Source organism: Oncorhynchus mykiss, chromosome 13 (genome assembly GCF_057628025.1).
Source record: "Oncorhynchus mykiss isolate SJ-2025 chromosome 13, ASM5762802v1, whole genome shotgun sequence".
NCBI classification, from domain to species: domain Eukaryota; kingdom Metazoa; phylum Chordata; class Actinopteri; order Salmoniformes; family Salmonidae; genus Oncorhynchus; species Oncorhynchus mykiss.
Window position 1 is genome coordinate 54,862,155 of NC_143034.1, and position 144,179 is coordinate 55,006,333.

The following is a 144,179-nucleotide window of genomic DNA, read 5'->3' on the forward strand; positions in this document are numbered from 1 at the left end:
TCTTAAGGGTCAAAAATAACCCACCACTATGTTTAACAGCAGAGAAAACCCCATAAATTATATTTTTTTCAACTTGAAATTTTAAATTTCCTAGAGTGACCCCAACATTAGAAAAAGTGAAACATTGCCTTTGTTCATATTTCCATGAAAGCTGTACACCACCAGGATACAAAGATTATCTTAGGGTCATTTTTGACGCGGCAGTTATAAAATCATTTTCACACCACACAAACCACAGACATACACACACAATGAGAAATTGAGATGATATGTGTTACTGGTTGAACTCAGCCAGCAGCTCCTGAAGAGGAATATCACCATGGTTGGCACAATTAGTAAGAACAAGCCTGAGCTCCCCCTGCACTCCTCGCAACAAGGGGGAGACAGGCCTTCTCATCAACGTTTGCCTTGACCCCCACCACCACTCTAGTTTCTTACCTCCCAAAGAGGAACAAGAATGTGGTCCTCCTGAGCACACTGCACAAAACAGCTGAGATCAGTGATCGTGAGGACAGGAAGCCAGCCACCATCCTGGACTACAACCCCAACAAAGGAGGTGTGGACAACCTGGACAAGGTGATTGGAACTTACAGCTGCAGAAAGATGACTGCCCGCTGGCCCCTGGTCATCTTCCGTAACATCATTGATGTGTCCTCATACAATGCCTTCGTGACATGGAACAAGACCAACCCTACCTGGATGCCTGATAAGCAGAACAAGAGGAGGGTGTTCCTGGAGCAGCTGGGAAAGGCATTTGTAACCCCACACCCCACACATTCAAAGAAGGGAGCGCCTTCCCCACACAGCAGCCTCTGCAGCACTTGTGAAAGCTGTTTAGGGGGCTGAATCTTGTCCTGATCCACCTGAGACTCCAGCTGGGGCAGGCAAGAGGAGGAGATGCCAATTCTGCCCCCCAAAGGAGGACAAATAATATGTGCTGCACATGTGAGAAAGACATTTGCCAAGTCCATGCACACACACTTGCATATTGTTCTACATGTGCTAATTAGAGTTGATTGATTAATGTTCTTCATGTTTTTGTTTTGTATCTATTATCTTATTTTATTTGTATTTGTTGTTGTTTATACACCTTGTGGGTGGGGGCAATGGTTTAAAAAAATAGGAGAAGACTAGTCTTTTGTAGTTGAATTCCTAATTGTACAGTATATAAGAATATATATATATATCACTGACTGTTATTGTTTCCCTTCAATAAAATGCATTCAAAACTACTATCTTCACATTTCTGCTACTTTCTTAGGCCATACAAGTGCTATCTCTAAAAAAATGTATGTTTACACCTATGCAGTATCTTTAGCAATAATAATAATAATAAACCTCTACTTCAGTAAAGAAAACAGTTATGACAGGTGTGTTATAATAAAAAACGAGTGGGTTCCACTGATTAAATGCAGTATTTCTGCATTGTGAAGAGGGAAAACCCACATATTCGCAAAGTTTGAGATGAATGACAGGTTGTTTCTTCATGCAAAATAGATTTAGGGTTTAAAATTCAATTAAGCTTCTTTATTTTAGGGTTTTAGTGAAGGCGGGTCATTTTTTTTACCCTTAGGACAAAGGGAGTATACAGCATGTTAAGACTAGACTAGACTAGGGTTAACATCTTGGTCCTGGCACAGGCTCTATCACAGCATGTTAAGACTAGACTAGGGTTAACATCTTGGTCCTGGCACAGGCTCTATCACAGCATGTTAAGACTAGACTAGGGTTAACATCTTGGTCCTGGCACAGGCTCTATCACAGCATGTTAAGACTAGACTAGGGTTAACAGCTTGGTCCTGGCACAGGCTCTATCACAGCATGTTAAGACTAGACTAGGGTTAACAGCTTGGTCCTGGCACAGGCTCTATCACAGCATGTTAAGACTAGACTAGGGTTAACAGCTTGGTCCTGGCACAGGCTCTATCACAGCATGTTAAGACTAGACTAGGGTTAACAGCTTGGTCCTGGCACAGGCTCTATCACAGCATGTTAAGACTAGACTAGGGTTAACAGCTTGGTCCTGGCACAGGCTCTATCACAGCATGTTAAGACTAGACTAGACTAGACTAGGGTTAACAGCTTGGTCCTGGCACAGGCTCTATCACAGCATGTTAAGACTAGACTAGGGTTAACAGCTTGGTCCTGGCACAGGCTCTATCACAGCATGTTAAGACTAGACTAGGGTTAACAGCTTGGTCCTGGCACAGGCTCTATCACAGCAAACTGACATCTCTGGACTGGTGTGAATCAATGCAACATAGCCACACCAGAGGAACCAGAACCAGGTGCAAATGAGGAAAAGTGCGTATTGGTTGAATATTGAGGAAGCTTACACTTGGAGGAGTGTTTTTGGTGAGGAGGAGGGGAGAGGTTCAGATAGCGATGTCACATTTCCATCCAGTCGTACTCTCTATTGAGAGACAAGTTGGTGTGAATAAAGAAGATCGCTTGTGTTAAAGTAATGCTGTCAGATCTCAGAAATCTCTGTTTTTCAATATACGTGACAGAGTTACAGCACAGCGCTTTTTATTCAGTGTAGTCTATACAGACGTCAGCACCGCATTCAGCAGGTATTCTTCTGGGGTATAAACCAGCCTGTTCCTCACAGGTGGAATACAAAGGAAAAAGAGGAAGGAAAGAGACTCCAAACCTTCAGAGCCATTTCCCTTTCATGTGTCACTGTGCCGAGCAGTGTACAGATGTAGGATCTTCATTTTATCACTTTTTTGTTGCTGAGAATTTGTAGTGTGTTTGAGTTTTAAAAATGTTTCTAAATTTCATATTTCCACTTTAAAATGTCAGACTTGATTTGCCCTAATGAACAATGTATCAACCCCTACAAAAATGTCCATATAATCCACATAACAATTCACATAACTGTTGCTGCAGGATTATTTTCCTTCTCTAGCTAACTGGCTCAAATTAAGATCCGACATCTGTACCTGAGTAGTGAACAAATCCCCATCCACCAGCCATAGTCCAAAGCATGACAGATGAAGCAGAAGCCTGGCTGATTGATCTGCATTTCCTTTATACAGGGATTCATATATGGCACAGTACAATATATTCTAGGAAGGCAGAAGTATGATACTTACAGTATGACCTAGGAATAACATAATCATTATGTTTTGGTCAGAAATGTATTGTAATGCCAATAACCATTGAGTAATTTGATCAACAACATAAAGAATACTCATACCATATTGCATGCTAATATTTTTGGTGCAGCAAATCACAGCACCATCATACTCTTACGGAATGAAGAAGCAACCTTTCCTCCTTGGTTTGAATTATGATTCATAACTATAGAATTGAGATCAAACTTGTAAATGAGGGTTGGCATTTTGAGTACACAGTTCAGTGAGTTTCTTCTCTCCCTGCCTGCAGGTATTATCGCTGATGGGTAGAAGTGTTCCCGGGTCCCCTTAACCTGGTCTAAGGGGAGGAAGAGCATTCCATCTCTGGAAACGGCTTTGTTCATCTCCCCCTCACCGCCTGGAGCGACAATAAAGCAGCAAACAGTGCTGAGGTGCAGAAAGATGCCCTTTTTCTTATCAGTGGGGAGGCTTGACAAAAGAAACCCTCAGGCCAAACGTGTGTATATATATATATATATATATATATATATATATATATATATATATATATATATATATATATATATACACACAGTTGAAGTTTACATACACCTTAGTCAAATACATTTGAACTCAGTTTTTCACATTTCATGACATTTATTCAGAGTAAAAATTCCCTGTCTTAGGTCAGTTAGGATCACCACTTTATTTTAAGAATGTGAAATGTCAGAATAATAGTAGAGAGAATGATTTATTTCAGCTTTTATTTATTTCATCATATTCCCAGTGGGTCAGACATTTACATACACTCAATTAGTATTTGGTATCATTGCCTTTAAATTATTTAACTTGGGTCAAACATTTCGGGTAGCCTTCCACAAGCTTCCCACAATAAGTTGGGTAAATTTTGGTCCATTCCTCCTGACAGAGCTGGTGAAACTGAGTCAGGTTAGTAGGCCTCCTTGCTCGCACACACTTTTTCAGCTGTGCTCACACATTTTCTATAGGATTGAGGTCAGGGCTTTGTGATGGCCACTCCAATACCTTGACTTTGTTGTCCTTAAGCCATTTTGCCACCACTTTTGAAGTATGCTTGGGGTCATTGTCCATTTGGAACACCCATTTGCGACCAAGCTTTAACTTCCTGACTGATGTCTTGAGATGTTGCTTCAATATATCCACATAATTTTCCTACCTCATGATGCCATCTATTTTGTGAAGTGCACCAGTCCCTCCTGCAGCAAAACACCCCCACAACATGATGCTGCCACCCCCGTGCTTCACTGTTGGGATGGTGTTCTTCGGCTTGTAATCCTCCCCCTTTTTCCTCCAAACATAACGATGGTCATTATGCCCAAACAGTTCTATTTTTGTTTCATCAGACCAGAGGGCATTTCTCCCAAAAAAGTATGATCTTTGTCCCCACGTGCAGTTGCAAACCGTAGTCTGGCTTTTTTACGCCAGTTTTGGAGCAGTGGCTTCTTCCTTGCTGAGCGGCCTTTCAGGTTATGTCGATATAGGACTCGTTTTTGCTGTGGATATAGATACATTTGTACCTGTTTCCTCCAGCATCTTCACAAGGTCTTTTGCTGTTGTTCTGGGATTGATTTGCACTTTTCGCATCAAAGTACGTTCATATCTAGGATACATAACGCATCTCCTTCCTGAGTGGTATGATGGCTACGTGGTCCCGTGGTGTTTATACTTGCGTACTATTGTTTGTACAGATGAATGTGGTACCTTCAGGCGTTTGGAAATTGTTCCCAAGGATGAACCAGACTTGTGGAGGTCTACAATTTTCTTTCTGAGATCTTGGATGATTTCTTTTGATTTTCCCATGATGTCAAGTAAAGAATCACTGGGTTTGAAGGTACAGTGCCTTGCGAAAGTATTCGGCCCCCTTGAACTTTGCGACCTTTTGCCACATTTCAGGCTTCAAACATAAAGATATAAAACTGTATTTTTTTGTGAAGAATCAACAACAAGTGGGACACAATCATGAAGTGGAACGACATTTATTGGATATTTCAAACTTGTTTAACAAATCAAAAACGGAAAAATTGGGCGTGCAAAATTATTCAGCCCCTTTACTTTCAGTGCAGCAAACTCTCTCCAGAAGTTCAGTGAGGATCTCTGAATGATCCAATGTTGACCTAAATGACTAATGATGATAAATACAATCCACCTGTGTGTAATCAAGTCTCTGTATAAATGCACCTGCACTGTGATAGTCTCAGAGGTCCGTTAAAAGCACAGAGAGCATCATGAAGAACAAGGAATACACCAGGCAGGTCCGAGATACTGTTGTGAAGAAGTTTAAAGCCGGATTTGGATACAAAAATATTTCCCAAGCTTTAAACATCCCAAGGAGCACTGTGCAAGCGATAATATTGAAATGGAAGGAGGATCAGACCACTGCAAATCTACCAAGACCTGGCCATCCCTCTAAACTTTCAGCTCATACAAGGAGAAGACTGATCAGAGATGCAGCCAAGAGGCCCATGATCACTCTGGATGAACTGCAGAGATCTACAGCTGAGGTGGGAGACTCTGTCCATAGGACAAGAATCAGTCGTATATTGCACAAATCTGGCCTTTATGGAAGAGTGGCAAGAAGAAAGCCATTTCTTAAAGATATCCATAAAAAGTGTTGTTTAAAGTTTGCCACAAGCCACCTGGGAGACACACCAAACATGTGGAAGAAGGTGCTCTGGTCAGATGAAACCAAAATTGAACTTTTTGGCAACAATGCAAAACGTTATGTTTGGCGTAAAAGCAACACAGCTCATCACCGTGAACACACCATCCCCACTGTCAAACATGGTGGTGGCAGCATCATGGTTTGGGCCTGCTTTTCTTCAGCAGGGACAGGGAAGATGGTTAAAATTGATGGGAAGATGGATGGAGCCAAATACAGGACCATTCTGGAAGAAAACCTGATGGAGTCTGCAAAAGACCTGAGACTGGGACGGAGATTTGTCTTCCAACAAGACAATGATCCAAAACATAAAGCAAAATCTACAATGGAATGGTTCAAAAATAAACATATCCAGGTGTTAGAATGGCCAAGTCAAAGTCCAGACCTGAATCCAATCGAGAATCTGTGGAAAGAACTGAAAACTGCTGTTCACAAATGCTCTCCATCCAACCTCACTGAGCTCGAGCTGTTTTGCAAGGAGGAATGGGAAAAAAATTCAGTCTCTCGATGCGCAAAACTGATAGAGACATACCCCAAGCGACTTACAGCTGTAATCGCAGCAAAAGGTGGCGCTACAAAGTATTAACTTAAGGGGGCTGAATAATTTTGCACGCCCAATTTTTCAGTTTTTGATTTGTTAAAAAAGTTTGAAATATCCAATAAATGTCGTTCCACTTCATGATTGTGTCCCACTTGTTGTTGATTCTTCACAAAAAATACAGTTTTATATCTTTATGTTTGAAGCCTGAAATGTGGCAAAAGGTCGCAAAGTTCAAGGGGGTCAGATACTTTCGCAAGGCACTGTAGGCCTTGAAATACATCCACAGGTACACCTCCAACTGACTCAAATGATGTCAATTAGCCTATCAGAAGCTTGTAAAGCCATTAAATCATTTTCTGGAATTTTCCAAGCTGTTTTAAGGCACAGTCAACTTAGTGTATGTAAACTTCTGACCCACTTGAATTGTGATACAGTGAATTATAAGTGAAATAATCTGTCTGTAAACAATTGTTGGAAAAATGACTTGTGTCATGCACAAAGTAGATGTCCTAACCGACTTGCCAAAACTATAATTTGTTAACAAGAAATTTGTGGAGTGGTTGAAAAACAAGTTTTAATGATTCCAACCTAAGTGTATGTAAACTTCTGACTTCAACTCTCTCGCTCTCGCTCTCTCTCACTCGGCCCTGATCTGTGCTATCCCAAGTGCCCCTCCTATTCCACCTGAGGTAAATGTTTATTGGCATTGAATTAAGTGAGGTCTTTTTCCACTCTGTGCACAGCAAGGGGCAACAGTAGCATGGAGAATAAACCCTGACTTACCTGAACCTTGGTGTTGGTCTTGATTTAATACAAGTTAAGGCATGATCTTTGTCTCCCTGTTTCTCTGTCTGTTCTTCCCTCTTTTAGAAGGCATCTGGATGACTCTTACTGCCCTCTTAAGTGCACACATGAAAAGAGGATTACATTTTCTGTATTACCTTATTGGATACTCATGTCTCCAACATAGTGCTATGCCTTCTCCGCTGCTGTCCTCTCTCCCAGTGGAGTCTATGAGAGGTGTGAGTTACAGACGTCTGTCAGTTTGACATTCTGAGTTTCTTGTTTTAATGGAGCTGATTTTCCATTGATTTTATACAGGTCTTTGGGGGAACAAAGGTGATCTCAATAGGTTTCCTATAACCATAAAGGACCATGAAATTATCGGTAGAGTTGAAAATGTGATGGAAACACATTGAACATTAGATTTTTATTTGGTACATGGAAAACTTAAACAAAAAAGTACATTTTCTGTGCACAACGTCAATGTCAAAAACTATATGGCATGCCGTGGGATTAGCAGTTAATTACAACGATGAAAGCCGAGAACAAGCAGGTTTTCTCCCTGACAACATGTTGTATTAATAGTAGATGACTGATACAAAAGGGGAGTCAAGGTTACTGTGCTGCTGTCTACACTGACCATGATGTTCATTGAGCTCTTAGGGAGATGGACACAATTAGATTTTCTAAACAACATTTACTTTTAAATCAACCTCTCTTTGTATAGCATGGGTATTACCCTGATATTGATATCCCATTCAGAGTATAAAATGACCTATCTGGTATGGTAATTAGATTAAATACTAAATTGAATCCCATTATTTAAGTGTAGGTTTACTCTATGCAACTAACTAGCAAGTGGCCTGTTAGGTTGAAGAGAATTAGGTTTAATAAAGAAGCAGCTAACAGCTCCATCAAGCACATTTGTAATTTATTGCTTTAGACATTGTGAACATCCTACATCAACTGGGATAAGCAGCATTCCACTGGGCACAAACTGACTGAATCAACGTTCTTACCACGTCAACTACCAACGGGACATTCAAAACTGTAATATCTTATGCTTCACGGATACACTGTACCGGCAGGATAGAACAGCGACGTCTGGTAAGACCAGGGGCGGCGGACTATGTATTTTTGTAAATAACAGCTGGTGCACAATATCTAAGGAAGTCTCGAGCTATTGCTTGCCTGAGATAGAGTATCTCATGATAAACTGTAGACCACACTACCTACCTAGAGAGTTTCTGTATTTTTCGTAGATGTTAACATACCACCACAATCAGAGGCTGGCACTAAGACAGCATTGAATGAGCTGTATTCCGCCATAAGCAAACAAGAAAACGCTCACCCAGAGGCGGCGCTTCTAGTGGCCGGTGACTTTAATGCAGGGAAACTTAAATCTGTTTTACCAAATTTCTATCAGCATGTTAAATGTGCAACTAGAGGAAAAAAAACTCTGGACCACCTTTACTCCACACACAGAAACGCATACAAAGCTCTTCCTCGCCCTCCATTTGGCAAATCTGACCATAACTCTATCCTCCTGATTCCTGCTTCCAAGCTAAAATTCAACCAGGAAGCACCAGTGACTAGATAAATAGAAAATGGTCATATGAAGCAGATGCTAACCGACAGGACTGTTTTGCAGACTGGAATATGTTCCTGGATTCCTCCAATGGCATTGAGGACTACACCACATCAGTCAGTGGCTTCATCAATAAGTGCATCGATGACATCATCCCCACAGTGACTGTACGTACATACCTCAACCAGAAGCCATGGATTACAAGCAGCATCCGCACTGAGCTAAAGGATAGAGCTGCCGCTTTCAAGGAGCAGGACTCTAACCCGGAAGCTTATAAGAAATCCCGCTATGCCCTCAGACGAACCATTAAACAGGCAAAGAATCAATACAGGACTAAGATCGAACTGTACTACACCGGCTCTGAAGCTCGTCGGATGTGGCAAGGCTTGCAAACCATTAGACACCTGCCTCTGCAACTGGATTCTGGACTTCCTAACGGGCCGCCCCCAGGTGGCAAGGGCATGTAGCAACACATCAGCCACACTGATCCTCAACACGGGGGTCCCTCAGGGTTGCATGCTCAGTCCCCTCCTGTACTCCCTGTTCACTCACGACTGCAGGACCAGGCACGACTTCAACACCATCATTAAGTTTGCCGTTGACACAACAGTGGTAGGCCTGATCACCGACAACAACAAGGCAGCCTATAGGGAGGAGGTCAGAGACCTGGCCGTGTGGTGCCAGAACAACAACCTCTCCCTCAACGTTATCAAGACAAAGGAGATGATTGTGGACTACAGGAAAAAGAGGACCGAGCACGCTCCCATTCTCATCGATGGGGCTGCAGTGGAGCAGGTTGAGAGCTTCAAGTTCATTGGTGCCCACATCACCAACCAACTAACATGGTCCAAGCACACCAAGACAGTCGTGAAGAGGGCACAACAAAACCTATTCCCCCTCAGGAGACTGAAAAGATTTGGCATGGGTCTTCAGATCCTCAAAAGGTTCTACAGCTGTACCATCGAGAGCATCCTGACTGGTTGCATGACTATCTGGTATGGCAACTGCTCGGCCTCTGACCGCAAGGCACTACAGAGGGTAGTGCGAACATTCCAGTACATCACTGGGGCCAAGCCTCCTGCCATCCAGGACCTCTATACCAGGCGGTGTCAGAGGAAGGCCCTAAAAATTGTCAACGACTTCAGCCACACTAGTCATAGACTGTTCTCTCTGCTACTACACGGCATGCGGTGCCAGAGTGCCAAGTCTAGGTCCAAGAGGCTTCTAAACAGCTTCTACCCCCAAGCCATAAGACTCCTGAACACCTCATCAAATGGCTACCCAGACTATTTTCATTGCCCCCCCTTTTACACCGCTGCTACTCTCTGTTGTCATCTATGCATAGTCACTTTAATAACTCTACCTACCTACATGTACATATTACCTCAACTAACCGGTGCCCCCGCACATTGACTCTGTACCGGTACCCTCCTGTGTATAGTCTCGCTATTGTTATTTTATTGCTACTCTTGAATTACTTGTTACTTTTATTTCCTATCCGTATCTTTTTAAACTACGTTGTTGGTTAGGGGCTTGTAAGTAAGCATTTCACTGTAAGGTTTACACCTGTTGTATTCGGCGCATGTGACTAATACAATTTGATTTGATTATTTCAACTTAATTTGTCGGTGGGGTGTAACGTGGAATCTATGTGGAAAATACGTTGGATTAATTTTTTTAAATCAACGTAAACTGCTTTGAGGGTGAAATTTCAACCACAGGATTATGTTATCATGGTAACCAAATTTAAACAAACATACCATGTATATAAAAAAAAATGAATTTGTACCTGGGCAGGTAGGCTGGGCAGCTCCTCCTGCTGGAGAATGAATGTATCTACAGCTGCCTTTTGGTCTACCATCCAAGGTTATACCCAAGCCCAGCTATGATATGTTTCACAGACTATTATCAATGAGCTACCGTGAGAATGATTATTAAGAGATCTCTACTTAAAAACTAAATAGATTCACTATTGTTGCTATTGAAGTTATTCCACAGGGAAGGTTTAACAGAGAAAATGAAACGTGACCATACTTAATTAATCATCAAGGATGCTATTTACGCCTATATTGCATTTGCAAAGTCATCAAAAACAATTGTTTGAATTCAACCCAGAATTCAACTAAAAATAGACAATACAATAAGCCTAGGGTTTCAAGCTTTGGTTGATTTCAAATGTAATGATAGTGAAATTTAATTGTGTCTTAATGTCAATGCAACCAAATATCAACATTTGAAGGAGATGTATCTTCTGCTTGGATAGTTCCATCTCTGCCACTGGCTTTAATTCCAGTTTGTCTACAAATAAAAAATATATATTTTCAACCAAAAGTCAGAGTTAAAGAATATGATTAAATCAAATTAATCTTGACATAAAATGCATTTAATGTTTCATTTAATTGGATTTAGTCCTATTCTATAACTTTGATTGTTGGTTGAAATGCAGACGTGAAAACAACATATCAATGATTATTTTGTAGACAAAGTGGAATTAAATAACTTTAGAAATACAATGAAATGCATATTAACTAGTTGACAAGTTAAAACCTTGGGGGTCTAAGCTGACATATGGAATTGTTCTGTACTACAGCCAATAGAAACACATTGAATAAATGGCAAAGACTTGGCAAAGACAGTCAAAAAATAAATCATAAAGAATAAGGTTTTGAAATGTCTGTCCTACTTGTATATCTAGGTGATATAAGGAAGCTCAGGAAATATATATATTTTTTACACATTTTTAACCCCTTTTTTGTGGTAGGCACAAAACTACCTCCTTACTTGCATTAATGTTTTTAACCGCTACTGGTTACCTACAGATGAGTCCTGTGACACTTGTGGATGTCATAGAGCAAAACCGAGAACACCATCATGTTCGTGGGAATCTCCCTTTTCCACAGTGGGGGTCACATTAGTTTGTAGCCCAAATGGTTCGGACGCTACAAACAGAAGTTGGCACATCGACGGTATCGACTTTGTAGAGAAAAACAAAGACCACCATCGTGAGAGTCTCATCTTTCCATATTAGCTTGTATGCCGGACCGTTCGGATGCTACAGACGTTTTCGCGAGAAGACCAATTTTTTGAATGTTTCATGGTCAAACACCGCTGTATCTTGGCCACCTTCCACCGCATAAGACCGCCATAGGCAGACGCAGCCCATGCAATGAATCTCTACCTTAAATTTGACGTATTTTGATGGGGATTTTTTTATTATGTTACTTAGATGGACGCACTGGTGCGTCAATAAACTCTAGGGGGTTAACAAATGATATGTTGGATTCATGTCTCCAACTCAACCAAAAATAAAAAAGTGACAAGAATGGGATTAAGCCAGTGGCTCACTCTCCAAGCAGTAGATACATCTACTGTAAATGTTGATATTTGGGTGAATTGTCAACCAAATAAAATATTACTTTCGTATTACAGCAAATAGCCTAAAGTTAAGGCTATTTTAGAAACTAATTTAACATTCACCCTTAAAATTAGTAACACATCCATGGCCACATTTTGAATTTACTGTAACTGTTCATTTCTTATGTAATCACAGAAAGCGTGCATGTTCAAGATAGGTCATTGCAGGTATGTGGAGATCTTCACAGTTGCTGTAATAATCTGTGAAGAATCTCAACCGGCATTGATCACTTGTACCATGTACTTTTAATGTAATCTCAACTGCAATCCAGGGCCTGGTTTCCCGATAGCGATGGAATTTAGTCTTACGAGTGTTTTGACTATGCATATTTCTTACAATGGCCGAAGATGTACACTGAAAAAAATATGGGGTTGAGGTCAGGGCTCTGTGCAGGCCAGTCAAGTTCTTCCACAACAATCTTGACAAACCATTTGTATGGACCACGCTTTGTGCGCAGGGGCATTGTCATGCTGAAACAGGAAAGGGCCATCCCTGAACCGTTGCCACAAAGTTGGAAGCACAAAATCGTCTAGAATATCATTGTATCCTGTTGAGTTGTGATTTCCCTTCACTGGAACAAAGGGGCCTAGCCCGAACCATTAACAGCCCCAGACCATTATTTCTCCTCCACCAAACTTGGCATTTGGCACTATGCATTGGGGCAGGTAGCGTTCCCAGATTTGTTTGTCTGATTGCCAGATGGTGAAATGTGATTCATCACTCCAGAGAACCCATTTCCACTGCTCCAGAGTCCAATGGCAGTGAGCTTTACACCACTCCAGCTCATGCTTGGCTTTGCGCATGGTGAGCTTAGGCTTGTGTGCGGCTGCTCGGTCATTGAAGCTCCTGACGCATAGTTCTTGTGCTGATGTTGCTTCCAGAGGCATTTTGGAACTCTTTAGTGAGTGTTGCATCCAAGGAGGGGTGATTTTTTTATACGAGCTACATGCTTCAGCGGTCCCATTCTGTGCGCTTGTGTGTCCTACCACTTCGTGACTGAGCCGTTGTTGCTCCTAGACTTTTCCACTTCACAATAACAGCACTTAAAGCTGACCGGGGCAGCTCTAGCAGGGCAGAAATTTTATGAATTGACTTGTTGGAAAGATGGCACGTTGAAAGTCACTGAGCTCTTCAGTAATGTTACATGGAGTGGAACAGGGAAACCCAAAAGCAGACTCAGACGAGGAGACTGGGATGAAGTAACCAAGGTATTTATTGAAACACGGGGAAGATGGAGTGCAGGCCAGGGGAAGCTCAGGCGGGTTGCAGGAAACCAGGTGCGGCGGCTGAGGCTGGAGCGAGAGGGGTTGGGATAAGCAGGTCCGGAGGGGAGGAGGGGTTGGGATAAGCAGGGTGAGCAGGTCCAGAGGGGAATCCAAGGGAGCAGTAGAGTGGGGAATCCAAGACAGAGTAGCAGGATGAGGAGACAGGAACCAGAGTCAGAGCGGGCAGAACTGTAGCGCAGAGGAAAAACCAGGTCAGGCAAGGAAACCAGGCACAACAGGATCTAACTACAAACATCCGAGCAGCGATTAAGATCTAGCAGTGTGGAAGTGGCAGGACTGAGTATTTGTAGAGGTCTTGATTATGGAACAGGTTGCAGCTGGTGGGGATCTGCTCTGATTCCAGCACACCTATCTCCGCACACACAATCACACACACACACAGAGGGAGAGGGAGAGAGAGGGCACTGGGGGAGTGGTGGCAGGTCAAGGAGACACAGGATGAGCAATAGAGGGTGTGGCAGGAGCAGATGTAACAAGTAAGGCCATTGTACTGCCAATGTTAGGGTATGGAGATTGCATGGCTGTGTACTTCATTTTATGCACCTGTCAGCAACATGTGTGGCTGAAATAGCTGAATCCACTCATTTGAAGGGGTGTACTTATGTATGCAACTCTACTTGCTCGCTAGCCTAACTTCCTTTCATGGGCAGCGATACGCCATGCCTGCTTGTTAACACTAGCAATCTACATCTAGCTTCATAATGAACTTCCATCCTCTCAGGCCAGGGGCACAAGGTTTACATTTAAGGTTAGATCAGAATCGCCGTTCTAATCATTGGTCAGTACGGAGAATTAAATAAAACCACAAGTCCATATCTCCATCGATGGCTAATTTAGGAAAGGGACGATTTTAGCCAGCAAGCTAGCTAGCCACCAGAGGAAAACAACACAACCATATGTTTTTTTTCTGTCAATAATGAAGTTTGGATTGGGCAAATCCATACTGGCTTCCCTTGACACGCCAGCACCACACACAGCTGAGCTCACTCAGTTTAGCTCAATGCTGATTGGTTATTATTTTATTTGTTTTTTATCAAGGGATGACAAATGCTCGCTGGCTTCCCTTGCATTCAATGCTACTGGCGGCAACAATGTCATACCCTTTTTGACCAGACAGCATCAGATAGATACCCTACACATACTGAGACAGAGGGGTGCTGTTTTGTTCGTTTGGATGCTTTCTCCAGTGAAATATGTACAGCCTCTTGCGAATTGAAGGAAATTTATGAATTATATATAGACAAAATATGTTTTTTTGTTGTTGTAAATGTTTGGGAGAAGCCTGGCTTTCCTTGGCATCCATGAATACACGTCCCTGGGTCTATGTAGCCTACAGTAAGTAGGCTGTTTTTATTTTAATGCAGTCATCTCGGCTTTCATTTTAAGCTGATTTTTATCCTTCCCTTGTTTGTAACAATTGCAAAGACATTGGCAACTTTATACTTGTAGTCAACTTCGTTGTGAAGTTATTAGTGGTCACAGAGCTTCAGATAAACATTGTGGTTTATATGTTTAGCGGAGATCTTCTGTGTATAAAGTGACAAGGTAGGGAAAAACGCGTCTAACGACAGACTTAGCTCCTCTATGAGTGGTCTGAGGCCGTTGGTAAATAAATAGAGTTTTCAATTGAAACTTTAGTAACGATGGTATTGGGACGATGCTCCTACGAAAGGTTCTAACTATGAACTTAGCCTTAAGATGCTTTTGGGAAACTGGGCCCAGGTCATTTGGTTCTGCTATTAGATAAATAAACAAAATATCTGACATTGTATTCCCATTTGAACTTTGCTGTGGTTTAAGATGGTTGGAAGCATAGTGATAACACATTGGAAATTCAACTAACTTTTGTCTGTCTTTTTTTAGTGGGTGAAAATAGTTTGTAATCTCATTTATCAACGTCTCAACCAAATAGGACCCAATTAATTATCCACGTTGAAATGACGTAGTGTGCTCAGTGGGATGTTACTACACTGAAACATATTGTCTTCATTGAGCCACTGCAGACAGAGTGCTGTCTGTCCAGTTGCGTGTGGCCATATCGACCATTGTGTACATGATGAATCAGCCCATAGAGGTGATGGAGGCGATAGAGCCCCTGAGAACAAAGGCCTCCCTCTGACTGTCAGCATAAGTCATCATGCCACTGGCAGCACATCACTGTGTTGGCTGTCTATCAGTGTCATTAGCCTGTATGAGTAACTTCACCTAATAAGCAATCAACCCCAGAATGAATTACAGTAGATCAATGTGTTGACTCTTCATTTCATCTCATAATTTCTACTTATTTTCCCACTTTAATGGAAGTACGTCACAACCATTCGCTGTGATGGTCTTTCTATAGCCTAATTGTTATTGGTGAAATTGTATATTTGGTGTTGACTATTTGTTGTCAGGAGATGTAATTTTCATCATATGCCCTCACCAGCTAGGTTAGTCATCATTATGAAGCCATTAGGACATCAGAGGTATTTTTCTTCCAATCTGTCTGTCAGTTGAATTAGCTTCAGCCTATCCCAGGGTGTTTATACCATATGCAAATGTCTGACTGCCACTTCTGTTGTCATCGCACCTAGAACATCATAGTTCCTTGTCACGCTCTGTTACTCTCAACTCTCCCACTGAGGAGATTTAATTGTCTGAGACATCAAGTCAGGGGGTGTAATTTGACTTTAAAAGTATAGAATCGCCAGGAAATGGAAAACCCTGAGGATGGCACTTGAGAACCAGAGTGATGATTTGCCGGCCCATTTCAGAAGTGCTTCAGCAGTTTTGTCATTTCAATCAATTGGTTTTTAGTGTAGGTCACAAAGAAAGTTAAGTTGAATAGCTTTTGAGACAAGTGGAAATATGTAAGTGTTTGGAAAATGATTATTGAATGATGTCTCATACCATACCAGACATTTATCTGAGAATTATTCACAGCGGATGGGTGAAATGAACTACACTCCAGTCAAACAACAAATCTTGTATAAAAGATCCAGCCTTTCTCAATAAGAAATTCTACTCATAATAAGGCTGAGTCTGTTGAGGTTTGGTTCCCTCTTGTGTCACAGTGGTTAGTCACAACTTTTGTTTCCCTATAGGATCGGATGCCCTGCAACTCTCCAATCTTGCTCCCCTCTTCTCCCAGATGTCTGACAGAAGAGCTGTGGGGGAAAATGCTGGATGGAGGCCAGATAATGTGTATCTAGGCCACCACTAAACTGTGTTTTATTCCATTCTGATCAGAGCTACAGTCTGTATGTAGGCCACTCACCACTAAACTGTGTTTATTTCCATTCTGATCAGAGCTACAGTCTGTATGTAGGCCACTCACCACTAAACTGTGTTTTATTCCATTCTGATCAGAGCTACAGTCTGTATGTAGGCCACTCACCACTAAACTGTGTTTTATTCCATTCTGATCAGAGCTACAGTCTGTATGTAGGCCACTCACCACTAAACTGTGTTTTATTCCATTCTGATCAGAGCTACAGTCTGTATGTAGGCCACTCACCACTAAACTGTGTTTTATTCCATTCTGATCAGAGCTACAGTCTGTCTGTAGGCCACTCACCACTAAACTGTGTTTTATTCCATTCTGATCAGAGCTAGAAAGTCTCAGTGAAAGAGAGCTATTGATTTTTCATCTTTGTTAATGACAGTGAAACTAAGGAGTTTGATGATACATGATCGGGGAGTGTGAAACAACACAAACATAGGGGTATCTTTTCTAGTTAACACAGTCACAGCTCAACATAAAGTCATCACTTTTAAGGGTTCTATTGCCCTTCCAGAGGGGCTTTGAACTCGCATGAAAAGCAGACTGAGATAAAACTAGCGACAGCAGCAGATAGAACAAAGAGAGTAGCTAGGGCTCTATTGTTTCTACTATATGGTTTGTGCTGAGCGCTGTGACTGAGCACACCAGGTCCTGAAGGTTGTGCAGTACTAACATGTTATGCCTTAAAGCCAATTTTGATGCATGCACACATGCACACACACACCACACACACACACACACACACACACACACACACAGCATCTCGTCCTGACATATCTTGCTACAAATGTGTGTCTGCTCTGCAATGAGTTTCCTTCCTGTCCAAACAACTAATGTGAAGGTCATCAAAAAGAAAGGAGGACCAAGGCACTGCTCATGGAATGAATTAAAATGCCTATATTTGTATGGGCATGTTCAATGAAAACAAAGATGAAAAACTCTGACATGTTTTGGCTGCCTGGCCTTCGTCAGGGAGTTCAAAAATATGATAATGCAATATCCTCTTTTGAACAGCTTTTTCCAATAAACCCTGATTTGAAGAGGGAGTGGTTACAGAATTCATGGGACAACACCTAGTAAGCAATACTATACACATTAAAAAGTGAAGTACTGTAGTACTGTAGATATGTTATCAAAATGCAAATCACAGCTAGAAGCATCACAACCTCTAGAAAAGTAGTTCTAACCTTGAATTTGACTGGGCAGAGTGGTAAGAATAGGAGAGACATCTATTTTATAGTACACTAGATCACAGCAGACATGGACCACCGCAATCTAAACATAGCCGAGGGAAATAGAGCAATATGTCCACTAGATGACAGCAAAGGGACCTCCTACGACCCTACAGGAAAGGTGAGAAATCCATATCTTCATTTAAACCAGGGTACTTAATGGCCTGTAGTTGTAAATCCAAAGACTTTCCCTTTGGTTTAGCTGTTTAAGACGGTCCCATTTTCTAATTGAGGCCGGAACATGATCAATACCTGTAGCTTGTAAGGAGGCAGGGTTGCCAGTGTGTAGGGACTTGTAGTGCCTTGCCATGGGGTAGTCTTCATTGCCTACCCGTATGGCGCACTTGTGTTCCGCTAGGTGGTTTTGAAGGCGTCTCTTTGTTCATCCAATGTAGAATACCTTGTGATGGACATTCAAATCTGTAGATGACACGAGTAGTATTGCAGTTAATGAAATGCTTGACTTGATACTCTGTTTTAGAAGCTGTGTCATCAAAATTATTTTTCTGATGCATTATTTCTGCGATGTTTGCAGTTGTTGCGTTTAAAAGAGCTGCCGGGTTTGTGGTCTAGACAAGTCTTTTGAGAGTTACCAGGAAGACTAATTTGTCATTTAGTGTAGGACATCTCTTAAAGCTTATGACTGGTGGCTCCTGGAAGACTTTGCATAGTAGCGTATCGCTTTGGATGATTCCCCAATTATTTTTTATATTTCTTTTAATGTTCTCTGCTTCAGTGCTGTATTTTGTACCAAAGTACACTTTCTCTGATGTATCACGAGGCACTCCCCTTCGCAACAAGTTCTCTCTATCAAGTCGTCCGGCCATTAAACCTGGATCTTTCAGGACCTGAGCGCTGTAGCCCTGGTTCAAGAAGCAATTCTCCAATTCAGCTGTAGTCTTTTTCCTGATTCTGCGGACTCTTTGGAATTGGCCATATGGAATGTTCTCTTTTAGCCTTTTGGGATGGTAGCTGTCTCCGCTCAGAATGTTATTTCCATCGGTAGGCTTCCTTAAGATTGATGTGTGCAAACAAACGTTGTCATTTTTACTGATGTCAAGGTCGAGAAAATTAATGTTATCCTTCTGTCTACCTATTGTGTACCTTAGCAGCTTCTGTCTACCCAAACCTACTATTGTGTACCTTAGCAGCGCTTCCTCCTTGTTTCTACAAAATAATGTGAAGGGTTGAACTTGTCATCTTAAATGTATGTGAGCTGACTGTCAATGCCTTTGAAGCCAGAGCTTGGGTATAATGCCAATCTCCACACCATGACCGTACCAGGCCTGCCAGTTGTGTCAGTCTGATTCGGGGCTCATAGGGCTGCATGAAAATGGTTGCCATAGCAGCAGGGATGTAGATTGCTCTCTGTCATAGTAGGGATGGCCCTGGGTGACCTCAAGAATGGCCGCCTCCTCTCTGTCTTTCTGTCTCTTCTCTGTGATTTATTGCCTTAACCCAATGACATACTCCTCTCCCTCTCCTCTCTGACTAGTCCTGCAGGTGCAGGAGCACAAGTGGTCAGGCTGGTCACAGACATGTTGATTTTCATGGGTGTCTGAATGAAATCTAGGGATTGTGACAATCGGTTTCATCTATCTCTCCTCCAGTTTTCAGGTCTCATATCATTAGTTATCATATTATATATAAAACATTTTCACTAGGTTACAAAACGCCAGAGGGAGGATAGGTGATACATTGTGGAAAGGTGAGATCATTCAACTTTGTGAGTAACTTCTGCCCATTGTTACCTAGCTATATATTAGAATAGTAGAGTAGATTATTAGCAATTGGATTCATAGAATGGGCCAAAGCAGGCTAGTCTAACAGGTGCAAACTCTTCACTGATGCAAACTCGTCAGGTCCTAGTCCTACCAGTCACACTGCAGCTGTCATAAGACACTTTCTTTGAGTGTCCTCACATTCAGACCATTGAGTGCTGCTGTTGATACACTCACCAAAAAAAGAAATGTCCTCTCACTGCTGCGTTAATTACAATGAAGATCTGTGAAGTTATTTGGATATATATATATTTTACGAATTATCTTTGGAAGACAGGGTCCTGAAAAAGGGACGTTTCTTTTTTTGCTGAGTTTATGTCTGCTCAGCTGCTGACGGCAAAGGGAACTGGCCATGGTGCTGAAAGTAAAAAAGTAGGCCAAGGCGTCAACGGATGTGAAAAAATCTGGTATGTAAATTTAAAGTAAATTATACTGTCCAAAGACTAAACATGTATTTTGTTATTGAATAGCTTGTGTGCCTTTAAATGAAAACTGTAAGAACTAGGCTATCTATGATGTTGGCTTTCTATTCTAGAGACTAATTTACTGCTATTTTGATTTAGGCTTCTGTGCAGGGCTGACTGGGACATTTTTATGAAAACAGGAGTCATTTGTCCTGCAATACTGAAACTTTTGATTGTATGTATCACTCGTTAGATGGCGCTGCACTGAAGACAGTTCTAGGCTACTTGCACAATCTGAAAATACACCGCCAGAAAGCGACACATTGTGTGCTCACTGGTGAGCAATGGACTTTTACGCTCGATAACTCTGCTACCCTTTTCCCAACTTGAAACACATACACGTTTACCATGTTAACATGGAGAGGAGTGAACAATATTACTTGTGTTTTTCCAACAGAACGACTAGGACTCCGGAGTCAGGGTTAATTTACGGACTAATTTAAACTCAGCGGAAGCAAACTATTGTATGCAGCTGGTTAAGCGGAGTGTATTCCTGCCGAACTTTACTAAACCAAGCACGTGCAGTATTGGTTATCCGATTCCGAAGTCGATGTATCGATATTTTTAAAGCTCTATTAATTCACAATGACTATATTTATGTTTGCGCTTAGGACACTTTGTGAAATATACACAATGTTTGGGGCTCTTTGCGTTTTCTCCTTCTCCGGAAAATGAGTGCTGTGAACACAGACTATTCAACTATGGTGAGAAGATGTCTTTTGACGTTCAAACCATTCAGGTAAGCATTTACATGTAGGCTACTGTTCTAGTGGTCTCGATGTACAGGCAGTGTTCTCTCTCTGTGTAGCCTAAGTCTGAAATTGAGTTGGAAAAAAAATGTGTTACCCTTATGAAAATGAGAACGTCATGAGTAGACTACAACAAACTCACAGTGGTCAGGTTGCCTTGACAGGAGTACACACCTGTGATGTCATAGAGGTGTGAAAATGGATCTGTCATGTCAGAAACATGTTATGACAACCTCATAAAAGCAAGGAGTAGGCTAATGGCATAACAGGTCAAGGTGCATTGCAGATAGTGCACAACAAGACTGAATATGAACTACATATTTCTACAGTAGTTTGCCTGTATTTTCCCCTGTACACAGAATGACATGCATGTACCTACAGTAGGCCTATGTACTTGACACTTGAATCAATTTAGATCAGTGCATTGTTTCAGAGCTCTTGGGCATACTCTGATCACTATGGTAAACCTGAACTCTGCCAGCACTCTAAAGGCAGTTAGGCTTGTGTCTACTGTGAATGAATTCATGTGTGTAGAATGTTGTTCATTGACATGCAGGCACACAAAGGAACAGATCAGCTGACAGTAGGTGATATCAACTAGTTATGTGTATTTCTGAATACACTGGTTTTAGCTTTCATGAGCACAAAACTCAGCTCTTCACCATTAGCCCAAATATTGGACAGTGATGAAGTGTGACATCGCTCTTAGGCAGTAAGAGTATAATATTTCCTCTGAATTAAATGAAGCTCTCTTTTTAAGGGCTACCCTTAGGATGAGAAGAAAGAAAGCATATCATAACCCGTGTTAAATGAGCAGCAAGTGATGTGAGCTGTGGTGTGTAATATGTAAATCTAGCTCTCCTCTGGAGGAATGGACCGGAATGGTTTCAAATATTTCAACATTTGCATGAGCATTTCTCAGTGGATCACTTTTTTTCACGCAAGGATGTCATCTACAGTTTGAAAGGCATCTGTTATGAGCATTCATTTCCACCCACCGTTCTGAACGTTTGAAAATGTCTACAGGGATTGTGGTTGCAGTCACACATATGCAACTGTGATCCTTAATGTTATACTTTTTCAGTTGACTTTTCATACATTGTGTAGTACACAAGACCCATGTACTGTATGTAATATGCCATTATCCTTTGTCCACAACCAGATCCCCAGCATTGACGTAGGTAGATTAGTTAAGTATGATGATTGATTGATAATTGATCCATCTCTAGTCTTGACAATTGGATTCTCTGCACTCTGTTAAATGGCAGGAAATGCAGTGATGGGATCAAAACACTAAGTGAAACCTAAGTGGACTCAAAACAAACGAAGTAAAATAATTTGTTTTCATGATGCCGTCAGCTCCCATTTGCCGAGCTATACGAGGTGCACCTGACTACCCCCATGAAAAGAATTGCAACGCATTAGACAAATGGCCATCGAATTCAAACTTGTCATCTTTAAGTTTCTTTGTTATTTTGCATCATCTTCTTGTGCCCCATTCCTTTTGTACTGTACAGCTCTTTTGCTTTCATTCTGACAGTTGACCCCCCCCCCTCTTCTCTTCTCCCCTGCCTTAACTCCCTCGTTTTTCTCTTATTGTTCCCCCTGAGTTCTAACCCTGAGTCTTGCTCTCTGTCTCCTGGCCGCCCTGGTCCCTGTCCCTGCAGGATCTTTGTGGCGGGGATCGGCTTCTTCAGCCTGTGCTTCCTAATGACCTCCCTGGGGGGGCAGTTCTCGGCCAAGCGACCCGGAGACACTCCCTTCACCATGCGGGCCGAAGGTAAGCTCCAGAAAACAGACATTACAGCGTCTCTCTCGGTAAAGCCTGGCAGCCTCTGACTACATACGTTCTCTGCACACAATAAACACGGATGAACACGCTCAGTGCAGCAGAAGCCCTTGATTGCAGGCAGCCGGCTGACAGACCTCATCAGTCTGCTGCTCACCAGGTGGGGGTTAGGGGGGCTGGGGAGATGATGTGGGTCTTGTTACCCTCCCCTCACCTCCCTGTAGTCTTGCTAAGATGTCACCCCCTCCAGGTCTTTAGTATTCACCCTAGTCAGTGTTCCGTGCTCTGGGAAAGCAGGCTCTTAAATTTCGGAGCAGGTTATCTGTGTTTGTGCTATGTGCCCCTGCATTTATATCACAGTGCACAGATCATTTAGAAGAGTCAATGTTAGCTTGGGTACTGTTGCCTCTCAGCTTTATTACAGCCTGACACTCTGCCCTATGAGGATGAGACAGTGTCAATGTGGGCATTATCAGGTGACATAACCACCCAACAGAACAATAGAAAGTCAAGAGAACTCAGAATTATTCCTGTGCCTTGTTGTTTTACAGATGATTTGCTTTATGGTTTGTTCAGCAGTGATGCATGCTTGCAGACTAAAATGCTGCTGCAGTGCAGTGATAATACACAGTACAGTAGGAATCTCTAGTGACAGCTTATTTGTCTGTGTGAAAGCCTGATCTAAAGCAGAATCCCTCTCTGTCCTCCAAACTGTGGATAAAATCCATAAGTGATGGATAATCTTCATATAATGTAATCTGCCGTGCTGCACGCCAAACCCAGCAGAGAGAGAGAGAGAGAGAGAGAGAGAGGGACGTGGGCACGCAGGCAGGCAGAGGAAGGCTGAAACGCAGCCTGATAAATTAACCACTCACAGGCTGCAGTCTGGGGAAGGCATTTGGCCCTCAGCTCATTAAACACTGCCTGCTACCCAACCAGGGAAAGCCTTGCTAAGTAAACTCTGAGCTTCTGTGTGTGTGTGTGTGTATTGAATGGGAAGGATGGAGGTCAGTGTTCATTGGAGCAGCACCAGGATAGTAGACACCAAGTCAGCTACTTCTGGCCCCAGGGGTGACACAGAGAGCCTGTTGACTGTGCGATCTGCTTTAGTGATGAGGATCTTTTAGTGCACCCGCGCACACACACAATTTGTGTTTTGCAAGAGGGAGGAAAAAGGCTAGGGGCCAAGTAAATGGGGGATATTTTTACGTATTAGTCCAACTGAGCATAGAAATATATCCCAGATTGACTGTGACGGTAATCATTTAGTAGAGCTCATGAACGGACCCGTAGTTGATAGAGGAGGAGTTTAGATGTAGATGGACAGGAGAGGAAGTATAGAAATTAGGAAACCCAACAGACTGGTTTCTAACGTAGGGAAGAGAAGTTTGCTTGATGAAAGGCGTTCCCCAGTGAACAGTTCACTCTCCCTCAGCAGTTTGTTTTTATAATGGAACACACTTGCAATGCAACCACAGGATAAAGCCTAAATAAAACTGTGTTAGGACAGTCTACTGTCTACTGTTTTCTGTTCATTATAGACAATACAGTCATTAGAGGCAGCCTGAGCCTATCATAACATGTTGTCCATAATGTTCTTTCAGAGAAGTCTAAATTAAATTTGAGTAGATACGGTATACTATTATACAATAAATGATGCTGCTGTAGGCTAGTGGGAGGACTACAAATCAATGAATCGTTTGTAGATTCTGCCCAGATCCTGTCTGTATAGTATCCAACTATGCAAGCTTTGATGCTATTTACATTGGATGATCTGTTTGTCTAGGGCTTTATGGGCTTGTTGTGTGGACAGGGAGAGAATTAGCAGGCATACAGGCTCTGTTGTAGGATTCTCCCTGGTCGGATTAGTGACCACACTGGGGATATACACAAAGTTATACAGAATTGATACCCAACAATGAAATAGAAAAGATTCCTAAGGTTTCATACAGACAGTTTGAATTTGCATTTCAGTTACCTCCACTTATTGATATGTATCAATTCAGACTTGTCTGAGTCAACATCAATACCACTCAATATATTTTAGCCTATTCTCAGTGTCTGCTGTTGCTCTATTCTTATTGATAGTACAATATTGTACTATTTGCTTTTTCTGTTCCGTTGCTTCACCTGGCTACACCCAGTAGGCCACTGAAATAATGTCTGTATAAACGTTTACCCCATTATTGGTGCAGGTTAACATTTTTGGGGGTGAGTCTTGTCCGTGATGCAGAACTGATTGATATCCACTAGATGTGCCAGCTGCAAAGTCAACATGAGCTATATTGTAAAAATAAATGAAAACAACATTTAGGTTGGTGTTAGGCATTAGGCTTAGCAGTGTGGTTGGGGTTGTATGACTTTGTGGCTGGGCCAGCTAGTGACCACTGAGCAGAGCTGCCTCCAGCACATGAGTCATCCCAATAAATGCTCTCCTGCATTATGCAGGTGGTCTTTCATGGAATGTGAAACTAATGATGTGGTGGGGGACTATTTCCTGGAAAGGACGAAGGCATGAAATTGGGAAACGCTTGATCCTCTCTATCTTAAAGGCTGCAGAGGTGTTCCAGGGGCTTCTAATAATGTCTTTGAAGCCCTCCCTCACGGATACCCCTTTTTCCATAGGGGCTATTAACGTGGCCCTGCCTGGTTGTTGGGTAGATGGAGAAAGGGTAAAGTTAATGAGCTCCAAGATTCCCTTGGCAGGCTGATGCTGTTTAAATGGTTGATATACAGTAGTTTGGATGTAAACATATTTTGTCTGTCCCCCCTGTACTGCTGAGAGATGAGAGGCAGAAGTTCCATTGTGCTGTTCTACAGACTCAATCTGAGTAGCTATTCTATCAGACTAGCAATACACACTCAATCAGAGCTAGGTTACAGTACTGTAGCATCCTTTAAGGAACCACCCATTATGAAGCTTCTGTGTGTCTATTCACTCAGTCACTGTAACAGTGTGTTTGTGTACTAGGCCTAAGGTGTTCTCTCAGCAAAATGCCACTGATGGATGTTGGTACACATCTAATTAACAGGAGGAGTCTGGCGCTAATATGGGGCCATGGGAGTAGACTGGCTCACACACGTATTAGGCCCGGAGGCCAAGTGAGGGGTAATAACTCATGAACTCTCACCCCATATGTTGTTTTCCCCTACATCTTGTAACCCATAGTAGGTCATGTATTGCGTCAGAAAACATAGTGGTTGGGCAGGAGCCACTAAGGTGAGGATGAAACAGAGAGAGCTGATGAACTATTTTGCAGGATGTACACGAGTGAAAATGACATCTAATTTGACCTCCATTCAATGTCATGGCTATCTTGTCACAATGTGTTCACTTGTTCATTGAAATGCTAATAATGCAGTTAAATCCATCCTCGTGTTAAGACTTTCACTGCAGCTGTGTTCAGTGACGCGTTCATGACAACGATAGACCATGTATTGTGCCGCTCAGCAGTCGTCACTACCTAAAGTAGAGCAATTAACTGAATTCTCAAAGTGAAGACTTGGCTTTTTACTGTACAGGTCTCTAAAAAAACATAGATTGCCTCGGTGAAAGAAAAATGGCACGCTTGAAACAGAGGGCGGTCTTCTCAGAAGTGGTTTTGAAAAAAAGGGAAGAATTGGCCTTTGTTACAGCATGCATGTGTAGTCCCCACGGACAGAGAGACACTGCAGGAGGTCCAGCAGGCTGTACTGAGGTGAGCTGCTGTGACTAAAGAAGACATGAGCTTCCATCAGGGTGGCCAGACAAAGAGACAGATTGGATTTTGTTGGATTTTGATAAGCTCACGACAGCCATGTTGTACAGATCTTTCTCACTCTATTTTCCATGATAGGTAGTGACATTTTGCTGAAGGAAAATACCATGTTTCTACTGGTAGGGAGGCTGTACAAATGTTTTGATACTTAGCAGATCTGATGGCATCCACCAAGAAGGCATGGGGTTCTGCAGAGGAGAGAGGAGAGAAACCTCAAAGATTTCTCATCTTGAGCAGCTGAAAAGATTCTTCAGTCATCTTAATTCTGTGTTGATTGATCAAACCTTCATCAGTCATTAAGGGATTGTCCTTGCGTTCTCACAAATATTATTTCTAGAAGAGAAACGAATATGTAAAATTATAATGCAAACCTTTTTAAAGTGGTATAACTAACTGGAAGTCAATCTGGATAAGAGCGCCTGCTAAATGACTAAAATGTCAAATTGAAATATGATTAGTTCTCTGGAGTGTTCAAGTGTACAAAACATTAGGAACACCTTCCTAATATTGAGTTGCATCCCTTTTGCCCTCTGAACAGCTTCAATTTGTTAGGGCATGGACTCTACAAGGTGTTGAAATCATTTCACAGGGCCAATGTTGACTCCAATGCTTCCCACAGTTGTGTCAAGTTGGCTGGATGTCCTTTGGGTGGTGGACCATTGTTGCTACACACAGGGAAAAGTGTGAAAACCCAGCAGCGTTGCAGTTCTTGGCACACTCAAACCAGTGCGCCTGGCACCTACTACCATATCCCATTCAAAGGCACTTAAGTCTTTTGTTTTGCCCATTCACACTCTGAATGGCAAACATGAATGCCTAATGCTGAACATAGTAGTCAGTATGTATTGTTTGAAGGAGTGTGTGTGTGTGTGAGAGAACTGGATGTGTGTGTGCATTACATTGACTCAGAAGCCTTGTGCAGAGTCCCCGACTCAGCGGTTCCCCTCTTTGTGTTGTTGGTGGGGTCCGATTTCTTATTTACCCTGAAAATACCGGGCCACACGTTCAATCAGAACGTAAGAATGGTGGTGGTGGGAGGTCAAATGTGAACTGAATGCTGAATGTAAACATTGTTAGTATCTACATAAAAGCTCCCCATCTACAGTGGTTCCACCTTATGTCTGCCATTCATACCAATGAAGAAGACTGGCCTCCAACTTGCTTGTGGTTCTCCTAAAATGTGTTTTGGGTTTGTTTGTGTCTGTGTATATTGTCTGTAGGGGGGGAGGGTTAATAGGAGGAAGAGGCAGGTTTTTAATTGAAGCTGTGGAGAAGCATAGACAGATACATTAGTGCAGACAGTTTCCTCTTTCTGGGCTGTCAGGTGCAATGAGGAGAGAGAGGATAAGTGACAGAGGTTGTCGGCTCTAATAGGTTCTGGTTCTGTCAGCTCCCCCATGGCTGCCGGGTACACTAGAGCAACTCATTCTCAATCAGTCCTCCTGTTAATGAATATTTGTATGAGGAGTGAGAGCAGCAGGGATAGGGGGAGTGTGAATCTACCAATCTAGCAGGTGAGAGGGGGGAGGGACTGACACCCCAAGGGTCCTCAACCAGGAAAACCGCACACACACACACAGTACTCTCGAGTTTTATGTACCAACATTTCTCAGTTGTACACAACCCTTTGAAAAACTGAAGGCTAATTGTCAATAGGGATATGCATAAATGTAATGTTTTATGCGGAAACCACCAACAATTCAATACAGGGTCAGGTAAGTGTGTCTGTCTGTGCATGTTATAGATTTTATTGATATTTGTCACTTTTTTGCTACTTTAGGTAGTATTAGTCGGCTGTACCTGTGCTAAAACCTGTATTTTTCATCTTATAGCTTGTTCTCCATCTTCTTTTAAACAGTGAGCCACCATGTCGTCAGCACTTTTATTTCCCTGACTGATCACAACTCATTTTCTCATGATCTCTCTCTCTCTGCAGTAGACCAGAGGAGGCTGGTGGGAGGAGCTATAGGAGGACAGGCTCATTGTAAAGACTAGGATGGAATTATTGGAATGGTATCAAACATAAAACATCTGGAAACAACGTTGGAGTCTGTACCCTTTGTTCCAGTCCAGCCATTAAAATGAGCCCGTCCTCCTAAAGCTACTCCCACCAGCCTCCTCTGCAGCAGACATGTAATGGGCATTATGTTTGGAACATCAAATCACAATAAAATCGCAAGTATCAAATCACAATTGTGGTGGTTATTTCTTTATTATCAAATGAGGAGAGAGAAACTTATCACACAAGTCAGAGTTCTACTTAGTCTTTATTCACTTATTAATAAGGAAAGCAGGTCAGACACACACAAGTGAATGATGTGAGTGATCTGCAATAACGATGGCTGGTCGACGAACCACCCCTAGATGATTTGTTGAGAGCCCCGACACAAAGGATACAACTATCTTCTATAGTAAAGATACCCCCCCTTAGTCTACACTACAAAAGATGTGTGGAATGGGTCACAAGGTTAGGATTCGTATGAAATAAATGAATAATTCACAGCAGACAGTATCTGCTGTAAAGACTGTTCTCATTGTGTGGAAACCAGGATCTTGCCCCCAAAACAAGGTTCACCTCATCATTATCCATACCGGAGCCATCTCTCTCTCTCTCTCCAGTCAGACCAGTGCATTCTCCCTCACATGAGTGGAATGTGGCTTGTTTATCACCTAAGGCATCGTAAATCTACTGTCAGCACTAAGCCCCAGAGGCCCACTTTCAGTTCAGACACAATAGAGTTCTAACAACTCTATTCTGTTGCATAAAACAACCATTTGATGCAATAACAGTATTATAACATAATCTTGTAATTTTGCTCTCACACAGTACATATACTGTAGAATCGTGAGATTTACAATACATATCGTATCGGGACCTAAGTATGGTGATAATATCATACCATGAAGTCCCTGGCAGTTCCCAACCCTAAACTATCACTTTCTTTTTCTCATCCTACTCTCTCTCTCCTCAACAGCAGTCCTTTTCCCTCTACTCCCCCCTCACCTGGATCTCATCACACACACCAAACAGACACACAGACACACAGACACACACACACACACACACACCAGACAGACACACCAGACAGACACACACACCAGACAGACACACAGACATACACATACCAGACAGACACACCAGACAGACACACAGACAGACACACACCACACACACACCAGACATGTATACACACACACACACACTTAGCCATCTAGTACACATACTTGGCAGGTATTGATTTCGTCTCACGATTAAGTCATGAATTTACTTAATCAGTCCAAACAAATACCCGTGGTTTAAATAACAAATGAGTGATTTTCACAAGGCTAATAAATACATCATCCGGATGTTGGAGCGAGTGTGTCTGCAGGATTAGCGCAGTGTGATGAGACACAATACAGAGCCATCCCTCTGTGATGCTGCTGGAGTGTCAGCCCAAGTCCACACCCACCACAGGAGGCTGAGGAAAGGATGCCCACAGACAGCCACAGTAGCAAAGGCAACACAGAGGTTGACATTAGGCAAAACATGGCATGGCAAACACAAGCATTAAACTGTGTCATGTTTGTGTGTCTGAAGCCTTACTGGATTACAATGTACTGTATGCACACACAGGGCATGGATGATGCTTTACTGTTGTGTTTTCCATCTTTTGCCAAATGTCCGTTGATAGATTTGTTTAAATTGACTAGATTTCATGATCCACGCCACAAACATTTTGATGTGCATTACTGCCCAAAAACTAGGAGGATGACTGCTCACGATTATGTTAGCTCGCAATGACGCATAGCATGTCTCGTGCTCTTGTAGTTTCCTGCAGTCAAATGACCAAATCGCCCTCCAGTGGCTTCACAAGTGGAATGTTATTCATATTTGCCAGAATTCTACAATTAATAAACAAAAACTGTTGCTCTATTTCAGTCTTCTGTGATATCAAGTGTAATATTGGGATGCAAACTGAAAGTGTTTGTCACGGCCGTCGTTGGAAGTGGACCAAAGTGCAGCGTGGTGAGCGGACCTTTTTATTAGAATGACGCCAGCAAGAAACAAAATGAACAACCGTGAAGCTTACAGGGCCATAGTGCCACTAACAAAAGTCAACTACCCACACTGAAAGGAGGGTAAGAAGGGCTGCCTAAGTATGATTCCAAATCAGAGACAACGATAGACAGCTGTCACTGATTGAGAACCATACCCGGCCGAAACATAAAAATAAAGAAAGAATGCCCACCCTACATCACAGGTCAGGGCGTGACAATGTTATACATTTCAACTCTATATCTGACATGGTACATACAGGTGTCTTCTTTTTTTAAGCCCATAACCATCTGTGTGAGGTGTATACTTTTTGTTTCAAAGTAGATTTGTTTAAGACTACCAAGAAACACTCTGTGTGACCCTGATTTAGCCCACTACAGTAAAAGGTTAATATTATTTTCAGAAAGAAGAAGTACACAGGCTCTTACAGTGCTTCGCAGAGAGGGACATGTTCTTTTCTGAAAAGGTCTGGATGAAACGCAAAATAATAACTTATGTGGGAGTGCCCTTTGGCAAGGCTTTCATCTATCTGAACACTTGTATTTCAATCTAAATTACATGCGGCTCAGATTCAGATCTAACAGTGTCCATGCAGTAAGAGCTCTCAGCAAAATGAATCTTAGCTGGAGTGATCAATAAACCAATTTGGAATTTGATTAGTACATTGGCATTATATTGCCAACCTGGGCAATATTCACTTCACACCATTGAGTCATACATGCCTTATTAACCCACTGGGAGCCCTTCTGGTTCCTGAACTTATTATCTGTCCTCACCTCAGAGGCTCTGATGACGGGCTGCAGGAACCCGTTGTAGTTCAGACGCCAGACTCTCAGGACCTATAACGTTAATATGTGTCCCTACTAAAAGTCAATGAGAGAGCAGACAATTAGTAACTGTTCATGCAAAGCTGCTCGGAAAAGTACTACACTGATCTAATTAATTCTTCCTATGAACAGATGTTTCTCATCCTAGCTGGCAAGAAACACAACACAGTGTTATGAAAAAAGTGGTGAATGTAAGCAAATTCTTTTTCCCATAGTTCAGCGAGCAATAAAAAAATAAAAAATAGAGTGAAAGTCTGTTTGCTGTCCATCTTTGTGACCAGTTCAAACCAGTGGTGGAGGCACAGTGACTGTGAAATGAGACTAGCCGACCAGTGCTCCGCTCTCAGCTTGCTACGGTATGGCTATCTAATTTGAATTTGTTCATAAAATCGATTGTGTTGTGGCACTTACAAAATAGAGTTGTTAAAGGAGATTAGTTCTTGTTAAATGGGCCCTTTATTAACCAGTAGATGAGGAATGACATGGCAACGGCCCACATTAGCACACAGATACTATCGGCAAACTGGCTGCTGAAACCACTAACAGCGCAGGACTTGGTGAAAACACATTAGCCCGTTCACCTCCAGGGGAGGCTAGTCGCTGGAGCAATAAATAGAGGTAGCTGATGAACAATAGATTGCGAACATATATCAAATAATTTTTAAAATGTACTGCGTGGGAGGGGTGTTAGTTTCCATAATGATGATTTATGGGCGAGACGTGTGAGAAACGTCATTATTGTGAAGCTACGTTCCAGTTCCACCTAGACTCATAGCCCAGGGGCAGTGTTTAGACTCCATGCGGCAGGGAGAGCCTCCCTGGAACGTGGCACCTGCTTTATAGCCTCGACTCTGGTTGAGAGACCGTCTCTGTAAGCCTCACGCTCCCCTGTTGAACAAATGCATCAATAGAATTGCTCTTGATGTTGAAAATTATGAATGACTTCTACATCATTTTTTGCTATTGTTGAATTATTTCAATCCCTAGCATTTCTGTAGGGCGAGGATATGCTGTATTTCAGCATTCTATAACAGTTATTACCAGGAAAATAAGGGAGATGTTCTTTTGAAGTGTTTCTGTACATTACAGATCTCCCTCTCTCTCCTTTGAGTCATGATTTTGCCAAACTGGTCCAGTCTGGGGATTTCATTTAAATGGATGTACAGTTGAAGTCGGAAGTTTACATACACTTAGGTTGGAGTCATTACTCGTTTTTCAACCACTCCACAAATTTCTTGTTAACAAACTATAGTTTTGTCAAGTCGGTTAGGACATCTACTTTGTGCATGCCCCAATAATTTTACCAACAATTGTTTACATACAGATTATTTCACTAAAAATTCACTGTATCACAATTCCAGTGGGTCAGAAGTTTACATACACTAAGTTGACTGTGCCTTTTTAAACAGCTTGGAAAAGTCCAGAAAATTATGTCATGGCTTTGGAAGCTTCTGATAGGCTAATTGACATAATTTGAGTCAATTGGAGGTGTACCTGTGGATGTATTTCAAGGCCTACCTTCAAACTCAGTGCCTCTTTGCTTGACATCAAGGGACAATCAAAAGAAATCAGCCAAGACCTCCACAATTTTGGTTCATCCTTGGGAGCAAATTCCAAACGCTTGAAGGTACCACGTTCATCTGTACAAACAATAGTATGCAAGTATAAACACCATGGGACCATGCAGCCGTCATACTGCTCGGGAAGGAGGCGCGTTCTGTCTCCTAGAGATGAACGTACTTTGGTGCGAAAAGTGCAAATCAATCCCAGAACAACAGCAAAGAACCTTGTGAAGATGCTGGAGGAAACAGATACAAAGTATCTATATCTACACTAAAACGAGTCCTATATTTACATAACCTGAAAGGCCACTCAGCAAGGAAGAAGCCACTGCTCCAAAACCGCCATTAAAAAGCCAGACTACAGTTTGCAACTGCACATGGGGACAAAAATCATACTTTATGGAGAAATGTCCTCTGGTCTGATGAAACAAAAATAGAACTGTTTGGCCATAATGACCATTGTTATGTTTGGAGGGAAAAGGGGGAGGCTTGCAAAATGAAGAACATCATCCTAACCATGAAGCACGGGGGTGGCAGCATCATGTTGTGGGCGTGCTTTGCTGCAGGAGGGGCTGGTGCACTTCACGAAATAGATGGCATCATGAGGTAGTAAAATTATGTGGATATATTGAAGCAACATCTCAAGACATCAGTCAGGAAGTTTAAAGCTTGGTCGGAAGTGGGTCTTCCAAATGGACAATGACCCCAAGCATACTTCCAAAGTTGTAGCAAAATGTCTTAAGGACAACAAAGTCAAGGTATTGAAGTGGCCATCACAAAGCCCTGACCTCAATCCTATAGAAAATGTGTGGGCAGAACTGAAAAAGCGTGTCCGAGCAAGGAGGCCTACAAACCTGACTCAGTCACACCACCTCTGTCAGGAGGATTGGGCCAAAATTCACCCAACTTATTGCGGGAAGCTTGTGGAAGGCTACCTGAAACGTTTGATCCAAGTTAAACAATTTAAAGGCAATGCTACCAAATACTAATTGAATGTATGTAAACTTCTGACCCACTGGGAATATGATGAAATAAATAAAAGCTGAAATAAATCATTCTCTCTACTATAATTCTGACATTTCACATTGTTAAAATAAAGTGGTGATCCTAACTGACCTAAGACAGGGAATTTTTACTAGGATTAAACGTCAGGAATTGTGAAAATGTTTAAATGCATTTGGCTAAGGTGTATGTGAACTTCCGAATTCAACTGTATGAACAGCCCCTGCTGTCAGCCTTCGTGAATGAAGAGAAGCCTATCTAGCCTGTTTTATTTATTCACTCTAGACCGGTATGGAAGATGTAACCATGACAGGATGAAAGGAAAACATTTTAGGTAAAAGCGTGTCTGTATATTTACAAACATGTCACAGGGGCACACTTGTACACACACCACACACACACCGTGAATCTCCAGTGCAGGAAGATCAATTCCATTCTAATCAGTTTCTCCCCTGATTAAGTACTTACTCCTGAGTTTGTTTTGTTGTGTGGTTTAATTTAAAACTGTTTCTTTTTTTCTGACAAAGGTGACTTTCTCTTAGACGGTGACAAATGAAGTCTGACAGTGAAAGCAAGTGAGTCTGCAGACAATGCATTTTTAAGAGCCTAATACGCTTGATGAATGACCACATAAAGGTTAAGCTCTATTTCATTCACACCACAGTCACAGCATTTTGGGGCTGTTGTCGATCAGTGTCAGTGTTCTTAACGACTCAGACTGTCAGACATAGGTAAGGATAAGGCTATTGTTTATTTTTGCACCTAGACTTTTGGTACAATAACCTAAAAGGAACACTCCTCTTTTAACAGCTCGTTAACCAGAAGCTGTACTATTCTCATTTAACTGCAGAGCTGGTTATATTGATTCAACTTTCTGTTTGACTTGGGTGTGCTCTTTAGTTAATAAATTCTCCATTGTGGAGTTCGAGCAGAGTAATTAGGTACACATAAGGGAGAGCATGGCTGTGACATGTGAGTGTGGTGTGGTGGAGAACTGAGTTGACCCTGGTCTAATAGCTACGGGCTCTTTCATTGACCAGGTGAGTGCTAACAGCATCATTCTGGTTCCCTTGCTCTCTCTGGGTCATGGGTAATTGGAGCCGCGGGAGAAGGGAAAAACAAAAACGTCAGCCTAATTTGTTCCCTTCCTGTTTGTCCCTGTGTTCTCTGCCTCAGTAATGAAGGTCAAATGAAGGTGTTTTTGAATTTTTCTAATCCCAGCCCCCGTCCCCGCAGGAGGCCTTTTGCCTTTTAGTAGGCCATCATCGTAAATACGAATTTGTTCTTAGTGACTTGCCTAGTTAAATAAAGGTTAAATAAATAAAATGGAGAAACTCCTGGATGTTGTTTTGTCAAGGTGCACCGAAAATACCACAGGGCCTGGCTGAGATATTCATGCAACGCAATGCAGTGCATTGCATTTCAAATGCAATCTTGAGTGAATCTGTATTGTGACGCAGCCTTTGAAAAGGCATTAAGCTTCATTTTTTAAATGTTTTTATTTCACCTTTATTTAACCAGGTAGGCTAGTTGAGAACAAGTTCGCATTTGCAACTGCGACTTGGCTAAGATAAAGCAAAGCAGTTCGACACATACAACAACACAGAGTTACACATGGAATAAACAAACATACAGTAGAAAAAGTCTATAAAGTCTTCAGCTTCAGTGATTTTTGCAGTTCGTTCCAGTCATTGGCAGCAGAGAACTGGAAGGAAAGGTGGCCAAAGGAGGAATTGGTTTTGGGGGTAACCAGTGAAATATACCTGCTGGAGCGCATGCAACAGGTGGGTGCTGCTATGGTGACCAGTGAGCGGAGTTAAGGCTGGGCTTCACCTAGCAAAGACTTGTAGATGACCTGGAGCCAGTGGGTTTGGCAACGAGTGTGAAGCGAGGGCTAGCAAACGAGAGTGTACAGGTCGCAGTGGTGGGTTGTATATGGGGCTTTGGTGACAAAAAGGATGGCACTGCATCCAATTCGTTGAGTAGAGTGTTGGAGGCTATTTTGTAAATGACATTGCTGAAGTCAAGGATCGGTAGGATAGTCAGTTTTACGAGGGTATGTTTGGCAGCACGAGTGAAGGATGCTTTGTTGAGAAATAGGAAGCCGATTCTAGATTTCATTTATTCTTCATATTGTAGAATGGATAGGCCATGGGAGTGGGGAAGCAGGAGGATTGTCCCCTAGGTTCTGTGTTGTACTTAGCCCAGGGATAGATTGTTTAGTTAGATTAAGTCATTTTGGATGATGCTGATAGTATGGATCAGAGAGGCAATGGTGCTTGTACTTCCAACACGTCTGATTTAATTGGCAGTTCTCTTTGTCAATATAGCAGTTAACCACACAACAGATCTCTATCACCTGTCTGCCTGCCCACCTGCCCGCCCGCTCGCTCGCTCATATAATTCACATCACTATCTCACTCATCAGCATAGCCCAGGGCAACTCCAGTCCTCGGGGGCCTGATTGGTGTCACACTTTTGCCCCAGCTAACACACCTGACTCCAATAATCATCTAATCGTGATCTTCAGTTAAAAATGCAATTAGTTTAAATCAGGTGTGTTTGCTAGAGATGGGGGGAAAAGTGTGACACCAATCAGGCCCCCGAGGACTGGATAACCGGTATTTATAGGGTAGTGCCTATAACATTACCTCATCAGGATAACCGGTATTTATAGGGTAGTGCCTATAACATTACCTCATCAGTATAGCCAGTATTTATAGGGTAGTGCCTATAACATTACCTCATCAGTATAGCCGGTATTTATAGGGTAGTGCCTATAACATTACCTCATCAGTATAGCCGGTATTTATAGGGTAGTGCCTATAACATTACCTCATCAGTATAGCCGGTATTTATAGGGTAGTGCCTATAACATTACCTCATCAGTATAGCCGGTATTTATAGGGTAGTGCCTATAACATTACCTCATCAGTATAGCCGGTATTTATAGGGTAGTGCCTATAACATTACCTCATCAGTATAGCCGGTATTTATAGGGTAGTGCCTGTAACATTACCTCATCAGTATAGCCGGTATTTATAGGGTAGTGCCTGTAACATTACCTCATCAGTATAGCCGGTATTTATAGGGTAGTGCCTGTAACATTACCTCATCAGTATAGCCGGTATTTATAGGGTAGTGTCATCGTTTTACCTCATCAGCATAACGTCAGGTCTCTCCTCCTCCTTTACTATTAGCAAGCGTGTGGAATGTCATTCACCTATTAACTTCACCCTATGATCATGGCACACTAAGGCAATTCCACCACGGTTGCGGATTAACCTATGGACTCACTCGTGTAATAATTACTTTAATCTCTTTCAACCAGTAGACCCCTTTCTGTGTTTGCAAACGTTGCCGCACGAGGGCGATGTGCGCAAGTTGGTTGCAGAACACGGGTTTCTTAGAGAAAGCCAGCAAAAAAAAAGCCTCTATTTACATGTTGCTTATGAGTGCATTTCACACTACTTTTGGATTATAATTGGATTTTAAGGCTTGTATGAATGTCCTGTTTAACATAATGTTTGTGTCATCATCGCAAATCAACTGTATTATACTTAGAAAACACTTCAACCTTAACCAGTACAATTGGTTAGCTTTTGCTACAGACTACATCAATGAGCGTTAGCATTCTAGCTAACAACTGCTGCATCCAAAATAGTTATTTTGCAAAGACGACAACCAAATATAATCTTAGCAGCTGTTCAAGCAAGAATCAAAACATCATTGAAGGCGTATGAGAACCCCAAAATGTTTTTGTTGTTGTTCAGAAGTAATAAAAACAAATCTAGGCTATGTTGAATAGGCGCAGATGGCGATGGATTTCTTACTGCAGCCAAGCGTCTCGTGCATCTGTGCGTGAAGTCGGTGTGTCGTGTACTGGAAAAGGGTCTATGGGCATGAATCTCAAACCTTGCGTCTCCCACTTGCTGTTTTGCAGCAACAGTCTTCCAACGACCTCCCGATCACCACCAACTGAAGGCCCGTCATCGGATCCCTGTTCTCCCAGTGGGTGGGGGGGTTGGATGCCAGCTGCCCAGCATAGGGCAACCTGTCATTAGCATCTGGTTCTGAGGAACATTCCTCTGAGACGAGGCCTACCCCAAACTATCCTACCCAAAAAGATTCAATAAAATTCCATATTGTATTCTGTCTCTGTCATTCAGTTACGCCTGTATTCTATTTTAACAGTATTTTGCTCTTCATGGATGAATTCAGAAAGTGGTTTTAATAAAAAAAATAAAAAAAATACATTAACATTTCAAAAAAAAGTAGCTTCTAGTCCTCAGTTTGAGAAGTCATTAAAAATATGCAGTTTTTCCACATTTTGAATTGTTATTTTAAGTTTACTTCCTGAATTGACAGCCTTCAAGTTGAATTGACCCCTGCCCTTGTGCTCTTATAATCTGACCTACTGTATGTGTCTGTGTGTTGGCAGTGCTGGGAGGTCCAGAGTCTCGTGGGGTGCTGAGGAAGATCAGTGATATGCTGGAGGTCATCATGAAGAGGATGGACACTTTGTCCAAACTGGGCAACACCACCACAGACTCCCACAGACTGGATGAGCTCAGCTCAGCACTGGACAGGTACGGTTCTGGGGTTTGGTAGCAGGCCTGCCATTACATAATGTATGGTGCATGCATGTATTTGTCCGCATATAAACAAATAATTGGAGAATATTTAAACTAGAAGTTGTCTCGTTAGTCTCAACATTTTCCTATCTATTTGCCCTGTTATTGGGTGGACATGGACAGTCAGACAAGGATGATGCGCTACCAGACATGCAGAGGCTAACAACCTGGAGTTTGCTCTTCCGTCTCCATGGCAACAGACCTCTCTCATACAGGGGGTTGAGAGGCTCCCTCCTGCCGGGGTTTGCCCATGTCTGACACTCTGGCCATCCCTTCTGGACGTCCCTGCTCCTACACTCACCGTCTCACACCAGGAAAATATTCCCTGCTCAAACTATGTCTGAGAGTTGCGCTAACTGCCAGGATGCAGAGTTGTGGATGTTTGATATGAATTCTAACCACCAGAGTAGACAGTATTATTAGAACATAAATAACTCCCACTATTCACATTCTATCATGTACAGTACAGGCATCTAATTGGCTTCTTTGGGAGGTACTATAGAAATGATGAGGATTTTCTTCCTAAATGTTGCCGGAAAGAGGCCATTCATTGCTGTTTAAGTCAGCCTAACTGTAAGCGATTATGAAAAAGGGGGAGCATTTCTAGGCTTCAGCAGTTTGCCTTTGGTAATGAAGTCTAGTCTGCTTGGTGACCTGCTCAGAATTCAGCCAAGGTGCAGTTTAACAGATGCAAACAAAGAACCCAGAGCCATTGAGTCCACAGTTAGGTCTTTAAAAAGGAATCGGCCGTCTCTCTCTCTTTCATGCTGTATATGGTTCTCCAGGGCCAGACACCCATTGTAAATGTATTAGTGGAGTTCTATAGAGGGAGGACAGGATTCTGTCTGTCCACAGGAATGTTTCCTATACTGATCAGTCTGTGCTGCAGTCTGGTGCTGTGCAGAGGACCGCTCTGTCTGTGTCTGGCTCTCATCTGTTCTGACATGCTGCCTCATAGGAGGGAATAGGAAGGGATGTCTAACACTTGCCCGTAGGTGATATTAGAGGGGGATTTTACGCAAAGTAATGCAGCATTTTAGACACACATACCACACCCATGCTCATACACTTATACCAAAAGCCCTGGTCTAAACCATTGCCCATTTCTTCCAACAAAAAAAAAACTCCCAACCATGAATTTAAATGCATATGTTAGATAAAGCTGTACAGTTTGAACAAAAGCCAAAGGCCAGTGTTGACCACTGTGTACAGTCAGTGTCTCATTGATATGACTGGGCTGTTAGACCCCAGCTATTGATTTGGCTCTGGTTGATACTCCCTGTTAAACAGTGTATTCAGCTCTGCAGAGTCCATCTGTAGTACAGTAGTACTCCTTAAGACCAGCATCCTTCTTATTGGAGGGTCCTCAGCTTCCCTGACCAGGTCACAGCAGCCTTGGGAAGACCCAGTGTAGAAGTAACAGATAGAGGCTGAATGGACTGGTGATGATTCTGTCTCGGAGGCCTTGCTTAACCATGGCTATGCCCGTGAGAACGTTTAGTCCTCAGTTCTCTACAGCACACACAGGAGCACTGTTCTTTTATACTGTGGGGCCCAGGCGACTGACTGACTGCATTGAGATTATACACAATCATCATGGCTCCATAAAGACAGCTGGAAATCTCTGTGCCTCTTTTGACCTTTATGCTACATCAGCGAGGGCTGAGATTTCTGTCTTTATCGGAAGGGAGCCAAAGCAAGTTCAAAATGTTCACACTGCCATAATGCTTCAGCTTGGAGTTCCTGGGCACCTTCCAGTTTTCACTGCTAGTGCCTGAGATAGGGTTCAGGGCTATCTCCCTCTTTTTATTGCTGTCTCCTTTTCTCTTTCTTTCTCACTCTCTTTTTTTCTGCTTGTTTTGCCAACACTAACATGGCAACAACAAGCCATGGCAGTCAGCTGCCATAAAAGGCATTTGCTAACAACCTAATTGCGCTCTGTTCTCAGTCTCCCAGGGACTGGCTTCAATGTGCTGAGTCACTTTTTCACCTCAACAAATAAATTGTGTCAGAGTTTAAAAGCTTTTTTATTTCACTCTCCAACCAAGTTCCACACAATTATAATTTCCTCTACTTGTTGAAGCTCTTCTCTTTTGGGAGGAAACAGTAAGCGTATACTGTAGGAGGGTGGACTTCGATGAAAGAAGTAGCCTTCTACGTTTCTTTTTCTAGATGTTTCCAGGGAGTTTAAGGATTGAGATAAAGGATAAAGATTGAATGTGCATTCCCACTGGGCACAGACATCAATTCAACATCTATTCCACGTTGGCTCAACATAATTTCATTGAAATGACTAGGAAAACAACAATCCATTCAACCAGTGTGTGTCCGGTGGGTTGTCACGGGGAAAGAGATGGCACAAATGATCAGGTCAGTAAGAAAGAGAAGACATGCCTAACACTTCATTCACCTGTGCCTAATTGATAGTCATTCCCCTGTGTGTGTGTGTGTGTGTGTGGGTTGGCAGGATCCAGCCGATTGGTCTGGTGGAGAGGATCCAGGCTATCGCCCAGAACCTGTCTGACATGGCTGTGAGGGTGGAGCAGATCCTACAGCGCAGCATGGCCACCAACAGAGGTACAAGAGACACACACACATCTGACCACTCTTCACATTTGAAAGGTAGTTGTGTATGTCTGCCACACTATAAGACCCTATTGAACATGACAGGCAGCATTTATGACAGTACTTCAGATGATGAGTCTCCATTCCTGTCTTTGTGAAGAGAGCTACGCTGCAGGAGGGCTCTATCTCCCTGTGTCAGCATAATTATAAATAACGCTAGATGATGTTCAGTGTATGCTGATGAATTCCCCTCTAGTTAAGAAGATCTGAGACTGTCAGCTTTCTTCAATTAGCTGTCCTCTGCTCAGTTCATTGTGCTCCTGTTCTGTTTGAAAAAGAGATACAGTAGGCTACTTACATGCAAAGCGAGACTAACTCCACTAGCCGACAAATTAGAAAGCCAATTATAGACTTTGCATATTGTCATTATTTGCCTTGTCATTGAGTAAAGCAGACATGTCCTATTCTGTAGAGACTGTTTTTGCTACCAGAACCTAATCCCCTGGCTAATTTAGTGACACCGCTAGTGTTAGCGCTCCACACTGTGACTGCTGTAGTTATAATGGTAATCAAACAGAATGGCTGCTAATCCTTTGTCTGTGATTGCGCTCACCCAGGCTTGGCGGCACGCTGGTAGAGGAACAGCTTCCGCTCTCTTTAATTAGGCTAATTGGAGCTGGCTGCCGACAAGGAGGGAGGGAGGGAGGCAGGGGAGAGAGGGAATGAAGGAGTGAGACTGGGGAGAGAGGGAATGAAGGAGTGAGACTGGGGAGAGAGGGAATGAAGGAGTGAGACTGGGGAGAGAGGGAATGAAGGAGTGAGACTGGGGAGAGAGGGAATGAAGGAGTGAGACTATGGAGAGAGGGAATGAAGAAGTGAGACTGGGGAGAGAGGGAATGAAGAAGTGAGACTGGGGAGAGAGGGAATGAAGGAGTGAGACTATGGAGAGAGGGAATGAAGGAGTGAGACTGGGGAGAGAGGGAATGAAGGAGTGAGACTGGGGAGAAAGGAACGTGGGGGAGAGAGGGGATTTTATTAATCAAGCCCACGCAGTGTTGTCTATCCACTGTTCTCAGTAGGCATCAGATATCAGCAAGGCTTTCAGAAGAGGCTGATAATTAACCCAACAGCATGTCTAACACTCTGTTCTATCCCCATGGCCAGTAGAGTTAACTAACCCAACAGTCTGTCAACACTGTTCTATCCCCATGGCCAGTAGCGTTAACTAACCCAACAGCCTGTCTAACACTCTGTTCTATCCCCATGGCCACTAGAGTTAACTAACCCAACTGCCTGTCTAACACTCTGTTCTATCCCCATGGCCACTAGAGTTAACTATCCCAACAGCCTGTCTAACTCTCAAATCAAATCAAATTTTATTTGTCACATACACATGGTTAGCAGATGTTAATGCGTGTGTAGCGAAATGCTTGTGCTTCTAGTTCCGACAATGCAGTAATAACCAACGAGTAATCTAGCTAACAATTCCAAAACTACTACCTTATCCACACAAGTGTAAAGGGATAAAGAATATGTACATAAAGATATATGAATGAGTGATGGTACAGAGCGGCATAGGCAAGATGCAGTAGATGGTATCGAGTACAGTATATACATATGAGATGAGTAATGTAAACAAAGTGGCATAGTTTAAAGTGGCTAGTGATACATGTATTACATAAAGATGCAGTAGATGATATAGAGCACAGTATATACAGTGCCTTGCGAAAGTATTCGGCCCCCTTGAACTTTGCGACCTTTTGCCACATTTCAGGCTTCAAACATAAAGATATAAAACTGTATTTTTTTGTGAAGAATCAACAACAAGTGGGACACAATCATGAAGTGGAACGACATTTATTGGATATTTAAAACTTTTTTAACAAATCAAAAACTGAAAAATTGGGCGTGCGAAATTATTCAGCCCCCTTAAGTTAATACTTTGTAGCGCCACCTTTTGCTGCGATTACAGCTGTAAGTCGCTTGGGGTATGTCTATCAGTTTTGCACATCGAGAGACTGAAATTTTTTCCCATTCCTCCTTGCAAAACAGCTTGAGCTCAGTGAGGTTGGATGGAGAGCATTTGTGAACAGCAGTTTTCAGTTCTTTCCACAGATTCTCGATTGGATTCAGGTCTGGACTTTGACTTGGCCATTCTAACACCTGGATATGTTTATTTTTTAACCATTCTATTGTAGATTTTGCTTTATGTTTTGGATCATTGTCTTGTTGGAAGACAAATCTCCGTCCCAGTCTCAGGTCTTTTGCAGACTCCATCAGGTTTTCTTCCAGAATGGTCCTGTATTTGGCTCCATCCATCTTCCCATCAATTTGAACCATCTTCCGTGTCCCTGCTGAAGAAAAGCAGGCCCAAACCATGATGCTGCCACCACCATGTTTGACAGTGGGGATGGTGTGTTCAGCTGTGTTGCTTTTATGCCAAACATAACGTTTTGCATTGTTTGCCAAAAGTTTAATTTTGGTTTCATCTGACCAGAGCACCTTCTTCCACATGTTTGGTGTGTCTCCCAGGTGGCTTGTGGCAAACTTTAAACAACACTTTTTATGGATATCTTTAAGAAATGGCTTTCTTCTTGCCACTCTTCCATAACGGACAGATTTGTGCAATTTACGACTGATTGTTGTCCTATGGACAGAGTCTCCCACCTCAGCTGTAGATCTCTGCAGTTCATCCAGAGTGATCATGGGCCTCTTGGCTGCATCTCTGGTCAGTCTTCTCCTTGTATGAGCTGAAAGGTTAGAGGGATTGCCAGGTCTTGGTAGATTTGCAGTGGTCTGATACTCCTTCCATTTCAATATTATCGCTTGCACAGTGCTCCTTGGGATGTTTAAAGCTTGGGAAATATTTTTGTATCCAAATCCGGCTTTAAACTTCTTCACAACAGTATCTCGGACCTGCCTGGTGTGTTCCTTGTTCTTCATGATGCTCTCTGCGCTTTTAACGGACCTCTGAGACTACCACAGTGCAGGTGCATTTATACGGAGACTTGATTACACACAGGTGGATTGTATTTATCATCATTAGTCATTTAGGTCAACATTGGATCATTCAGAGATCCTCACTGAACTTCTGGAGAGAGTTTGCTGCACTGAAAGTAAAGGGGCTGAATAATTTTGCACGCCCAATTTTTCAGTTTTTGATTTGTTAAAAAAGTTTGAAATATCCAATAAATGTCGTTCCACTTCATGATTGTGTCCCACTTGTTGTTGATTCTTCACAAAAAAATACAGTTTTATATCTTTATGTTTGAAGCCTGAAATGTGGCAAAAGGTCGCAAAGTTCAAGGGGGCCGAATACTTTCGCAAGGCACTGTACGTATACATATGAGATAAATAATTTAGAGTATGTAAACATTATATTAAGTAGCATTGTTTAAAGTGGCTAGTGATATATTTTACATCAATTCCCATCAATTCCCATTATTAAAGTGGCTGAAGTTGAGTCAGTGTGTTGGCAGCAGCCACTCAATGTTAGTGGTGGCTGTTTAACAGTCTGATGGCCTTGAGATAGAAGCTGTTTTTCAGTCTCTCGGTCCCTGCTTTGATGCACCTGTACTGACCTCGCCTTCTGGATGATAGCGGGGTGAACAGGCAGTGGCTCGGGTGGTTGTTGTCCTTGATGATCTTTATGGCCTTCCTGTGACATCGGGTGGTGTAGGTGTCCTGGAGGGCAGGTAGTTTGCCCCCGGTGATGCGTTGTGCAGACCTCACTACCCTCTGGAGAGCCTTACGGTTGTGGGCGGAGCAGTTGCCGTACCAGGCGGTGGGTGATACAGCCTGACAGGATGCTCTCGATTGTGCATCTGTAGAAGTTTGTGAGTGCTTTTGGTGACGAGCCAAATTTCTTCAGCCTCCTGAGGTTGAAGAGGCGCTGCTGCGCCTTCTTCACGATGCTGTCTGTGTGGGTGGACCAATTCAGTTTGTCTGTGATGTGTACACCGAGGACCTTAAAACTTAATACCCTCTCCACTACTGTTCCATCGTTGTGGATAGGGTGGTGTTCCCTCTGCTGTTTCCTGAAGTCCACAATCATCTCCTTAGTTTTGTTGACTTTGAGTGTGAGGTTATTTTCCTGACACCACACTCCGAGGGCCCTCACCTCCTCCCTGTAGGCCGTCTCGTCGTTGTTGGTAATCAAGCCTACCACTGTTGTGTCGTCCGCAAACTTGATGATTGAGTTGGAGGCGTGCGTGGCCACGCAGTCGTGGGTGAACAGGGAGTACAGGAGAGGGCTCAGAACGCACCCTTGTGGGGCCCCAGTGTTGAGGATCAGCGGGGTGGAGATGTTGTTACCTACCCTCACCACCTGGGGGCGGCCCGTCAGGAAGTCCAGTACCCAGTTGCACAGGGCGGGGTCTAGACCCAGGGTCTCGAGCTTGATGACGAGTTTGGAGGGTACTATGGTGTTAAATGCTGAGCTGTAGTCGATGAACAGCATTCTCACATAGGTATTCCTCTTGTCCAGATGGGTTAGGGCAGTGTGCAGTGTGGTTGAGATTGCATCGTCTGTGGACCTATTTGGGCGGTAAGCAAATTGGAGTGGGTCTAGGGTGTCAGGTAGGGTGGAGGTGATATGGTCCTTGACTAGTCTCTCAAAGCACTTCATGATGACGGAGGTGAGTGCTACGGGGGCGGTAGTCGTTTAGCTCAGTTACCTTAGCTTTCTTGGGAACAGGAACAATGGTGGCCCTCTTGAAGCATGTGGGAACAGCAGACTGGGATAGGGATCGATTGAATATGTCCGTAAACACACCAGCCAGCTGGTCTGCGCATGCTCTGAGGGCGCGGCTGGGGATGCCGTCTGGGCCTGCAGCCTTGCGAGGGTTAACACGTTTAAATGTTTTACTCACCTCGGCTGCAGTGAAGGAGAGTACGCATGTTTTGGTTGTGGGCCGTGTCAGTGACACTGTATTGTCCTCAAAGCGGGCAAAAAAGTTATTTTGTCTGCCTGGGAGCAAGGCATCCTGGTCCATGACTGGGCTGGTTTTCTTTTTGTAATCCGTGATTGACTGTAGACCCTGCCACATACCTCTTGTGTCTGAGCCGTTGAATTGCGATTCTACTTTGTCTCTATACTGACGCTTAGCTTGTTTGATTGCCTTGCGGAGGGAATAGCTACACTGTTTGTATTCGGTCATGTTTCCGGTCACCTTGCTGTTCTATCCCCATGGCCACTAGACTTAACTAACCCAACAGTCTGTCTAACACCCTGTTCTATTCCCATGGCCAGTAGAGTTAACTAACCCAACAGTCTAACACTCTGTTCTATCCCCATGGCCTGTCTAACACTCTGTTCTATCCCCATGGCCAGGAGAGTTCTGCTCTAATACAAGAGACTAGTGCTAAAGCTAAGATATGCTCCCTTTTAGGTATGACCTGTTGAAAAGCTTGTCTGGTTTCTGCCCCAACTGCTCCACACTATCCTCATAGGGCTGAATAGCAAAGTTATGAGCAGATATTTTAAGGATTCTGCCCATAGGGAGGTGTTTGTTGTTAATACATGTGTTTTTCTCCCACAGTTAAGGATGGCGCAACAGGACAGTGTGAGGTGCCCAAAGACCCTCACTACCCAGACTGCCCCAGCAAGGTGGATGTAAGTCTGCATGTCATGCAATTTCACAGTGGTTTTCCTGATCCCACAGTCCCTATGTCCTTTTGCTCTTGGACTGTTTATTACCCTGCAACTCCAGCTTTACGATCAGCTTCAATCAACCCTGCCTTGTTTCACAAGGATCAATGTCTAGTGCCGTGTTCAGATCAATGAAAGGACCTTGACCAAGTCCAAGTCAGATTTCATGGGTTCCTTAGCTATAATACATTCATTTCTACACTGACATTTGACCCCTTTGACCTCCTTTGATACATAGAGATACTGTATATATTTATTATTGCTTGAGTCTCCCTTGACCTTTTCCCTCAGTGGATGCGTGCCCGCTGGACCTCAGACCCCTGCTATGCCTTCTATGGGGTGGACGGCTCCGACTGCTCCTTCCTCATCTACCTGAGTGAGGTGGAGTGGTTCTGCCCCCCTCTGACCTGGAGGAACCAGACCACCACACCCACGCACATACCTTTCCCCAAGAGACAGGTGGGATAGCTGGGTTGGCATGGGCTGTTTACAGGGCTGCTATAGTGTGTGTGTGTACAGAGTTTGTGTCTATGATAGTCTTTGTATTTCATCTCCACTCTAATTTCCCTGTATCCGACTGGCACACAGTCTCCTGGGAGGGGAGTGTGGATATACAGTCACTCACAGTCTATTCTCCCTCTGCCTTGAATCATGGCTGTTGCTGTTTTTCTTGTGAGAGCAGCATTCCAGTTATTTCTGGGTCCACCAGGGCCAGGTGTTCTAGTTAGTTGCTGCTCCCCGGAGCGCTGTACACTACACACCAATGGGTCGGCTGCTCAGTTCAATTATCTGTGCAGCTTAATCATGGATTCTAATTACCTGCCTGGATCCAGCTGGACTAATCCTGTGACTTCTCTCAGGTGTTCCTCTGCGTTCACAGAAGCACCTACAAGTTGCTTTCCAAACAATAATTCACTTGTAGTGCGAAAGTAATGCATCTCATATAGATTTTGTATGTGTGCATAAGCAAGCGAATGTGTGTGGAAGGAAAGATGGATTGTGTGTCCCCACTGTGTGTGTGTGTGTGTGTGTGTGAGAGAGAGACGGAGAGGTTTGTGTGACTGTCTATGTGCCATTTATAAGTCCTCTGTGCTCCCTTATGCAGTTACAACATTGATTAGCACTTGGCTGCTCAGATTGCACTGTGATCCAGCGATTAAAAAGGGCTGGGAAACACGCAGAGAGAAATGAAGGCAGCCTGTTTATGAGCATGAGGCAGGAGTCCCTCAGGCAACACTATCTGAGAGCCTTGCCTACAGGGGGAATGGGTATGACAGGGAGAGCTGTACTCGTATAACACCCATCTCTACTCAACTCCAAGTAGGGCTGCTGGATTTTGGTGGTTACCATGTGGCTGTTTTGTACAGGTTTGGGGAGGTGTTAATGTATTAATTAAGTGTTTAATGTATTGGACTTATATATAGCTTTTTCTAGGTGCTCAAAGTGATTAACATAGTAAGGGGAGGAAAAAAATGTAGATGTTCCTTTTCCTGTCCTCCAGGCGGCATTCCGGTCAGACATCGGGGCCCTCCTGGAGCAGGTGGGTACGGGGAAGGAGTCTCTGAGTTTCATGAAGAGAAGGATGCGCAGGCTGGCTGCACAGTGGGCCTCGGCTGCACGCAGGCTAAATGACCGTTTGAGGAGTCAATGGAGGGAGCAGAAGAGGGTGAGTGTGTGGTGACTGTGGAGAGAGAGAGAGTTTCTGTGTGTCTGCTATGAGTCAAAAGGTTGACAGTTCACTCATCTCTTCCCATGACAGTGCAGGCCAGTAATATGTTGTGCAGGTAGGTGCCCATTTTGGTTTGCTATATTTGATTCCCGAAAGAATAGGCCGAGACACTGACAAAAAGATGGAAGGTTGACAAAAGACGGATCAAGACGAGGTGGCCTTCATGAACATTACAGTGGTGACGTTTTTCTCCACTAGCGATTACGGACCCATTTGCTGTGAGTGGTGTTACTGTGAATGGCTGAGAGGAGTAGATTTGTAAGGAGGAGACTGACCAGCCGTTATCAGGAGAGCAGGCCTGGGATTTATTGTCTTTAGGGCTCTTTAACCAGCCTAACCTTTTACAGGGACATTCTCAGAGTGGTGGAGGAGCCTGAATACAGGAACACTGCTTTACCATCACTGATGAAATTACAATGACTGTAGAATCTCCCCAAGCCTGCCCTTTGTGTCAAAAACCTTTTCGTAATGTCATAAACGGTTATAAATCAACCTCAGAATAATATTGGCATGTGTGTGTGCACATGCCTGTGCTTGTCTGCAGTGCACTAGATGGATTAAACAGTACCTGTGCTGATTTTCCTTTCACAGTGAAGTGAATAACATTAGATTGACAAGCTAACCACCTCCGTCACCGGCTTCATAAGGAAATGCATCGGCGACGTTGTCCCCGTAGTGAAGGGTCGCTGCTTCCCCAAACAAAAGCCCTGGATTAACACGGAGGTTGGCGCTAAGAGAAAGGATGGGGGACAAAGGATACCGCACACAGGGCTATCGCAGAGGCTACGGCTACAACCCTGAGGCTACGGCTACAACCCTGAGGCTACGGCTACAACCCTGAGGCTACGGCTACAACCCTGAGGCTACGGCTACAACCCTGAGGCTACGGCTACAACCCTGAGGCTACGGCTACAACCCTGAGGCTACGGCTACAACCCTGAGGCTACGGCTACAACCCTGAGGCTACGGCTACAACCCTGAGGCTACGGCTACAACCCTGAGGCTACGGCTACAACCCTGAGGCTACGGCTGAGGAAAGGAACAAGTACAAGAAGTCCCTCTACGCAAAATATCAAAAGGACGATAAGGTATAAGGTGGAATAATACTATACAGGCTCCGACCTACAGTCCATTACGGATTACAAAGGAAGACGCTCTCTGTCCAACGATGCCTCTCTTCCAGACGAACTCAATGCATTTTATGCACGCTTCGACCATAACATCGTTTCATGCGCGAGGGCCCCCACCAACCCAGAGAACTGGGTTTTCTCGCTCTCCGAGGCCAACGTGAGTAAGATCTTTAATCAGGTCAACACTCTCAAGGACGCGGGGCCAGACAGTACTCAAGAGCATGTTCTCAGAGCATGCGCAGATCAGCTGGCAGGCATTTTCACTATCCTCGTTCCTGTTCCCAATAACTCTAAAGCTTCAAGCCATAGTGACTACCACCCTGAAGTGGTTTGAAAGGCTAATTATGGCACACATCAACTCCATCATCCCAGACACCATAGATCCACCCCAATTTGCATACTGCCCCAACAGATCCAAAGACAACTTAATCTCAATTGCACTCCACACTGCCCTCACCCACCGAGATAAGAGGAATGCCTACGTGTGAATGCTGTTCACTGACTACAGCTCAGCGTTCAACACTGTCCACTAAAAGTTTGTCACCAAGCTAAGGACGCTGGGACTGAACACTTCCCTACACATTCACACTGCTATGCTGACCGTCAACATGGGGCCCCACACTGGTATGTGCTTAGTCCCTTCCTGTACTACCTGTTCACCCACGACTGCGTGGCCGTGCACTACTCCAACACAATCATCAAGTTTGCTGACGACACAACGCTGGTAGGCCTGATCACTGGCGACGATGAGACAGCCTACAGTGAGGAGGTCAGTGACCTGGCAGTGTGTTGCCGGGACAACAATCTCTGCCTCAACGACAGTAAGACCAAGGAGCTGATCAACACATCGATGGGGCTGCAGTGTAGCGGGTCGAGAGCTTCAGATTCCTCTGTGTCCAACTCACTAAGGACTTTAAAATGGTCCATTCACACATGCACAGCCGTGAAGAAGGCACAACATTGCCTCTTCCAACTTTTATTTACATATTTTTATTGAATCTTTATTTAACTAGGCAAGTCAATTAAGAACAAATTCTTATTTACAATGATGGATTACCAAGAGGCAAAAGGCCTCCTGCGGGGACAAAACACACATCACGACAAGAGAGACACCACAACACTACATAAAGAGAGACCTAAGACAACACAACATGGCAGCAACAGAACATGACAACACAACATGGTGACAACACATGGTAGCAACACAACATGACAACACAACATGGTAGCAACACAACATGACAACACAACATGGTAGCAACACAACATGACAACACAACATGGTAGCAACACAACATGACAACACAACATGGTAACAACAACATGGTAACAACACAACATGACAACACAACATGGTAAAAATGCAACATGACAACATGGAAACAACACAACATGACATCACAACATGGTAACAATACCACAACACATGGTAACAACACAACAACACAACATGGTGACAACACAACATGGTAGCAACACGACATGACAACACAACATGATAGCAACACAACATGGTGACAACATGACAACACAACATGGTAATACAACAACAACACAGCAGGGGTGGCAGGTAGCCTAGTGGTTAGAGCGTTGGGCCAGTACCCAAAAGGTTGCTGGATCGAATCCCCGAGCTGACAATGTAAAAAATATGTTGTTCTGCTCCTGAACAAGGTAGTTAACCGACTGTTCCCTGGTAGACTGTCATTGTAAATAAGATTTTTTCTTAACTGACTTGCCTAGTTAAATAAAGGTAAAAAAAAAACATGACAACACAACATAGCAACAACATTGCAGCAGCACAACATAGTAGCAGCACAACATAGTAGCAGCACAACATAGTAGCAGCACAGCATAGTAGCAGCACAACATAGTAGCAGCACAACATAGTAGCAGCACAGCATAGTAGCAGCACAACATAGTAGCAGCACAGCATAGTAGCAGCACAACATAGTCGCAGCACAGCATAGTAGCAGCACAGCATAGTAGCAGCACAACATAGTAGCAGCACAGCATAGTAGCAGCACAACATAGTAGCAGCACAGCATAGTAGCAGCACAACATAGTAGCAGCACAGCATATTAGCAGCACAGCATAGTAGCAGCACAACATAGTAGCAGCACAGCATAGTAGCAGCACAGCATAGTAGCAGCACAACATAGTAGCAGCACAGCATAGTAGCAGCACAGCATAGTAGCAGCACAACATAGTAGCAGCACAGCATAGTAGCAGCACAACATAGTAGCAGCACAGCATAGTAGCAGCACAACATAGTAGCAGCACAGCATAGTAGCAGCACAACATAGTAGCAGCACAGCATAGTAGCAGCACAACATAGTAGCAGCACAGCATAGTAGCAGCACAACATAGTAGCAGCACAACATAGTAGCAGCACAACATAGTAGCAGCACACACATAGTAGCAGCACAACATAGTAGCAGCACAACATAGTAGCAGCACAACATAGTAGCAGCACAACATAGTAGCAGCACAACATAGTAGCAGCACAGCATAGTAGCAGCACAACATAGTAGCAGCACAACATAGTAGCAGCACAGCATAGTAGCAGCACAGCATAGTAGCAGCACAGCATAGTAGCAGCACAACATAGTAGCAGCACAACATAGTAGCAGCACAACATAGTAGCAGCACAACATAGTAGCAGCACAGCATAGTAGCAGCACAACATAGTAGCAGCACAGCATAGTAGCAGCACAACATAGTAGCAGCACAACATAGTAGCAGCACAGCATAGTAGCAGCACAACATAGTAGCAGCACAGCATAGTAGCAGCACAGCATAGTAGCAGCACAACATAGTAGCAGCACAACATAGTAGCAGCACAACATAGTAGCAGCACAACATAGTAGCAGCACAACATAGTAGCAGCACAGCATAGTAGCAGCACAAACTTTGTTAGGCAAAGAAGACGATGCAGCCACAAGTGTCAGAGTGTCCATGATTTAGTCTTTGAATGTAGAGATTGAGATAAAACCTTCCAGTTTGAGTGCTTGTTGCAGCTCTTTCCAGTCACTGGCTGCAGCGACCTGAAAAGAGGAGCAACCCAGGGATGTGTGTGCTTTGGGGACCTTTAACAGAATGTGACTGGCAGAACGGTGTTGTATGTGGAGGATGAGGGTTGCAGTAGGTATCTCAGATAGGGGGGAGTGAGGCCTAACAGGGTTTTATAAATAAGCTTCAACCAGTGGGTCTTGTGACAGGTATACAGAGATGACCAGTTTACAGAGGAGTATAGAGTGCAGTGATGTGTCCTATAAGGAGCATTGGTGGCAAATCTGATGGCCGAAGAACATCTAGCTGCTCGAGAACACCCTTACCTGCCAATCTATAAATTACATCTCCGTAATCTATCATGGGTAGCATGGTCATCTGAATCAGGGTTAGTTTGGCAGCTGGGGTGAACGAGGAGCGATAACGATAGAGGAAACCAAGTCTAGATTTAACCTTAGCCTGCAGCTTGGATATGTGCTGAGAGAAGGGAGGAGGTTGAAAAGGTTTGGCATGGGCCCTCATGAAAGATCCGCAAAACGTTCTACAGCTGCACCATTGAGAGCATCTTGACTAGCTGCATCAGAGGTAAGGTGGTATGGAAACAGCACCGCCCTCTATGCCATGGCGCTACAGAGGGTGATTCGGATAGCCCAGTACATCACTGGGGCCGAGCTCCCTGCCATCCAGAACCTCTATATCAGGCAGTATGAAAAGAAGGCTCGGAATATCATTAAAGACTCCAGCCAACCAAGCCATAGACTGTTCTCTCTGCATCTGCACGGCAAGCGGTACCGGGGCATCAAGACTGACACCTATGCACACTCACAGGGCTCTACACACTCACGCACACTGATACTCCAACACACACACACACACAACAAGCACACACACTCACATACAATCTTAATTTGCGCTGCTGCTACTCTGTCTATCATCCTGATGTCTAGTCACCGTACCTCTATATCTACCAGTATCCCTGCACATCGGAAATATGGAACTGACCCTTTATAAACTGTGTTCTTCCTATTTTTATTTCTCATGGGTTTCTGTTCTACCTTGTTATTTTTAGTGCTACATTGATATTGATTACTACATTGTTGTATTTGGAGCTTGCAAGAAAGGCATTTCACTGTACAAAAACTTGAAGCTTGAATTATGCACAAAACCATGGCTGGAAAATGTGTAGATTGACTGCAGTATTCTTTGAGTTTACCACTCCGAGCATTCTATTTGTGCAAACCCCACTCCTTTAATCCTTCTCTAGTTAAAAAGAGGCTCATAACTTCAAACACCTGAGTGAACTTGAGACGCAGTGATTGATAGGTGTTTGCTTTGCTTTGGGAAAGCAGGCCAGTCTGGTCTTTGGCCAAGAGATGCTTTCAGAACATATATAAATAGGATTCTTCTTTTCATCAGTCTCTCTTTAGAGAACTATTAGCTTGGATAAGCCAGCACCAGCGTTGTCAACACACAGCATCCTTCCCAAGCCTGTTCCTTGATCAGCCTCCAAAAATAAGAGTCTCTTTGTTCTTTTTTTAACGGTGTGTTCAACAGTAATAGTTTCTGTCCATTAACTGGCCCCTCTGGGCTGGGCTGCAGCGTCTCTGACAGAACAGAACAGTGTGTAGAAAACAGACGAGGAGGAACTGCTGCGCTGTTGTGAAAACGCAGATGAGAGAACGATAATCTGCCGATGGAAATAGACTCGTTGAAGGGAGACTTCACGGAGGAGTGGAACTAGACAGCAGCCGTCTACCCCACCTGTCTCTCTCTTCTCTGTCTGCAACCTTGATTTTTCTCTGTCTTTTTCTCTCTACACTGAACTGTGCTTTCACAAAGGCAAAATTGCTGTAGACAACTTTTTAAACTTCCAATTCCTTTTGTAGTCATTTGAAAATGAATTATTTCATGTAGTTATGGTGATGTGACAAGTATTGTGTGGCTGGCATGAGTACCATGGCACTACAGTGACATGAGGATTCACTGGCATCATAGATGCAAGGGGCCTGTTGAGGTACTTCTGTCTGGTCATGGCGAGACATTTGTGTTGCGTCCACTCTTAACAAAAGCAGAGCAATAAATCGCAATTGATTGTCATCGATTTCCCTCTTTGTATTGAGTATGCACTGTGCAGTCATCTTGTCCTCTAGCAATTTCTCTGCATTGTGCAATATTCAATGGGTCTGTGTTGGCTGCCTTCACTGTGTCCTTCGTTTTCTCCCGTCTTTAGTGAGAATGGTTAAACTAGTTTGGAGCACGAACCCCGGAGTGGTTAGCTACTTTACTCTTTAGAAGTAAGATGAGAAAGTTTTGCGAGTCTAAAGTAACTGGGGAAGAATTAAAGGCTGCCGTCTGTTGAGAAATCACACAGTCTGATTTCATTACACAGTTAACAGGCTGGAAGTCCCATCCTCTCTCATCAGCAATTAAAACAGTATTGTACCATTAGGCATATTAATTATCTTCAGCAGGTCAATCGCTATTCAGATTCAAAAATTGTGTTTTCCAAGATTTGCTTGGAGACGAATGTTTCATGGCTTGCATTACTACTCTTCCTGTCTTTTTAGCATAAATATTCAGTTTGTTGCAATTCATCTCTATTCCAAGACCAGTGGTTTGTGGGGGACCTGAGATGTACAGACATGAATGAAGCTAATAGAGATAGCTATGGATAAGAACCATGGATCAGTCCTATTAGTTGGGAGCTCATCAGAATTAGACTGGAAACTCTTCAATCCTATGGTTGCAACCCCTCAAACTTATTTTTTTTCTTCTCAGATCCTGGTGCACGTAGGCTTCCTGACAGAGGAGTCAGGGGACGTGTTCAGCCCCAAGGTCCTGAAGGGAGGTCCTCTGGGGGAGATGGTCCAGTGGGCCGACATCCTCACAGCCCTGCACGTCCTGGGCCACAACCTCAAGATCTCTGTCTCGCTCAAGGAGCTGCAGGGGTGAGTCAGATGATGTCATGTTCTATCTATGTCTATATCTATATGTAAGGATGGGACCTATCACAGTATTCAGACTGCGTCTAGTGGTTCAGAACTTCTTCCTCTGGCTCAGAGTATATAAAGTCATGCATGAGAGAGGACTTTTTCAGCACCATGGATAGCTCCAGGGAGAACCTTACTGTGGCAATTCGAACTGTTCTGTCAATTCTTAATCCCCTCACGAATGCTCTAGTCCTGTGACATATATTTATTGAGAGTCATGTGACTTGTTGTGACATCATCATATTTTTCCCACTTTGAGATGTTTTTTTGCACACACATTTGGATGAACAAACAAGCTTAATTCTCTGGCACTCATGTCATACATATCTTATAAACACATCTCTATTTATACCGTCTTACCTTTTTAGGTGATGTGTAACCATGTATAAGGCAGCCCATCTTAGGGTTCATTCCCACACAGTGTGTTTGGTCTCACCCTGATAAGCCTCCTGCCTCCCTGTGGACTGGAGTTCCAGCCAGACAGACAGCGTTTATGTGTTCCTCTCCCAGCTCACTGACCCCAGACAGACAGCGTTTATGTGTTCCTCTCCCAGCTCACTGACCCCAGACAGACAGCGTTTATGTGTTCTTCTCCCAGCTCACTGACCCCAGACAGACAGCGTTTATGTGTTCCTCTCCCAGCTCACTGACCCTGACAGACAACGTTTATGTGTTCCTCTCCCAGCTCACTGACCCCAGACTGACAGCGTTTATGTGTTCCTCTCCTAGCTCACTGACCCCAGACTGATAGCAGTGGCTGGCTGGGCCACAGAGCAACATCCGGTCTAACCAAGGCTTTATTTATCCATCTGAAAAGATAACGCTATTGATTTTCAAGTCGGCCAGGTGTGACTGCTGGAGTTAAGAGAGCAGATGGATCAATCTGGGAGTAAATGCCATAAACGTCTTGGAGGACCCAGTCCCTGCTTCTCCTTTTATCTTTTACCCTTTCCCAGTTTCACCCGGCCTGGTCTAAATTGCAGTGTTTAAGTCGGACTGGAGATATTGGATATTGTCGATTCCTGCCAGTGCAGACGTGAGGCTGAGAGAAATTGGACAGGCAGCAGCATATGGTGTGGCTTCTGTTATTGAACATATATTCCTCACTGTGGGGAAGCGTCCGAGTTAGAGCTGCACTGAAGACTTAGAGCTTCCCTGTGATCTCAAATTGGAGTTTTGAAGAAAGCGGCTTTGATTAGGGTAGACTGGAGATCAGTGAGAGCGGATGGGATTCTGCCTCTTCTGCCCACGCTATTATTTACCTCACTAATTGGTGTCATGGAGTATTGAATTACTGCATTCAGTCACCACAGGGAATGTGTCTTGTGAATGTTGATGAAACCGCATGAGACTGACAGTAATTGTCAATCAGAAACAAATTGGAGCTGTGCTAAAGCCAAGTTAGGCTCTGTTTCCAAAGGTTGAAATGGTGTGTGTGTGTGTGTGTGTGTGTTCTAGTGTGTTTGTTTATTGGTATATGTGAATGTGATGGTCTACTGTAAGGCCCATGCAGCTCTCTATTTGTCAGGAAATGTAATGTGCAGCCTTAGAGAAAATATAATAGAAGGTTGAAATTGGAGCCTATTGGATTTATCAGACAGACCATTTCCCCCTTTTTCTCACAGAGAAAAGAGACGCAGTACATTTCCCACTCTTTTTATGATCCTATCTTCTCAAATTGGCCAATAGAAGAGATGCTGAATGTCCAATAAATTCCTTTCCAGGACCATTAATGAATAGGAAAATCTGACATTTCTCTCCATCTCTACCCCCCCCCCCCCCCTTCTCTCTCTCTCTCTCAAGTTGACAGATTGCTATATGGGGTGCATTCCCACAGATTCCCCCAGGGTTGTATCTATTTAGATTTCATCCTCCTATCTCTCCCACTCAGCCTGGGAAACATGTCATCCTAATATCCCATGGTCTGCATCGGCTGTTATGAGAGGACGATGGTTGGTATTGATGTTTTGCAGATCATGAATTGCTTGGTTTCATCCAAACCACCAGATACTGTAGCTACTACTACTCTAAGTGAGATATAGATTAGTAGTAGCTACAGTACCTGGTGGTTTGGATGAAACCAAGCAGTTTGCTTGAGTGGTTGTAATTATTTCTCATTTGTCACTTCCCCTGCCAGCTTTATGGACTAGTCCTCTGGCTCTCTTTTTTTCATACAATCTTTTTTATTCAGACGTCTCCGTTCCACTCGCTACTTCAGCTGAGGGTCTGTTTTCTCGGTTTAAGCTTCTGGCTCACGTCGCTTGCAGATGCTTAACTAAGCTGCTTCGGTATATTTTGAGTGATATTTTGGACAGAGAGGAGGACGCTCCTCTGCATGCAGACAGATTCATCAAGTCCGCCTTCGCACAGAAAAACAGCTGGAAAAGTCATTCTCCAAGGTCTGTTCCATCTGTAAATTTTCATGATTAATGTAAGCCCATTTTTCTGTTGCGGTTGGTCACGTTGTGGTAGTAGTTGGGGATGGTGCAGTGTGTTTTTCTATGTCACAGTATGAAAATATACTGTATGCCCTCACCACTGTAAGTCACTCTGGATAAGAGTGTCTGCTAAATGACTAACATTTAAAACATGGAAACATCCCATTATTGGTCACCCTCTTCCTCTGCTGTGTTGCCTTGACGGGCAGATGAGTCACTAGGCTGAGAGTGGGGATGGGAGGAAGTGATGAGGCTCCAGTCTCTGTCAAGGGAGGTGAGGTTAATTGAAGGGGGAGCCTCAGTGGTTGTGACATCATATTTGTCGGGAACAGCATCACATGTGCTTAAAGGTGCCCGGCGGCGGTTAGCCAAGCAGTGCAGACAGCTGTCACTTCCTCTAGGGGATCTCCCCCCTGTTCCTCCCAGTGCGACGTGAGTAATTAGCCAGCACCAGAGCATGGCTTATCAACACCCGAGGAGCAGAAAGGGAGGGGATAACAGCCTGACAGAGCTGGCTGGCTGGCTCTGCAGTGACGACAGGGCCAGGAGAATATTGAGAACCCCCCTCATACAGCAGCTCTGTATGTCTCCACCAACACAGACTCTGTCCTCCACCCTCTGAGACCACTAGGAGAGAAAGGGAAAGGGAGGGGGTGATTCCACAATATGAGGAACATGCTTCATTTGAACCCTCAGCACGAGTCCAATCAGAAGCATCATAGAACCGTGCAATAAATGACGTGTGGGGTCAAACTGATCTGGAATCAGAGATAGCATCGATAAGAGCACAGCCACTATGTGTATGGGAAGGAGGCACTAAGAAACATAACTCTCCCTGTCGTTTTACCCTTATCAAATCACCCGTTGAGGCTGATTTAGGCTGATTTAGGCCCCCATTAGGCTTCCAGAATGGGGGCTGCTGTGTGTGCCTGCAAGTGCTACTGCGCTCTCTCACCCTCCAGCCTTTCCAACGATGTGCTTTTGTTTCTCAGCTTTGAAAAGCCAATCTAAAGCATCCCTGTTAAAAATAGACTGCTGTGTGTTTACAATATGTTGCAGTGCGCAGCACTTTTACAGAATCAGAGTTGAGGGCAGATTTTTATCGTTCGCAGTGATCAAAGCATTTGGGTCACGGCACGATAACATGATAGAATCATGTGACTTGATGTGACTTGAGAGGGATTCGACTTCATCCAAGAGTCGTAGCGTGATGCCTAAATGAGACCAAAGGACTACATGGTGTGTTTTTGACAGTGTTGCATGTCAGTTTTCATGCAGTTTGAATCGCTACAGTAAACAACATATGGATGCAAGATATTGCAATCGCTGCTAGTTTCCTCTACTATATGCTGTATTGTAAACTCGGCAAAAAAAGAAACGTCCCTTTTTCAGGACCCTGTCTTTCAAAGAGAATTCATATAAATCCAAATAACTTCACAGATATTAATTGTAAAGGGTTTAAACACTGTTTCCCATGCTTCAATGAACCATAAAGAATTAATCAACATGCACCTGTGGAACGGTCGTTAAGACAGACAGCTTACAGACGGTAGGCAATTAAGGTCACAGTTATGAAAACATAGGACACTAAAGAGGCCTTTCTACTGACTCTGAAAAACACCAAAATAAATGTCCAGATGTCCAGGGTCCCTGCTCATCTGCATGAACGTGCCTTAGGCATGCTGCAAGGAGGCATTACACTGAGGCCTGTACTCTGGAGTGGGATTGATTTGGAGGTGGAGGGTCCGTCATGGTCTGGGGTTGTGTGTCACAGCATCATCGGACTGAGCTTGTTGTCATTTCAGGCAATCTCAATGATGTGCGTTACAGGGAAGATATCCTCCTCCCTCATGTGGTACCCTTCCTGCAGGCTCATCCTGACATGACCCTCCAGCATGACAATGCCACCAGCCATACTGCTCGTTCTGTGTGTGATTTCCTGCAAGACAGGAATGTCAGTGTTCTGCCATGGCCAGAGAAGAGCCCGGATTTCAATCCCATTGAGCACGTCTGGGACAAGTTGGATCGGAGGGTGAGGGCTAAGGCCATTCCCCCCAGAAATGTCCGGGAACTTGCAGGTGCCTTGGTGGAAGAGTGGGGTAACATCTCACAGCAAGATCTGGTAAATACATTGTTTACATTGTAACATTGCTCTTTGAAAATATTTACATTGTAACATTTCTCTTTGATTTGTTCCACTTGAACATTGTGACATTTAATTGGACACACCCTGTATTTTGAAAATAGGACCAAATATGAACAGCTGTTGTATACTGTATACATCCTGCAGTCGACATGGAGCAGGAGATCCCAAACACAGTTCACAGTAGCTGCAGTAGTGTCTGCTAGCTCCAGTCAATCTTCTCCACATTGAGATTTTGACTCACAGGGCTGACTGTACAGAGCCAAAAAGTGGGCGGTCGACATTCAACACTAACAATAAGCAATCAGTGAACAAAAGTGTGGAAATAGCATAACGAGTGGGTGTTCCACATTAAGAGGAAGCTGTGCTTTTGTTGTTGACGGAGGCAGCGTCTCAGTCTCTTATGCCCAACTCTCTCAACTGGCTCATTACCATGCCTGGCTCTGCTCTGCCAAGCAGGTCTCCACACTGCCACTACCCTCTCTCTGCCTGTTTCTTTTCTTCCACACTGAGCCCTCTGCACCCCATGGCCCCACCCCTGCCTCCTTCCTGTGAATGTGGCACGGCATCTGCCACGGCCAATTCTCCTCACCGCCTGACTTCTGCTCAGCTACAGTATAAGGTTCTCTCTCTGATATCTGGCAGCACGGTGCAGGTGGCCAGTCCACTCAGTGGGATACACCAAGATGGCCTGGTGCATGTAGCTGGTTCTTTTCTCATGGGGTGCCAGTCCATCCTCCCCTCTTCTTCCGCTCCTTCTCTCTCCCACTCCTGCCGAACTCACAGCAGGACAGTCAGCCCCAGATGTCTTTCCTCTAGTGTGTGCGTCAGACTCAGTGTGTGTGTGTGTGTGTGTGTTTGTTTGTGTGCACGTGTGTGCATGTGTTGCTTCTTATTCAACTGCTGCTCATTTTCAGCTCCATAACTGCAAATGTAATCCCCCTGTTCTCTCCAAGTTTGCAGGGATTTGCATATATCCAAGTAAAGCCCTGAACACAGCAGATTTAGTGCATTTGTGTGCAATACTGCCTCATGGGGTCACATAAGGCACTTTGTAATTATTAAACATTTGTTCTCACATTATCACACCACATTTTTATCTGATCTATCCCTTAAATAATTTTTTATATGTTCTAATAAATACCGTAACTCAGTTTTATTGGCGGACGTACAATCGCTGGAGAACAAACTGGATGAGTTCTGTTTCAGACTATACTTTCAACGGGACCTGAAGAACTGTAATATTCTGTCTTTCTCTGAGTTGTGGTTGAACTAGGACATGGACAATATACATCTAGCTGTTTTCTATGCATCGGCAGGACAGAACGGCAGTGTCGGGTAAGCTCAAAGGGGGAAGTGCGTGTCTCTTCGTTAGTTGGCGTGCGATCTGTAATATTAAGGAATCTGCTCGCCTGAGTAAGAATACCTCATGATAAGCTATAAACTCTATCTCAAGAGTTTTCACCTACATTTTTTGTAGCTGTCTATTTACCACATCAAACCAATGCTGGCATTAAGACCACACTTCACAAGCTGTAAACGGCTATAAGCAAACAAGAAAATGCTAATCCAGAAGCAGTGCTCCTAGTAGCCAGTGATTTTAATGCAGGAAAACTGAAATCCCTCTTACCTAATTTCTACCAGCATGTCACTTGTGCAACTAGAAGCAAAACAACTCTAGATCACCTTTACTCCACACACAGAAACACATACAAAGCTCTCCCTCACCCTCCATTTGGCTAATCTGACCACAACTCTATCCTTCGTATTCATGCTTTAAATAAAAACTCAAACAGTAAGTACCAGTGATGCGCTCAATATGGAAGTGGTCGGTGAAGCTGCTGCTAAGCTACAGGACTGTTTTGCTAGCACAGACTGGATGGAGTATGTTCCGGGATTTATCCGTTGGCATTGAGAAGTTTACCACATCAGTCACCGACTTCATTAATAAGTGCACAACGACGTCCCCACAGTGACCGTATGTACGTAGACATATCCCAACCAGAAGAGGGACACTAATCCGGACGCAAGAAATCCCGCTACGCCCGCCGATGAACCATCAAACAGGAAATGCGTCAATACAACAGATCGAATAAGATCGAATAGGCTCTGATGCTTGTCGGATGTGGCAGGGCTTGCAAACTATAATGGAGTACAAAGGGAAACCCAGCCACGAGCTGCTCTGTGACATGAGTCTACCAGACGAGCTAAATGTCTTCTATGCTTGCTTCGAGGCAAGCAACACTGAACCATGCATGAGAGCACCAGCTGTTCCGGACGACAGTGTGATCACTCTCTCTGTAGCCAACGTGAGTAAGACCTTTAAATAGGTTAACATTCACAAGGCCGCAGGGCCAAAAGGATTACCAGGATGCATACTCAGAGCATGTGCTGACCAGTTGGCAAGTGTCTTCACTGACATTTCAGCCACTCTCTGACCCAGTCTGTAATACATACATGTTTCAATCAGACCACCATATCTGTGCCCAAGAACCCCAAGGTAACCTGTCTAAATGACTATCGCCCTTAGCACTCACATCTGTAGCCATGAAATGCTTGGCTGGTCATGGCTCACATCAACACCATCATCCCAGACACCTTGGATCTACTCTAATTTGGATAACGCACCAACAGATCCACAGATGACAGAATCTCTATTATTATTACGTGTTTAACTTTTCTATTATTTCACTATTTTCTTTCTCTCTGCGTTGTTGGGAAGGTAAGCATTTCACTGTTGTCCACACCTGTTGTTTACGAAGCACTAATACAATTAAATTAAATGTGATATTCAAGGTTATAAATGCCTCTTTTCAGTGGGTTAGATGAGTTCCACCTGTCTGAACTGCTGCAAGGTGTCATGGGTGTCTTAGAGAGACATCCGAACGAGCTCAGCCTTTTAATTCTTAAACTGGGAACATTTTCACGCTGTATGGAATTTTACAACCTGATGTCACAATCAGAACGATTGGGAAGTTTTTCACGCAGGGAAGATTTTTACATGACACAAGGCACAAGGCACAGGTGAAGCCACAATATTTAGAACAGTGTGTTGCTGTCAGATACACTACATGTGTCATAATATAAAATAGAATAGAAAGCTGTATATTGTTAAATCTACTGTTGCCCCCAGGGAAGGTAGGTATGCCACTGCTTGAGCCATGGTGAGGTTAAATTACTTCTCTAGCTTTTCAAGGTGAGAGAATGTCTCGCAGCTCCTTCACTTCCCTTGTGGGGGTGTATTAGATTGACCATTCTGACTTTGCTACAGTGTATCTGTCCTTAATAAAATACAGAACACACACACACACACACACACACACACAGAAAGGTGAGGCAGCCAATGCCATTTTGGGAGTGAAAGTTTGCCACAGTAGGGGCAAATCACCCCATTTAGGAGCAGTCATGCTTGAAATTAAGCCTGACGTGTTCATTTCCAATAGTAAAACATGACACTACCCGACAAAAATGCAAACTGTCCAAGTTGAGTTATTTGAATTCCAGACACAGGGTATGATTTTACTGTAGGTCTTCGGGTTACTATGCAGGCCCACACTGCAATCAGATTAATTTCAGTCAGGTGAAGTGTACAAGGCTTGTGTTTGGATGCACACACAGGTATACCTCCATACAAGTGGCTTGACTAGTGCAATCTATTTTTGAGTGAGGTGCAGGCAAAGAGAATTGAATCCACTCTTGAGTGAAGACCCCTTTTTGTTTTTGTAAGCCTTTATACAATTGACTGATGAAGCTCTAGTCTAAAGCAGTGACGGCTGACAAAGACTCTCTGCTCATTATCAAATCTACTGCAGAGGAACATTCTACCGTGCCTGTTTCCACCCGTTTGCAATTCCAACTAAATCAGTTGAGCAAACAAAAGCAAAATCGATAGCTTTTATTTGCAGGTGTGTGTGTGTGTGACTGTTTGTCTGTTTATTCACACTATTTATACAGTAGCAGTCTAAGCCTTTCTGCTGTTATCGCAAAGCCCCGCTAGAACAGCTGTGAGCACGAACACATTCAGAAGACCACAGGGCAAAGCATCTAAATCAACCACACAAACACTGTCATCCTTCATCTACATAGATCTATACAACTTAGCCTGGAAACTGTGCAATCAGGTTAATATGTTAACAAGATTTTGTGTGCAGAATGCACATTATGGACAAATGTGTTGTGCTGTATGGACCAGATCTGGGTCAAATTCAACTATTCAACAAACTCAACTAGTTTGGTAGTATAAAAATAAAGTTACATAGAATTTTGAGGTGGATAACATCTCATCTTTTAGCTACCATTATCTCTACCTCTGCTTATACCATGTCATTTACAGAACTGCTCTCCCTGTCTCCCCCTGCAATTACATTTCCTCTCCCACAGAGGCTGTCCATCTCCCTTTAAAAAGGCAATGTGTTGACAATAGTCCCGTCTGCTGTGCAATCGCAAAAAAATCGTATAATTTAGAGGCAGACATAATTCAGCTGAAAACCGTTTGATTGCAGGGGCCATTTTGTGTCTGACAGCCTCCTGAAACTTTGGCTCTAGCAAAGGGAAGCAATTACTCTGGCTGCTGACTAGGGCAATCTCCCTGCATCTGAAGAACACTCCAACATTAGAAACCTAGCCACTCTGTAAAGTGGAATCCGGAGGAATTAATCAAGACCTGCAAATGTTTACCTTGTATGCCTGACTAATGTCAGTGTGTGTGGGGTTTGATTTGTGTCTCCTTCGCTGAATAGCAAAACTTAGACTGTTTCACAGTCAGTCAGTCACCAGCTATTTCTGGAAATTGTAACGAGTGGCCAATTTCCTGGACTCCAATTCTTGGTGTTACGGTCATTAGCATAAGTGGTAGCTGCAGAATTGTGTTAATTTCCGACAGCTCGAGAGATAAAAGTCTGGATAGGAGGCAGATAGCTGTCATTTTCATTCCAATGCCTCACTACCTCTTCCACAGGGTGTCATTTGGAAGCTTCTCCCTACTCAGCCATGCATTACGGACAGCAATGATATGGTAAATCAAGTGTTTAGAGATCCCTGTACATACTGCCTGCCTATCTGTATTTTCTCTGGGGTGATTGTGGGTCACTGATATGGCTAAATAATCAACAACATCGATGGTTATTGAGAGTGAGTCACTCATATGAGAGAGTCAGGTAATATTGTGGTGACAGACATCAGAATATGTGAATAACAGGCAGGGTCCACCCTCTGTTTTGAAACATTTATTTACAAACCCTTTGGCCGTTTTACAAAGACTGCAGGTGTTTTTCAGAGCCAGGTGGCTGGTGTAGAGAATTGTTTACAAAGGGAAATAAATTCAAATGTGTTTGTTTGCATTTTGGCAAGCAAAATATTGTTTTCATGACAATACAGTTTTTAGTGCGGAAAGTCTAAAGAGCTTAGGCTTCTTGAGGTGAGCTGAGATGCATTGCTTGTTTTATTGCTCACGGCAACACATACACCTTTTCTTTAATTTCCCTACTAATTGCACATAGAGCGAGTGGCAAACCAATGGCTGAATTAGGAACATTCTCTGACCCATTTCTGCACCTCCACCTATCAGACTTCTGATATCATTCCCCTTAAACCAGACACATCTAGTTGATGTGACAAGAGCTGGAAGCTCTGACGGCTAGGGCTCCCCATCGCTCTCTCACACACACCACATGGGAGATGGCACACAACATTTATGGAAGCGTCCAGGCCATTTCAGAGCATTAGAATTACTATTATTAAGGTATTTCAGCTTTTTACAGCAAAATAGTATGTCAGCTTCTTTTTACAGGAACAGAGTATGTCAGCTGCTTTTTACAGGAACAGAGTATGTCAGCTGCTTTTTACAGCAACATAGTATTTCCGCTGCTTTTTACAGCAACATAGTATTTCCGCTGCTTTTTACAGCAACATAGTGTTTCCGCTGCTTTTTACAGCAACATAGTATTTCCGCTGCTTTTTACAGCAACATAGTATTTCCGCTGCTTTTTACAGCAACATAGTATTTCCGCTGCTTTTTACAGCAACATAGTATTTCCGCTGCTTTTTACAGCAACATAGTGTTTCCGCTGCTTTTTACAGCAACATAGTGTTTCCGCTGCTTTTTACAGCAACATAGTGTTTCCGCTGCTTTTTACAGCAACATAGTATTTCCGCTGCTTTTTACAGCAACATAGTGTTTCCGCTGCTTTTTACAGCAACATAGTGTTTCCGCTGCTTTTTACAGCAACATAGTGTTTCCGCTGCTTTTTACAGCAACATAGTATTTCCGCTGCTTTTTACAGCAACATAGTATTTCCGCTGCTTTTTACAGCAACATAGTGTTTCCGCTGCTTTTTACAGCAACATAGTGTTTCCGCTGCTTTTTACAGCAACATAGTATTTCCGCTGCTTTTTACAGCAACATAGTGTTTCCGCTGCTTTTTACAGCAACATAGTATTTCCGCTGCTTTTTACAGCAACATAGTATTTCCGCTGCTTTTTACAGCAACATAGTATTTCAGCTGCTTTTTACAGCAACATAGTATTTCCGCTGCTTTTTACAGCAACAGTGTTTCCGCTGCTTTTTACAGCAACATAGTATTTCAGCTGCTTTTTACAGTGTCTTTTTGTGTGGATATACAGTTTTACTACACATTGTCCAGTTCCCTACAATGTATTTATTTTCCAAGTCTGTTGTTATTCTCCGTGTAGATTGTTAATATACATTCCTCTCATATTGAGTGGACATACATTACCAGTCAAAAGTTTGGACACCTACTCATTCAAGGGTTTTTCTTTCTTTTGACTATTTTCTACATTGTAGAATAAATGTGAAGACATCAAACCTATGAAGTAACACATGCCAAGAGTGTGCAAAGCTGTCATCAAGGCCAAGGGTGGCTACTTTGACGAACCTCAAATATAAAATATATTTTGATTTGTTTAACAATTTTTTTGGTTACTACATGATTCCATATGTGCTATTTCATAGTTGTGATGTCTTTACTATTATACTACAATGTAGAAAATAGTAAAAATATAGAAAAACCCTTGAATGAGTAGGTGTGTCCAAACTTTTGACTGGTACTGTACATACAGTGATTAAGTTGTGGTGTGACGTGTTTGCTGTATCTAAGCCGAGCTTCTGTGTGTGCCCTGTGTGTGCAGGTTTCTTGGGGTCCCCCCTGGAAGAGGAAGCTGCCCCCTGACAGGACCTCTGCCCTTTGACCTCATCTACACGGACTACCATGGCCTGCAGCAGATGAGGCAGCACATGGGTCTCTCTCTGAGGAAGCACAAGTCAGTGGGTTTTTTCTATGTTTTTCTATACAGTTGCGGTCAAATATATTGGCACCCTTGCACTTTACAATGCAGTGCAATGGAGCAGAATGTTCTGATTTCTCTTTTCAAAACTGGTTGAATGGCAATGTTTACCCTGTAGGCACCTGCAACATACCACAGGTGAGATAGATTACACAAAAACGAGAATCACTCGCCTCCAACAAAATTAATTAGAATATTTTATAATTTAGTCTAGGGCATTTAATTTTTTACTCAAAGAGAAAAATTTCAATTTCAGTTTAGATTTTTTTCCTTCTTGGTCCTGTGCAGTTATAAATCAAAGAAATACATGTGTGAACACCAAAGGTTTTTTAAGTGTCTACTTATTTTAGACACTTTAGAAGACCGCAGCTGTATGTGTGTTTGTGGGTGTGTGCTTACTGTGAGTGTAGGCATGGAATGTACTATGTACCATATCACTGCCAAATATGAATGTATCTCTTCTGGAGGAGGAACAGACTTGTCCATGTGATGCCTAAGTTAAACTCGGTGTGTTTCTTTGTTGCTGGTTACTCATTGGCTTATTGGCCTGATGCCCTTATTGGCTGGTATTTGGTCAGCTGGTTGGTCCCCTGTGAGTCACCATAGGCTTCCAGGGGGAATCTGCATGAGGGCAGCCCACACAGCGATCAATTGGGTAAATAATGAGTCCCAGATTGACTGATAGAAATGCTAAGTAGCACAGTGGAGAAATGGCAGGTACAGGGGGCAGCATTTTCACTTTTGGATAAATAGCCTGCCCAATTTCAACTTCCTGCTACTCATGCCAAGAATATAAGATATGCATAATATTAGTAGATTTGGATAGAAAACACTCTGAAGTTTCTAAAACTGTTTGAATCATGTCTTGAATCATGAGTATAACAGAACTTATGTAGCAGGCAAAACCCAGAGGGCTAACCATTCAGAATTTCTTTTTTTGAGGTCTCTGTCTGTTCAGTGAGTTCTCATTGGGAAACAATATTTCTTAGGGACTTGTTTGCAGTTCCTACCGCTTCCACTGGATGTCACCAGTCTTTGGAATTTGGTTGAGGTTTGAGGTTATTCCTTTGTGCAATGAAGAAGTACGGCCATCTAGGAACTGGGTAACACTGTTGAGAGTTGCGCAACACTTGAAAAGTAGTGTTGGTTTGTTGTCTTCCTGTATTGAACACAGATAGACCCGTCTTCAATTTGATCGGTTATTAACGTTTAAAAATACCTAAAGTTGTATTACAAAAGTAGTTTGTAGTTTTGGCAAAATTTACAGGTAACTTTTGAAATATTTTGTAGTGACATTGCGCAAATTGGAAGCTGTTTTTTTCTGGATTAGCGCCAAATAAATGGACATTTTGGATATAGATCGACGGAATTAATCGAACAAAAGGACCATTTGTGATGTTTATGGGACATATTGGAGTGCCAACAAAAGAATCTCGTCAAAGGTAAGGCATGATTTATATTTTATTTCTGCGTTTTGTGTAGCGCCTACAGGGTTGAAATATGCTACTCTCTTTGTTTACTGTTGTGCTATCATCAGATAATAGCTTCTTATGCTTTCTCCGAAAAGCCTTTTTAAAATCTGACATGTTGTCTGGGTTCACAACGAGAGTAGCTTTAATTTAGTATCTTACATGTGTGATTTAATGAAAGTTTGATTTTTATATAATTTTATTTGAATTTGCCGTGCTGCATTATCCCTGGTTTTTGGCCAAGTGGGACGCTTGCGTCCACTATCCTAGAGAAATTTTGAAGCCCCTGAGTTATCTGTATATATTTTGAACTTTGCAATGTACAGGAAGTTGCCAGAGGCCCGCAAAGTGTCGACTAAGCAAATAAAACATGTAATTATTGGTCCTAGTTATTGCAGGACAATTTTAAGTGATAGGATTGTGAAAATGATAATGTTTCCATTTCTTGGTTGGAGAGAAACTAATATGTCTGGGGTGTGATAAATCTGTTCTGTTATATTACATTATACTGTGTAGTAGTGTTCCAGTCTGTTTTGTCCCTAGCTGCATATTCAATTTCCTGTTCCACAATCTCCATTTAGCTCATTATACACATGCATGCACTCAAACATCAGCACACTTGCATGTGCACCCTAAAGTTCGGGGGAGGGGGGGGGGGGGGGGTGCTACCCCACTGCTTATAAGTTATAAGTTAAAGGTAGACATTAATATGTCATAGATGCAGAAAGAATACAGCATAGTGGTCAATTTCCACGACAACTAAGAGCTTTGAAGCGTGAGTCTCAACTTCTCCTCTGTTTTTGTCCCGTGGCTACCACATGATAAAAGTGTGAGGCGAACCTGTGCACATGCACAGATGCTTTGTGTGACTGTGTGAAAGTGAAGTCGTGCATCTCACTCATCGCAATATCTGCGATGCTGCTCTTGGCAACATCATTTCACTCAGTCTACGTTTAACTATCTAAGATGAGCCAAATACATTTTCTACAGCTCAGGGCTCTAGCTATGCATTTGGTTGGCTAACTAAGTGGCTAGCCTGCCAGATCAAACTTTGTGGTACAGAGCAAATCGAAACAGAGCAAATCCCTCTACACGCACGCATGCACACACACGCACACACACACTAATATTATTATAGAGACCACATGAGGTTCGTAGCACCTTAACTGTGGAGGACGGGCTCGTGGTAATGACTGGAGCCCAATGAGTGAATGGTATCAAATACATCAAACACATGGTTAGCAGGTGTATGATGCCATTCCATCTGCTCCTTTTCCCGGCCATTATTATGAGCCGTTCTCCCCTCAGCAGCCTCCTGTGACAGACATGCAAACACAGCACAATATTTGTAGTGCACACACTATTGTTTACGATCACACAATGAAGCTCCTAATGAAGATGACTGACCAGATGCCAATATGATTGTTTTCCTCGTGGATCATTTTGCATTACAGGCAGATATCTATGCAGCAGTGGAATTATGTTTGAATAGATGGCACAGGAGAAATCAGACAGTGCGATTATTTTGAGGTCCTAGAAGACTCTTTTACGAGGCCCTCAGTCCCGGCCCAGGCAGTACATGCTGCTGAAATAATTCACCATGGATTCCCATCGGTGTCAATCCAAGGTCACTTGATTAGCCGATGTGTATCAACTGTCCCAGTCTAGCAGGCTAATACTTTAATTTCCTCTGCAGGTCCCCAGACTGCTTAGAGATGCAGGACACTGATAAATCAACCAGTCTGGATATGCAGAGCTGATGAAGCTGGGAGATAAAACAATGCTTCGTGCTCGACTCACCCTCTCAGTATTCTCAAATGGCTTCCATTCCCTATCCTTCCTCTTCTTTCCCTATCCTTCCTCTTCCTTTCCCTATCCTTCCTCTTCCTTTCCATATCCTTCCTCTTCTTTCCATATCCTTCCTCTTCTTTCCCTATCCTTCCTCTTCCTTTCCCTATCCTTCCTCAACCTTTCCTTATCCTTCCCCTTCCTTTCCCTATCCTTCCTCTTCCTTTCCCTATCCTTCCTCTTCCTTTCCATATCCTTCCTCTTCTTTCCCTATCCTTCCTCTTCTTTTCCATATCCTTCCTCAACCTTTCCTTATCCTTCCCCTTCCTTTCCCTATCCTTCCTCAACCTTTCCTTATCCTTCCCCTTCCTTTCCCTATCCTTCCTCTTCCTTTCCATATCCTTCCTCTTCTTTCCATATCCTTCCTCTTCTTTCCCTATCCTTCCTCTTCCTTTCCCTATCCTTCCTCAACCTTTCCTTATCCTTCCCCTTCCTTTCCCTATCCTTCCTCTTCCTTTCCCTATCCTTCCTCTTCCTTTCCATATCCTTCCTCTTCTTTCCCTATCCTTCCTCTTCCTTTCCATATCCTTCCTCTTCTTTCCCTATCCTTCCTCTTCTTTTCCCTATCCTTCCTCAACCTTTCCTTATCCTTCCCCTTCCTTTCCCTATCCTTCCTCTTCCTTTCCCTATCCTTCCTCTTCCTTTCCATATCCTTCCTCTTCTTTCCCTATCCTTCCTCTTCTTTTCCATATCCTTCCTCAACCTTTCCTTATCCTTCCCCTTCCTTTCCCTATCCTTCCTCAACCTTTCCCTATCCTTCCTCTTCCTTTCCCTATCCTTCCTTTCCCTATCCTTCCTCTTCTTTTCCGTATCCTTCCTTTCCCTATCCTTCCTCTTCCTTTCCCTATCCTTCCTTTCCCTATCCTTCCTTTTCCTTTCCCTATCCTTCCATTCCCTATCCTTCCTATTTTCTTCCTTTTCATCTAATCTAAAGTAGGGAAGTGCATGCCCCACCCATCTGAGGATCTGTTTTTTTTTCAGCCATCTATTTCCTGTGTTTGATGGGTGCAAAATCCACTTTTCACATAAATCTCTGTGGACTGATTGTTTTTTGTGACTGTTCATACTCTTGCTTGCACCTGTCATTTTTCCCCCGTTAACGTTACGACAACGGAAATGTTTGTAAAGACATGTCAAACACACCCCGGTAATGGCTGAAATGGGCTCAATGGGATACATTGGCTGTTAGTTGAATCGAGAAGAACACTAAAGCTTTTTCTGGAAATGAACGTATCGTCTCGACACTTACATCACAAGAAAGAGACGATAACTTTATTTTGATGGGTGTACATTTTTTTGTGGTATTGACAAAAGTTATAATTTAATACAGTTTAATTTTTACAAATGAGATAAGCTGAAAGGAAAGCAATTTCCGAAAATGAACTCTGATTATAGTGATTATGCCTGAACTCGCAAACAATGTAAAGTATGTTTAGATAGGTGTAATTGTGTTGATACCCTTTTATCCAAGGGTATCCTGCTATGTTGACACACTTGTTGAATTATGAGAAAGAGAAACAACCGTTTTTAATGAGACAGTCTAGGTAGGGTAGACAGAGCAGGTAGGGTAGACAGAGCAGGTAGGGTAGACAGAGCAGGTAGGGTAGACAGAGCAGGTAGGGCAGACAGAGCAGGTAGGGTAGGCAGAGCAGGTAGGGTAGACATAGCAGGTAGGGTAGACAGAGCAGGTGAGTGCAGGTAGCGTAGACAGAGCAGACAGGGTAGACAGAGCAGGTGAGTGCAGGTAGGGTAGACAGAGCAGGTGAGTGCACGTAGCGTAGACAGAGCAGGTAGGGTAGACAGAGCAGGTGAGTCCAGGTAGGGTAGACAGAGCAGGTAGGGTAGACAGAGCAGGTGAGTGAGGGTAGGGTAGACAGAACAGGTGAGTGAGGGTAGGGTAGACACAACAGGTGAGTGAGGATAGTGTAGACAGAGCAGGTGAGTGCAGGTAGGGTAGACAGAGCAGGTGAGTGCAGGTAGGGCAGACCGAGCAGGTAGGGTAGACAGAGCAGGTGAGTGCAGGTAGGGTACACAGAGAAGGTAGGGTAGACAGAGCAGGTGAGTGAGGGTAGGGTAGACAGAGCAGGTAGGGTAGACAGAGCAGGTGAGTGCAGGTAGGGTAGACAGAGCAGGTGAGTGCAGGTAGGGTAGACAGAGCAGGTGAGAGTAGGTAGGGTAGACAGAGCAGGTGAGTGAGGGTAGGGTAGACAGAGCAGGTGAGTGCAGGTAGGGTAGACCGAGCAGGTAGGGTAGACAGAGCAGGTGAGTGCAGGTAGGGTACACAGAGAAGGTAGGGTAGACAGAGCAGGTGAGTGAGGGTAGGGTAGACAGAGCAGGTAGGGTAGACAGAGCAGGTGAGTGCAGGTAGGGTAGACAGAGCAGGTGAGTGCAGGTAGGGTAGACAGAGCAGGTGAGTGCAGGTAGGGTAGACAGAGTAGGTAGGGTAGATCGAGTAGGTAGGGTAGACAGAGCAGGTGAGTGCAGGTAGGGTAGACAGAGCAGGTAGGGTAGACATCCCATACATTTTCCATACGCACAAAAAGTTTATTTCTCTGAAATGTTTTGCACAAATTTGTTTAAATCCCTGTTAACATTTCTCCTTTGCAAATATACTCCATCCACCTGACAGGTATGGTATATCAAGAAGCTGATTAAATATCATGATCATTACACAGGCGCACCTTGTGCTAGGGACAATAAAAGGCCACTCTAAAATGAGCAGTTTTGTCACACAACACAATGCCATAGGTGTCTCAAGTTTTGAGGGACCGTGCAATTGGCATGCTGACTGCAGGACTATCCACCAGAGCTGTTGCTAGATAAATTAACATAAAAATGTATCTACCATAAGCCACCTCCAACGCCATTTTTTAGAATTTGGCAATACATACAACTGGCCTCACAACCGCAGACCATGCGTTATGAGTGCGAGCAGTTTGCTGATGTTAACATTGTGAACAGAGGGGCCCATGGTGGCGGTGGGGTTATGGTATTGGCAGGCATAAGCTACGGACAAAGAACACAATTGTGTTTTATTGATAGCAATTTGAATGGACAGAGATACTGTGACGAGATCCTGAGGCCCATTGTCATGCCATTCATCCACCTCTCATGTTTCAGCATGATGATGCACAGCCTCATGTCATAAGGATCTTTACACATTTCCTGGAAATTGTCCCAGTCCTTCAATGGTCTGCATACTCCCCAGACATGTCACCCATTGAGCATGTTTGGGATGCTCTGGATCAACATATACAACAGCGTGTTCCAGTTCCCGCCGATATCCAGCAACTTCCCCCAACCGTTGAAGAGGAGTGGGACAACATTTCACAGGTCATAATCAACAGCCTGATCAACTCTATGTGTCACGCTGCATGAGGCAAATGGTGGTTTTCTGATCCACACCCCTACCACAAGGTATATGTGACCAACAGATGCATATCTGTATTCCCAGTCATGTGAAATCCATAGATTAGGGCCTAATGAATGTATTTCTATTGACTGATTTCTTTATGAACTGTAACTCAGAAAAATCTTTGAAATTGTTGCATGTTGCGTTTATATTTTTGTTCAGTGTGTATATATACAAATAGGCACATGTTTATTTAACTCAAAATATGAGTACATTGTAAAAAATGTATAGAAATAAATTGAAAACCTGAATTCCCACCAAAATCCCTGAACTCGATTCATTATTTGTCCGTAAAATGTTTTATGTGCTATAATTCAGTCAATATCTGATGGATTATAAAAATGTTAAGTTTGGAGTATCTTCATCCATTGTCCAACACAGGAGGTTGGTGGCACCTTAATAGGGGAGGATGACCATGTGGTAATTGCTGGAGTGGTTTCCAAAGTGTTTGATGCCATTCCATTTGCTCTGATCCAGCCATTATTATGAGCCCTCCTCTCCTCAGCAGCTTCCACTGTAAATGTCTAACTGTTGCATTTTATTAGAATTATTTTTAAAACCCTTTAACAATTTCGATGAACGTTGCTACTAAAGGATACAATCAAAGTAGTATATGTTAGAAGTGTTCCTGTCAAAATGTCTCTCTTATTCAATCCTGTCAGGTACAGTAAGTACAGTAAGTACAAGGAAAGGAAGCCTTTTCCGACTATTAGGAAGCAGCCCCCCACACATTATGCCCCAGGAATGTCAGAGACCCATCAAAGAAGGTAGGTATCCTTGCGGTGTCTGGACATGGTTATATTGCTGTGAGTAAGAGCTCTCCATTTATCTCCCCTGTGGTGTGTAGTGGCCTAGCAGCGTGTGATTTAAAGTCAATTTCCCCCCACCTGGAGGGCAGGCTGAGCCCAGCACACTGAGGGAGAGGAGAGGCATGGTGACATCCATCACCTTTGACTGCTTTACGGTTCAAGTCTCCTGGGCTTGATTCCCATACCACTGCTTGTTAGACATGGGCTTTTACCAGATAAATATTCTATCATCGCAACAGGAGGCAATGTCTATCTATGTTCTGCTATTTTGACATACAGAACCCATTCTCCGATCTCTTTCCTCTGTTTCTCAGGTGCCACATCCGTGTGATTGACACATTTGGCACAGAGCCGGCATACAACCATGAGGACTACGCCACCCTGCACGGCTACAGGACCAACTGGGGCTACTGGAATCTCAACTGCAGGCAGTACATGACCATGTTCCGTGAGTGAACTCTGAGCATAATCTCTCTTCTGACACTGGATGTGAGGGGAATGGGGTTGCGCTTGTTTATCAGGTATCAACCTCAGAAAGAGAGAAAGTGGGAAAGGGTAATATGGATTTTAGTGGAGGTTTGGCTTTTGGAGTGTGTGTGTGGGCACAGATGTTGTGGGGCACTTGTGTGGGCCTCTGGCCTCTCATAGTGGAAGCTCAGGGTCAGAGAGACGAGAAGGAGCCTGGGAGGGTAACAGCAGTTGTGGCCAAACAGATGCCTAGAGCTAGACAATAGAACTTAGCACCATAGGCTCTCACTGGCACACACACAGAGCTCAAACATCCAGCTGGGATCAGTGGAAGGAGAGGAGACTTCAGCTGTGTTTGTGCTCTTCCAATTAACTCAGTGAGCATAGCTTCTGTGGAAATACTGCTGTTTTGAATACACATTGTAATTGCAAGCCACACTCATATTGGGTTTGAAATAGGAACACGTTATGAATAAATATATACAGTATAGATATATACAGTGGGGCAAAAAAGTATTTAGTCAGCCACCAATTGTGCAAGTTCTCCCACTTAAAAAGATTAGATTTTGTCATTTTCATCATAGGTACATTTCAACTGTGACAGACAAAATGAATTTATTTGCAAATTATGGTGGAAAATAAGTATTTGGTCACCTACAAACAAGCAAGATTTCTGGCTCTCACAGACCTGTAACCTCTTCTTTAAGAGGCTCTTCTGTCCTCCACTCGTTATCAGTATAAAAGACACCTGTCCACAACCTCAAACAGTCACACTCCAAACTCCACTATGGCCAAGACCAAAGAGCTGTCAAAGGACACCAGAAACAAAATTGTAGACCTGCTGTACCAGGCTGGGAAGACTGAATCAGCAATAGGTAAGCAGCTTGGTTTGAAGAAATCAACTGTGGGAGCAATTATTAGGAAATGGAAGACATACAAGACCACTGATAATCTCCCTCGATCTGGGGCTCCACGCAAGATCTCACCCCGTGGGGTCAAAATGATCACAAGAACGGTGAGCAAAAATCCCAGAACCACACGGGGGGACCTAGTGAATGACCTGCAGAGAGCTGGGACCAAAGTAACAAAGCCTACCATCAGTAACACACTACGCCGCCAGGGACTCAAATCCTGCAGTGCCAGACGTGTCCCCCTGCTTAAGCCAGTACTTGTCCAGGCCCGTCTGAAGTTTGCTAGAGAGCATTTGGATGATCCAGAAGAAGATTGGGAGAATGTCGTATGGTCCGATGAAACCAAAATATAACTTTTTGGTAAAAACTCAACTCGTCGTGTTTGGAGGACAAAGAATGCTGACTTGCATCCAAAGAACACCATACCTACTGTGAAGCATGGGGGTGGAAACATCATGCTTTGGGGCTATTTTTCTGCAAAGAGACCAGGACGACTGTTCCGTGTAAAGGAAAGAATGAATGGGGCCATGTATCGTGAGATTTTGAGTGAAAACCTCCTTCCATCAGCAAGGGCATTGAAGATGAAACGTGGCTGGGTCTTTCAGCATGACAACGATCCCAAACACACCGCCCGGGCAACGAAGGAGTGGCTTCGCAAGAAGCATTTCAAGGTCCTGGAGTGGCCTAGCCAGTCTCCAGATCTCAACCCCATAGAAAATCTTTGGAGGGTGTTGAAAGTCCATGTTGCCCAGCAACAGCCCCAAAACATCACTGCTCTAGAGGAGATCTGCATGGAGGAATGGGCCAAAATACCAGCAACAGTGTGTGAAAACCTTGTGAAGACTTACAGAAAACATTTGACCTCTGTCATTGCCAACAAAGGGTATATAACAAAGTATTGAGATAAACTTTTGTTATTGACCAAATACTTATTTTCACATCACATTCCCAGTGGGTCAGAAGTTTACATACACTCAATTAGTATTTTGTAGCATTGCCTTTAAATTGTTTAACTTGGATCAAACGTTTCAGGTAGCCTTCCACAAGCTTCCCGCAATAAGTTGGGTGAATTTTGGCCCATTCCTCCTGACAGAGGTGGTGTGACTGAGGTTTGTAGGCCTCCTTGCTTTCACACGCTTTTTCAGTTCTGTCCACACATTTTCTATAGGATTGAGGTCAGGGCTTTGTGATGGCCACTCCAATACCTTGACTTTGTTGTCCTTAAGCCATTTTGCCACAACTTTGGAGGTATGCTTGGGGTCTTTGTCCATTTGGAAGACACATTTGCGACCAAGCTTTAACTTCCTGACTGACGTCTGGAGATGTTGCTTCAATATATCCACATAATTTTCCTACCTCATGATTCCATCTATTTTGTGAAGTGCACCAGTCCCTCCTGCAGAAAAACACCCCCACAACATTGATGCTGCCACCCCCGTGTTTCACGGTTGTGATGATGTTCTTCAGCTTGCAAGCATCACCCTTTTCCCTCCAAACATAACGATGGTCATTATGGCCAAACAGTTCTATTTTTGTTTCATCAGACCAGAGGACATTTCTCCAAAAAGTATGATGTTTGTCCCCATGTGCAGTTGCAAACTGTAGTCTGGCCTTTTAATGGCGGTTTTGAGCAGTGGCTTCTTCCTTGCTGAGTGCCTTTCAGGTTATGTCGATATAGGACCCGTTTTAGTGTAGATATAGATACTTCTGTACCTGTTTCCTCCAGCATCTTCACAAGGTCCTTTGTTGTTTTTCTGGGATTGATTTGCACTTTTCACACCAAAGTACGTTCATCTCTAGGAGACAGAACACGTCTCCTTCCTAAGTGGTGTGACGGCTGAGTGGTCCCATGGTGTTTATACTTGCGTATAATTGTTTGCACATATGAACGTGGTACCTTCAGGCTTTTGGAAATTGCTCCCAAGGATGAACCAGAATTGTGGAGGTCCACCATTTTTTTGTGGCTGATTTCTTTTGATTTTCCCATGATGTCAAGCAAAGAGGCACTGAGTTTGAAGGTAGGCCTTGAAATACATCCACAGATACACCCCCAATTGACTCAAATAATGTCAATTAGCCTATCAGAAGCTTCTAAAGGCATGACATCATTTTCTGGAATTTTCCAAGCTGTTTAAAGGCACAGTCAACTTAGTGTATGTAAACTTCTTACCCACTGAAATTGTGGTACAGTGAATTTTTAATGTGAAATAATCTGGCTGTAAACAATTGTTGGAGAAATTACTTGTGGTTATGTGCAAAGTAGATGTCCAAAACTACAGTTTGTTAACAAGAATTTTGTGGAGTGGTTGAAAAACGAATTTTAATGACTTCAATCTAAGTTTATGTAGACTTCCGACTTCAACTGTATGTCACTCCCCTTGGTTCCTTCCCCAGGCGTCATTGTTTCTGTTTCATGTCTGTGTGCTGTTAGTTTTTCTTGTTTTGTTTATTTTATTAAAACACTCACTCCGTGAACTTGCTTCCCGACTCTCAGAGCACGTCCTTACATTGAGCTTGAGCTTAACTTATTGAGCACTTTGCTATGTTTGTCCCTTACAGCACACACTCCAGACAACTCCTTCATGGGTTTTGTGGCTGAGGAGCTGAACGACACAGAGAGGCTGAGCATCCAGAGGAACAAGGTGGACAGCATGGCAGTGGTGTACGGCAAAGAGGCCAGCATGTGGAAGGTGATCATATGGATATTAATGTTCAATTTCTACACCACTAATGTCACAACTCAAGCAAAGAAAGCCATATTGTTGAGAGTGCATTTGACTGACACCCCAATGGGCGCATCACCTGCTCCTGTTTACAAGATATCAACAAACAAATGACTTTTTCCCTACTAATGTGTGCAGTCCAGTTGAGGTGGCGTCTCAACATATTTACACAACAGTCAGCAGTCAGCAGTGTTATATGCTGCAGTGTATTCTGTCATGATGTGATAAATGGAGTGCACCCCACTTCCAGAGACAAGCTGAAACGTGCCTAAGTTATTCTCTCCTATCTGCCAAGCATGACACTTCAATCTGCTAGGTATATGTATGTACGCCCAGAGAGGTGTGAGTGTTGTGGAAGTGGCAATTGTTTTTGTTTAGCGTAAATTCTCCCTCCAAGCTACAGGAAAAAGGCATCACTTATTGATGTGTCTGGCCGCCTCCCCGTGGTCGAATCAGCTGCATTTGTTCTCTCCCTCTACGCTTATTGAATTCCCCCTCACTCTGAACAGTTTAAGGTATAATATTTATGAGTGTGAATGCCATCTGTGTCTGGCTCTCCCTCGACACTGACTACCCCTCACTGCTTCTGGCATCATCCTCAGCTCTCTGGTTCACATGCTTGTCAGCTATGTGTTGTACTACAGCTGTATGTCCACAAGGAGACAAAATGACTATCATTTTATCTCTCCCACTCACTCTCTCTTGTCTCTCCTCCTTCCCACGTGGTTTCCTCCTATTCTGCTCTCATGCCATGTTGATGGATCATCTCCAGCTCCAAGTAAGGATACCTGCACTTCCTGTCAATGATTGATGTTTTGAACACCCTCTGAAACTTTGTTTTACATTGAGCCGTAGTACAGACTGTCCCTGGTGTTTGGTTTCTCTGCAGATTCCTTTTATAGAGATTGATCCTGTTCATGCACAATGAATGCATTAATGTTCCATTAAATGTGCCAGACAGTTAACTACAATTATTTTGGAATGAGTCAGCAGCTTTAGCTCTTCAGACACAGAAAGATGTTTCAGGTGAATCATCTTTATCTACCATAAAGATACTGGAGTTTTTATAAAAAGGCCTGAGGGTTGCGTTCATCCTGGTCTATCTGCATCTTCTGTCACCCCCCTGTCAGATCAATAAACTGCTGCCCTATAACAGGTTTAGGAAAATACAAAAGGTGTAGTTTTAATCAATACTCAGAATGTCAGCTCTCCACTAATGATAGTTTTACTTCGTGTGCTCTTTTATATGGAGCATCTGCAATGACATCAGTGGTTCTATTTACAACTGGAAGGGTTCTTAGTCTACAGAGGGAAAGCTCATGCATATTTATTTCTATTGTGTTCAGTACAAATGTTCTATGTTAGGCTAAGTATGCCACTGAAGATTTGAAGCAATACAACATTCTCACCACTATATGTAAATCATGCTCACCCAATACATCTCTATGATCAGTGACCAGTGTGCTGCTGTAGCCAAGGTGAAACCCATGCTTTCTCTTCACACTCTATGGCCATTCTCGTGTCATTTGCCCCTGGTGCTGCTGTTGCTTGGTGTAGGAAATAAAATCACCCCTCTAATTGGCTATGCCAGTCTGTATGCACCAGAGGCCCCAGTAGCCACCCCACTAATCCTAGTAACAGTCAGTCATACAAGCTTCTGTCCACACTGCCCTGCACCAATCAGAAGCTCTCCAGAGTGAGAGGCCTATCAGTCAACTCTTCTCTTAACTCTTCTGAGAGATGACCCTCATGCTACTGTAGTCTTCACAGGTTGAGCACATTCTCCCTTGCTCTTCAGTCCCAGGAGGGTGACACAGATAATATGGAAGAATCTCTAAGTGGAAGAGGCTGACAGCCAATGACATGAATAACATGTTTGCCCCTGTCTTGGTTATGCCTGCAACCAACACACTGAACATAACTTTATGTTTGAGAAGAACTTTGAACTCATACAGAATTGGTTCAAAAAAGGAGTTACATTCTGCATATTTGGGGTGGATATATAGATTATACTGTGTTGCCAGTCCGTCCTAACCATTTGTTCCATTGACTCATAGGGTAAGGAAAGGTTCCTGGCCATTCTGCACCGCTACATGGATATCCATGGGACTGTCTATTATGAGACACAGCGCCCTCCAGAGGTGCCTGCTTTTGTCAAAAACCACGGCCTGCTGCCCCAACAAGAGCTGCAGCAGCTGCTCAGAAAGGCCAAGGTATGGAGGGTTTCAATACCTTTTTATATATAATATACTTCAAGTACAAGTTGCCAGTAAACAGCAGCAGTTTGGTTAATCTTTTTCTTTTCCTCTCTCAAACAAGCTCTTCATTGGGTTTGGCTTCCCATACGAAGGGCCAGCCCCTTTAGAGGCCATAGCCAACGGCTGCATCTTCCTGCAGCCCAAGTTTAAGCCGTCCCACAGTTCCCTCAACCATGAGTTCTTCAGAGGGAAGCCCACTTCCAGACAGGTGAGCGGGTTGTCTCTGTGGTGTCAGAGACAACTGTCGAGAAAATGAATGTTAGTCAGTGAATTAGTGCAAGGCAGGCCTCAACCTGACTCGTGTGCTTCTCTGCTCGTGGCTGTGTCCATGTATTGTCTGGATGTAGACTGTATTGACTGATATAGTATTGTGTTAATTCCTCCATCAGGTTTCCTCACAGCATCCCTATGCTGAGCAGTATATAGGCAGGCCACATGTCATCACTGTGGATTTCAACAACTCCCAAGAGTTTGAGTCTGCCATACAGGACATCATGAAGACCAAGGTTAGTATGTTCACTTGAGATGATAATATATGCCATTTAGCAGACACTTTTATCCAAAGCGACGTACAGTCATGTGTGCGTACATTTTAAGTATGGATGGTCCCGGTAATCAAACCCACTATCCTGGCTACAGAGGACCACATGATTTCAAATTACCTTTCAGATGTATTATCTTCACTGCATCTCATGTTAAAGAAAGTCTTGAGTATTAACATTACCTACGCATATGATTAATGGTGCCGTGGAGGTATATAATCTCCTCTCCCACAGACTGTATTTCCAGTTGTGACCCACTTCTCTCTCACATTGCTAATTGAGCTGTTAATCACAGGATCCAGTGTAACTGCAAACTGCATAGCTGGCTCCTTCCAAGGACTTTAGTCCTAATTGCCTCAGAGATGGAGTTGCTTAGTAGGTAAACTGGGCAGCAGACACCTGGGTTAGTATGGCAGTCTTCCAGAGGACCCATACTGTCTTCTCCAGGCACTAACCATTGTCTACTGGAGATGATATTAATCTATCATGCTGTGCTCAATCTGTCACCAGGCCAACATGCAAGGTACGTCCAATCGATCCCCCACCACGCGGGGAATAATGGCAGGTTAAATATAGCCCAGACTTGCTGCTGAGGGAACCAAAACGGAGCATCTACTTGACGTAATGCTGTGGTAGAACACGTGCATGTAATGGGTTAGGAGTGGAGGAGAGAGGCAGGAGGAAAACAAAACAACTAAATAATACAGGACACAAGCACTTCTCATTATGTTGATATACAGTGCATTCAGAAAGTATTTAGACCCCTTTACATGTATGTAATATTTATTTTTTTACCCCACTTTTTTTGTCATATCCCATTACGATCTTGTCTCATCGCTGCAACTCCTCAACGAGCTCGGGAGAGGCGAATCATGACCCACCAAACCACACTCCTTAACACCCGCCCACTTAACCCGGACGCCATCCACACCAATGTGTTGGAGGAAACACCGTTCAACTGATGACCGAGGTCAGGCTGTAGGTACCTGGCCCGCCACAAGAAGTCACTAGAGTGCAATGAGCAAAGTAAAGCACCCCCTGGCCAAACCCTCCCCTAACCTGGACGACGATGGGCCAATTGTGCGCCGCCCTATGGGACTCCCGTTCACGGCTGGTTTTGATACAGCCTAGGATCGAACCTGGGTCTGTAGTGACGCCTCAAGTGCTGCGATGCAGTGCTTTAGACCTTTGCACCACTCGGGAGGCCCCAGACCCCTTGACTTTTTCCACTTTTTGTTACATTACAGCCTTATTCTAAAATCTATTAAATAAATTAGTTTCCTCATCAATGTACACACAATACCCCATAATGACAAAGTGAAAACAGGTTTTTATGTTAGCAAGTTTATTACAAATAAAAACATGTCACATTTTACATAAGTATTCAGACCCTTTGAGACTCGAAATTGAGCTCAGGTGCATCCTGTTTCCATTGATCATACTTGAGATGTTTCTACAACTTGATTGGAGTCCACCTGTGGTAAATGCAATTGATTGGACATGATTTGGAAAGGCACAAACCTGTTTATATACAGTAAGGTCCCACAGTTAACAGTGCATGTCAGAGCAAAAATCAAGCCATGAGGTCGAAGGAATTGTCCGTAGAGCTCCGAGACAGGATTGTGTTGAGGCACAGATCTGGGGAAGGATACCAAAAAATTATGTAGCATTGAAGGTCCCCAAGAACACAGTGGCCAACCATCTCTGGAGCGTTCCACCAATCAGGCCTTTGTGGTAGAGTGGCCAGACGGAAGCCACTCCTCAGTAAAAGGCACATGACAGCCCACTTAGAGTTTGCCAAAAGGCACCCAAAGGACTCTCAGACCATGAGAAACAAGATTCTCTGGTCTGATGAAACCAAGATAGAACTCTTTGGCCTGAATTCCAAGCGTCACGTCTGGAGGAAACCTGGCACCATCCCTACGGTGAAGCATGGTGGTGGCAGCATCATGCTGTGGGGATGTTTTTCAGCAGCAGGGACTGGGAGACTAGTCAGGATCGAGGGAAAGATGAATGGAGCAAAGTACAGAGCGATCCTTGATGAAAACCTGCTCCAAAGCCCTCAGGACCTTCAGACTGGGGACGAAGGTTCACCATCCAACAGGACAATGACCCAAAGCACACAGCCAAGACAACGCAGGAGTGGTTTCGGGACACATCTCTGAATGTCCTTGAGTGGCCCAGCCAGAGCCTGGACATGAACCCGATCAAACATATCTGGAGAGACCTGAAAATAGCTGTGCAGCGACGCTCCCCATCCAACCTGACAGAGCTTGAGAGGATCTGCAGAGAAGAGTGGTAGGAACTCCCCAAATACTTGTGTGCCAAGCTTATTTCATCATACCCAAAAAGACTGAAGGCTGTAATCGCTGCCAAAGGTGCTTAAACAAATGACTAGGTAAAAAAGGGTCTGAATACTTATGTAAATGTGATATTTCCCCCCAAAAGTGTATACATTTGCAAAAATGTCTAAAAATCTGTTTTTGAATTGTTCATTATGTGGTATTTTGTTTAGATAGATTAGGGGAAATCAATGTAATACATTTTAGAATAAGGCTGTAACACAATGAGGAAAAAGTCAAGGGGTCTGAATACTTTCCAAATGCACCGTACTATACAGTACACACTGAAGGTGAAGAAAAACATGTCCCCTCTTTGATCCAATGTGGGTGAACAACAATACTAATCCCTGTGATATTCACTGGTGTAAAAAGTACCCAATTGTCATACTTGAGTAAAAATAAAGATACTTTAATAGAAAATGACTCTAGTAAAAGTGAAAGTCACCCAGTAAAAGTATTAATTATACTTATAAATCATTTCACATTCCTTATGTTAAGCAAACCAGATGGCATAATTGTCTTGTTTTATTATTTTACAGATAGCCAGGGGCACACCTCAACACTTAGAAGTAATTCATTAACAAAGCATTTGTGTTTAGTGAGGCAGAAGCAGTAGGGATAACCAGGGTTGTTCTCATGATGTGTGTGAATTGGCAAATCTTTCTGACCTGCTAAGCATTCGAAATGTAACTCGTACTTCTGGGTGTCAGGGAAAATGTATGGAGTAAAAAGTACATTATTTTCTTTAGGAAAGTAGTGAAGTAAAAGTTGTCAAAAATATAAATAGTCAATTAAAGTACAGATACCCCACAAAAAACGACTTAAGTAGTACTTTGTAGTATTTTTACTTAAGTACTTTACACCACTGGTGATATTGTAATCAGGTATACTGGTCAGACATGATAAGTATGTATGCAGTAAATGCGGTCGGTTTAGAGATGTTCATGTATTCTAAAGCTGAATTCAATTCAGACTCCATGGAGAGCTGTTTTTTTCCTGTTCCTTTCTTTCCATTATATAAAGATGCCCAAAAGGCAAATTGCATTCTGGAATAGCTGATGACGTGCCAGATACATTTCATTAAACTCAGATGAAATAAACGAGTAAGTGAGAGCTAAAAGGAAGTGAATGCTAAAAGGAACCATTTATCAGTTTAAAAGCCCAAGTGCCTCTGAGAGGCCTGATGGTAAACAATGAGATCTCTTTTAAATGGCACAGACATCTTAGGTTAGGTGATGTGGAATGGGACTACAGTACCATCACACTGATTGAACATTTCCCACTCCTCCATGTATCATACTTATTTATGTAATCTAACCCAAATAGGCTTTGGCTAACAGCAAAAATAGAAAGCATTGACCTGCAGACTTCATCCTTTGACACTAATGACTAATGTGTGTTTGCTGCTGCATTGAAAAGAGATGCCTTCTCTGTGCTGTTTTCACTGCAGTGTCACAGCACCTGTCGTGTATGTAACATACGTTCTCACCTGTAACTCTATGAAATGTGCCAGCTCTGGAGAAAGTTTTCACATCATCTGGTAATTTTCAAAAGTGGGATGGTCATCACATCCTCCCAGTGAGTTGTTAAAAAGATTCAGACATTCGGTTTAGCAGCTCGTACATAACCTGTGGGCGATTGTCAGCTTAATCCATTGTTTGTCATATTGATGTAGTCCATGTTAATAGAGTAATGAAATCAAGTCAAAGGCTGTCACCTGTGATGTATGAGGTCATTGGTTATAATATGAAGCAGCTCATAATGAAGCCGTTCACAGTGACCTTAATGAATACGTCAGCTTTGATTAACGGTAAACCGCTGCAGTACTATTATGGCTGTGGTGTTGGAGGTCTAAAGCCGATGGTGTGTGATTCCCTTTCTGCAGGTGGAGCCATATCTGCCCTATGAGTACACCTGTGAGGGGATGCTGGAGAGAGTGCATGCTTACATCCAGAACCAGGTGGGTTTGTGTTGCATACACCGGCCAACCTCATCCACATTTATTTATGCACAGGCAAGATGAAGTCACACTGTACTGTATACAAATAAAAGAGCTACTTTAAAACACACACACAGTCCTGTTTAACTAACCATGTGGGGACACACAATTCAGTCCATTCAAAATCTTATTTTCCCTAACCCTAGCTCCAAACCCTGAACCTAATTCTAACACTAGTTCTAAACATAACCCTAAACCACATAGGAATAGCATTTGACCCTGTGGGCTTAAACAAAATGTCCCCATTTGGTCAAATGTTTGTTTGTTTACTATTCTTGTGGTTAAACACGTCCACAACCACACACACACACACCATATTTCTTTGCACAATTATACACATTGTCATGCTCCAGTACGTTCATCATGCCGAGATACCGAGGGGCCTGTCTGCCAGTCTGGTTAAGGCCGTGGCAGTGGGAGAAAAGGGGAAATAGGGTGGCCTATGCCCAGCTCTGATCCACTCCCCCATCTGCCCATCACACACAGAGTAGTGTGCTCAGTGGGCTGTGACTGACTGAGACTGCCCGCCTGGCATGTACGAGACCAGACTCCCAATCAGCGACAACCCTTCTACCCTCCTCCGTGGGCAGCACTGACCCCTATGATCCTCACGGATTCTTTATTTCAAATTTTTATACTGCTTTCTCATGACACACACACACACACACACAGACTCCGGATGAGGTGGGTGACAGCTCGCCCTGTTTTCCTGTTGAGCAGTAGCCCAGGGCTGGGGGGCTGTGGAGTGGAAGAGGCCTGGTTATTGCAGCAGGGTTCTGGGAGCCTGGTTAATAAACCGGGCTGGGGGTCAGAGGAAGATGTCGCAGAAATATTATTACCTGTTCCTTATGAATAGGACCGACTGGGGGAGGTGCTCTCCCAGGGTTGATTCCTGCCTGAAACTCATTTGATTATTGGTGGCAAAACTGTATTATAGACATTGTGTTGAATTCATATCTTCCTACCATCATATCTAAGCCAATATGACACCAATCTCAATGAAAAAACGCAAATCAACTTGATTGGAGGTACTCAACACAACTGTCGCGCTGTCGCGCACACCTGTGTGAAGCTAGCCACAATAGTGGAATTTGCAGTTCATCTTCAAAATAAAAGCCCCATTGAAAATGATTCAAACTGATACAAATAGTGGTTGAGATGTTGAACAACCCTTAGCCGTGGTATATTGGCCATATATACCCCCCCCCCCCCCCACCCCCCACCCCGGGCCTTATTGCTTAATTATGTTGTATAATAATGTTGCATAATCACCTTCCAGTGTAAAAACCTTGGAATTTAAAAACAAGGTTTTAATTGAAAATAGGCATTGGTCTGAAGCTGAAAAAATTAAGGAAATTCCCATGAGCACCACATTGCCTATTTCACCCATGCTCTACCTAGGGTTTCCAGCACACAGCTTCTACCTACTACAGTAGCTATGTTGTTCTTCAAACTATGTGTAGGCAGGTTGCTTCGGATTCATACTCTTCAGAGGGATAATGGACTTTACAGTGTCCTGCTATCAAAATTATGTATACCGGTATGTGTGTATATACAGTACCCATGAATGAGTAGGTGTGTCCAAACTTTGACTCGTACTGTATGATATTATTCCAGGAGGCTGGAAGGCAATGTGTATGTCATATTATTCTGTCTAAATCAGAACCCATCAGAATGTATAACTAATGAATGACAGTATAGTTCACAGCTGAATTAATTTTAAAAAAAATGTATACTGTCACACACAGGTGCAGTGAAATGTGTTGTTTTACAGGGTCAGCCATATTAGTACAGCCCACCTGGAGCAAATTAGGGTTAAGCCTTGCTCAACGGCAGCGACAGATTTTTCACCTTGTCGGCTTGGGTATTTTTGTTCCGACCTTTTTGTTACTGGCTCAACGCTCTAACCACGAGGCTAACTGCCACTTCAATGCTGAATGTAGGCTACAGTAGAATTGACCGATGAATGTAATGCTGAATAGCCAGATTAACTAACTACACAATAGCCAGATTGTGTAGTTATTCTGTTGTATTGTACTCGGCAGGAATTCTGTGCACCCGAAGCTCCATTTCCCTCAGCGAATAGCTCCAGCAGTTGGCCAGGCAGCCCCCCCAGCCCCTTTGTCCTGCTGCCCAACTCCAGTGCCCTGGCCTGGGCCTCCAACAACATCAGCACTCCCCCCTCCTGGCCCCCGCTTAGCGCCCTGAGGCTGCTGGCCTCCCTGGAGGGCCAGTCATGTATAGATGCGTGCCAGAGCGCAGGCCTGATCTGTGAGCCCGCCTTCTACCGCTTCATCAATATCAAAGAGGCCTTCAGCGGGTGAGCTGCTGCTGCTGCTGCCTCCCTCCACCACCATGTGATGACATCACCATCTGTTACACAACATTACATCTTGTAATTTAGCAGATTCTGTTATACGGCACAATCACTGAGGAAGCAAACATCTTAAATTCTTCTGAATATCCTCCCTCATTCTAATGCACTACCCAATGTGCTTTGGTGTAATGATGTTGATAGCCATTTATGAAGCCTTTTTTTTAAAGTATTGATTATAATGTAAATCACATGACTTAAAATGAATAATGATATAAAAATAAATGTTTCTCTGGTGTCTCCACCCAGGCTGGAGGTGCAGTGTGATGGGGTGGAGGCTGAGATCAACCACATCTTCCCAGCTTTCTCAGTGGATAGTAGTGAGTGTGGCCTCCAGAAAGACCCTCTGTTGTTCAGCTGTGCCGGGGCCAACAACAAGTACCACCGCCTCTGTCCCTGCAGGGACTACCGTAAAGGCCAGGTGGCGCTGTGCAGGGACTGCTTATGACTGTGACCAGCACCTGGGGGAAGATGACCTGCCACCCTTCCCTCAGCTTTGGCCATCCCAGGGGCCATTTCTATAGGTGGGAGGGACACTGAGGTGGATGGCCCTGCTGGAGGTCACTGTGGGTGACACAGAGGTACCAGTAGGGTCGGTCGCCATGGGGTAGAGGAGCAGCTGTACAAAAGATCACTGCTGGTATCATTATAGCACAGGGCGGAATGCTTCACGTAACTGGACAACTGGATAATGTTAAAGTGAGAAAAATGAGACTCCCTACCTACTGCCCTGACCAGAGGCTCAGTGCATTGGCAATTCTGAAATTACTAGAATACCCGGTCGCCAAACCCACAAAGTGGCTGACATAATGCATCTCAGGGAAATGCATGATTGTACTGTTCCCTGATACTGATGACGCTGCTATAAGGTGAACGTTTTACAATAGTCTTTATGGACTACATTGGGTCCAACAACAGGAATGTTAGGGGGGGTGGAGTTATCAGGAACACAGAAATGAGGGGATTCAAAATGAAATCCCTAATAATTGTATTGCAATGCTATAGTTGCTCATATCTGCATTGCTTCAAGTGACATGCAGATACTGTATGGAATGTAATGTTCTGTGAAATACTTTGATCATAATGCAGTTGGGATATTTGTACAGTAGATGCACTACTAGATGTAATATTTTCCATGTCTCATACATTAGTATATTTGTACATACAAGTGTTGATTAATAAAAAAGACAATTGAAACATTCTGGTACAACTCTAAAACAAGTTTAAGAGTCAGGTTACGTCTTGAGACATGCATGAGTCTGTAGATTTAGAAAAGCAATTGAGTGTAAAGCTGTCATCTATCTTTTTTGGTCAATTTCACAAAGCCAAATGGAAGAGAATGTTCTAATGACTTCTTTCAGAGTTGGTGATTTCTCTGCAGGCACTGTTGGCTTGGACTCATTTAGTTCATGGAGTGGTGCCTAAATACCCACAGACAATTCGTGAGTAGGTTGCCAGAGTGGGTGTAAGGCTGCATTTAGATGGTGCAGATCTCAGTGAGTTCTGTTGGGACGGAGAGTAGTGTTGCCTTCTCCATGGCTCTAGGTGCAATAGATCCCACCTCTCACTCATCTCACCACAACCAGCAGCTCTACAGTTCTTTGCTATCTTGGTCTGTCCGACTTCAGGATTTTGTCTTGTAGACACCAATGATTTACTGAAGTAACCATCAAACACAAACTTATACACTCCAGTTGCCATACCCCAATACCATGATGAGACCCAGTAAAGTGAGTTTGCAGGGGAGCCGATCCATGAGGGAGATGTTGAGAAAGCCCATATACCGTAGACAATTATCCCTTTGCAATCAACAGGGTTGATAGCTCTCATCAGTATTTCCCATTCCCTGACCTTGGTGTAAAATGAACGTCATCATTTACTTGTTGAGGCTGCCAATAATGTACTCGTATTCATTTACATAGATTTTGATATAGAGGCACCAATATGGATTTAGTGAAGGAAACTGACAGACATTTCTATAACATCTGATGTGAATTTTACAAATCTTTCACTGGTATAGACAAGTAGATCACTTTTTCATAAACACATGGAAGACACTCAAACACATGACTGAATCTATCATTTCAGAGAATGACATTAACCGACACAGACAATCTGCTCTGATGACTAAACAAAGTTTTAGTTCCAAACTCTTGTTTGTCCTCCCACGGTCTTCTCCCTCCTGTGGTTGTCCTGATTAAGATGCCATTGCCAGGTTGTGTATCACTCCTCTCTGGAGGTAAGAGAGCCTCGCAAACTCTGCAGAGGGAAAATAGAGATGGTAGAAATGAGAGATGAACCTACCTTCAGGCCTGAAGAGCGAGAGAGGGAGGATGTCTACAGGCAAACCTGCAAGCTCCAACTTCAAACAGCCATCTACCATACAGGGTTCCTATGGGAACCAGGCCATTCATAGTCCTGAGAGCTATATCAAACTTACCTCCAACGGTCTGTGCACAAGTTTTTTGTGGTAGTCCGTCCAGATATTAAAAAGGAAAATGGCTCATTCTGTCCAACAGTGTAAATTGTATTAATGGAATGGTGAGATGTGCTTTCTGAAGTGCATTTCAATCTGCAATGAGAAACTTTTTCCAATTAGGTCTTTCTTCCTTGAATGTTTTGTCCAGTAGATATCTACTACTGACTCGAATCACAACTACAGTACACTGCTTTGTTGAGTATTGATGTGGCATATTGTACATTATGTTTTTGTTACATGATTTAGGCGAGGTGATTTGGGATTTTACAGTGCCAGAATTAATCCGCCAACTTTTTCTACCACACTAGCCTGACATGAACAAAATGGCTGAGGTGACGTGAAAGACATTCTCATCATACCTGCTCCAGAAATGCTGAACACTCTTAGCCAAGATAAGAGAAGTTTTAATGAGATATGTTGAGAGAAGATGATTGGAATTTGCCAGCTTAATGAAGGTGCTTATACTCCATTGTCACCGGAGTTTAATGGAGAGACACATTTAAGACCATTCTAATGATCATTTTCCTGTCTGTGAACTCAAGTTGAACTTTAGCTGGAAAAAGCACAGGCACAGGAGTGAGAACTGAAGGATGGCGAGGAGGAGAGAGATGGGAACGGGGCGAGGGAGCCGATGAGCTTTTCCTGTTCCTAACTTTGAACCTAAATTCAATGATATGGTGATATTTTCTGTTTGAGTTCACGTTGAATTCATGTTAGTTGACAATTCAACCAAATGTAAATCAAAACTAGACTGACTGACCTCTGTGCCCAGTGGGGAGGCTCTCCCTTCGCTCAACCGTCCTTTTGATTGAGATGTTAATCTGAGATCCTGACTCTGTAGTCAAAGGTCCCGTGGCATTTACTGAAAGGAAAACCCAATCCCCTCACACTACCATTGCCAATGACATAACTATTACAGACCATAGATGTTTCTCTAATGCTGCAGGTAATAGCCAGTTCACATTCCCCAGCTGGTGTAACTCCACCATGCGTTAAGCAGCGGTCTAACTGTGACTTTGCGAGGTGAAAGTGGACTGAAAAAGCAGAGAGGTCTATAATGTATTATTATCTCATAAGCTACAGTGCATCTCCGCTGGGCAGGAGATAAGAGGATTAGACTGTAGAGCACCAACAGCACAGGTTGGAACATCTTGACTCTCGAGGCTGTCTTTGATTTTATAAGTGTGTTGTTTTCTGGAGAGTGTTCAACTGTCATGGTTAAGAACCAAACGTAGAAAGGGTAATTTAAATGCCATGCAGTAGTTCTGGCTCACCTAACTCCCTCCGTCAGCTTACTGTACTGTACAGGTCTTATCAAATTGTATTCGTCACATGCGCTACAACAGGTAGACCTCACAGTGAAATGCTTAGAAGCTCTTCCTCAACAAAACAGAAAATAAAAACATGAGAAATTAAACACACAAGAATGAAGCTTCATACAGTGGCAAGAAAAAGTATGTGAGCCCTTTGGAAATACCTGGATTTCTGCATAAATTGGTCTTAAAAATGTATCTGATCTTCATTTAGGTTGCAACAATAGACAGTCTGCTTAAACTAATAACACACAAAAACATACCGTGTAAACATTCACAGTGCATGGTGGGAAAAGTATGTGATCCCTTGGATTTAATAACTGGTTGACCCTCGTTTGGCAGCAATAATCTCAACCAAACATTTTCTGTAGTTGCAGATCAGACCTGCACAACGGTCAGGAGCAATTTTGGATCATTCCTCTTCACAGAGAATAATTTTCTGGGCCTTCCTCAGACATGCCTGGTATAAAGGTCCTGGATGGCACAGAGCTCAGCCCCAGTGATGAACTGGGCCGTCCGCGCCACTCTCTATAGAGCCTTGCGATGGTGCAGCTGTAAATCCTCTTGGGGATCTGATGGCCGATGACAAATCTTTTCAGCCTCCAGAGGGAGAAAAGGTGCTGTAGTGCCCTCTTCACGACAGCGTGGGTGTGTATGGACCATGTTAAGATATGTCTACAGCCCTGTCGATGTGGATGGAGGCGTGGATGCTCTGAGCACATGCCCTGGAATTGCGTCTGGTCCCTGGCCTTGCAAATGTTAACCCTTCTAAAAGTCTTACTCACCTGAGCCATAGAGCGCTAGATGGCATGGTCGCCAGGAACAGTGGGAACCCTCAAGCATGGCTCATGTTGTTCACCTCTAAACGAGCATAGAAGGCATTTAGTTCGTCTGGGAGGGAGGCATCACTGGGCAACTCACGGGTGGGTCTTCCTTTGTAATCTGTAATAGTCTGCAAGCCTTGCTACATCTGACGACCGTCGGAGCCGTTGTAGTAGGATTCCATTTTGTTCCAGTATTGTCCTTTTGCTGTGTTTTTCAAGTTTCAATGTCACATGCTGTCAGAGTTGTGTGTATAGGTGGCAGGGATGTCAGGCGCAGGAGAATCAAACTGAGTGTAATGGAGTATTTAATAACAAATAAACTAAGCATACCCCAAACACTAAATGTAACAATAAATAAAGTGGGTATGAGAACCCGTCGCGCACCAATACAAAAACCAACACAACACTGAAATAACAAAACATCTCTGACAAAGACATGAGGGGAAACAGAGGTTTAAATACACAACAGGTAATGAATGGGATTGAAACCAGGTGTGTAGGAAGACAAGACAAAACCAATGGAAAATGAAAAATGGATCAATGATGGCTAGAAGACCGGTGATGTCGACCGCCGAGCACTGCCCGAACAAGGAGAGGCTTCGACTTCGGTAGAAGTCGTGACATATGCACAAGTCAAATGCCTTTCTTGCAAGCTCTAACCCCAACAATGCAGTAATCAATAACAATGTAATACTACAAATAACAAGGTAGAAGAAAAACACACGAAATAAAAATAAGAAATAAAAACAACACAATAAAGTATGTAAGCATACCATATACAGGGTCAGTTCCAGTACCTTATTTACAATGTGCAGGGATACTGGAGTGATAGAGGTAGATACACTACATGACCAAAATGATGTGGACACCTGCTCGTCGAATGTCTCATTCCAAAATAATGGACATTAATATGGAGTTGGTCCATCTTTGCTGATACAACTGTCTCCACTCTTCTGGGAAGGCTTTCCACAAGATGTTGGAACATTGCAGTGGGGATTTGCTTCCATTCATCCACAAGAACATTCGTGAAGTCGGGTACTGATGTTGGGCGATTAGGCCCGCAGTTGGCGTTCCAGTTCATCCCAAAGGTGTTCGATGGGATTGAGGTCAGGGCTCTGTGCAGGCCAGTCAAGTTCTTCCACACACCAATCTCAACAAACCATTTCTGTATGGTCCTTGTTTTGTGCACGGGGGCATTGTGATGCTGAAACAGGAAAGTTCCTTCACCAAACTGTTGCCACAAAGTTAAAAGTACAGAATCGTATAGAATGTCATTGTATGCTGTAGCGTTAAGATTTCCCTTCAATAGAAGTAAGGAACCTAGCCCGAACCATGAAAAACAGCCCCAGACCATTATTCTGGACTAGATTAGTCCGTTGGACTGCCAGATGGTGAAGCCTGATTCATCACTCCAGAGAATATGTTCCCACTGCTCCAGAGTCCAATTTTTTTCCGACCTTTATTAAAACAGGCAAGTTGAGAACAATTTCTGGCCAAGATAAAGCAAAGCAGTTCGACACATACAACAACACAGAGTTACACATGGAGTAAAAAAACATACAGTCAATAATACAGTAGAAAAATAAGTCTATATACAATGTGAGCAAGTGAGCAAGTGAGATAAGGGAGGTAATGGCAAAAAAAGGCCATGGTGGTGAAGTAAATAGCAAGTAAAACACTGGAATGGTTGATTTACAGTGGAAGAATGTGCAAAGTAGAGAGAAATAATGGGGTGCAAAGGAGCAAAATAAATAAATAAATACAATAGGGAAAGAGGTAGTTGTTTGGGCTAAATTATAGATGGGTTGTGTACAGGTGCAGTAATCTGTGAGCTGCTCTGACAGCTGGTGCTTAAAGCTAGTGAGGGAGATAAGTGTTTCCAGTTTCAGAGATTTTTGTAGTTCGTTCCAGTCACTGGCAGCAGAGAACTGGAAGGAGAGGCGGCCAAAGGAAGAATTGGTTTTGGGGGTGACCAGAGAGATATACCTGCTGGAGCGCGTGCTTCAGGTGGGTGCTGCTATGGTGACCAGCGAGCTGAGATAAGGGGGGACTTTACCTAGCAGGGTCTTGTAGATTACCTGGAGCCAGTGGGCTTGGCCACGGGTATGAAGCGAGGGCCAGCCAACAAGAGCGTACAGGTCGCAGTGGTGGGAAGTATATGGGGCTTTGGTGACAAAACGGATGGCACTGTGATAGACTGCATCCAATTTATTGAGTAGGGTATTGGAGGCTATTTTATAAATTACATCGCCGAAGTCTAGGATTGGTAGGATGGTCAGTTTTACAAGGGTATGTTTGGCAGCATGAGTGAAGGATGCTTTGTTGCGAAAAAGGAAGCTAATTCTAGATTTAACTTTGGATTGGATATGTTTGATGTGAGTCTGGAAGGAGAGTTTACAGTCTAACCAGACACCTAGGTATTTGTAGTTGTCCACATATTCTAAGTCAGAGCTGTCCAGAGTAGTGATGTTGGACAGGCAGGTAAGTGCAGGCAGCGATCGGTTGAAATGCATGCATTTAGTTTTACTTGTATTTAAGAGCAATTGAATGCCACGGAAGGAGAGTTGTATGGCATTGAAGCTCGCCTGGAGGGTTGTTAATACAGTGTCCAAAGAAGGGCCAGAAGAATACAGAATGGTGTTGTCTGCGTAGAGGTGGATCAGAGACTCACCAGCAGCAAGAGCGACATCATTGATGTATACAGAGAAGAGAGTCGGTCCAAGAATTGAACCCTGTGGCACCCCCATAGAGACTGCCAGAGGCCCGGACAACAGACCCTCTGTTTTGACACATTGAACTCTATAAGAGAAGTAGTTGGTGAACCAGGCAATCATTTGAGAAACCAAGGCTATCGAGTCTGCCAATGAGGATGTGGTGATTGACAGAGTCGAAAGCCTTGGCCATGTCAATGAATACGGCTGCACAGTATTGTTTCTTATCGATGGCGGTTAAGATATCGTTTAGGACCTTGAGCGTGGCTGAGGTGCACCCATGACCAGCTCTGAAACCAGATTGCATAGCGGAGAAGGTATGGTGGGATTCGGAATGGTCAGTAATCTGTTTGTTGACTTAGCTTTCGAAGACCTTAGAAAGGCAGGGTAGGATAGATATAGGTCTGTAGCAGTTTGGGTCAAGAGTGTCCCCCCCTTTGAAGATGGGGATGACCGCAGCTGCTTTCCAATCTTTGGGAATCTTAGAAGACACGAAAGAGAGGTTGAACAGGCTCGTAATAGGGGAGCAGCAATTTCTGCAGATAATTTTAGAAAGAAAGGGTCCAGATTGTCTAGCCCGGCTGATTTGTAGGGGTCCAGATTTTGCAGCTCTTTCAGAACATCAGCTGACTGGATTTGGGAGAAGGAGAAATGGGAAAGGCTTGGGCGAGTTGCTGTGGGGGGTAACGTGCTGTTGACCGGGGTAGGGGTAGCCAGGTGGAAAGCATGGCCAGCCGTAGAAAAATGCTTATTGAAATTCTCAATTATAGTGGATTTATCGGTGGTGACAGTGTTTCCTATCTTCAGTGCAGTGGGCAGATGGTAGGAGGTGTTCTTATTCAATAACGGCTAGCTTTACGCCACTACAGCCGACGCTTGACATTGCGCATGATGATTTCAGGCTTGTGTGCGGCTGCTCGGCCATGGAAACCCATTGGAAGAAGTTCCCAACAAATAGTTATTTTGCTGATGTTGAATCCAGAGGCAGTTTGGAACTGGGTAGTAGTGTTACAACCGAGGACAAACCATTTTTACTTGCTACTCGCTTCAGCACTTGGCTGTCCCATTCTGTGAGCTTACAGTTGTCCCCTAGCTCCACCTAGCTCACCTAGCTCCACTAGTTGACTAGGCATCAGGATATATGATAAAACAGAGTAGTTGCAGCGTATATGATGATTGTATGTGAGTGGGCGTGTGTAAAGTCGGTGTAAATGTATGTGCATATTATGTGTGTGAGAGCACAGAGCTCATTAAAAGGGGGCAGAGCTCATTAAAAGTCTGTGTGTAGAAAAATACCCAAAATGCAAATATTGCATATTCATGCACACCCAGATATGTACATAACGTATAAAGTAATGTGATTCTCACCAAAAGATTTATAGCATGTATAAAAGTGCAGGACCCAGAGCAGAGTCTGTACTTCCTGACTCAAACCTTCCTGCACCTCCCTTAGACACACAGAGGGTTCTGTGCATGCATGATAAGCCTGCCCTGTCTCTCTGAGGGAAGCTAGTCCAATTTGAATTGGGCCAGAGGCAAGACACATGGCAGGCAGGTAGGTAGAGAGAGAGCAGTCTAAACAGGGGGGAACCAGCTCTAGACTATACCCAGCTAGCATATAACGTTCTGAGAACCATGTTTCTTAGAGCTTGGTGAGAGCATGGTTATATTGTATACAACCTTCCCACAACTTTCTGGGAATGGTGCAGGATAGTTGCTTGGTTTTGGAACATTCTCAGCACATTTAAGGAACTTGACAAAATTATATTAATTTCTTGGTATTTCATTAATTTAACAGAACGTTTCCTAAAGGTTCAAACATGGTTACATTTCAATTCTGGTAATGTTCTAGAAACATTCTCCAACTGGTTTGACATTGGGAATGTTTTCAAATAGTTTAGAGAACGTTAAGGAACAACGGAATTTCTGTATATTATAACGTTTCCTACCGGTTGCCTCATGGTTCTACTTAAAGTCATGTTCTCAAATTGTTCCAAGAATGTTAAGAAAACTTTCCATAAAAACCACAAGAAAATGTTTGTAACGTTCAGAGAACGCTCTATGATTGGAATGTATATATTTGTAAATAACATTTTCAGCATCAACAAAACTCTCTCTAGCCTCTTTTGTTGTGTGTTCAGGTTTGTTGGCCTCGCTCACTAATTGGCCAGACTTGATCTTAATGAATGATTGTTTCCCTTTGAAATGGGGTCTGTTTTAATGACTAAAAGGAACAGCTTTGTATGCAACAAAAAAATGGCATTCTAGCTCCATCCTGGTGGTGCAGTGGACTAATTCCATGGATAGAGGACAGACGATTATCGGTTTGAATTTCACTGATGCCGTGTCACAAAAAAGAAATGTTTGCATTATTAATGCCTAAGGAAATAAGTAGTCGGTTCATGAATAACTTTCAATAACACTTAAAATAATCTATAATTTCCGTTCTCAGAGCGTTAATAAACCTCCCAGAAAAAAATTAAGAAACCAGAGTAAAACATTCTCAGAATCTCCCAGCAACTTAAAAATAAATGTTCCTAGAACAGCCGAAATGATCACTTCCGTTCTCAGAATATTAAAAAAACGTTCCGTTTTACTGGTCAGAAACGTATGGCTTTGTTCCCAGAACCAACATGAAACCAACACATACTTTCCCACAACTCCCAAGGAACCAAATGTGCTAGCTGGGTAGTATCATCCAGATCTGGGCCACTGGTGCTGAGTCTGCCCAGAGGCATCCAAAATGAGGAAGGTTAGGTTTGGTACCGACCGTGTCTCTGCCTCTTCACCTCATTAGCAATCTGTCAGTCACCCCGCTGGACACTCGGGCAGTTCACCTCTACGGATGGGGGTTATTTTCATATGTAAGGTGGTAATCACATTGGCTAATGCAGTCTCCATCCTGGCTGACTTAATTGCTTCGCTGCTCAGGGTCATATCCAAGGCGTTTGACGGTAGCGAGATTTTCGAATCACAACCACTGTTAAAGTTCATTTGGCCTGAAATGATGGGCTAAAACTAATCTGGAAGGGGATTTTCACCAATCGTTCTCATTTTGGATACCTCTCTCTGGGCTTTATGTATTATATTTACACATTAATATTTTCCAAAGTCAGAGAGGCAGAAAAGTCTTCCACAGATCTGAGGAAATAGGCTCTCCAGGAAAATGCCCTCAAATATCAGCCCACTCACTCAAAATGCCCTTTCACTCCTCTTCTGTTGTCATCTATGGTTGATGTCACTCATCCTGGTCACTGACGCATACTATGGTACATGCTGTCCGATCAAGCAAGCTCAGTGGTGCATGCCATCCTGCACGCATGCTACCCTCCCAAAATAGTTGTGTGTGGAACTATAGCTAGAGCTCAAGCCATGAAAAGTGTGTGGAATGATAGATAGATAGAGCTCAAACCGTAAAGGTGTGTGAAATGATAGCTAGAGCTCAAGCCGTGAAGGTGTGTGCTAACCGACAGTGGAGAGGAGCTGAGGACAGAAGACATACCCATCAGCAGGTGAGTCTGTGCAGCTCAGGCCAGCTGGCAGATCCAGGACCAGTCTATTCACGCTGAATCTGTCACTGTTCTAACAGGCAAAGGTCACATAATTACAGAGTTTATAGACTAGGATCTAGCAGCATGACACACAGACGGTATAGCCACTCTCAGTGGTAAATCAGGTGCTGCTGAAAGACTGAAGAGCATCTGTGGTCTGGCTTTTAGGAAAGGTGAGTGGCAGGGTGACTGTTGGCTGTCTGTAGAGGTGGAGCAGAGAGAGAGAGAGAGAGATCGAGAAGACACAGGTAGATAGAGAAAAGGTTTCTAATCCTCCAGACATTCCCTTCACATGACCATGATGTCTGAGTGGCCTGCCAAACTGTCTGAGCCCACTTGTATTGATGGAGAAAGGAGATGAGAAGGAGAGCGCTAAGGGAAAACAAGCAGAGAAAGAATGAGGGAACACAGTAAGAGGGACACGTGAGGCTGAGTGAAAATAATGGCATATAACGGGACAGAAATCCAGAGTGAGGGATTAAAATAGTAAGATAGTCACTTAGATGGGGAAAATAAACTCAGAAAAAAGAAATGTCCCTTTTTCAGGACCCTGTCTTTCAAAGATAATTCGCAAAAATCCAAATAACTTCACAGATCTTCATTGTAAAGGGTTTAAACACAGTTTCCCATGCTTGTTCAATGAACCATAAACAATGAATGAACAGCTTACAGATGGTGGGCAATTAAGGTCACAGTTACGAAAACTTAGGACACTTAAGAGGCCTTTCTACTGACTCTAAAAAACAGCAGAAGAAAGATGCCCAGGTTCCCTGCTCATCTGCGTGAACGTGCCTTAGGCATGCTGCAAGGAGGCATGAGGACTGCAGATGTGGCCAGGGCAATAAATTGCAATGTCTGTACTGTGAGACGCCTAAGACAGCGCTACAGGGGGACAGGACGGACAGCTGATCGTCCTCACAGTGGCAGACCACGTGTAACAACACCTGCACAGGATCGGTACATCCGAACATCACACCTGCGGGACAGGTACAGGATGGCAACAACAACTGCCCGAGTTACACCAGGAATGCACAATCCCTCCATCAGTTCTCAGACTGTCCGCAATAGGCCGAGAGAGGCTGGACTGAGGGCTTGTAGGCTTGTTGTAAGGCAGGTCCTCACCAGACATCACCAGCAACAACATTGCCTATGGGCACAAACCCACCGTTGCTGGACCAGACAGGACTGGCAAAAAGTGCTCTTCTCTGACGAGTTGCGGTTTTGTCTCACCGGGGGTGATGGTCGGATTTGAACGCAGTTGACAGTGAGAGGACGTTTCTTTTTTAGCTGAGTTTAGAATAGTGGAAGAAGAGAGGTAGATTGAATAAGTGAAGGAGAGAACAGCAGAGAGGTAAACTGAAGACACTCCTACCCACTGGGTACACACTGGTTGAATCAATCTTGTTTCCACATCATTTCAATTAAATAATGTTGAACCAACGTGGAATAGATATTGAATTGACATCTGTGCCCAGTGGGTATTTGTTATTGCTCTGGACTTATTCACAGTCTCAGCACCACTGATCCATTGGCAGCACACCAGGTTGTCTTGAACTGACCGTTCAGAAATACACTCAATACCCAACAATGATGTCATGAAACTCTTTCAAGCAATATAACTTTCACATTCAAAGGAAAACAGCACAGGGTGAGTGATCTTTTCTGATCCAAATCCAGAATATATGAAGGAAATAAGCCTCAAACAAGATTCACAGGATGGCATAATTCTGAAATCCGTCCAATTAGATCCTTGATGTAAAAGTCTTGGTAGAGATCAAAGCCTGTGTGAATTTCAGAGCCAGCTTGTTTCCAGCCCACTTGTTCTCATGAGTTATTTAGCATGCTGTGGATTGATGGAGTGAGAGGGGGAGTCAGTGTGTGTGTGAGGGAGAGAAGGGATATGCTGTACTACATACTGGCAGGCATATCCCCAGAGCCATCCTCAGACACAGCAACGCAGCAGAAGAGAACTCTAGTATCTCCCCCTTTACATGGTGCAGCTACAGGGAACAGGGCACAGCTGTGGGTCCAATTCAGAGAAAGGGAGGAGAGAGAGAGAGAGTGAAACAAAAAAAGTCCCACTCAGTCTCCGTGCTGCCCCTGAACTATGAGAGTTAAAGGAAGCTAGCTAGGAGTGGGGGAAGTTTTTTTTACTGCTCTTACCTTAATAAATGATTTATCCTTGATTTTCAACATGCAGTGGATTGATCCAGAACTCGATAGAACCTCAGTACAATGATAGTGTTCCTATAGACTGTGAAGCCGCAGCAAAGATGATCAGTAGTCACCAGTCGTCTGCTCTGATTGTGGAGATGCTTCCGCCAGCCTCTGATACTGTCTGATCCCCTTTGATCTCTCCAAATGAGATGGCCAAGCGTTAGAAGTGACTGCAGCAATCTCACTAAGGATGGATCTCCCGGGGAGACATAGTGAACCGTGTGATTATGGATTGTCTCTCTCCTCATTGCAACACACCTCTGTCTCTCTCTGTCTTTCTCTCTATTCAATTCACCTTTTCGCCCCACAAAAATTAATATTGCCGCTTGGTATCACACAATTATTCCCAGTGGACGGTTTTTGATCTGCTATTGTCACTTAAGCAAGCCAAGCAAAGCCCCAGAAATAACCAACCAATAAAATATATAAAAACCACGCCACCAAGTTTGTAAATAAAGTTACTCTAAAAAACTATTCCCAAAGGGAATAAGTGCACAATAACTTGAAAAACAAACAAAACGGTTAATGTTATGCTTCACCCGTTCCCTGTCTGCGCTGACGTAGAGGGCCTGAATGATGGGCGTCTGTGCCTGGGTGGCAGAGCAGAGGCAGGATGAATAATAAATCAGGATGGCATGACTCAGGCCCGTCTCACAAACAGCTGTAATCTCCTGCTTTGATCAGGCCTAATTGATCTCATTTGCGCTGGTTAAGGCTGCCTCAGCTGCAGCAGAAACAGCTGTCACCCAGCTTGTCAGGGCCTGCTAATTAGAGCCAGCACAGATATACACTTGATACTTGATAAACACATCTGAAAGCTTATCTAACTATGGTCAATGCCTGTTTCTTTGTGACTACCTGTGGTCTGGCATGTTACATTGGGTTACTATGCAGACTAAAATATTGAATGGAACAATATGGTGAGTAGGGCTAACTCTTCTAGGCTCTCCATTACTGTAGATATCTAGGTGAGCAGACTAGAGTGGCCCATTATAAAAGGCACTGAGGTCTTTGAGCCGCTGTTTGAGAAAAGGTCACAATGCGTGACTCTTCTGACTCCTCTCAGGTGCCCAGTGTATTAATGTCCTGGTGATGAGATAAAGCCCGAGCTGACAGACACAGAGGAGCTCATCTCTCTCTCTCTGGTCTTTTGGAAGACTTCGCCTACTATGGCCGGGCAGCCCTGTGAAGGCTACACCATTCTCGTTTCAATGTGGAAGGACTTGTGAATTCCTCATCATGATTGATCCGGAAGAGATTGAAGGAAGTTCCATTTTAATTTTGAGTTTAACAAATTCGAATCATCTCGATATTTGAAAACCAACACATTATGGATTTACTATTAATATATTCTGAGGCTATCAATTACATTTAAACAGGCCATAGGCCTCTTATCAATATTGTTAAACTATTCTAAAATACTACTTACGACTGGAATTTAGAATGATCGTACGCATATGTAACGGATCTCGTCCTCCTCTTTTGAGGAGGAGTAGCGAGAAGGATTGGAGGACCAATGCGCAGCGTGGCAAGTGTCCATAATGTTTAATCAAAATGAACACTGAAATACAAAAGTGAACGAACGAAAACCGAAACAGTCCTGTCTGGCGACATACACAAAGACAGAAAATAAACACCCACGAAACACAGGTGGAAAAAGGCTACCTAAGTATGATTCTCAATCAGAGACAACTAACAACGCCTGCCTCTGATTGAGAACCATACTAGGCCGAACACAGAAACCAAAATAGAAACACAAACATACAGTGCCTTGCGAAAGTATTCGGCTCCCTTGAACTTTGTGACCTTTTGCCACATTTCAGGCTTCAAACATAAAGATATAAAACTGTATTTTTTTGTGAAGAATCAACAACAAGTGGGACACAATCATGAAGTGAAACGACATTTATTGGATATTTCAAACTTTTTTAACAAATCAAAAACTGAAAAATTGGGCGTGCAAAATTATTCAGCCCCCTTAAGTCAATATTTTGTAGCACCACCTTTTGCTGCGATTACAGCTGTAAGTCGCTTGGGGTATGTCTCTATCAGTTTTGCACATCGAGAGACTGAAATTTTTTCCCATTCCTCCTTGCAAAACAGCTCGAGCTCAGTGAGGTTGGATGGAGAGCATTTGTGAACAGCAGTTTTCAGTTCTTTCCACAGATTCTTGATTGGATTCAGGTCTGGACTTTGACTTGGCCATTCTAACACCTAGATATGTTTATTTTTGAACCATTCCATTGTAGATTTTGCTTTATGTTTTGGATCATTGTCTTGTTGGAAGACAAATTTCCGTCCCAGTCTCAGGTCTTTTGCAGACTCCATCAGGTTTTCTTCCAGAATGGTCCTGTATTTGGCTCCATCCATCTTCCCATCAATTTTAACCATCTTCCCTGTCCCTGCTGAAGAAAAGCAGGCCCAAACCATGATGCTGCCACCACCATGTTTGACAGTGGGGATGGTGTGTTCATGGTGATGAGCTGTGTTGCTTTTACGCCAAACATAACGTTTTGCATTGTTGCCAAAAAGTTCAATTTTGGTTTCATCTGACCAGAGCACCTTCTTCCACATGTTTGGTGTGTCTCCCAGGTGGCTTGTGGCAAACTTTAAAAGACACTTTTTAAGGATATCTTTAAGAAATGGCTTTCTTCTTGCCACTCTTCCATAAAGGCCAGATTTGTGCAATATACGACTGATTGTTGTCCTATGGGCAGAGTCTCCCACCTCAGCTGTAGATCTCTGCAGTTCATCCAGAGTGATCATGGGCCTCTTGGCTGCATCTCTGATCAGTCTTCTCCTTGTATGAGCTGAAAGTTTAGAGGGACGGCCAGGTCTTGGTAGATTTGCAGTGGTCTGATACTCCTTCCATTTCAATATTATCGCTTGCACAGTGCTCCTTGGGATGTTTAAAGCTTGGGAAATATTTTTGTATCCAAATCCGGCTTTAAACTTCTTCACAACAGTATCTCGGACCTGCCTGGTGTGTTCCTTGTTCTTCATGATGCTCTCTGCGCTTTTAACAGACCTCTGAGACTATCACAGTGCAGGTGCATTTATACGGAGACTTGATTACACACAGGTGGATTGTATTTATCATCATTAGTCATTTAGGTCAACATTGGATCATTCAGAGATCCTTTTTAGTTTTTGATTTGTTAAAAAAGTTTGAAATATCCAATAAATGTCGTTCCACTTCATGATTGTGTCCTTCTTGTTGTTGATTCTTCACAAAAAAATACAGTTTTATATCTTCATGTTTGAAGCCTGAAATGTGGCAAAAGGTCGTAAAGTTCAAGGGGGCCGAATACTTTCGCAAGGCACTGTAGACTGCCCACCCCAACTCACGCCCTGACCATACTAAAACAGACAAAACAGACAAAACAAAGGAACTAAGGTCAGAACGTGACAGCAAGGAAAGTTATTTATCAAACAATCCTACATTCGTCATACACACACTGGTAGGCGATGACCATTGATAAATATCAATTGTTCTCAGCCTCAGTGGTCGTACATGACCTTGGCTGTTTGCATGTTGAAACTCCCCTAATTGAACATATGGTCAAATCATCCATTTAAAGCCTGTGTGGAATATACAACACCGTACCATGAAATACAACGGCGCACCCCAAAAAAGCAAATATCTTTTTTATTTTTCTGAGACTGAAATGGAGGTGCTAGTGTCAGAGATTGAGTACAACCAAAATGTTTTAATTGGCTCCCTGCAGTTGTGGCTTGACCAGTAAAAATTAAAACATGGCTACAAAGAGGACCATTTGACGATTCAAGTTGCTCTAGCAATGTTAAATACACTTTAAATGAGAAGGCAACACTCACCAATAAGCCATCCATCCTCAACAGCTCCCTCCTGTAGGCGTATAGGCCAACATTGCTGTTCTGCAGAACAAGTTGGGCCACTTTGCCACCACATTCAGCAGTGTAATTTACGCATCGCATCACCTGCACATGAAAAGTGGAAGCCTTTTCTGTTCACATAGTTGAAACCGTTTTGGGATGGTGTTTTTGTTTTGGGTGTGGGTGCCGTCTATCGCTCTGTTCGTATTTGGGAACCCATGGCATCATGGCAAAGAAACTCCTCTTGAACAACCTGTTGTGCGATGGTGTATGGAAATTGTACGTGTTACTGTACCCTTTGCTGATGTTTGCATCCAAAACATTGGCTCATCGAGGGCTGTGAGATGCCTGTCGGCAAGTTCCTACTGAAAAGTGCCGTTGACAAAAAACAAAAACCTGGGGGGTGGATAGCGTTTGGATGTGCACCGGAATGGCATGTGTTTGCCTTTTTTGTGTTTGTCTTAAATCTCTGCAAAAATCCTAAAGATTGGTTTTTGGAAACAATATTTGCTGAGACAATCTGTACTTTTTTGCAGAAAAAGTCCCACCTCTCTCTAAAAATGCACTCTCTGCTAAATGTAGAGTGTGTCAAATCTTAAAACAGAGCAAGATCAGCTATCTCTCGTTCAATTTCTTCTTTAGGATTTGGTTGGTGGATCGCATCCAACTTTTAGGTGCATATACGGCCACCTACTATACTGGTGTGTGAGGCCATTCATAGCCTACCTACATTAAATTCTTGATTCGGTAATACAAAATTGGGGGAAAGGAAAATTGCCCTGCCAACTACCAGCCCTATCTATAAAAAACACTGCCCTATTCCACTTTTTAACCCTATCTAATCCTACTTGAGACCAACGGTCTGAGAGGACAGAACACTTCCATTCAAACCCCCCTGCAACTATTCTGCAGTAAATCCTCACAATTCCAAGTACTTCTCTTCCGCCACAACCTCTATTTTCTGTGACTTCTGATCCATTTCTGCAGTACAATTGACCACCATGGCTATGAATGCTAAAAAGCCCACCTTACTGAAGCACATGTTCTTCCCATCTCTCTTGCTTGGTCTCTGCCTACTCACAGGAATCCTCTCAGGATCCCTCACCCTGTCCCCATCTTCTTCTACCACTCTCTTCAGCATATGACACTTTCTGTACAACTCTAACTATGGCAAACTCAGCCTGCCTTTCTCTCACCAAGTACCTCCAATCTCCAGCCCCATGGGCACCCCCACAGCTAACACACACAACTTTCTCCACCGAAACTACATATTCCTTCGTCTCATGACCTCCTGCACACTTCTCACATCTAGGAATCTCCCTCCTACACACTGCTGCAACATGCCCATGAACTTGACACCTAAAACACTGTAGTATTTGTTTTGAACAAGGCTCTCAAGAGATAATGTACATTACATTGTTGGGCAAGGACTCTACATCAAAACTCAGCAGGACAGACAATGTCTTCTTCGTACACTCTCCATCGGATCTGTGTCACACCAAACGGCCGGTATCACAAATACCAAGAATTTCTTACATTTCAACTGATCCTCCTCAACACTTAATGCCACCCCAATATTACTCCTTTCAATGGAGCCGTGCTCCAAAGAGCAAACCAAGACACATTTATTTTCCCTAATCACGTGATCCGGAGCACCCGCTCCCTCTGGACTGAAGAAACACAATAAATCACCACTAGTCCACTCCCGAGTTACACTCACCACTCAACAGTCCCCAACCTCTTCTCCACCCAATATGGATCAGCCAAAACGAAAGGACCCACAAATCTCACTCCCACTGGGCCAGAATCATCCTTTTCATCTTCGGGATGAGTCTCAAACTCGGCGGGCCTCACCACATATACTACCTCCATACTCTCTTCAGGTTCCATCTCTGAGCTACTAGAGCTGGTATACTTTTTTGCACTTGAAGCCAACCTTCCATTCAGCCCACTTCCCTTCTCGGAGGTCATCACTGCACCTGCCACTACAATTAATTCACCCTCACTCGTCAAGTTCACTTTCCATCTCTAGCTTTTCTAAAAGTTCTGTGCGATCCTCCATTCCATATTCCCTCAAAACATATTCCACTTTTTTCCTTATCCGCTATCTTCTCCTTTACCAGATCTTCCAGAAGGCTTGTGCAATCCCCACTCCATATTTATTCATAATATGTTCCACTTTCATCCTTTTTTCCTTGTCCGCCATATTCTCCACCAAGCAGGCCTCCCTTGAGTTCCCAACTCATTCGATTTTCCATTATCTCAGTCTTTTATTGTATTTCAACAATGGTTTCACTTTCACACATACTTGTCATTTAACAAATTACTGTACTTTATATTAATTTATCGTAAAAAATGCACTGATGTAGTCAAATTACATACTGGAGCTTGTCAAGATATGTTGCATGAATTCACAATGGGAATACAATGAAATGGAAAAATGATTTAATTATTACTCCCACAATTTTTCACACATTTTCACCATATATTTGACCCTTGACAAGCAGTTCCATATTCCACCAATTTGTACGCATGATCATGGCGGTGCGTAAATTTACGCAAACTCTCAAGCAAACGTTCATATTGATAAATCTTACACTTTACGTTGGAATGATCCCACACATGGTTTACGCACATATTTGTCCCTTTGAATGATAAATGAGACTCCAGAAATGTACACCCAATGTACCATTACTGTAAATATGTAGGGACATTTCACATCACATCCATTATTTCCTAAACAGTGTAAATGTATTGGTACTTTGGACTCCATCTTGTTTGGCTAATGTCACCCTAAGTCTCTTCCTGTACCCACACACATACAGTAAATGCCCCCCCCTCCCAGGCCACTTATCCACCCTGACCTTTTTATAGTGGGTATCAGTCTTAATGTAGGCTTATACACATCAATAACTTAATTACATCTGTCAAGCAATTCGAATTTATGTAAGTGTTCATTCTTGGCCTCTTTCTCCTTGTGTAGAAATGACTTTCCCATCAGACATCACTTCAGATTAGACTCCTGACTGCTGTTGGAACATCATGGCACTGACTGAGGGAAGAAATAATCCCGCTGAAAAGCAGAGTATTCGTACTGCAGCCATAAATTAATAATATTAATGAATCATCCATGGAGGAATTATAATATACGATTATTTCTGTAAGTGCTTTCTGGCCTCTTCAATATACAAGTAATGATAATAGATCATTAAAACTATTCCTTGAGAGATTGAACCTCCTGCACCCAGTCAACATAATTCTTAGGCTACAATCTGCCTCTGTCTGTGGCATCGTGCATTATTTTGAACACTGCTGCTGCGAGTCTCAAAGAATCATAGTTCTGTTTACCAGCTTGCTGGGAGTATGTGAGTGTGAGTTTGTGTGTGTGGCTGAGCAAATCTCCCAGATGGTAACTATGCAGTTTTTTTTGTCATTGACAAAGTACCTGTCTGGGAGTCCTAAATTGACTATGGTGTGAGGACCTCTAGTGGACTGTAGATTAACTACAGTCACTGTACAATAAACTAACCCTGAGTCATTCACCCAGTTGATCACCGATGGTGTGCTGTCTGTCTCACAGGGGACATGAAGGACGGACAGGGGGACAGCCATGCTATTGGTGTTTGGTCAGGCTGCTTTCACTGCCCCCCCCCCCCCCCATCAAACCAGCTGCTGAATAGAGAGATTAGCCCCTTCTCTCACTCCTCTCACTCATAGAAAAAGGCTGACCAGGTTTAAGGGACTGATAAATTGCTTCTGCTCATTCCTTCATATATCTTGACCTTTACTGCACACACACTGAAGTGTAATTTTCATGACGTGCTAGCGTCTGTATATTGTTCATTATTACGGCTGAAATTGCTTTCATTAGAATCTCGCTCTTCTTCATGGGTATTTGCATTGGGTGTAACCTTTACCTACTATGATCAGATAGCCTTTCCTCAATTATGAGTTCGTCAGTGCGCACTATCGTAAAAATATTATTCTAAATGCTCTTGGACATAGCTTTAACCTACAGTACTTTCTTCAATAAATCACTGCCTATTGGCACTAAATAGTAATTCCCTCATATTTGAACTCAAAAAGACCTCAGATAAGAAATCACATCTATGTAGAAGAAGCTGTTTCTGCAGAACAAAGAAGGGCAGGGCGGCACTAGTTAATTACCAGATTGAAGACTGAACATAATTTAAAAGCAAGGCAAGCAATCAAACCAGAACCCCCAATCTCTCCGAAGTAATTACTAGATCCGTGCCTTCTACACCGAGCTGTCAATCACTCCACACAAACAGGCTCCAGCTTCATACTGAGACAAAGCGCTCTCTACAATTAAAGGGATTGTAATGAGACAAAAATATTTGAGACTTTGTGTTTGTGTGTCTGTCTATCGGGAATTGTTTTAATTAGCTATTGATACAGATCAACTGGCTATCATCCTGAGTCAGTTCAGCCTCGGGCACACTTCTCTCACTCTGATGCCAATAGTACTTTTCATCTTGGACACACACACACACACACACACACACACACACACACACACACACACACACACACACACACACACACACACACACACACACACACACACACACACACACACACACTCTCTCTTTCTATGAGGGGATTTCCTGGGCTGTTTGTTGAGAGTGAGTGAGGGGGTATTTTAATTGGATTTTGAATGATCCATTCCACAGTGAGGCTTTTGGAACAAGTTTACTGTTGGTTCTGAAGTGAGTTAAATTCCTTCAAAGCCTTTTGTATTTTTCATTTTCTGAGAGGGCTTTAGTTATAATTTAAACTGACTTCCCTTAGGGTATCTTCCCCAAAACTACTATAGGAGAAACAGAGAACTATACTGAGCTAAAAGAAAGCACAATGGTGACACTGAATCACCAGGGAAAGCCTTATCTACCACACTGACTCACTGCTGCTAATTAAAAAGAGGGAACTTGAAGACTAGAATAAGGAGATGAAACAGGATGGTGTCACCCAGGACATGAACATCATGAACATCACATTAAGGTTGCTATTGCCTAGATGTGCATGATCTCTCTGTTGACAATGGTAAAAATGAGGGAGAATTCTAGAAACAGACAAAGATGGTGACAACAGAAACTACACAATCCCTGTGTTTGTGTGTGTCTGTGAGAGAGACGTGACGCTCTGGATGTGTGTGAGATCTGGAGGCGGCGTACAGGGGAGGACAACATTCAATTAGAGCCAATTGCAGAATTACAGCTAATCAGACAGGAGAGATAATGTGTCTGTGATGAGGATGATAAGGTCAGGTTGGAGGGGAGAGAGGAGCTGAGTGTATTCCTGCAGGTCTGGAACCACCCTTTGGACAGGACTGTCTACAGAGATGCTCACTGAGCTGCTTTCAAAATGGGGATAGGAAACAGTAACCCCGACATGAAAGAGAACAAGGGATGGGGGCTATACCCATATGTGTGCAATGAAAGGGTTAATACAGGAAGGCTGGAGAAAGAGAATAGATCTGTTGGTGCTTAATGACATTTCTAGAGAAATAGAGCTTTATTGTTTACTCAGACTATCGTCTTTTAAGTGATCATTATCCATGTTGACAAGCAACAACAGTTGTGGGTGTAATAGCAGAAAAATGCGGAAGCATACTTCAAATATTGGCATTTTCAGCCCATCACAGGCTCCAGCTGTGCACTTCAGTGGTGTTTAAAAATAAACATTTATGCATTGGTGTTTTATTATACAGTCTGACATTTACCTGGAATTTTCTTTGAAATTACTAGGTCAAAATTATGATTATTATAATTACCTTTTCGGTTTCTTTGGGATTCATGGAGGAAATAGCCCCCTGTATCGTTTGGTAAATAACAATGTACAAACTGTTATTGTACCACGTGATTTTGTGACTAAGTACCAGGTCAATAGAGTCTGAAACAGGACTGTGAAATACATTGTTGCGTTTTCCTCTGCTGTCCCAGCTGTTAAGTAACCTCCATTAATTTATTTTGTGCAGTATGTTGAAGGGAGATCTGTTAACACACAAACCCAACCAGGATCCTCCTGAAAACCATGGCATATTGCCCCGGCTAGAATATTTGGTTTCTTGGAAGTTGTGTGAACGTACGTTTGAGTTTTTCCATTAATTCTGGAACGAAGCCATATGGTTCCTGACCAGTAAAACGTAACGTTTTTTTAAAACGTTCTGAGAACGGAAGGGAACATTTCACCTGTTCTGGGAATGTACATTTTTAGGTTGCAGGGAGTTTGTGAGAATGTTTTACTGTGGTTCCCTGAAAGTTTTCCTGAGATGTTTTATTTGTGCTGAGAACGGAAATGATAGGTTACTTGAAGGTAATTCAATTACTTTCTGAGAACATGTTTCAATAAGACCTTTAATAAAACTCCTATCTTAGTTTGGATTAACCTCCAAGCACAGATAGAACACATGGAAATGAATTTGCTTAGGCATTAATCATGCAAACAACTTTTTATTTTTTGTTTTAGATTCGAACCTATAATTTTCTGTTCTCTATCCATGGAATTAGTCCACTGCGCCTCTAGGATGGAGCTAGCATGATATTAATTTTGTTAACTTGTACAAAGTTGTTAATTTTAGTCTATTCAAGCAGACCCCATTTCAAAGGAATCAAGCACTCATTATGATCAGGTGTGGCCAATTAGTGGGCTCAGCCAACAAACCTGAACACACTTACAGTGCCTTGCGAAAGTATTCGGCCCCCTTGAACTTTGTGACCTTTTGCCACATTTCAGGCTTCAAACATAAAGATATAAAACTGTATTTTTTTGTGAAGAATCAACAACAAGTGGGACACAATCATGAAGTGGAACGACATTTATTGGATATTTCAAACTTTTTTAACAAATCAAAAACTGAAAAATTGGGCGTGCAAAATTATTCAGCCCTCTTAAGTTAATACTTTGTAGCGCCACCTTTTGCTGCGATTACAGCTGTAAGTCGCTTGGGGTATGTCTCTATCAGTTTTGCACATCGAGAGACTGAAATTTTTTCCCATTCCTCCTTGCAAAACAGCTCGAGCTCAGTGACGTTGGATGGAGAGCATTTGTGAACAGCAGTTTTCAGTTCTTTCCACAGATTCTCGATTGGATTCAGGTCTGGACTTTGACTTGGCCATTCTAACACCTGGATATGTTTATTTTTTAACCATTCCATTGTAGATTTTGCTTTATGTTTTGGATCATTGGATCAAGTTGTGATTGTGTCCCACTTGTTGTTGATTCTTCACAAAAAAATACAGTTTTATATCTTTATGTTTGAAGCCTGAAATGTGGCAAAAGGTCGCAAAGTTCAAGGGGGCTGAATACTTTTGCAAGGCACTGTAACAAGATAAAGGATAGAGCTTTGTTGATTCTGAGAAGAATGGAATGTGTATCTTTTTAAATAACATTCTTAGAATGCTACAAAAGTGTTTTTTATGGAAAGTTTTCTTAACGTTCTAGGAACAATTTGAGAATATTACTTTAAATAGAACCATGAGGAAACATTATGTTGAAGTACTGAAACTTCCACAGAAGAACGTTATTCCTTAATGTTCTCTGAACTATTTTAGAACATTCCAGTTGGACAAACTTCATAGACCCTTTCCAAATTGAAATTAAATGTAACCATCTTTGAACTTTTAGGAAACTCTGTTAAAGTAATGAAATACCAAGAAAATAATATATTTTTTTGTCATGTTCCTTATATGTGCTGAGAATGTTCCAAAGCCACACAACTTTCCTTCACCATTCCCAGAAAGTTGTGGGAAGATTGTATGCAAAAGAACCATAGGACAAACACGCTCTCACCATGCGCTAAGAAACATATGGTTCTCAGAACGTTATGTGCTAGCTGGGCAAGAAGTAATATTCTGCCTTTGTTTTGGCCATTTGTATTTTAAAGCATTCTTAACTGATGCCAAAGATGGCACAATTTCACTCAATTGATCTAAGACCAGGGGCTGTGTTATCAGATAAAAGCCCCTCAATGCCAAAACAGTGTTATGTTATGATGCAGCCTCTTTTTGTCTAGAAGATCTTTGGGAGGGCTTAGTAGCACAAGATGGCATTATACACTTAGACTTGAGCTGACTGGAAGAGAGTTTCTAACTGTTTTAACTCCATTCCCTCTTCCTGCCCCTGCTCTATGCAAATTATTGTTTTGCTTCTGCCAGAACATCTTTGATCCAGCAGCTTTGAATCCCTCTGCAGATGCTGCCTTAGGGGTCATTCTACTATCCAGAACCAGGGCCAGAGCCAGAGCCAGAACCAAGGCCACAGCCAGGCTGAGGCAAAGGATGTCCAGACACACAGTTAAGACAGCATAGCCATAAAAAACAATGTACATTTTTGGTGAGCTCTGATTTTACAACTGAGTGCAATGTGATGATGAGGACTATTTTAAACAACGGGTTATATAATTCAAGACATTGTTGTGACAAACAGCACAAACAACATTTGTTCAATAAAAGGGGGTTATTATTGAAAATCAAGGCAGATTTCGTACACAGTCTGACTGAGTATCCTCCAGCACTGTGACCATCTAGTTGAGTCGCTTGGCACAGACAAAGGCAAACAGGTTGGAACAGGTGAGATCATTCCACTGCATTCCACAGGGCCAGTTAATGAGAACACAGTCTTCAGTGTCTTGGTCAATATCCGGCTGCTCTCCGTTCCAGTGGATGAAGTCCACCTGGGAGCCGTCAGATCACATCCACCTGCCCTCCTTGTGGATGTCACTCAGTCCGATCCAGGTGAGACTCTCAGCAGGGTCGTAGCTCTTGATCAGGTTGTTTATAATGTAGTGTTAATCCAGGTAGTGAACAGAGGCCAGGTTAGCTTTCTGAGACACTCAGTGTGACTCTGCATTGGCCCAGTCAACACGCATGGCAGTGTACTTGAAGCAACTGCCATTAGAGCTGTACCAGCCCATGGAGCAGGAGCCCTGGAAAAGCTTTCCATCCTGGCCAGACCACTGACATGGTGAAAAGGTGCTGGGATTTGCAGCTCTGCTCTTGTGTACGGGTCTGGTAGGCAGAGAGGTTCCCTGTGCCAGGCTTTTATTTCATTTACAAAGGATTGAACAAGGTTGGTTGCTCGGCGGGATATCATTGGTAGATCATTTCTGGACGTGGAAACCTCATCACCTCAAAATGAATGGTATGCAATGAACTATTGACCTATGTCATCTTTGAGGCTGTTTAGTCAGTGTATTTGGCAAAAAAAGACACAGAAATCAGAGGTTTTAAGTGTATTTCTCTCTACCCTCACTAAGAGATATAAACAAGCTATAAAAGGCAGCACTACAAGATAAGTGGTATTGCCACATAAACCAGTTCTTATATCTGCAGCTGTGTTCTTCCCATAATCTATGCCAAGTTAAGAAGGAAAGAAAATAAAGAAAATAAACCTAACAAAATACAAAATATAACTTTAGGGTCAATCGTCAGTGATATCAACAAAAACTATTGTTACTCTTTAGAGAAGACAGTAGAGAGGTCTTCATAGTCTAGGTACATTAACTAAGCATACAGATACAGTAATGGTGCCTCTAGCAGTTCTCAATGAAAGAGGTTCTCAATGGACATAGCCAGTAAGTGAATGTATTGTCTTGAAACAATTGAATTCATAACTGAAGAAAATATGAAATAATTATATAGGTTACATGTTTTGTGACTGGTCGAAAGGTAGGTACTAGGGTTTAGTATTTTGTGTACTGTAGGCAGTCCAACAGGTTTCCATTGACCCAGCAACAAAAAAACATTGCGATATAGGATAATTTTTCAAAAAATCGACAACATTTGAATCTGTTTGACGGGTGGATTTTTCTTTGTTGAACTTTCTTTATTGCGAAAAAAATTATGATGGAAACTGTGTTTTTCGAAGACATGATGATTGTCGAATCATTTTGAAGGTGCGCAAGGCAGGTGGTGATCACGTAAGATCCACTCCACATGTAGTTATAAATGCCTACTTGCAAATTAATTTACAACTATAAAAATTGTGTTTCTTTGCAGGACAAGGATTGTCCTGACTTTCAATAATGCCTGAAGTGCTTCGTCTTGTTATACTGGTTGGCTGGCAAGTTTCAACATCCAATTATTTCTGATCTTCAGGAGCACACCTTGGCATGGACCATGGCGATATGCTGGCACGTGAGAATTATTAGAATATGACAAATATTAGTCAATTATTGCATTCTATCCATGGTGGTTTTCGCGGGCTACCTGAGCAGTGGCGATTTTTATGCACATCTTGGTGGGGGGAATTTTTTTTTGATGCATGCCAGCACAGCCACTACACAACACAGCACTAAACAATATATTAATTGCACTATAACGGTGACAAGCGGTGCCCACAAAGAGTTAGGGCCTACACAAGTCCCAACACATTACCACTTCTACACCTGGCTTTCAGCGGAGCCATGTCTGGCAGCGAAACAGTTCATTCAGCCTCATTTACTGCCTTTTAAAAAAACATACAGTTGTCAAGAAAAGTATGTGAACCCTTTGGAATGACCTGGATTTCTGCATAAATTGGTCCTAAAATTTGATCTGATCTTAATCTAAGTCAAAACAATAGACAAACATAGACATAAACGAATAAATTATTGTTTTTATTATTTTTTTTTTCTTGTCTATATTGAATACATAATTTAAACAGTCACAGTGTAGGTTGGAAAAAGTATGTGAACCCCTAGGCTAATGACTTCTCCAAAAGCTAATTGGAGTCAGGAGTCAGCTAACCTGGAGTCCAATCTATGAGACGAGATTGGAGAGGTTGATTAGAGCTGCCTTGCCCTATAAAAACACTCACAAAATTTGAGTTTGCTATTCACAAGAAGCATTGCCTGATGTGAACCATGCCTGAACAAAATAGATTTCAGAAGACCTAAGATTAAGAATTGTTGACTTGCATAAAGCTGGAAAGGGTTACAAAATTATCTCTAAGAGCCTTGATGTTCATCAGTCCACGGTAAGACAAATTCTCTATCAATGGAGAAAGTTCAGCATGGTAATTACGACTGCAAGAGCATTGCCCAGAATGCTCAATGAGGTTAAGAAGAAGCCTCGAGAGTCAGTTAAAGACTTACAGAAATCTCTGGAACATGCTAACATCTCTGTCGATGAGTCTATGACACGTAAAACACTAAACAAGAATGGTGTTCTTTGGAGGACCCCACGGAAGAAGCCACTGCTGTCCAAAAAAACCCATTGCTGCACGTCTGAAGGTTGAAAAAGTGCACCCGGATGTTCGACAGTGCTGCTGGCACTGTGGACAGATGAAACTACAGTTGAGTTGTTTGGAAGGAACACAAATCAAATCAAATCAAATTTTATTTCAAATCAAATCAAATCAAATGTTATTTGTCACATACACATGGTTAGCAGATGTTAATGCGAGTGTAGCGAAATGCTTGTGCTTCTAGTTCCGACAATGCAGTAATAACCAACAAGTAATCTAGCTAACAATTCCAAAACTACCACCTTACAGACACAAGTGTAAGAGGATAAAGAATATGTACATAAAGATATATGAATGAGTGATGGTACAGAGCGGCATAGGCAAGATACAGTAGATGGTATTGAGTGCAGTATATACATATGAGATGAGTATGTAAACAAAGTGGCATAGTTAAAGTGGCTAGTGATACATGATACATTACATAAAGATGCAGTAGATTATATAAAGTACAGTATATACGTATACATATGAGATGAATAATGTAGGGTATGTAAACATTATATTAGGTAGCATTGTTTAAAGTGGCTAGTGATATATTTTACATCATTTCCCATCAATTCCCATTATTAAAGTGGCTGGAGTTGAGTCAGTGTGTTGGCAGCAGCCACTCAATGTTAGTGGTGGCTGTTTAACAGTCTGATGGCCTTGAGATAGAAGCTGTTTTTCAGTCTCTCGGTCCCAGATTTGATGCACCTGTACTGACCTCGCCTTCTGGATGATAGCGGGGTGAACAGGCAGTGGCTCGGGTGGTTGTTGTCCTTGATGATCTTTATGGCCTTCCTGTGACATCGGGTGGTGTAGGTGTCCTGGAGGGCAAGTAGTTTGCCCCCGGTGATGCGTTGTGCAGACCTCACTACCCTCTGGAGAGCCTTACGGTTGTGGGCGGAGCAGTTGCCGTACCAACTGCTCCACACTATGTGTGGAGAAAAAAAGGCACAGCACATCAACCTCATCCCAACATCATGGTTTGGGGCTGCTTTGCTGCCCCAGGGCCTGGACAGCTTGCTATTATTGATGGGAAAATTATTTCCCAAGTTAATCAAGACATTTTGCAGGAGAATGTTAGGCTATCTGTCCACAAATTGAAGCTCAGCAGAAGTTGGGTGATGCAACAGGACAATGACCCAAAACACAGAGGTAAATCAACAACAGATTGGCTTCAACAGAAGAAAATATGCCTTCTGGAGTGGTCCAGTCAGAGTCCTGACCTCAACCCGATTGAGATGCTGTGGCATGACCTCAAGAGAGCAGTTCACACCAGACATCCCAAGAATTGTGCTGAACTAAAACATTTTTGTAAAGATGAATGATCCAAAATTCCTCCTGACCATTGTGACGGTCTGATCTGCAACTACAGAAAACGTTTGGTTGAGGTTATTGCTGCCAAACGATGGTCAACCAGTTAATAAATCCAAGGTTTCACATACTTTTTCCACCTTGCACTGTGAATGTTTACACGGTGTGTTCAATAAATAATGGCAGATAGCCTAGTGGTGAGAGCGTTGGACTTGTAACCGAAAGATTGCAAGATCGAATCCCTGAACTGACAAGGTAAAAAATCTGTCATTCTGCCGCTGAACAAGGCAGTTAACCCACTGTTCCTAGGCCTGCATTGAACATAAGAATATGTCCTTAACTGACTTGCCTAGTAAAATAAAGAAGACATATAGTTCTTAGTTTAAGCAGACTGTGTTTGTCTATTGTTGTGACCTAGATGAAGATCAAATCAAATTTTAGGACCAATTTATGCAGAAATCAAGGTATTTCCAAAGAGTTCACATACTTTTTCTTGCCACTGTAGCTGATATGGCTGACTTGCTTAAACAAATGTGGTTTCTACTGACAATTGAGATGTACAAACTATGGAATGAGTGGTTAAGAGGCAATCCGTAATTTCGATTAAGACATGAGCAAGCTAGGACGGACGTAGTCAATAACTATTTGTTCAGCACTTTTGAAATGTACAGCGACAGAATTCAGAACATGGGTCGTTCTTACTGTAATCTCCCTGTACACCAAATCAGAACCGTGGGATAAATAAAGGGGGCATATAAGCAGACAATGAAAGTTCTTCCAATGTTCAATGATTACATTTCTCTAAAACAGGCTACATGTGCAACATCAAGTCAGAACAGCAGGGTAGGTTATGAGGGAGGGAAGGGATCAAATTATTAGGGTGGGCTACTAACAGCTTACTACACAACATACACTTAGCATTACTTTCTCCTTGGCATATTCCTTAATTTATGCAGCAGCATACAATATATTTTGGACTCACTTTGTTGTGCTGTGCTCACCTGAACAGGAAGATGGCGTGGCGGTCCTTCTTGTGGGCTCTAGAAAGAGGCCAGAAATTCCGACTTGGAATTCTGAGTTGGATGACCATTCAAAATGATTTGTGTTTAGTGAGTCCGCCAGATCAGAGGCAGTAGGGATGACCAGGGATGTTCTCTTGATAAGTGTGTGAATTGAACCATTTTCTGTCCTTCTGAGCATTCAAAATGTTATGAGTACCCTAGGGTGTCAGGAAAATGTATGGAGTAAAAAATACATTATTTTCTTTAGTAAAGTAAAAGTTGTCAAAAATATAAATAGTAAAGTACAGATATGCAAAAAAATGACTTACGTAGTACTTTATAATATTTTTACTTAAGTACTTTACACCACTGCCAGTAGATTGCCAACAAGATGCACGATGATGCCTGCTTGTCTAGCTTGCTAGCTTTTGAAAGTATGACATGATCAACCCAATCAAAGCTACGGTAGATATAACTTGATTTGACGTAATTTTATCTATGGCCAATGACCTTGAGCCTTCTTGGATGGGCACTTCTAATGTAAGTCTATGGCAGCACCCAATGGGCTTGAATTTTCAAGCTCTACCTGTAGATTTTGTGGTGACGTAGTGTCCCCATGAGTGCCAGAACACGGAGCCATTCACAGCGCAACTAGAGAACATTACCAACCGTACCCTCCATATATTCTGCTGGCTGCCCCTCCATCACAGAAAGCACTGAGCTAGGCTGAAACACCTGCATTTTGGAGCTGCCTTACTCAAGAAAGCAAAAAAATATATATATTTGTATGCGGCTTTGGAAACTCAATTAGTTTTGTTTTTTACATTGTTTGCAAACTGATATGTGACGTGTATTAATGCCAAAATAACTGCCCCATCTGCTCTGAATTACGCAACGTCACTGTACATCCTGTACCGCCTCGAGATCTTGTCAGGGTATCTCTGTGCATTGAAATTGCCATTGATAAAGTGCAATTGTGTTTGTTATCCGTAGCTTATTCCTGCCAATACCATAGCCCCACCGTCACCCTGTGGCAGTGTGTTCACAACGTTGACATCAGCAAACCGCTCGCCCACACAACGCCATACACGTGGTCTGCGGTTGTGAGGCCGGTTGGATGTACTGCCAAATTCTCTAAAACGTCGTTGGAGGTGGATTATGGTATAGAGATGAACCTTCAATCCTCTGGCATGGCAACAGCTCTGGTGGACATTTCTGAAGTCAGCATGCAAATTACACGGTTCCTCAAAACTTGAGACATCTGTGGCATTGTGTGGCACTGTATAATGATCATGCTGTTTAATCAGCTTCTTGATATGCCACACGTAAGGTGGATGGATTATGGCAAATGAGAAATGCTCACTAACAGGGATGTAAACACATTTGTTCACAAAATTGGAGAGAAATCATATTTTTGTTTGTATGGAACATTTCTGGGAACTTTTATATCAGCTCATGAAACATGGAAAAAACACTTTACACGTCGCTGTTCATATTTTTGTTCAGTGTATTTTCTATGCAAACTTTTTAAATGTTGACAAAAAAAATCGCTTGTCAAGTTCATGGAAACAGCTATACTGTCTTGATGCAGTGTTAATAGTGAATCTCTAGCGCCATCTACAGACCGTTTTCTTAAAACGTAACCAGTTCGTTCACACAGTATATTTCCTTCGGCTACTATGATGGTTTCATTCATTCATGACATCATATGCAATGTTGCAACCTCTTATTTTTCTGTCAATAGTTTCAACAATGTTACCTTAGCTTATTCCCAGTAATGCCTATCCTCACTTGAAAAACACACTGCTCCATGACAATTATGTTACACAAGTATGTGACGTAGTCAAAAGAGGCGGCGTTAGCTACGCCGGCCCCTTGCTTTGGATTCAACATCAAACCCGTCTCAGAAAGTCGCTTTATTTACGTATTTGTTGGAGTGTACCATGGATTTAATATAAGTAGATCGTCTACTGACAAACATCACGTGACTTATCTCCGAAAGTCATCGATCTGGTAAGTTTTAGGTACATTTTTCGCCGTGTAAGGCCTAATAATTTCGCAAATGTCTGAGGGAGTAGAATTCGTTCTGAAAATGTCGACCATCTAAATATATTTTTTTGCCGATTTGATTGTCATCAAAATGAAGTTGTCAAGAGACATACATAACTTACGCTTACGTATCGAGAAACAGGCAAGCTAGTGTTGTGGATTGTAATAGTTATGATCTATAATACAATTATTCATATACTCATTTAGTGGAAATAACGTGTCATTGCACAAGCGCGATAATGTAGCTAATGTACTCTTGTGCATTTTTTGTTTTTATAACTAGAAATCTATGCCATCAAAACCACTCTTTATTTTGAAGTCCAAGTTACAGCTAGTCTACTGTACTGTGTCAGCTGTTCACTGTATACAATGGACTAATAAAATAACACAATGCCACTGTGAGTTTGTAGGCTTAGCCTAGATGATGATAGATGCCACTTTTCTCAAATCCCAGCTAGGTAAATGATTTTGGTCTGGCTCAGTAGCTGATTGTATCATTATGGTCATCATCCTGTGATTACCGTTGATCTCAGCATGTTAACCAATCAAATCAGCTACTACAGTTTATGACCTAAAGAATAGTGCCTTTGCAATTGAGGACAATCAAGCGTTTTGCATCAAGCCAGCTGTCTAGTTGGTTTTAGAGCTGATGATCCAGCATTTCTCTTTGTTGTCTTTACAAATCCCATTCCTCTGACCTTTGCTTCATGATGATGTGAACCTATGATGTGCAGATGATGTTTTGTTTGTTCCTGTTCTTCAGTGCTGTGTCAAGTGATCTCTAACTAACACTAGGGTTTGTCTATTGTGCATTTCAGGGCAGAGCGCCAGAGGTTGAGCTACAGCCATGGTGCAACAATACCAGTCACCTGTAAGGGTCTACAAACACCCCTTTGAGCTGATAATGGCGGTAAGTTATGTACATTTGTGTGTTTAGGCTGCTGCTTTGTCTATGCATATATGTGTGGGTGGGTAGTGTGGGATACTTGTGAGAGGTTGCAGTGCTCATGTGCAAATTGGACCCAGGCAGTCAGACTGCCAGTGTTTTGTGCTGCAGGAACAAAGTGTGGTTTGGCTGCATAGAAACCTATCTCATCTCATACAATATATCTCTATACACTGTATTACAGTGTCCCTGGGCACTGTATTATGTCATGTTCTAGTGTTTTGTTGGTGAGATCATTGTTTATCCACCTTTTTGTTTTGAGAACACAGTCTGCAGTATTTCTGTTCACCCAACCTAATTAGTCGTGGCAGCAGATAACACTGTAAGAGTACGATTTAATTAGTAACTTTTTGCCTTTAGTATTTTTGCAGGCATCTTGACTAAAGCGATGCTCTCTGTTAAATGCAATACCATATATTAGCTTTTCCACTTGCCCTGCTGTAATATACATCATTCTTGATTTCAGTCACCGATTACCACTGCATAGATGTACTGGTACAGTAGTAGTTCTGCAGATGGTTGCAAAAGTCATAGGAAATATACCAATCCACAATGTCATATACATACATACATACATATATACAGTGGGGCAAAAAAGTATTTAGTCAGCCACCAATTGTGCAAGTTCTCCCACTTAAAAAGATGAGAGGCCTGTAATTTTCATCATAGGTACACTTCAACTATGACAGACAAAATGAGCAAAAAAATCTTATTTGGTCAATAACAAAAGTTTATCTCAATACTTTGTTATATGCCCTTTGTTGGCAATGACAGAGGTCAAACGTTTTCTGTAAGTCTTCACAAGGTTTTCACACACTGTTGCTGGTATTTTGGCCCATTCCTCCATGCAGATCTCCTCTAGAGCAGTGATGTTTTGGGGCTGTTGCTGGGCAACACAGACTTTCAACTCCCTCCAAAGATTTCCTATGGGGTTGAGATCTGGAGACTGGCTAGGCCACTCCAGGACCTTGAAATGCTTCTTACAAAGCCACTCCTTCGTTGGGATCATTGTCATGCTGAAAGACCCAGCCAAGTTTCATCTTCAATGCCCTTGCTGATGGAAGGAGGTTTTCACTCAAAAGCTCACGAAACATGGCCCCATTCATTCTTTCCTTTACACGGATCAGTCGTCCTGTTCCCTTTGCAGAAAAACAGCCCCAAAGCATGATGTTTCCACCCCCATGCTTCACAGTAGGTATGGTGTTCTTTGGATGCAACTCAGCATTCTTTGTCCTCCAAACACGACGAGTTGAGTTTTTACCAAAAAGTTATATTTTGGTTTCATCTGACCATATGACATTCTCCCAATCTTCTTCTGGATCATCCAAATGCTCTCTAGCAAACTTCAGACGGGCCTGGACATGTACTGGCTTAAACAGGGGGACACGTCTGGCACTGCAGGATTTGAGTCCCTAGCGGCGTAGTGTGTTACTGATGGTAGGCTTTGTTACTTTTGTCCCAGCTCTCTGCAGGTCATTCACTACGTCCCCCCGTGTGGTTCTGGGATTTTTGCTCACCGTTCTTGTGATCATTTTGACCCCACGGGGTGAGATCTTGTGTGGAGCCCCAGATCGAGGGAGATTATCAGTTGTCTTGTATCTCTTCCATTTCCTAATAATTGCTCCCACAGTTGATTTCTTGAAACCAAGCTGCTTACCTATTGCAGATTCAGTCTTCCCAGCCTGGTGCAGGTCTACAATTTTGTTTCTGGTGTCCTTTGACAGCTCTTTGGTCTTGGCCATAGTGGAGTTTGGAGTGTGACTGTTTGATGTTGTGGACAGGTGTCTTTTAAACTGATAACAAGTTCAAACAGGTGCCATTAATACAGGTAACGAGTGGAGGACAGAGGAGCCTCTTAAAGAAGTTGTTACAGGTCTGTGAGAGCCAGAAATCCTGCTTGTTTGTAGGTGACGAAATACTTATTTTCCACCATAATTTGCAAATAAAAAAATCCTACAATGTGATTTTTCTGGATTTTTTTTCTTCTCATTTTGTCTTTCATAGTTGAAGTGTACCTATGATGAAAATTACAGGCCTCTCATCTTTTTAAGTGAGAGAACTTGCACAATTGGTGGCTGACTAAATACTTTTTTTGCCCCACTGTACATACATACAAACACTACTGTTCAAAAGTTTGGGGTCACTTAGAAATGTCCTTGTTTTTGAAAGAAAAGCACTTTTTTTTTGTCCATTTTAAAATAACATCAAATTGATCAGAAATACAGTGTAGACATTGTTAATGTTGTAAATGACTATCGGAGCTGGAAACGGCTGATTTCATTTTCAATTTAAAAAATAATATCTACATAGGAGTGCGTACGTTGTGTTAGCTAATCCAAGTTTATCATTTTAAAAGGCTAATTGATCATTAGAAAACCCTTTTGCAATTATGTTTGCACAGCTGAAAACTGTTGTTCTGATTTAAAGAAGCAACACAACTGGCCTTCTTTAGACTAGTTAACTATCTGAAGCATCAGCATTTGTGGATTCGATTACAGGCTCAAAATGGCCAGAAACAAATAACTTTCTTCTGAAACTCTTCAATCTATTCTTGTTCTGAGAAAGGATGCTATTCCATGCGAGAAATTGCCAAGAAACTGAAGATCTTGTACAACGCTGTGTACTACTCCCTTCACAGAACAGCGCAAACTGGCTCTAACCAGAATAGAAAGAGGAGTGGGAGGCCCCAGGGCACAACTGAGCAAGAGGACAAGTACATTAGAGTATCTAGTTTGAGAAACAGATGCCTCACAAGTCCTCAACTAGCAGCTTCATTAAATAGTACCCGCAAAACACCACTCTCAGCGTCAACAGTGAAGAGGCGACTCCGCGCAGTGCGCGCTAACCAGGTCGCCAGGTGCACTGTGTTTCCTCCGACACATTGGTGCTGCTGGCTTCCGGGTTGGATGCGCGCTGTGTTAAGAAGCAGTGCGGCTTGGTTGGGTTGTGTTTCGGAGGACGCATGGCTTTCAACCTTTGTCTCTCCCGAGCCCGTACGCGCCCTGCTCGCCACAGGAGTCGCTAGTGTGCGATGAGACAAGGATATCCCCACCGGCCAAACTCTCCCTAACCCGGACGACGCTGGGCCAATTGTGCGTCGCCCCATGGACCTCCCGGTCGTGGCCGGCTGCGACAGAGCCTGGGCTCGAACCCAGGGTCCTTGGTGACACAGCTAGCACTGCGATGCAGTGTCCTAGACTAGAGGTCGACTGATTATGATTTTTCAACGCCGATATCAATTATTGGAGGACCAAAAAAAGCCGATACCGATTAATCGGACAATTTAAATAAATAAAAAAATAAATAAAAAAAAAAAAAAAACTTTTTTTAATGACAATTACAACAATACTGAATGGCCACTACTTTTAACTTAATATTATACATCAATAAAATTAATTTAGCCTCAAATAAATAATGAAACATGTTCAATTTGGATTAAATAAAGCAAAAACAAAGCGTTGGAGAAGAAAGTAAAAGTGCAATATGTGCCATGTAAGAAAGCTAACGTTTAAGTTCCTTGCTCAGAACATGAGAACATATGAAAGCTGGTGGTTCCTTTTAACATGAGTCTTCAATATTCCCAGGTAAGAAGTTTTAGGTTGTAGTTATTATAGGACTATTTCTCTCTATACCATTTGTATTTCATTAACCTTTGACTATTGGATGTTCTTATAGGCACTTTAGTATTGCCAGTGTAACAGTATAGCTTCCGTCCCTCTCCTCGCTCCTACCTGGGCTTGAACCAGGAACACATCGACAACAGCCACCCTCGAAACAGCGTTACCCATGCAGAGCAAGGGGAACAACTACTCCAAGTCTCAGAGCGAGTGACGTTTGAAACGCTATTAGCGCGCACCCGGCTAACTAGCTAGCTATTTCACATCGGTTACACCAGCCTAATCTCGGGAGTTGAAAGGCTTGAAGTCATAAACAGTGCAATGCTTGAAGCACAGTGAAGAGCTGCTGGCAAAATGCATAAAAGTGCTGTTTGAATGAATGCTTACGAGCCTGCTGGTGCCTACCACCACTCAGACTGCTATATCAAATTATTAACTTAATTATAACATAACACACAGAAATACGAGCCTTAGGTCATTAATATGGTTGAATCCAGAAACTATCATCTCGAAAACAAAACGTTTATTCTTTCAGTGAAATACAGAACCGTTCCAAGTCTAAATATTCCTGTTACCATTGCACAACCTTCAATGTTATGTCATAATTACGTAAAATTCTGGCAAATTAGTTTGCAACGAGCCAGGCGGCCCAAACTGTTGCATATACCCTGACTCTGCGTGCAATGAACGCAAGAGAAGTGACACAATTTCACCTGGTTAATATTTCCTGCTAACCTGGATTTCTTTTAGCTAAATATGCAGGTTTAAAAATATATACTTCTGTGTATTGATTTTAAGAAAGGCATTGATGTTTGTACTTAGGTACATGTTGGAGCAACGACGGTCCTTTTTCGTGAATGCGCACCGCATCGATCATATGCAACACAGGACACGTTAGATAACTACACATGGTTGATGATATTACTAGTTTAACTAGTGATTATGATTGATTGATTGATTGATTTTGTTTTTTATAAGATAAGTTTAATGCTAGCTAGCAACTTACCTTGGCTTCTTACTGCATTCGAGTAACAGGCAGGCTCCTCATGAGGCAGGTGGTTAGATCGTTGGACTAGGTAACTGTAAGGTTGCAAGATTGAATCCCTGAGCTGACAAGGTAAAAATCTGTCATTCTGCCCCTGAACAAGGCAGTTAACCCACTGTACCTAGGCCGTCATTGAAAATAAGAATGTGTTCTTAACTGACTTGCCTAGTTAAATAATGGGCCAAATCAGCGTCCAAAATTACCGATTTCCGATTGTTATGAAAACTTGAAATCGGCCCTGATTAATCGGCCATTCCGATTAATCGTTCGACCACTACCCTTGACCACTGCGCCACCCAGATGGCCAATATGGGGTGCATTCTGGCTTGTGACACAGAACAAGCAGTACTCCAGTCGCCGCTCCTCCTCCATATAATTTCTTCTCTCATTTCTATCTTCTCTCGTCTCTCCCCTGGGCCTAGTTGTAGTAGACTGTCTGTGTCTGCTGTTCCCACTGTGACTTCCTGCTTAGCTGTGGTTGACTGGCTGCTCTCTGAACTAGGCCCTGGGTGTCATTAGGCCTCTCCTCGCTGTGCTTGGTCCCGTCTGCTGCCTGGCCTACCGCCACAGCTGGTCTGCCCTGTTAGGGCTGATAAGACTACTCCATCCGGGGGGAAGTTGTGGCTTAGTACAATTTCACTCAGACAAAACACGCTGTGTTTATATCATATCATATCAACCCCCACATCTGTTCAGTGCACGGCCTAACTGTGTTTTAAGGTGAATAGCTTGGCCCAAAATCCATTAAAATGCAATCATTATATCTTAAAATTTATATCCATTTTTATTTTCTAAACTCTTGAATTTAAGCTCTTGGCTCTGTCTTGGCATCTGTTTACCTTGTTTCTGCTCTGTTTGAGACGCTGTGCCACTTCCTGTTCTTTGGGGTTATCTATTAAGTCAGAAGCAAGTTACATGGTATAATAAGAAGGCCAGCGCTGGAAAAGGTCATTACTGAACAAAAGCTTAGTTCGTTAAAAACACTGAAATTGTTTATTTTGTAAGTGTCCTGTGTTACGCAACCTGATTACAGTGGAAGTCAGGTGCTCTGTTCTTTCTCTTTCTCTAACTGCAGCCGTGGCTCTGCTTCACCAAATACCAAAAAAAACAACCTTTGACCCCCAGGAGTTCTTATCTCAGTTCTAGTCTCGGCAACATCTGTTAAATGTCTGGGAATGTTTTGGTCTACTTCCATTCACACACTGTCAGCGTGATTCAAAGGCACTTCAAAGATTGTCAGTTGATTTAAAGGTTGTGGGGCTGCCTGTCTGTAAAAAGGCTGTTCTAATGACAGCAGTTCACACTAGATAGAGGGCCTAGCCAGACTAGAGGCTTCCTCTGACTGACTGTCCCACTGACTGATCCTTGGTTTGGCCCACTGACAGCCATTACAGTATCACTCCTGTCCTGACACCATCATCACACCAAACCTGGCATGTTGGTTTACCGCTTATCACTGACGACAACATTCCTCGGTTCTCGGGAACGTTTATGTAAACAGATTTGTTTTTCATATTCAAATCAAAATCAAATAACATTTTATTGGTCACCTTCATATGGTTAGTAGATGTTAATGCGCGTGTAGCGAAATGCTTGTGCTTCTAGTTCCGACCATGCAGTAATATCTAACAAGCAATCTAACAATTTCACAACTACCTTTTACACACAAAGTGTAAAGGAATGAATAAGAATAAAACCCCAAAGATCAAGCAATGCAGATGTAGCACAGTGGCTAGGAAAAACTCCCAGGAAAGGCTGGAACCTAGGAAGAAACCTAGAGAGGAACCAGGCTCTGAGGGGTGGCCGGTGCTGGAGAGAGAGGGTTGAAACAGCAGGTCCGGTTCAAGGTAGCATGACAAGTGAATAAGTCAGGGTTCCATAGCCGCAGGCAGAGCAGCAGAAACTGGATCAGCAGCACGACATCTGGTGAACAGGTCAGGGTTCCATAGCCGCAGGCAGAGCAGCAGAAACTGGATCAGCAGCACGACATCTGGTGAACAGGTCAGGGTTCCATAGCCGCAGGCAGAGCAGCAGAAACTGGATCAGCAGCACGACAAGGTATCACATCTGGTGAACAGGTCAGGGTTCCATAGCCGCAGGCAGAGCAGCAGAAACTGGATCAGCAGCACGACAAGATAGCACATCTGGTGAACAGGTCAGGGTTCCATAGCCGCAGGCAGAGCAGCAGAAACTGGATCAGCAGCACGACAAGGTAGCACATCTGGTGAACAGGTCAGGGTTCCATAGCCGCAGGCAGAGCAGCAGAAACTGGATCAGCAGCACGACAAGGTAGCACATCTGGTGAACAGGTCAGGGTTCCATAGCCGCAGGCAGAGCAGCAGAAACTGGATCAGCAGCACGACAAGGTAGCACATCTGGTGAACAGGTCAGGGTTCCATAGCCGCAGGCAGAGCAGCAGAAACTGGATCAGCAGCACGACAAGGTAGCACATCTGGTGAACAGGTCAGGGTTCCATAGATAGGTTCGCTGTCAACGTCACAAACAATGTGCGCACTTCCGTGGGGCAGAAGTCAGCGTGTTGTTGTGATTCTGGATGGCCAGATTTGTTAGCAAGAATGACAAGCTGCCATGTGGGGAATCGTAAATGGCTCATTTCAGCTTGCTGTTGATACCATATCTTGTTTTGAGGTGTGGCTGATTTTTTTTGGGGGGGGGGGGCTTTAGAGGGATCATAGCTAAGATCACACAGTACACCAGTTAGGACAGACTGACCCTAGCTTCCTGGCAAATAGACTATTACAGCATAGATACTGGAGACTGAGACAGGGGGGGTCAGGGGACACTGGCCCCATCCAAAGGTATTTATTTATTTTTGTGGTTGTTGAATTTTACCCCTTTTTCTCCCCAATTTCGTGGTATCCAATTGTTAGTAGCTACTTTCTTGTCTCATCGCTACAACTCCCGTACGGGCTCGGGAGAGACGAAAGTTGAAAGAATTTGTTCTTAACTGACTTGCCAAGTTAAATAAAAGTTAAATAAAATAAATGTACTGGGATCTGCTATGTAGAAGAACCCTTTACCTTCTAATGACTCTTGTGCAGCTTGTGAGAGTCATAGGGCAAAACATGTTTGTGAGAGTCTCAGCTTTTCATATATAGCTTTTAATAGTTTGTAGCTCAAACCATTCAGACTCTACAGTCATTCTTGTATAAAAGACCCTGTCCTTGCCAGATGACTGCTTAATGGTGAAACTGCCATGTCCGTTTGCAATATCACAACAACGAAGACGTTTCTGCAAACAACGCAGGCTGTTTTTCTGTCAGACGTAATTGCAGGTGTGATAGAACAGCAGCTTGTAATGCAATTTATTTTACCTTGATGCGCAACTCCCCCCACCTCTGCTGCTTCGCCATGGAAACAAAAACAGTAACGGTGGCCATTTTTTTTGATCAAAGTGATTATAACCCAGAAAATACTTTCACTGTATGTCATGGATTGCGTTTTGTTTTCATCATGTGAGTAATATTGCATATTTTCTTCCTCCTTCCCTCTCTCCCATTAGGCCTATGTGCGGAGGTTTCCAAACTGCCCCCTGATCCCCATCTTTGTGGACAGTGAGGTGGTGAAGGAGGAGCACAGTGATGACGGAGCCACTGTGTTCATTGAGAGGCGCTGTAAGGTGGAGGCAGACGCCCCCCGGCTGTTCAAAAGGGTATCTTACCTTTAACCTTTCACCTTTAACTTTTCTCTTGAGCAGTGAAGCTACTCAAGTTAGCAATGTATAATAGTGTCTGTTTGATTCTCTTATTTTCTAATGTGAAGGCTATTAGTGATTATTTCCCCTCAGACCTGAATATCCTGGTAGGGACGTTGTGTTGATGTTGTTGTGGTAGTGTTGTCCAGAGTTGATTGACCGTGGTCTACTGTGTGTGTCTAGATGGCTGGTGTGGACTACCTGTACTTCATCCATAAGAACACTCTGGACCGCAGGGAGAGGGCGCTGCACATCGAGGTCGTCAACGAGACCTTCTCCAACAGAGTCATCGTCCATGAGATCTGCAACTACACGGTGTGCCCCACAACTATAATAATCATTGGTTACATGGGCTGCGTTTTACACAGGCAGACTAATTCTGATCTTTTGTATACTCATTGGTCTTTTCACCAATCATATCAGGTCTTTGCACATGAGATCTTTTTCAGAGCTGATCTGATTGGTCAAAAGACTAGCAAAATAAAGTAGTTGTGTGTGTTTGACGCTCTTTATTTTCTTAAATGTGTGAAGGCTATTAGTGATTATAATATATTAGATTTGAGCTGCCTGTGTAAATGCAGCCATACTCTCTTATCACTGCAACAGGGTTTGTAGGCCTTTCCACTTGTACCCATATATAGGTTGAAAAAGTTAGCTTTGGGGACTGATAAGCGCCTATTAATGACAGAGCTCAGGCTCTGAACTTCACAGCTCAGAATGGGTTTTGAACTTGAGCACATCACGCGACAGGAAGTTGCCCCCATCCCTCCTGATAATTGGACAACTTGTGTACATTTTTAGTTGCCTGAGTGAGGAAAATGCTGTAAATTAAGAGGACTTTGTGTATTTAAATTAAGAGGACTCTGTGTATTTTTAAGGATGAGACGTTGAAGATGGTAATAAATACCACTTTGATGTCATACAAGCCAAACACACGTGAGTCCGAATGTGCACATCACATTTCCACATCATAAAACTCATGTCATATACAGTGTCAGTACTGTCATATACAGTGTCAGTGTTTATGATCACTATGTTTGATGTACAGTTACCAGATGACATGGCATCATACCCTGGTTGTTCTGAACAGAAGGAGACGGTGTTTGTCTCAGTGGAACGTGTACGTGAATGCACGTGTGACTCCTTTCTATGCGCACCAAAATGACCCACCTGTTTCTTTGAGTTACCCTGTGAAAGCCTAACACTGTAAAATCCTATTTTATAACTTCGCTTGTCATGGTGGCAATAGAACAAGCTTTCAATCGATGCCCATCTGGCCCAGATTGCGATTTATAATGGGTCATTTTTGGATTGCGTAAGCAACAGCAGTCATTGTGATTGTAGGAATGCCAGGGTTGTGTTCCTTACATAACAACTACAAGAGAGCCAAAGTAAAGCGCCTCATAGTTGAGGACTGTTATTTGAGTCTTAAGTGCATGGAAGTTACGTAGGGGCTGCACCCTGTGGAGAGGTGTGTGGCTGCTTGGAGACGTCAGTTAGCCCTCTCACTCAAACCCTTGTCACTTTTTTCCTCTTATGTTGCACCTACCCACATTTTCCAGGAATAGTCTCATCATGTTACTGAATGTATCCAGAGTATTTTCAGATTTGATCAACAAATGTGCCGAAAAATATAGTAAATGTATAATGTTTGTGGCCTAACAATTTTCCCATATTCTCCAAACTGTTCCCTTTCAATTGCTACCATGCTTACGCGTATGCTTTTCATGTTTCTTCCAGTAGAAACATTTCAATTTAGCCCTATCCATATAGGCCAATTCCCACCAGTGTAAAGGGTTCATCCATTTGGTGTCTGTTTTGTGATGAGTTGTGCTTCCTCCACAGGTTCACCCAGAGAATGAGGAGTGGACGTGTTTCGAGCAGACAGCCAGTCTGGACATCAAGTCCTTCTTTGGCTTTGAGAACGCGGCCGAGAAGCTAGCCATGAAGCAATATGCCAACAGTATTAAAAAGGTGTGTTCATGTGTCAGTCTGTGAGCATGTGAGTACAGTATACATGCCAGTGTGGGGGATGGATGAGGCTATAGGATATACCATCATCCAGCATGTAGACCCAGTGTTACATGAGCATGCTTGTGCAGTCTATTTCCAGGTCTTCTGTGATCCCGTCTGGCAGGTCTGTGTAAACTGAGTGTGTTAACCAGGATCTTCTGACATTTGCTCGTTGGGCCATATATCCTGCTCAGCTTTGTCACACAATGGGGTGTGCTCGTATGCGGCCAGGCGCATGTCTAAACAAACCTGCAGTATTTGCTCACAGTGTTTGCTCATTACACTTGCTACCTGTACTGTCCTTATGCAGTCATGTGCTCTGTCCTCCAGGGCAAAGAGATCATAGAGTATTACCTGAAGGAGTTGGAGGATGAGGGGGTGACCCACGTCCCCCGCTGGAGCCCCCCTCAGGCCCCCCCACCCACTGCCAGCCCCACAGATCTACCGGCTGGCTCCACAGATGGTCAGTGTTCTGAGTCAGAATCAACACAATAATAAACACACACAATCTGAGGGATCTGTCACGGCTGAAGTCCCAATCCCATTCCACTGGCTCTGAAAGCAAACATTCTGGCCTTGCCTTGGGCTGCCTTGGGCTGGTAGACTGTGGGTATGCATTTGGGTATGTGTGTGAATTGACTGTGTCTGTGTTTCGATTGCAGACAAGTTGGATGCAGACTACATCAGGCGTTACCTAGGAGACCTGACGCCACTGCAGGAGAGCTGTCTTATAAGACTACGCCAGTGGCTGCAGGAGACCCACAAGGGCAAGGTTGGACACGCGTATGAACACACCTAACACTCAAACTCTGACTCAAATAGCTGCAAACAAGAGCAAAACTTGAATCCACAGAACATGGATGTAAGTACAACTCACATCCGACTCACACACACCACAACATCGGAATAAACACAATCTCCTCTCCCTCCCTTAGATCCCTAAGGACCAGCACGTGCTGCGTTTCCTGCGGGCCCGAGACTTTAACCTGGAGAAGGCCCGGGAGATCCTGTGTCAGTCGCTCTCCTGGAGGAAGCAGCACCAGGTGGACTTCCTGCTGGATTCCTGGGAGAGACCTCAGCTGCTACACGACTACTACACCGGGGGCTGGCACCACCACGACAGAGGTATGTACCTCTCAGAGCAGGGTAGGGTTTTAACGGCAGGGTTGTGTTCAACGGGCACAGACAGAAGATGAAAATATATTTTGAAATGGGAAAGTAGTGTTCTTATTGCACAAATTCAGGAAGTACTACACCACCAGTTTCAGTGTTTTCTTCCGCTTGGTTTCTAGTGAATGTATCCCAGCTCTTATATGTATTGGTAATGACTGACTGTAATGTCTGGTTGCTTCTCTGGAAGTGACATCACTAGCTATGTTTCCATGAACTTGTCCAGTGATTATTTGTAGTTTTTTTTTTTTTTTTTTACATTTTTGCATAAAAAATAGTTGGAACAATTGCCTGCTATGGTGCATTTCTGTTGAACTGTTTTGTGTTGATAAAAACAGCTGGATGTAATGACGTCACACCTAAAAAATAAAATGTTTTTTTTGCAAAAACCAAGTGTTGAACACAAAGTTAAGTGATTGAAGTGTTTTCATTATCCATTTTGGCAAATTGTGCATTAATAATAAGCCTGTATGCCCACTCCCACCGATCCGTTTCATGTCTCAGGTAGCTTGCAAAAGTCAGCATGGATAGAATGCAAGAAATGACAAACATTTCTCATGTGCCAATGTATGTCATGGACTGTGCCATGGGGAAACTTGCACTCCTCTAGCTCAGAAGTAGTTGGATGGGGAAATTTGCACTCATCTAGCTCAGAAGTAGTTGGATGGTGAAACTTGCACTCATCTAGCTCAGAAGTAGTTGGATGGGGAAACTTGCACTCCTCTAGCTCAGAAGTAGTTGGATGGGGAAACTTGCACTCATCTAGCTCAGAAGTAGTTGGATGGTGAAACTTGCACTCCTCTAGCTCAGAAGTAGTTGGATGGGGAAACTTGTACTCCTCTAGCTCAGAAGTAGTTGGATGGTGAAACTTGCACTCATCTAGCTCAGAAGTAGTTGGATGGTGAAACAACCAGAAAAGCAAGGCAAAGCAATTCAGGCATTCTTCAAAGTCAGGGCAATCCTTGTCCTGCAAAGAAACATTATTTGTATAGTTGAACATTTTGATTTAGCAAGCAGTAGGCATTTAGAATTACATGTGGAGTGGAGCTTTAATGTTACATGATGATGTCACATGACCTGCGAACTGTCAAAATGATTGGGCAATCATTATTTATTCGAAAGCACCGTTTCTATCATTTGTCACAATAAAGAATGTTGGACAAAAAAAAATCCGCCCCTGTCCAACAGATGGTACAATGTTGGTGATCTTTAGAGCGTTTCTCCTACAGCTGCTGTTTCCATTACACTGCCACAAGGTTTTTATATTTGTATAAACCTGGGTCAATGGAAACCTGCCAACTATGTGTCAAAGGAAATCCCCCAGTCTGTGGGCATGAGTCAGACGAGCAGCTGTTGGTCACGTTCTCCTGCTGTGTCAGCAACTGACAGATTGATATAGCATATGATGTGGTTAGCACAGATGTAAAATACCTGTCCAGGCATTGTAAGATCTGGCATGTGTCAGAAACGTCTGGGCAGAGGAAATGACCCATTATCTCCATTTAGCTGATAGCCAATCGGACATCTAGGACCAGGAAGTGGCCCATAGTAACCATAATAACAATAACCCCCACCTAAAAGCAGATACAGCTGGTCGTAAAACGCCTATATTTACATGAATTACTTTAATGTGAGTTGTAAATGGATACACTGTAGATGTGATTATGGTCAACACAATCTGACTCGGTTTCTCTATTGATTTAACTGAATACTGTCTGCGTCTGTTTAATGTCATGATCATTACTGATCCTCCGTAGCTTTAACAGTGAGGTCACGTGTTTGTGTCCATGTCTATCTATAGATGGACGCCCTCTGTACATTCTGCGACTCGGTCAAATGGATACCAAGGGTTTAGTACGCGCCTTGGGCGAGGAGTCCCTTCTGAGACAAGTGAGTATGACACACACACACACACATCCAGATGCTGGGTATAAACACATACATAAACACATACTATACGCAAATGCTCTCCCTTCCCCTAACCTCTCACCTCTTCACTCTCCCCCAGGTCCTGTCCATCAATGAGGAAGGTCTGAGGCGTTGTGAAGAGAACACCAGAGTCTTTGGCCGACCCATCAGGTAGCTACCATTTCACACTCACTCCTCTTATGTCTCTCATCCCTGAATGCAGTATGTATTCAGTATGTCCTATAACCCTCCTGTCTCAGCTGCTGGACGTGCCTGGTGGACCTGGAGGGGTTAAACATGCGTCACCTGTGGCGTCCAGGGGTTAAAGCCCTGCTGAGGATCATAGAGGTGGTGGAGGCCAACTACCCAGAGACCCTGGGATGTCTGCTCATACTGAGGGCTCCACGGGTCTTCCCTGTGCTCTGGACCCTGGTGAGAGCCTTTAACATCACACATTGTAGTGTACATTACATTGTACAGTGCTTTCGCTCTCTCTCTCTCCAACTTGATCACGTTCTGTTGTATTCAATTGCATGTGCAGAGAAAACATATGAGACGACCTTTGACCCTGAGTGTCTGTACACTGTTCTCAGGTCAGTCCATTCATTGACGAGAACACCAGGAAGAAGTTCCTGGTGTATGCTGCGAATGACTACCAGGGGCCTGGAGGTCTGGTGGACTACATTGATAGAGAGGTCATCCCTGACTTCCTGGGAGGAGACTGCCTGGTGAGTCTGTCTGTCAGACCGGAGTCTCATCTGGCTGTTGTAGACAGTACCCTTCTACATGCATATGAATTCATATGGACTAATGCTGCTAGTACATAATATAGTTAACTGTGGGTCATCTTATTAGACATTTTCCTAGAACTGGGGGCTGATTGTGTCTCTTGTGTCCTCTGTCATGTCATATTCAGTGTGAGATCCCTGAAGGAGGTATGGTCCCCAAATCTCTGTACAGGACAGCAGAGGCGCTGGAAAGTGAGGAGCTGCGGCTGTGGACAGACACCATCTACAAGACTGCCAGTGTCTTCAAGGGGGCCCCACATGAGGTAACCTGATCTAAACAGTAACTACAGTATGTGTTTTCCAGCTTCTCAGTTGACTGCGCTTAAACAGTGGGTTAGGTTGCTCCCTCTAGTGGAGAAATACAACGTTACAGCAAAAAGCTGTAAAAACCCATAATGATCATTTGTCTGTAGTTTTGTCCTACTGTGTTCACTCACTACCGATCCTGTTCCAGCTGCTGATCGAAATCTCCGAGCCCTCTTCTGTGATCACCTGGGACTTTGACGTGTGTAAAGGGGATGTCATCTTCAACATCTACCACTCCCGGAGGGCGCCCCAGCCCCCCAAGAGGGACGTCCAGGGGGCCCACGGCAGCATCGTGTCGCCAGCCACCAACAACATGCAGCTGATTGACAGATCCTGGATTCTGGGGCAAGACTACAGTATGGTGGAGACAGCACTCACCTGCAAGGAGGGAGAGAGTGTTCAGGTAAAAAAAAAACATGTTTCTGCCCGGTTTCGAACCGGGGACCTTTTGTGTGTGAGGCGAATGTGATAACCACCACACTACGGAGACTAACCACCAACCTTAGGGCTGAATCCTAAGATGTGAGTGTAACTGAAACATTCACTGATGTCAATGGGAGTTCTGTGCAGTGCTCATATCTGGTCTCTTCATCCCTATGCAGTGTCTCTGACCAGTGTTTATGTTAGCTGGTAATTACTGGCTTTTGATCTAGAAGAAAAAGAAACGCACACCTATTAAGACGAGGTGCTGGCTAGCGGAGTGGAAACTTGAAAATAAAAGAGAGCCGCACACTCTAGGAGCTCAGATGCAAATTTTTTATTACCAACGTTTCGACAGCCAAGCTGTCTTCATCAGGGTATAATCACAAACCCTGCGGGATGACTCGTTTATGTAGTGTCAAAAGACACAGGTGTCTGTAATCATGGCCAAGAGTGGCCTAATATCATTGGTTAATAATCAAATATTAAAATGTCATACAAAGAACAGCATACAAACAACAAATGAATAGCATACGATCATAGATTCATTTGACTACACAAGTTTACACACAACAAAAAAGGGGATACTTTAGCTCCTCCTCTAATTCTGACACTTCTATTGAACCAGTAGGTTGCTCTCCTGCACATACTCCGACTCCTTTTAGAAGCAATAGTTATTTTATACCTCCAGCCAATCGCAATCACTCTATCGAGACATATTGCAGACTTGTGGAAAAGGATGTTGGACTTCTCCTTAAGAATAAACAGGGATCCAAATCTTTCCATAATTTACCCAAGAATGAAAAACAAGCTTTGCTTGATTTACAATCTGATACGTCAGGGATACACCATGATTACAGACACCTGTGTCCTTTGACACTATATAAACGAGTCATCCCGCAGTGTTTGTGATTATACCCCGATGAAGACAGCTTGGCATTTTTGCATCTGAGCTCCTAGAGTGTGCGGCTCTCTTTTATTTTCAAATTACTGGCTTTTGGACGGTTTTTATTTATTTATTTATAGATATATATATCTCTCTCTCTCTCTAAAAGCTGACAAATAAAAACATTGCAGCGCATGGAAGTTGGTTCAGGTTGTCTTTCAATCCCATCATCTGTCTACTCCGGCTGTCTGTCTTCAGTTCACACTCTCACTAGCAAACTTGCAACACTTTATCAACTGGTACCATCCCGCTAAGTTTCCCGTGCCAGTGAGTCTAACAGACAAAGCTGTGTGAATACAGAGGATAAATATTTAAGTGTTTTATTACATTTTTCTAGATGAATCTCTAATAGACCATTTACAGAGATGTCATACCAGTCCACCAAGGAGGAGAATTTAGAGGAAGTCATTTAGCTTCCCTCTTCTAATCTAATGCCTGGTCCAGTAGGGAGACATGCAAGGAGCTGACGTTCAATTTGTAGGCTATCATTCCTCCTCCTTGCGTAGCACAATAATCATTGCAGTCACTTCCATGTGGTGTCATTCAGCAGTGGGCAACGCCTTCAAAAGTATTTGCCTACATGTGAGGGAATTCTAATGGGTTTCTATTAAAAGTCTGTCATTTCGATATTGAATGTGCTATTAGCTATAGCCTGCGTTTGAATGGAAATGCTGCCTCTGACCCTCGACCTCACCTGTCCCCTCCTCCTCTCCCCAGGGCTCCCATGTGACGCGGTGGCCCGGGTTCTACATCCTCCAATGGCGGTTCCACTGCTCCCCGGCCTGCTCTACCTCCAGCCTGCCCCGGGTGGACGACGTGCTGGCCTCCCTGCAGGTCTCCTCCCACAAGTGTAAGGTCATGTTCTACACCGAGGTGCTGGGCTCCGAAGACTTCAGGTCAGTCACCATTCACTATACTGTATAACGCAGTGTATTGTTATGCTGGTGCTTAGTGTGTAGGGCTGCTGCATGTCAGTGAGTAAATGTTTTAGGCCAGCTTGTTTTTTAGTCAGTGTGTAGTTGTGTGGGGAAAATGTACTTGTGCTAATTTATAAGGGTGTTTATAAAGATTCTTAGGGAAACAGTGCTCTACGAAAAAGGTGTTTGATGGATATTTCATCTATTGTCTGTGTGTTTGTCTGCCTGTCTGTCTGTCTGTCCAGGGGCTCTATGACCAGTCTGGAATCCAGTCACAGTGGCTTCTCCCAGCTGAGTGCCGCCACCACCACCTCTAGCCAATCACAGTCCAGCTCCACCGTATCAAGGTAGCATCCAGCCAATAGGAGGTGAAGGAGTTTGAGTTTTGCAACATGGAGATCCCATTTAGGATCTAACTGACTTCTGATACTGTTGACTTCTGCCCTGTTGCCTTAAAGAAAAACCAGTGCTGTACCAACCCCTGCCAATGAGGACTTAACCTTACCCAATGGGATGAGAGAAGTGTTATGAACTGTATGGAACAAGGATAGCCAATCCTTAATGCCATGTGGAGGAACACTGGACTTCCTACCTGTGACCACCTTCTAGTACTGCATTTAAAGCACTGGAATATATTATTAAAATATACATGTACATTTTTTTTATCTGTATCTATAAATTTGTGACATTAAGATTGCTCTGGAAGTGGAACATGTGCTATGTGAGCATCTGCTGAATGAATAAATGCATATGAAGATGTCTTGCAAACCATCATCATCCTCTTCTTTCTTTCAATACCATTATTCTTTAAGGGAAGTGAAATGTTTCCCATTTTATTGAAACTGAACAATAAAGCACTGCCTATTTATTTTCAGCATTTGTGTAATACAATGATGACTACTGTTTCAGATGGTACTGTTGAAGTTACCCTTATTCACCATAGGATGTCAGTGTGTTCATGAGGAACGGTGCTACACACAACCATACTACAGTAGCCCTTCTCCAGCCAGTGATTGTCTTACCAGCCACTCTGTCACTCCTTCCGTTCTACTCAACCTTTTAAAGTTGTGTTGCTGAAATGGAGAAAGGCATAAGTTATAACTGATATGGCGATCGGGCGATTTTACTGTGAGAGGGTCCTAAACCTCCGCCATGTCTTTTCTAAAACACTATTTGACCTTGCGTTAACGAGGTGGTACAGGCTACTGGGTTGTTACATGTTTATTATTCCCTGCTCATTTAAATGCAGTATTGCGTTCCTTCGCCCGCCTTGTGGTTGTGTGCGAGGCCTTGCAGTCGGCTGTGATTTCCATAACTTTTAATTTCCATAAACTCATCAGATGCCTCTAGCTAAAGCCGTCTAATTTATTTTTCTTTTTGTTGTTCCGTTGCCCTTGACTGTATTGTGTTATACAGTAGTGGCGGCCACAGTGCTTGGTTGAGAGGCGGCCTGCTTGGCAGTGCTTGGTTGTTGGGCTCCCTGCTGGGTTGTCAGTGTTGGTAAAACAGGAAGTGTGCTGTCTGTTGTTACCAGGAGGATGTTTGCTGAATATTTCATTCTGCTCTAATGACCTCCTGGGACACATGTTGTCCACAAACTCCGACTCGGGGCCACACTTCCTCAAGTCTCATTGGCCAGTTAATTATTGAACTTTGTGCCCTTTACAGTCTAATTCCGTTCTTTTGATCGGGTAACCATCCGCATTGAGTTGGGGTCGACCAAATGTCTGTCATATCCAAGCTATGTTGATAAACATTTATTTATTTTATTTTCCAAACACATTTACATGTACAGGAATTTAACTTGGTGAAATGGTGCTGCCAAAATAAACAATATACAGGCCGACAAACTAGCTCCGCCTCAATGTAGGAGCACAGAGTAAACTATATATACAGTGGGGCAAAAAAGTATTTAGTCAGCCACCAATTGTGCAAGTTCTCCCACTTAAAAAGATGAGAGGTCTGTAATTTTCATCATAGGTACACTTCAGCTATGACAGACAAAATGAGAAAAAAAATCCAGAAAATCACATTGTAGTATTTTTTTATGAATTTATTTGCAAATTATGGTGGAAAATAAGTATTTGGTCACCTACAAACAAGCAAGATTTCTGGCTCTCACAGACCTGTAACTTCTTCTTTAAGAGGCTCCTCTGTCCTCCACTCGTTACCTGTATTAATGGCACCTGTTTGAACTTGTTATCAGTATAAAAGACACCTGTCCACAACCTCAAACAGTCACACTCCAAACTCCACTATGGCCAAGACCAAAGAGCTGTCAAAGGACACCAGAAACAAAATTGTAGACCTGCACCAGGCTGGGAAGACTGAATCTGCAATAGGTAAGCAGCTTGGTTTCAAGAAATCAACTGTGGGAGCAATTATTAGGAAATGGAAGAGATACAAGACAACTGATAATCTCCCTCGATCTGGGGCTCCATGCAAGATCTCACCCCGTGGGGTCAAAATGATCACAAGAACGGTGAGCAAAAATCCCAGAACCACACGGGGGGACCTAGTGAATGACCTGCAGAGAGCTGGGACCAAAGTAACAAAGCCTACCATCAGTAACACACTACGCTGCCAGGGACTCAAATCCTGCAGTGCCAGACGTGTCCCCCTGTTTAAGCCAGTACATGTCCAGGCCCGTCTGAAGTTTGCTAGAGAGCATTTGGATGATCCAGAAGAAGATTGGGAGAATGTCATATGGTCAGATGAAACCAAAATATAACTTTTTGGTAAAAACTCAACTTGTCGTGTTTGGAGGACAAAGAATGCTGAGTTGCATCCAAAGAACACCATACCTACTGTGAAGCATGGGGGTGGAAACATCATGCTTTGGGGCTGTTTTTCTGCAAAGGGACCAGGACGATTGATCCGTGTAAAGGAAAGAATGAATGGGGCCATGTATCGTGAGATTTTAAGTGAAAACCTCCTTCCATCAGCAAGGGCATTGAAGATGAAACGTGGCTGGGTCTTTCAGCATGACAACGATCCCAAACACACCGCCTGGGCAACGAAGGAGTGGCTTCGTAAGAAGCATTTCAAGGTCCTGGAGTGGCCTAGCCAGTCTCCAGATCTCAACCCCATAGGAAATCTTTGGAGGGAGTTGAAAGTCCGTGTTGCCCAGCAACAGCCCCAAAACATCACTGCTCTAGAGGAGATCTGCATGGAGGAATGGGCCAAAATACCAGCAACAGTGTGTGAAAACCTTGTGAAGACTTACAGAAAACGTTTGACCTCTGTCATTGCCAACAAAGGGCATATAACAAAGTATTGAGATAAACTTTTGTTATTGACCAAATACGTATTTTCTACCATAATTTGCAAATAAATTCATTAAAAATCCTACAATGTGATTTTCTGGATTTTTTTTCTTATTTTGTCTGTCATAGTTGAAGTGTACCTATGATGAAAATTACAGGCCTCTCTCGTCTTTTTAAGTGGGAGAACTTGCACAATTGGTGGCTAAATACTTTCCCCCCCACTGTACAAGATATACAGACAACTTGTAGAAGCAGAGGTTACACAAGTCAACATGCGGTATGTACAATCTTATGTAAGCTAAGAACTACAAGCTTCACTAAGCTACATTTTAAATTGTGTATGTAGAGATGTTAACTTTTTTATTTTTATGTACTGAATATGATGTGCAGTGGGAAATATCTATGAGTTTGATGCATATGAGGATGGTAGTGAGTGCAGGGTGCTAGGATGATAGTGCCGGGTGCTAGGATGATGGTGCTAGGATGGTAGTGCAGGGTGCTAGGATGATAGTGCAGGGTGCTAGGATGATAGTGCAGGATGCTAGGATGATAGTGCAGGGTGCTAGGATGATAGTGCAGGGTGCTAGGATGATAGTGCAGGGTGCTAGGATGATGGTGCTAGGATGGTAGTGCAGGGTGCTAGGATGATAGCGCAGGGTGCTAGGATGATAGTGCAGGGTGCTAGGATGGTAGTGCAGGGTGCTAGGATGGTAGTGCAGGGTGCTAGGATGATAGTGCAGGGTGCTAGGATGATAGTGCAGGGTGCTAGGATGATAGTTCTAGGATGATAGTGCAGGGTGCTAGGATGATAATGCAGGGTGCTAGGATGATAGTGCAGGGTGCTAGGATGATGGTGCAGGGTGCTAGGATGATAGTGCAGGATGCTAGGATGATGGTGCTAGGATGGTAGTACAGGGTGCTAGGATGATAGTGCAGGGTGCTAGGATGATAGTGCAGGGTGCTAGGATGATAGTGCAGGGTGCTAGGATGATAGTGCAGGGTACATAGTCCATGAATGAGAAGATCATCATGAACCAGGTGGTGGGAGGTTTGGGTCATGATTGACCTGAACCATCATCTGGTATGCCTTCTTGGCGATTGCTGTGGAGTTGTCCTCCCACTTGAGGTTGTGGGAGATGATGGACCTCAGGAATTTGAATGTATCAGCCATGCTTACAGCTGAGCCATTGATTTCAAATGGGAGAGATGGTGAAGGTAATTTCCTGAAGTCAATCACCATCTCCACGGTTGCGTATGCATTGGCCATGTTGCAGTGGCACTTCAACCATAGACATGCTGCAGCGGTTAGAGAGGACCTCTGTAGACCGTATGCTGAGGATGCACACACAGTCCAGACTGGGGAGGAGTGCTGCCATAGTGCCAAGATGAGTCACTGATGTTGATTTGTTGATCTATTATGAGCATAGTGCTGGGGGGATGATTCCGCATAGTGCTGGGGGGGATGATTCCGCATAGTGCTGGGGGGATGATTCCGCATAGTGCTGGGGGGAATGATTCCATACCATGTGCCACTTTCCAGAGTTGGCTGAAATGTACATCTCTTAGGAGGCCATTGATATAGAGTAGAGTGATACCGTCATGTCACTGCTGCCACTCTGCACTTTGTTTCCTGTATGCTGTGTGCTATTCATGTTGAATTGCTAGCTATACCTGATTTACTGTGCCTCATTCTGTTTGATGTCAATAGGGCATCTCATTGTATGTTTGCTTTTCTATGTCCCTCTGTCTCTTTCCCTCTTCTCTTTCAGCACCCCAGGCTACATTCTCTCCATCTCTCAGTCCTGTGCTCCATGTGACCATATTAAGACAGTGTAACCAGACAGACGACTAGAAAGTCACGCTCCAGAGTGGCTTCTCATTAAAAACCAGGGATGTGTTTCCTTCGCTTCCATCTGAAAAGCCTGACCTTCCTGTTAGTTGAAAAGGATGAGTCTGGTAAATCATTTTTAGGGAAGAA

General features: G+C 43.2%; 2 protein-coding genes across 6 annotated transcripts; both read left to right on the forward strand.

Moving 5' to 3' along the window:
* The first annotated feature begins 20,755 nt into the window (after positions 1-20,755).
* Positions 20,756-89,819, forward strand: LOC110486558 (alpha-1,6-mannosylglycoprotein 6-beta-N-acetylglucosaminyltransferase B). Its single transcript, XM_036941277.2, has 17 exons — positions 20,756-20,869; positions 22,547-22,659; positions 38,298-38,445; positions 40,958-41,067; positions 46,596-46,669; positions 46,997-47,164; positions 48,207-48,371; positions 55,352-55,521; positions 67,291-67,422; positions 75,299-75,432; positions 78,923-79,053; positions 81,144-81,299; positions 81,406-81,552; positions 81,734-81,850; positions 86,114-86,188; positions 88,273-88,547; positions 88,851-89,819. Exons 1-17 carry the CDS (start codon positions 20,802-20,804, stop codon positions 89,047-89,049), a joined length of 2,382 nt encoding a protein of 793 aa, XP_036797172.2. The 5' UTR covers positions 20,756-20,801; the 3' UTR covers positions 89,050-89,819.
* A 31,100-nt stretch (positions 89,820-120,919) lies between these two features.
* Positions 120,920-139,812, forward strand: LOC110486560 (SEC14-like protein 1). 5 transcript variants are annotated; one of them, XM_021558259.3, is made up of 17 exons: positions 120,920-121,108; positions 121,963-122,054; positions 130,276-130,425; positions 130,651-130,782; positions 132,313-132,441; positions 132,811-132,943; positions 133,143-133,252; positions 133,416-133,605; positions 135,452-135,540; positions 135,659-135,729; positions 135,819-135,990; positions 136,152-136,286; positions 136,475-136,609; positions 136,801-137,055; positions 138,736-138,914; positions 139,181-139,303; positions 139,394-139,812. In XM_021558259.3, the coding sequence occupies exons 2-16, from the start codon at positions 121,992-121,994 to the stop codon at positions 139,284-139,286; spliced, it is 2,049 nt and encodes a 682-aa protein (XP_021413934.1). In that variant the 5' UTR covers positions 120,920-121,108; positions 121,963-121,991; the 3' UTR covers positions 139,287-139,303; positions 139,394-139,812. The 5 variants fall into 5 exon arrangements, with proteins under 5 accessions (XP_021413934.1, XP_021413933.1, XP_090052930.1 ...); XM_021558258.3 differs by having other exon boundaries at positions 139,181-139,282; XM_036941278.2 differs by having other exon boundaries at positions 120,947-121,119; positions 139,181-139,282.
* Positions 139,813-144,179: the final 4,367 nt, after the last annotated feature.

Bases quoted from the DNA above. Each gene is read 5' to 3' on its own strand.
- LOC110486558 (XM_036941277.2), top strand. From the start codon at position 20,802: ATGAGTGCTGTGAACACAGACTATTCAACTATGGTGAGAAGATGTCTT. The intron at 55,522-67,290 runs GTGAGTCAGATG...CTGTGTGTGCAG, and splicing joins TCGCTCAAGGAGCTGCAGGG to GTTTCTTGGGGTCCCCCCTG. The intron at 67,423-75,298 runs GTCAGTGGGTTT...TCTGTTTCTCAG, and splicing joins CTCTCTCTGAGGAAGCACAA to GTGCCACATCCGTGTGATTG.
- LOC110486560 (XM_021558258.3), top strand. From the start codon at position 121,992: ATGGTGCAACAATACCAGTCACCTGTAAGGGTCTACAAACACCCCTTT. The intron at 133,606-135,451 runs GTATGTACCTCT...GTCTATCTATAG, and splicing joins CTGGCACCACCACGACAGAG to ATGGACGCCCTCTGTACATT. The intron at 139,283-139,393 runs GTAGCATCCAGC...GTTGCCTTAAAG, and splicing joins TCCAGCTCCACCGTATCAAG to AAAAACCAGTGCTGTACCAA.